At 41.6% G+C, this 116,905-nt stretch overlaps 2 long non-coding RNA genes, 1 other non-coding gene and 1 pseudogene across 3 annotated transcripts; 3 read left to right on the plus strand and 1 right to left on the minus strand.

Moving 5' to 3' along the window:
• The first annotated feature begins 25,836 nt into the window (after positions 1 to 25,836).
• LOC145547406 (uncharacterized) lies at positions 25,837 to 30,540 on the plus strand. Its single transcript, XR_014083813.1, has 2 exons — positions 25,837 to 26,151; positions 28,817 to 30,540. It is a non-coding gene; the product is annotated as an uncharacterized LOC145547406 (long non-coding RNA).
• On the minus strand, positions 29,327 to 114,003 carry LOC145547405 (uncharacterized). Its single transcript, XR_014083812.1, has 9 exons — positions 113,914 to 114,003; positions 88,785 to 88,839; positions 75,203 to 75,287; positions 49,512 to 49,619; positions 36,261 to 36,433; positions 32,614 to 32,719; positions 32,354 to 32,510; positions 30,894 to 30,978; positions 29,327 to 29,577 (listed from the first exon to the last, which is right to left on the minus strand). It is a non-coding gene; the product is annotated as an uncharacterized LOC145547405 (long non-coding RNA).
• On the plus strand, positions 38,808 to 38,926 carry LOC145504141 (5S ribosomal RNA; annotated as a pseudogene).
• On the plus strand, positions 53,050 to 53,121 carry TRNAW-CCA (transfer RNA tryptophan (anticodon CCA)). Its single transcript has one exon. It is a non-coding gene; the product is annotated as a tRNA-Trp (tRNA).
• Positions 114,004 to 116,905: the final 2,902 nt, after the last annotated feature.

Here is a 116,905-nt window from a genome sequence, read left to right on the forward strand (position 1 = left end):
CCTAGGATGCTGAGATTATGACATTTGGACAAAGAGGAAACTGATGGATGCCCAAACTACAGGAAGGATTCCGTGAAAGAAGATGCCCCCAGAAAGGCAGAGAGCACACTGGAAATGGGAGCGAGCCAAAGGGACCCATACAGACTATGGGTATGAGGGTGGTTCTGATAGTGACACAAGTGTCAAGCTCCCTTGAAAACTTGTTTGATGTTTCATAAAAGGAGTAAGAAAATTTAAAGCACAGCACTTGAGATCTATCATTAATTGGATATTAGATCATACCATGCTGGCAAAGATCTGCAGTCCCTTGTAGGTGATGGAGGTGGCAGTGGGGGAATGGGTTCCTTTACAGTTGCAGAGCCGTGGGCTCCTGGAGGTGTAAACAGAGCCCCCTGCTGAATGAAGATGCCCAGAATGACAGGAAAAAATAGGAAAGATCACCAGCCTTTCATTTCCTACCCAAGTCACCAGCCCCACGTGAAAGGCGCCTACCTTCTGCAGTTCATTGCCTCAAAGATCTCTCCTCCCCTGCCTGACCTCTTTGGTCAGCATGCTCTAGGTTTTGCTTCCTACCCAGATTACTAAACTCCTCTGGGTTTATACTATTTCTGAGATGCTGTCTTTGGTTCCTCTCTGCTGTATAGCCCACACCTCCTGCTAAACCAGGAAGGCCACTCATAGAAGACCAGAAGATCAGGGAAAGTTGCCTACCACCAGGTTACCACAGAGGAGTAGAAAACCTAAGGAGTGAGTGAACCACCAGAAACCCGAGGCAGACATAAAGAATCCTGAGGATCAAGTGGTGATGATTGTCAAGAGTCAAAAACCATGTCATCATCAACCAGGACCAAGGCTGCCCCAAGACAGGGAAAGATCTGGGGAAACAATAATAATGTACAAAAGCATAAAGCACTCATTATGTGGGATGATCCTATCTACCCAGTTTGAATTTTAGTTCCCTGAACACACAGTCCCAACCTTTAGGATGGAGTTCTACACTGCATACATAAAAAAAAGTCTGTTCCTATAACAAGTATCTATTGAGTTAAACCAATTCAGTAATTTAAAAAAATTAATGCTTGGACTAAGGTATTCCAAGTAGTCAGAAACAAAAGATTTTATTTTCAATTGTTTATTAGATACCAAACAGGAATGTAGACAAAGATAATGTTGAAAATATTTAGCAGGGCACCTATCATTCACACAGATCAATCAAACTGTGTGCTGACTGGTACGCTGCTCTGGTACACGGTACCAGTTAAATTCTCAGGTGGCGCTAGTGGTAAAGAATCCACCTGCAAGTGTAGGAGACACAAGAGAGAAGGGCTTGAGTCCTGGGCCCGGAAGATCCTCTAGAGGAGGAAATGGCAACCCACTCCAGTACTCCTGCCTGCAAAATTCCAGGGACAGAGAAGACTGGCGGGCTACAGTTCATGTGGTCTCAAAGAGCTGGACACAACTGAGCACACACAGAGACATACATCAGTTAAATACACCTTGGTGTGGGAATCTAAGGAGGAGACTTCCTGAGTGATGAATATGTAGTTATTAGTTATGGCAAATGTTAACAGATGTGTTAGATGGTGACAATTAATAATAATTTCCCTTATAATTAATAAGTATCATAATTGTTGCAAGAAGTAAGAGTTACCAGGTCAGTTGTAACAGATATCGCCTTGGATTAGTGAGTTCAATGGAGAAGGAAATGGCAACCCACTCCAGTATTCTTGCCTAGAGAATCCTGTGGACAAAAGAGCCTGGTGGGCTGCTGTCTATGGGGTCGCAAAGAGTTGGACACAACTGAAGCTACTTAGCATGGCAACCCACTCCAGTATTCTTGCCTGGAGAATCCCAGGGACAGAGGAGCCTGGTGGGCTGACATCTATGGGGTCACACAGAGTCTGACATGACTGAAGCGACCTAGCAGCGGCAGCAGTGAGCTCAAAATGATTTTTCTCAATGGGCCAAAAAAAACTATTTGGAATGTAAAACTTGGGGTGAATATTTGTAAAGTTATATTTTGTAAAGGAAAAAATGCTACCAATTTTAAATATGGAAATTAAATGTAATCAGTTTCAGATTCAGAAGAGCATGAAAATATTCAAGGGAGAGAGGGGGAAGTTTGCTTTTCTGTTTGTTAAACATTCTGCCTGCAGTACAGGAGATGTGAGTTCGATACCTGGGTAGGAACGATTCCTTGGAGAAGGGAATGGCTATCCACCCTAGTATTCTTGCCTAGAAAATTCCATGGGCAGAGGAGCCTGGCAGGCTACAGTCCATACTGTCGCAAAAGAGTCGAACGTGACTTAGTGACTGAAACAACAAACACCGTGTGGGTTTTTCTGGTGTGAAAATGAGTGAAAAGCCAAGGCTGTGCTGCAGTGAATGTTCAAGACAGAGGGAAGGTTATCTACCCTGAGTAGTACAGGAGTAGGGTTTGAGCTTTCTTATGAACAACCAGATAGACAGGGGTGGGGGCTCTGAGTTCAATAATGAACGAGGTGGAGAAGCTTTCTTTGAGAAGAAAACCCAACTCACCAATTCAGCAGCAGGGTGGGGCTCAGGTAAGACATGACTAGGGAGAGACTCTTTTGGATGGTGGCCAGTCAACTGGGGGAAGAGTTTCAAGATGCTTCCGTTCTGTGCTAGAATTCTTCTTGGTGTCCTCAAGATTTCATTCTAAGACTGCAAATATCAGGCTGGTGTTGCTAGAATTAAAGGAGAATTAAAGTCTGGCTCACGTGCAGCACATGGGGGCGGGGGACCTTCCCCACACATTGTTCCCCAAACATGCTCTGTCTCTGGGAGATTAAGTATGGGGACAACAGTGTCTTACTGAGGGAGGGCTCTAGCCCTCAAGGGCCACAACATTGGTGACAAAGACCTGAAAGCTAACATGGAGAAGGGCCTGAAGGTGGGGAAGTAAGCTGAGTATAAATCAGTTCAGGAACAGACACGGAATAAACTCATTTTACCCAGTGCATGCACGCTTAGTCTCTCAGTCGAGTCCGACTCTTGTGACCCTATGGACTATATAGCCTGCCAGGCTCCTCTGTCCATGGGATTTCCCAGGCAAGAATACTGGAGTGGGTTGCCATTTTTTCCTCCAAGAGATTTTCCCGACCCAGGGATCAAACCTGTGTCTCCTGCACTGAAGGCAGATTCTTCACATGCTGAGCCATACAGGGCATTTTCCCACAAATATGCTCAAAGATGGAGAAGGGACTGAATGTAGATACACTCTGCTACTACGTGGGCTAGCTACTCAGCAGCGATGGAACATATGTGATACATGTGCAGGCAAGAGAGAGAAAGACGGAGGGCCTGAGGGTGCCTACCTGGTGTAAAGTAGCCAGACACCAACTTAAAGTGAAATCTGACAAAGGGAGGATTTCAACAACTTATCAAAAAACATTCTTTCACTGAGAGGCTTTTGCAGAATTCAATCATGCCTAAAATGGAAGCAAAGTAAGTATTGAAAAAAAAACTTTCTGCATCCACATGATAAGATATCAGGGCGTTCCAGGAATACCAGAAATCCTAGGTTTGTAGAATAGCAGTGTGGACAGCCGGCCATCAAAATGGCTGACAACTGTAGTGAGCAGCCCTCTGCAGCTGTACACATAGAGGAAAGGTGTGCCGCAGCTTTGGACTAAAGCAGATAGGAAGATGAAATGCCACTGGTGCATGATGTCAAAACTGCAACCAAAGCTCCCTCAACTCTGTCACCAATAGACTGCATCCTGGAGATCTGTTGTATAACCAGTGAGCAAAATTGGGACACGCTGGAACTGTGTGTACAAAAGAGGAAGAGTGTGTGTGGGGGGTGCATGAGAGCAAGAACAAAATGTAGAAGCCATAAATATATTTACAAATCAGACTGCTGTTCCTATTGGTTGCTGTCAGCCGTTTTGATGGCCTGCTGTCCACACTGCTATTCTATGTCAGCTGTTTTCCTTTAGATGCTATACTGAAGGCTTCCCAGGTGGCTCAAGTAATAAAGAATCCACCTGCCAATGCAAGAGATGCAGTAGACATGGGTTCAATCCCTGCACCGGGAAGAGCCCCTGGAGGAGGAAATGGCAACCCACTCCAGTATTCTTGCCTGGAAAATCCCATGGACAGAGGAGTCTGATGGGCTACAGTCTGTGGGGTCGCAAAGAGTCAGACACAACTGAGAGACTTAGCACAAGTACAAGACGCTGTGTCAGACCAGATGTCAATTACTCTACCAGGAAAGATATTAATATATTTCATTCATTTATTCATTCACTAAATTAACATATACTGAACACCCAGTAGGAGCCCAGTACTCTTCTAGGCAGCTTTTTATCATCACAATTAGTTTCCAGAATTCTGCAGGATGTATAAGCTCTTTTTTACCAACAAGGAAACCAAAGCTCAGTGAGTTAAGTGTCTGCCTGCTGTGGCAGCTACTAGGTGGCTGCAGATTGAAAGCCAGGTTTCCTAATCCAGGGAACATCAGATTGCATGCAGAGGGCACTAGACTATAGAGTTTAGGACAGCAGCTCCCAAATTTTCTCACTTGATTCCAAAATCAAGTGAACACCAGAGCTGCCCAAGTTCAAAAATTACGTATTATATGTAAGAGCTCATTTAAGAAACATCTGCTGAATGCCACCTATGTGACATGCATACATTTTAACATCAAGTACTTTATTCTCAAATTGTTCATAGTATTGATGAGAGAGGAAAATGTAAGCAAAAACAAAATTGTGGCAACAAATCATGGTTTCAATAACTGAAATTAGTGCCAGAGACAGCACTGAATAAGTTAACATGATGAGCTCAACTTCAGGGTTAAGAGAAGAAATAATCATAGAAAAGATAACAATTAAGCTTGTATTCAGTCATGTCTGATTCTTTGTGACCCTTTGGATTGTAGCCCACCAGGTTCCTCTGTCCGTGGGACTTTTCAGGCAAGAATACTGGAGTGGGTTGCCTCCAGGGGATCTTCCCAACCCAGGGATTGAACCTGTGTCTCCTGTGTCTCCTGCATCACAGGCAGATTCTTTAATTGCTGAGCCATTTGGAAAGCCCGCAACAATTAATCTTAGTCTTGAAAGAAAAATGAGAATTTCCAAAGAGAACAATAGAAAAAGGATTTTCCAGGAAGAGAGAAAGCCTTTGCAAAGGCACAGAAATGTGAAACCTCTGGGCTGGAGGAACTGCAGAGAGTTTTGTTAGAGATGGAATGTGGCATGAGGGGTGAGATGAAGATGGGCTGGGGAAATAGCCAAGAGTTACACAATGAGGGATCTTGAGAAACGTGGAAGGAGACAGGCTGGATCAGCCAGAGCTCCCAGCCCTATCTGAAGGCTGGAATTAGGTGACTTTTCATCCCTACACAGGGGCTTAGAAACCTCCTAGGAAAAAAAAAAAAAATGAACCCTGTCCATTAGTGGAGGGGCCTCCCTGGTGGTTCAGATGGTAAAGGATCTGCCTGCAATGCAGGAGACAAGGGTTTAATCCCTGCATTGGGAAGATCCCCTAGAGAAGGGAATGGCTACCCACTCCAGTATTCTAGTGGGTTTTGAACATGTTCAAATGTGTCTGCTATGACTTCGAAAGGTAGCAGATGGTCTATAAGGTATATTTGAAAGAAGTTAAGGGATTATAGTCTAAAAGTTCTGATGGCAAGGGAAAAAAATAGTTTGGAATTATAGGAGAAGATGGATGTCAATTAAACTTATTGTGATAATCGTTTTGCAAAAATATGTATAATAAATCATTATGTGGGACACTTTAAATTTACAAGCTGTATGGCAATTATATCTCAATAAAAGTGGAGAGAAAAAGAAAAGATTACAGATGGAATAAAGAAACTAATAAAGTAGTTTCCATCGGGGAGGAGGAGGCTGGCCAGAGCAGAGTCTAAAGATCAGAGCAGAGGGCGACCTGGTCATGGTGTAGCTGCTTGTTCCAGAACCTCCCTTAGCCTAGGCATCCAGTTCAGAGTTGTGTTTATAAATTAAAAGAATTGGGCCACAGATCCGTGAGGATGCATAAACTACTCTGAAATTTTGCTCAAATGAAGGAGACCGAGGAGGTGGTCTGTTTTTCTCTTCCTCGTTCTCTATTCTTTATCCTATAAAAGCATCCTGCCTTCTACTCCATTTTGCAGCTCCCTGGACTCTTGGAAATGGAGGCTGTCTGCTTCATGAAGTGTTAAAGTTTATTATATCATCTCTAATCATTTTTAATGCAGACTTGCACAGGGAAGGAGAGCAGGAATCTACTTTCCCCATGGCAACTCTTGACTGACGAGAGTGGAAATTCCTCAGCCCAGCTTCCTGGCATCCCACGGGATAACGCTGGGGCATCACTTACACTTCAGTGCCCCTTGCAGCACCGGGCTGAACCTTCCCCGGAGGTTCCCTGGGGACAGGTCTGTGCTTGTTTCTCTCCCCCTTACTATCCTACTTCCCTAAATCCTTACTGCAGGAAGCAGTTGCTTTAAAACGTCACGTGGGACTTCCCTGGTGGTGCAGTGTAAAAGAACCTGCCTGCCAATGCAGGGGACACAGGTTCGATCCCTGGTCTGGGAAGACTCCATACGCCTAGGAGCAGCTAAGCCCAGCTGCCACAACTACTGAGCTCACACTCCAGAGCCTGAGCTCTTCAACAAGAGAAGCCACAACAGTGAGAAGCCCGAGAGAGTAGCCCACACTCACCACAACTAGCGAAAGCCCTTGCACAGCAACGAAGATCCAGTGCAACCAAAAATAAATAAATTTTCTTTTAAAGTCACTTATCCATGAGTCCTAATGTTAGAGTCAGCCTCTGAGGCTTTCAAGGTGGTCACTGTCTAGAAATGGGAGGAAGCAAGTGAACAGCAGACAGACGTGGCAGGAGGGGATGAGCTGGAGGAATGAGACTCCTGGAGATAGAAAGGGCTTCCAGGAGCCTAGAAAGTCTACGCTGAGGCTGCAGAGATGAACAGAGATCAGCCTGGCAAAGGGAGGAGACATTCTGACAGAATGTCAGAAGTAGTCCACACACAAAAAGCAGCAGAGCTAGTTGGGAAAATTGCAAATAAACCAGTGTGTCTAGAGAACATATCATGAGAATATGTCATGAGAAGGGACCGGCAGGCAGTGGGCAGGGGCTGAGTTCAAATGGCTTCATAAACCAGGCAAGGGGATTGGGCCATCCTGAGAGCTCAGAAGTAGTACCTTTGCGGATTCGTTTGGCAACAGTGAAGAGAGTAGATTAGAAAGGATAGGAAGAAAGGAGATAGGTGATGGAAGACCACCTAGGAAGCTGTTAAAACCAGCCCAGAGATGAGAGTGGCCTGAAATAGAAGAAGTGAGGCCAAAGAGAGGAAATAGATTACAACTGAGAGGCCACTAGGGATATTATATAAGGTCAAGGCCAATGTACTAGTGAAGGCAGAAGATAGTCTGAGTATGTGGGCAAGCTATGGAATGTAAAAGTAGAGACAGCAAGTATAAGTTACATTTGTTTAAGAAGCTTGACAACAGGAAGAGGGAAGGGAAGTTCTGGGTTAAAGAAGGATTTGGTGGGGTGAGAAGGTATCCATGCTTTAAATGGGAGAGAGCAAGGGTAGCTTTTTAAAGTAACGAGGGAAATGAACCATGGCTATCTTTCTTGCTCATATTTTTCTTCTCTTTTTACCTGCCTAAAGACCTGTTGTGACAGATAGTAAGTATTCTGATCTTGTGAGCAAGAAATGTCAGCAGTGAAGTAGTAGCAGGACATAAAAAAAATAAACACTTCAAAAGTTCAGACTTACTCCTGTCTAAACATTTCTTTGCAGATAATTTGCCTTTTCTGTTCCAGGCCTTGTAAAAAGGCCGTAATGGCACACGCAGTCCTGCTATAGTTGTGAAGGGCAGAAGGTTGGAGGAAAAGTTCAATTAAAACCCTGCCTTCCTCAGCCTGATAATGGGTTTGACATTTGCAGAGGGTTCTTAGGCAACAATATCTACCATCGCGAACCCCACGAATTGGGAAAGGCTTTTTGTTGCAGGCTAAGAAAGCACTGAACGAAAAGTCTCAGGGAGCATGGCTTTTTCATGTTTGAAGGGTCATCAGCTCAGCCCCACCTGCCTCCCCAGGCACATCACCTTCTCCTCTAAATTTCCTCTGAGATGATGCTTTGCATGGTTCCTCCCAGGTGAGCCCAAGAGAAAAAAACAACCATTTCCTGCAAGTTTGAAATAAACCCTCACTTAGATTTTGAAAAACCCAAAGAGGCTTCTGGTTACCTCAGTAAGATGCTGTGGATTCTTTGACTAGTTTTCAAAGGTGAGAGTGATTGACAGTTATCAAGGAAGGTGCTCTTCAAGACAACTCAACTGGACGTTTGCCTGGGAGTTTCACAGTTTAAAAATACTTAAGACACATGATCTTCCTGGATCTTCACAGTAATTATGTATTTCTCCCATTCTAGAGATGAGTAAGAGGAGACTCAAGTATTATTTTTGGACATCTGCTCTCTTTTGGTTTTTGCTCTTTCATTTCACACTGCTCCTGAATAGAATAAATTGAAAAATTGAGGTGGCATATCTCACAAAAGAGTCAGGAAGACCGCTATTAAGTTTGGATGAGCCCAATCAAGGTGAGGGTTGATCTGAGACAAAATTGCAAAGACTCACCTTTGTGGACATTACTCCCTATGCTCTGATGCCCAGGACTCTCATCCTTCCCCTTTGATAAACAGGGACCTCTTCTGTGCTGCCTGCATGAGTGGCAATCTGTATTCCGATGTTACTCACTCCTTCCCTCCCTTCAAACCTTAACTGTCCTTACCTATGTCATACTGTCTCAGCCTCTCTCTATGCTGATCTACTCTAATCTGATCATTAGACTTCCCAGGAAGATACTTCCACTCTGAGAATCATGATTCTCCTCTTGTGTGCTAAGATATTTAATTGAGAGGGAAAGTCACTCTAAAGTTATCCTTCCCTGAGAGCATTCCATTACTGAGGAGGGTTCTGTTGACTCAACAGAAACCGCACAGTGAGAGTCTCAGGCACTGCTGTGGCTAATGGGAATAGGTACCACTGAGTGGGAACTGAGACAGTTTCCAGCCTCCTTCAATCAGAGCATCATTACTGCCTAGCCACCATTCTGACCATGATCATGCCCCAAAATAATCTCAAAATAAAAACAGCCTATGAAACAAAAAAGCTAGCTGAGATAGTTTTGAGTTTGCAAAAGCTCACCATGGCCTTTGTTGCTTCTGTTCAGAGATAGAAAGTTCACCTAAGTAATCCATGGTACCTTTCTAAATATTCATGGTGAGTTGTCATGATCAGGCCGGGCCAGGTGCTGGCCAAGAAATTAACACCTGGCCAGCTCCTGGAAGCTAGAAGTAGTTACCTGAAATAGCCAGAAACAGGTGCAGGTGGGGGAGACTGTAAGCCTGTGCTAAGGAATGCCAAATCAAAATAGAATTGGTCAGATGTCACTCTTCCAAGAACTAAGGGAGAGCGTGCAGTTGAGAATAAGGAATAGAGTTAATAGAGAAAGTTGGTGGGGCGAAGGAGTGTTCCAAGAATGAATGAGAGAGAGAGAAAAGTCAGCAATTCCAAAAGAATTAGTGACAAAGTTGAGAGGCACACACTTGTTTTCCTGCCTGAAGGCTGGGTGGGATGTGGGACCAGGTTAGATGTGTAGGATCAGGGGACATCAACCAAAGACATACCCCCACCCAGGATGGGCTAATAATAAGGCTACTGTCTTACTGGGGGAAATGCCCCCCAGGGGGACTTAGTGACCCTCCTCTCAGGATGTCATATGACAAAGGCTTTGCTGAGAGTCAATACCAAGAACTAGTTAAGGTGGTTAGGAGGACTCAGCCAAGTGGAGATGTTGATCCAGTATAGGCAACCCATCCTGCAGCCTGTGGTGAAGGCAGCCTTGACTATGCATCCAGGTTCAACTGTGATACTGGAGCTAATGGTCCAAAGCCAATTAGAGAATAGTGCCCAAAAGTGGGATCATGAGAAGTGAATGTCCTCCTTAGGCCTCCAAGACCCTGGGAGCTCAGGACCCTTGGGAGATGTATGGAGAAGGCTTTGAGCCCATCCAGGGCACTGCCTCCATCTAGGGCTGACCATAGCCCCCAAAACAAATCCCAGATGATGGAATCTGTATCTGATGCTGAACTTTTCTTCCTCAGAATCTGAGAAATACAAAGACAACTTTTGGAAAGGAACCATGAAGATCAAGAAACACTGGAGGGCTTTCCAGGTGGCTCAGTGGTAAAGAATCCACTGCCAATGAAGGAGACAGGTTCAATCCCTGACATGGGAGGATCCCACATGCGGCGGAACAACTAAACCCGTGCACCACAACTATTAAGCCTATTCCCTTGAGCCCCTGCTCCGCAACAGGAGAAGCCACTGCAATGAGAAGCCCACGCACCACAACTAGAGAAAAACCTGCACAGCAGTGAAGACCCGGCACAGCCAATAAATAAATAAATAATTTTTTAAAAAAAAGAAACACCAGAAAAGACGGTGAGTGGTCTCAGAGTTTGAAGGTGTGTGTTCCAGTCTCAAGACGGCCAGTTGTCAGTGTAGAGTCCTTGGGCAACTCACAGAACCTCTCAGAACCTCTCACTCCTCATCTAAACGATGGAATAAAAAGGCCTTGCCTGTTCACAGGTCTGTCCTGAACTCCAAATAAGAATGGTGCATGCAAAAATGCACAGGAAACTCTACCATCACAACATACTTGCAAACTGTGCTCTTACCTAACTGGTGAGAAAGCTTCCCAGTGGTAAAGAACCCACCTGGCAATGCAGGAGACATAGAGACATGGGTTCAATCCTAGACATAAGAGACGTGGGTTTGATCCTTGGGTCAGGAAGATACCCTGGAGGAGGGCACAGCAACCCACTCCAGTATTCTTGCCTGGAGAATCCCATGGACAGAGGAGCCTGGCAGGCTACCTTCCATAGTGTCAGAAAGAGTCAGACATGACTGAAGCAATTTAGCACGGACACACACAACAGGTGAGAAGCCAATGGCCTGAGGAAATTAAATGACACATGTGCCTATTGTCTTAGTTTTGATCCCCCCAGAAGTAGACCCTGCAACAAAAGTTCAAGTGCAAATAGTTTATTTAAGAAATACAAGAAAAAACAGAGGAGGGAGGAAGTGAGCCAAGAAAGAGAAGTCACCAGTAAAGGATGTGTTATCAGCCCAGCTACCACTGTGGGCAACTGAAAGTGGATTCCAAGAGAAAATTTTGGAAAAGGAGTAGAACTTGTCCCACTCTCACAGTGAGGGAGCTGGAGGGTTTGTACATCTACTTCCCAGAGTGGGTAGTTGAGAGGTCCTAAAACAGGGGGTGAGCAGAGTAGCCTTCCATGGCTCTTTATAGGAAGACTGCAAACCAGAGAAGGAAGATGCTGGCAGTTGGAGCTTGACCAGCATGCACTGAAGTGATAAGGCTGACTGAATATGTGTGTGGCATCACAGTGGCTTGGACCACTGATCAGAACTCGGATTACCTGACATCCTCTTAGGATCTCTCTCACTGTCCCATATTGCACGTGCCTCTGACATTATGGAAGAACACTCCTGACCTCATGAGGTTTCTACCCAGATGGCTTCTTACCAGAGTCATCATTCTCATACATGGCAACACCATTGGGTGGTCAGAGACGGGAGATTGCATCTCTTAGCCAAACTGTTTTCTCCAGGGCTTCTGACATCAGCCCAGAATGCCCACTCATGCAAGGCCAGTACAGAGTACTTGACATCAGAGTTCACAGATTTGGGGTCTGTTTCCAGGCCTAGGGATTCCAGATATCAGGGACACACTTTGACAGAAGGGAGAATGGGTGTTAGTTGCTTAGTTATGTCCGACTCTTTGGGACACCATGGACTGTGGCTCACCTGGCTCCTCTGTCCATGGAGTTCTCCAGGCAAGAATATTGGAATGGTTTGCCATTTTCTTCTCCAGGGGATCTTCCCGACCTAGGGATTGAACCCGGGTCTCTTTCATTGTAGGTAGATTCTTTACTGTCTGAGCCACCAGGGAAGCCCATTGTTGTTGTTGCTGTTCAGTCTCTCAGTCATGAACAACTCTTTGCAATCCCATGGACTGCAGCATGGCAGGCTTCCCTGTCCTTAACCATCTCCCAGAGTTTGCTCAAACTTATGTCCATTTAGTCAGCAATGCCATCCAACCATCTCATTCTCTGTCATCCCCTTCTCCTCCTGCCCTCAATCTTTCCCAGAATCAAAGTCTTTTCCAATGAGTCAGTTCTTCACATCAGGTGGCCAAAGTATTGGAGCTTTAGCTTCGGCATCAGTCCCTCCAATGGATATTCAGGATTGACTTTCTTTAGGATCAACTAGTTTGATCTCCTGACAATCCAAGGGACTCTCAAAAGTCTTCTCCAACACCGCAATTCAAAAGCATCAATTCTTTGACACTCAGCCTTCATTTGGGTCCAACTCTCACATCCATACATAATTACTGGAAATACCCTAGCTTTGACTATATGGACCTTTATCGGCAAAGTGATGTCTCTGCTCTTTAATACACTATCTAGGTTTGTCATAGCTTTTCTTACAAGGAGCAAGTGTCTTTTAATTTCATGGCTGCAGTCACTATCTGCAGTGACTTTGGAGTCCAAGAAAATAAAGTCTGTCACTATTTCCATTGTTTCCCCATCTATTTGTCATGAGGTGATGGGACCAGATGTCATGGGACTGGGAAGCCTGAGGGGCAAGTAGACAGAAAGGCAAGTGCTTAAGTTCAAATGGCAGGACCACTAGGGCAGGAGAGGGTACAGGGAATCCCCTGTACTCAGCATCTGATTCAAGTACTAAATCTGCAAACACTGAACATCCCTAATGGTTCACAGAAGCACATCTGTTTGAACAAGGCTCAAAAGCCCAGAGCTAACCAGATCTGAGCTGGGCACACATGCTCAGACATACTGGAGTGACCCAGGCTTCTGGAAGGAGAAGATGCAGGTTCTGGGTCTCTCTACCCAGGCACCACAAGAGTGATCCATGATTTGCCTACCTGGCCCTGACAGTCCAAAGACTGGGTAAAAGAAAAGAGGTTCTTAAGGAAACATGCTGAAATTCTTCTCTGTTTGTGCTTTGATGGAGGATACAGGTTGAAAGGGAAAAAAGAACAAAAACAAAATCTCAAAAGCATCAAATAAGGAAAATTCTGACTTCTTAGGTCCTGACACTTAAGTACAGTCCAGCTGCCCTGCTGCTGCATGTCATCAATTCTAAGACACATATTATTTCACAGTTTATTATAGCATCTCTGAAGTTGGGTTGCATCTTGCAGTAACAGTGACCTCTGTCTCTTTCAGCCAGAAGGCAATTATGGTGATTTTATTGCCCTCATGCACCATGGAGGTCAGAGCTATTCCCATTGTCTTCACTTACGTGCTGAGTCTAATTAAAATTTAAAATATCTTCAAACCAAAAGAGAAAAACATTGGTAATTCTCAAAGTTAGAATAAATGATTCATAGAAGTTTATTATTCTATTCTTTCTACTTTTTTATATGTTTAAACATTTCCAGAATAAAAAAAGAAAACTATCCTCCAAATATACAATGAGACAGCATTAAAGTAAAATGCTTATCATGTTTTCCAGAAAAGGAAGAAACAGAGCAGCAGGTGTCACTCTGATATTAGTAAAACAGATATTTGACATTGAAGGAGTAACTGCAATTTTATATTTCTTTGAAAATAATAATCTAGTTCTTCCTGGGGTCTAAGAAAGAAAGATAACTACAAGTGGATGGGGTCATGTAATATTTTGTTTCTGATGCTGAAAGTAGGAGAAATTTCCTAGATTTTTGAAATTTGTTAAAAAATTTTGAAAAAATGAGACCAGATCATGGGTCATGCTGTCCTTCTAAGACCATGTGTCATGGTTTAAATGATACATAAACCAATGGTGCATCTTCCCATTAATGATGTCTCAAAGTCAATAAAATACAGTATTTCCAATCTAGAGTATATTCAATGCTGACTATCCAGTGCAAATTTAGAAATATACATATTTATGGAAAGAGATGAAGAGGATTTCATTCACCAAAGTCCCTCCTTGAGAGAATCGTGTGTTTGTGCAGGAGAAATGCTTTCATGGGTGATGATAAAGTATTAGGGCCAAGAGCATGGACTCCGGAATCTGATTGCCTGGGTTCGAATCCCAAGTTAATGGTTTATCTGCTGTGTAACTTGGGTTCAATCCCTTGGTCACGAAGATCCCCTGGAGAAGGGAATGGCTACCCACTCCAGTATTTTTGCCTGGAGAAAAACATGGACAGAGGAGCCTAGTGGGCTACAGTCCATGGAGTCACAAAGAGTCAGACATGACTGAACAAATAACATTTTCATGTTCAACCTTAAACAAGTTACTAGCTGCTCTCTGCCTCATTTTTCTCATCTGCAAAGAGAGAATAATGAAAGTGGATCCTTCATGAGGTTGAATGGAGATTAAATATTAATAAAATAATACATACAAAGAATGAAGACTAGTATCTGGCACAGGGAAAGTTTTCAATAAACTGTTATGCTATGGATGTAATGAGAAGAGGAATTTATTTACTCTTAGAAAAAATGTAGATGAGAGAGAGATGAGAAATTCAGAAAGGGAATCCAAGTGACGGTAAAAGTTTTTCCTGAGGTGTGATGGTACCCCCAGGATTCCCCAAGTAAAATCATGCAAGTGTATTTATTAGGAAAAATGTAAGTGGATACTAGGTGAAACAGGGAAAGCACATGAAGACAGAAATAGAAAGCAGGGCCCTAAGAAAGTAAGTCTCCAGGAGTTCACAGAATCAAATAGAAGGCTGTGAATCATCACAGGCCATGCAATTTGGGGCTAGATTCGGTTATACCCAGCTTCTCTATCTGAATTAAAGGTATATATATTTTTCTTTCTCAGAGATGGAAGATCAGTTCCATCTTAGGTGCCTACCCTGGTCAGTTGACGCATTATGCTGAGAAGGATTTTTCTTCTTGTTCTTAAGCCACTAGGTCATGTCTCTTTGCCACCTCATGAACTGCAGCACACCAGGCTTCCCTGTCCTTCACTATCTCCCAGAGTTTGCTCTAACTCATGTCCATTAAGTTGATGATGCCATCCATCTCATCCTCTGTTGTCCCCTTTTCCACCGGCCCTCAATCTTTCCCAGCATCAGAGTCTTTTCCAATAAGTCAGGTCTTCACATCAGGTGGCCAAAGTATTGGAGCTTCAGCTTCAGCATCAGTCCTTTCAATAAATATTCAAGGCTGATTTCCTTTCTAATTGACTGGTTGATCTCCATGCCATCCAAGGGACTCTCAAGTCGTCTCTAACACCACAGTTCAAAAGCATCAATTCTTCAGTTCTCAGCCTTCTTTATGGTCCAACTCTCACATTCATACATGACTACTAGAAAAACCATAGCTTTGACTAGATGGACCTTTGTCGGCAAAGTAATGTCTCTGCTTTTGAATACGCTGTCTAGGTTCATCATAGCTTTTCTTCCAAGTAGCAAGCATCTTTTAATTTCATAGCTGCAGTCACCATCGGCAGTGATTTTGGAGACCAAGAAAATAAAGTCTCTCACTCTTTCCATTTTTTCCCCATCTGTTTGCCATGAGGTGATGTGACCTGGTGCCACAATCTTAGTTTTTGAATGTTGAGTTTTAAGTCAGCTTTTTCACTCTCCTATTTCACCTTCATCAAGAGGTTCTTTAATTTCTCTTCACTTTCTTCCATTAGAGTGGTGTCATCTGCATATCTGAGGTTATTGATATTTCTCCCAGCAGTCTTGATTCCAGCTTGTGCTTCATTCATCCTAGCATTTCACGTGATGTACTCTGCATAGAAGTTAAATAAGCAGGGTGACAATATATACAGCCTTGACCTACACCATTCCCAGTTTGGAATCAGTTCATTGTTCATGTCCAGTTCTAACTGTTGCTTCTTGACCTGTGTACAGGTTTCTCAGGAGGTAGGTAAGGTGGTCTGGTATTCCCATCTCCTTAAGAATTTTCCACAGTTTGTTATGATCCACACAGTCAAAGACTTTAGCATAGTCAGTGAAGCAGAAGTAGATGTTTTTCTGGAATTCTCTTGATTATTCAATGATCCAACAGATGTTGGCAATTTGATCTCTGGTTCCTCTTCCTTTTCCAAATCCAGCTTATACATCTGGAAGTTCTCGGTTCACATACTGTTGAAACATATCTTGAAGAATTTTGAGCATTACCTTGCTAGCCCATGAAATAAATGCAATTGTGTGGTACATATATCCAGATCTAGGTCTAGAAATCCCAGCCAAGATCCAGCTATTCTATCCATTGGCAGGGAAGTCAGTAACAGCCAAATGAATTGAAAGTTGTAAAATCCACATTGCTGGCTTGAAAAGTGTTCATTGAAATATGTAGAGAGGAAAGAGCTCAGGTCAACCTTAATAGTCACTATTTAAATCTCTCATTATATAGATGAAGAAATTAAAGCCCATAGTTAACAGAGCATCAGAGGCAGCATGAGAATTCTGAACTCCTGGGTGTGCCTTGCCCAGGACCTCTCCTCCCATAATGCTGGAAAGGCAGGACATGCCAAGGGATGTAATCTCAGTGCAACCTCAGCCCCAGCACCATTCTTGCTGCCTGCCCCTGAAACCCCAGGAAAAAACTGAACCAGTTGGGAAATAATTTGCTCAGAGAACATCGACTGCACTAAAATTTTAGCCACCCCTGCCATGGCAGGCACATCCATGTGTGTTTCTTCTGAATCCCAAGCCCAAAGGGATTGTCACAAATTGCATCTATTAGAACCTTATCTCATTTTAGCAACAGAATGCAGAAGAGGTTTTAGATCATGCAGCCTCGAAATGAGCAAGCTGCTATTTCTGCTTGAATTGGTAGCTAGTTCTCAAGTTAATCCCCAAGTGGCCTACTGTTCTGTTTCATGCATTTTCTCCAGAAGACTCCTTTTAAATGTAAATATAGTGGCTCAGACGGTAAAGAATCTGCCTGCAACGCTGGAGATCTGGGTTTGATCCTTGAGTCAGGAAGATTCCCTGGAGAAAGGAATGGCAACACACTCCAGTATTCTTGCCTAGAGAATTCTATGGACAGAGGAATCTGGTGGGCTACAGTTCCAGAGGATCGCAAAGAGTCAGACACAACTGAGGAACTAACACTTTCACTTTCATGCTACTTTCTGAGGGCACCTCCATAAACCATTTGGGACTTCCCTTGTGGCTCAGACAGTAAAGAATCTGCCTGCAATGCAGGAGACCTGGTTTCGACCCCTGGGTCCAGAAGATCCCCTGAAGAAAGGAATCATTAACACTCAAGCATGTTTCAAGCATTTAGTTTCTAAATTGCAGTTGGTGCAATTTAGAGAACAGAACAGATCCACGAACTTGGGTGAGCAATCCCAGAAATTCCAGACTTTCTGGTTGGAGAGTATCGGAGGTTGCTTCCTGCTCCTCCTCAGCATCAGGGGAGTGGGGCAGGGCTTGTGGTATTCTCAGTGGCAGAGTAATGCCATTCATCAATCATCATTATGATTGTAATATTCATACATGTCATTGTGTGTAGCTTTCATCCATTCCTTTTCAATGCTGGATAATATTCCATTGTATGCATGCAGCACAATTTATTTATTCACGTCTCTGTTAACAACCACTGAGCCAATCATGGACTCAAACACAGGCAGCCTGCCTCCCAGTCAGTGCTCAAACTATGATGCTATGGCCCCATAGTAACTGGACAAAGAAGTCTGAGACATTTTTAGGGATAAAAGACCTAAATATGAAAGGCAAAACTCTAAGTCTTTTCTCAGTGAATATAGGACAATATTTTTGTGCTCTTATAGTAGGGAGGGAGACACTTAGGAACTAAGCTGTTAGAAACATTGTGTATTGTTCATACATGTTTCCTGGTACACTTGTGCACACATCTCTCTGGGTATAGCTCCCCAGAAGGTTGCCCTGAGTGATAAGGTAAGATCTTTAACTGTAGTTTTCCAAGATATTCACAACATTTTATGTTCCCTCCAGCATGAGTTTAGAATTTCCTCTGCTCCACATTTCACCAACATGTGGTATTGCAATGCTTTATTTTAGCTATACCGGTGAGTTTGTAATGCTATTCCATAGTGGTTTTATTTTCCATTTCCTTGATGACTAATGAAGCTAAGCACATTCTCACATATTTATTGGCTATTTGTATTTGTTTTTTATGAAAAGTGGGTTGAAATTCTTTGCTGATTTTTCTTTTGAATTGTTTACCTTTTCTTATTGATTTGTCATCGTTTATGTATTCTGGATACTAACCTTTTGTAAATGATCATTCTTAATCTTTCCCACCCCCTAGTTGGTCTTTTCACTTTCTTGTTGATGTGTTTTGTTGAACGGAAGTCTTTAGTTTAATAGTTGATTAGTTGAATGGATCAGTCTTTCCTTGAGAGTTAGAGATTTTGGAGTATAAGAAATCCCTCCCTACTATAAGAGCACAAAAATATTGTCCTATATTCACTGAGAAAAGACTTAGAGTTTTGCCTTTCATATTTAGGTCTTTTATCCCTAAAAATGTCTCAGACCTCTTTGTCCAGTTACTATGGGGCCATAGCATCATAGTTTGAGCACTGACTGGGAGGCAGGCTGCCTGTGTTTGAGTCCATGATTGGCTCAGTTACTCACTAGCTGTGTGACTCTGAGAAGCTGCTTAATTTCTCTGTGCCTCTGTTCAGCCAGCTGTAATAGTACCCACCTTATCTAGTTTTTATGAGACTTAAATGAGCTAATAAATGTAAAAGAGGTTAGAATGAAGAAGGCCTGGCACATACTCAATGCTTTATGGAAGTGGTCCCCAACGTTTTTATGGGCCTCCCTTGTGGCTCAGCTGATAAAGAATCCACCTGCAATACGGGAAACCTGGGTCCAATCCCTGGGTTGGGAAGATCCCCTGGAGAAGGGAAAGGCTACCCACTCCAGCATTCTGGCCTGGAGAATTCCATGGGCTGTATAGTCCATGGGGTCACAAAGAGTTGGACATGACTGAGCGACTTTCACTTTCACTTTCCAACTTTTTTGGCATCAGGGCCAGTTTTGTGGAAAATAATTTTTCCATGAACTGGGGTGGGGAGGGATAGTTTCAGGATGATTCAAGTGTACTACATTTAGGGTTCATGCTCCTATGAGAATCTAATGCCACCGCTGAGCTGACAGGAGGTAGAGCTCAGGCAATAATGTGAGTGATGGGGAGTAGCTGTAAGTACAGATGAAGCATCACCTGCTGGCCCACCACCCACCTCTTGCTATGTGGCCCAGTTCCCAACAGGCCATGGATCAGAACCAAGTCTGTGACTCAGGAGTTGGGGACCCCCTCTTTATAAGACTCAGTGATATCTTTGTTCTGCTTTTAAAGTTCCTCTTCGAGCTCACTCAGACCCCATGATCAGTTCTTGCTACTCCCCAGCAACAGCTAAGAAACAAGACCCTGTGAGGTTTCACACTGTTGTGATAAATTTGCTGCCAGAAGAGCTTCTTCTCACCGCATGATTTTCCTGCATGTCTCGATATTTATGTGCTTCACTTGCCATCTGCAGGTGCCTCAGCCTCCTACCAAGAGGACGGCCTAGTTCTGTAGACTTCAAGATCAGAGAGACGTGGAATTCATTTCTCCCCAGACATTTCTTATGCTCCCTGTGAAGCAAAATAGCTCTGAAAAGAGAAAGATGTCTCAACTTTTATCAATCTGAAGTGCACATTTGAATTTGGGGGGAGTTCACTCTGCATGATCTGTCAGTGTTTTTTTCCCATCCCTGGGTGGCACCTTTAAGACACCAAAAGTGGCTTCAGGCCGGAAAAGGAGAAGAGCTAATATTTGTTGGAAGAATTCTAAGTGCTTTATATGTGCTATTCATTTAATCCTCCCAATAAGTATGAAAAGAAGATAAGGGATGTGCAGAAATGCTAGAAGAACTAGTATTTAGAACAAGGTCTTTCTGGCATCAGTGTGAGAAGGTTTTATATTGTATAGCCTCCCACAGAGCCAGTGTCAGATAGAATTATTCAGAAGAATCAATCTTGCCGTATTGAATGTTCTACTTTTTTTTTTTTTTTTTTAATTCTGTCACCTCATCTGCCTCCCTGGTCACTTATCCTGGAGCCAGCTTTTGGTTGTACTTAATGCACAAGCTGGTCTCCCAGCAAAGTCAGTACCTAAATGTGAGAGCTTACCACACAACTCAGACTGGATTTAGTATCTAAGGTCTCCCTTTCCAAATTGTGTGCTAGTGGATGCCCCTGCATTCTCTCTCCTAGGACTGGCAACATACAAAATTCCTTTTCTTGCACAGATATATTGATGAATATAGGTCAGTTCAAATGGGTTTGTGTGCACATACATGTGTAAGTAAGGACATAAGTATAACAGCAATGACTTGATTAATATGAATGTTTGATCATTTGATCATTATATACCGTTGTCTATGTGTTTGCGTATGTGTGTGTATATGTGACACATACAATTAAAAGTGAACAATCAAGATGTGCACTTAATAACATTTCACATAACCTAACTAACTGGTACTAACTAATGAGAATATTTCTGCTGAACTCCACTTTTTTTCTTTTTTTTAATTGAAGTACAGTTTATTTACAATATTGTGCTAGTTTCAAGTGTATAGCAAAGTGATTCAGCAATATATTATACATACATACATATATACATATATATTCTTTTTCAGGTTCTTTCCCTTTATGCTGCTGCTGCTGCTAAGTCGCTTCAGTCGTGTCCGACTCTGTGCGACCCCATAGACGGCAGCCCACCAGGCTCCACCGTCCCTGGGATTCTCCAGGCAAGAATACTGGAGTGGGTTGCCATTTCCTTCTCCAGTGCATGAAAGGGAAAAGTGAAAGTGAAGCCGCTCAGTCGTGTCCGACTCTCAGCGACCCCATGGACTGTAGCCTACCAGGCTCCTCTGTCCATGGGATTTTCCAGGCAAGAGTACTGGAGTGGGGTGCCATTGCCTTCTCCGCTTTCCCTTTATAGGTTAGTACAAAATATCAAATACAATTTCCAGTGTTATATAGTAGGTCCTCACTGGTTATTTTATTTATAGTAGTGTATATATGTTAATCTCAATCTCCCAATTTATCCCTCCCCTACTGAATTCCACTTTTAAAAGAATGCAAGTAACCAAAACACTTCCTGCCGTTTTCAAGAATTCACTCCAATGAGTACGTTCCAAGTTGTGTCTTTAAACAACTCTCCAGGCTCAATATTCTCTGGCACTGTGGCCTTGGCTCTGGGGTAGGCAGATCCCAGACTACATCACACAAGTCTGGCACACGTAAGAAAATCTTCAACAAATGTTTGTTGTATAAACACTTGAAAGAATGAATTGGATTCATTGACATGCAGCCCAACCATCTTTCCATGGCTAGCTCCAGCCCATGCCATTGATTCCTAGAAATAAGAATTAATGCCCCAAGTTTAGAGAAGCCAAGTCATCAGGTTCAGTCTTACAATCTAATTCAGACTCAATTAGGCAGAAAAGTCAACTCAGTCACTTCAGAAATTATTTAAGTAGCAGGAGTTAAGATTGAAATTTTTCTGTACAACTCTTAACATGGGGCTTCACATGTAGCTGACATTTGATAATTATTAACTGATGACCCTTCAGAAATCTAGATAATTCTACTAACTAAATCCCTCCTTTGCTGAGTCTATTGATTAGCCAAGGTAAACATTCACAGACACACATGTGCACTCTCCATTCTGCCTCCACTTCTGTCCTTGGCTTTCCCATCTCCAGTTGGGAGCTGGTTGCTAAGGGATCAGGTCTAATTCTTAGAAACTGAGCAAATCCCTTCTCTCCAAACCATGTGAGTTTGTTTTTCTTCTTGAGAGCTTGGCAAAACTTACATTCCCACTGTGCCCCTTACACAAGAAGCTGTTTCTTGCTGCAGGAACACCATAGCTTCAGCAGAGAGGGCACCAGATTGTGATGGCCTCGTGCCTCAGACCACCCCTTCTGGCCTCTTGCAGTATGCCTTCAGAAGACACTCAAGCAACCTCAGAAGGTAATCAGGAAAGACATGGTACTTGGATGAGGAGAAAACATATGTGCCTATACTCACTGAATTGTTCTACAGGTTTTACATACCTGGAAGGGCACTGCTAAGAAAGGTATCTGGGCATGTAATGGCAGGTCAATCCAAGCATGATACAATCACTTCTGCAACTGCCACAAGGCAAGAAGTGGACAGTAAAATAAGATATGGCTTAGGCTTTAGGGCCATGTTATAAACTGAACTGAGACCCTCACAAAATTCATATGTTGAAATTCTAACTCTTAGTACTTCCGAGTATGACCATATTTGAAGACAAAGTCTGGAAAGAGGTAATTAAGGTAAATTAACGGCAAAAGGAGAAGTGGATGAGATAGTTAGACAGCATCACTGACTCAATGGACATGAATCTGAGCAAAGTCCGGGAGATAGTGAAAGACAGGGTAGCCTGGCATGCTGCAGTGCATGGGGTCACAAGGATTCTGAACAACAACAATGAGGTCATGTGGGTGGGACCTAATCCAATCTGAAATGTGTCCTTTTAAGAAGAGAACAGGACACTTACATACACAGAGAAAGGACCATGTGATGACACATGGAGAAGTAGGCCATCTACAACAAAGAGAGGTCTCAGAAGAAAGCAACCCTGCTGACACCTTGATCTTGGACTTCAAACCTCCAGAATCGTGAGAAAATAAAATTCTGCTGTTTAAGCCACTTGGTCTGTGGTACTTTGCTATGGCAGTCTGGGTCAACTGATGCAGGCAACAAAGAGTCTAGGATTAACTGTGGCCACCAGCACCATAAATGGACCCCAGAGGCAAAGATTCATAATTAGTAAAGAATAGAAAGTGATTAGAGGAACAGGTACCATGTTCTTTGTTAATTGAGAAGTTTCCCAATATCTCTAGATCAGCTTTAGACTGCTGGATCACAAAACATCTAAAGCTTAGACAGCTTAGCAGCTCAAGCACCTACCACGGATACACTCATAAAGCTGGGGGTCAACCATATGGGCTGAGGTCACCTGGGCAGCACTTCTCCTGGTCTCTCCTAAGGTCACTGTCAAGGCTGCAATCATCTGCAGCTGGACCGGGAAAGGATGCTAGAAGATGGCCTTGTTCACATGTCTGGCAACTGGAGTTGGTTATTGGCTGCAGGATGTGGGTTGTCACAATCCAGTAGGCAGAGAAGAGCTGCTTTCCATGGTGGTCTGGCAAAAGCAATCCAGAAGGGCAAAATCAGAAACATTAAGGTTCTTTGAGGCCTAGATTTAGAAGTCTCACAATGTCGGTTGAAACACATTCACTTGGTCAAAGTAAATCACAGGTTCTGATTCAATGGGAGGAGAATTAAACCCACTTCTGGATGAGAGATGCAGTAAAGTTCCAGTGCAAAGGTGTATGTGCACAGGACAGAAGGTATAGCTGTAGCCATCTTTACAGACCTGTTCTTCCACTCCCTTTGGGCTGACTATCAGGATCATTTCTCTGATTATAAGGCAGGTGAAAGCTCTATGCCAGGCATTTAAAAGAACAGGTGCCAGACCCATGTGTGTGAGTGTGTCTCAAGGACCAGGAGACTGGTCATCCATCCGTCCATTCTGCAAATACAAATGAAAATTAACTCTATGCCCAAGTCCCAGGAATGCAAAGATGAAAATGACATAACATCCAGCAAGGATATCAAACTAGTCAACCCTAAAGGAAATCAACTCCAAATATTCATTGGAAGGACAGATGCTGAAGCTGAAGCTTCAATACTATGGCCACCTGATGCAAAGAGCTGACTCATTGGAAAAGATCCTGATGCTGGGAAAGATTGAGGGATGAGGAAAAGGGGGCGACAGAGGATGAGATGGTTGGATGGCATCACTGGCTCAATGGACATGAATTTGAGCAAACTCCTGGTGATAGTGAAGGACACGGAAGCCTAGCATGCTGTAGTCTATGGGGTTGCAAAGAGTGAGACACAACTTAATGACTAAACAACAACAGCCAGTTCATAGAGATACAAATAAGTGGATCAAAGCAGATTTGCATACAAAGTAGTCAATACTGTGTGCTGTCTCCTCCTAGGAAAGAGAAGACCAAGAAAGAGTGCATAAAGGATGTGACTCTTGCCTTAAGTTCAGACAGATAAGGGGCCTGCTAGGTAAATTAGGTAAGAGGATAAAGGTTTGGAAGAGAGAAAATTCTTGAATAGGAGGTCATATTCATGTAATGGTAAGGTAGGGAGGAGACTTCTCTGCCATGACAAAGAGCCTGATTTTTCTCTGTAGGCTACAGGGAAACATTACAGATACTCAGATTTTGGTTTGTTATACTCATACTTGCAATTTGGAAAAAATGTGCAGGGTTTCTAGGGCAAGGGGACCAGTGAAGGGGGACTTTTCATTTAAGTCATTGTGATTACAAACAACAGAATGCAACTCTGACCAACAGAAGCAGAAAGAGAATTTATAAAAGGATTTGGAGAATCTCACAGGGTTGAGGGGACTAGAGAACCAGGCTTGTAATCCCAAAAAAAGGGACAGCTGCAGGAAGTGTGAAGATAAGACCTTCTCAACTCTCTGCCTCCTACTGCACATGGCTGCTGTCTACACAAGGATTCTAGCCATTCCTCCCATTTTGTCAATTTCCAGGCTTTGGAAGAGAAATTCCAGTTGACTGAGTTAATGTTGTATGCTACTGCCTGACTGTGCCAAGGCTTGAAAGAGAACCCCCAGGATTACTCAGAGAGGTCTGGAGTGGGAGGCTTGGTATCCACACTTTTGCTCCACAAGACAGAGGGATAATTCCCCAGAAGGAATCCAAGGTGCTCTTAGGAAGAGGAATGAACGTTCGGCAGCCTCAAATCAACTATATCCATTATAGGGTCATTCTAAGAGCCTGGGTGAGTGACATCAAGTCCCACCTGCTTCACTGGGACAGAGGATGTCCAGAGCAAGAGAATAAGCACCAAAGCTGCAGGTGACCAGGACTTTAATTCAGTCCAACCTAGACGCTGTGGTCCCAACTCTAGCACTTTCCCGATGTAACACAGAAGTCAATCAGTTTGTTCAGATTTATTTTTCTTCATCAAAATACAAAATGAAATACCTAACTCAATTGTTCCTTTGTAAGTATTTCTTTTCACAAAGTTTGAAGAGGTCACCTCTTTGTCACCAAGTTTCCCAAGGACTGGAGACTAACTTTGAACATGATCTTGTAAGTACACACACATTCACAACCCAGGAGCTCTTCCAGGAAGAGGTTGGTACACAATATCTAGTTTTTTTGAAATTCTTCTGACCTCCCCCCGCAAAATAAAGCATTTATTTCTCTTAAACTATTTCCTAATAGCATTCAGAAAGACAAGAGCTCAAGACCTTCCCATGAAAGTAATGAAGATAGCAGTTAATAGCCTAAGGCTATACAATGAACTATGGTGCTAGAGAAGACTCTTGAAAGTCCCTTGGACAAAAAAAGAGACCAAACCAGTCAATCCTAAAGGAAATCAACCCTGACTATTTATTGGAAGGACTGATACTGAAGTTGAAGCTCCAATACTTTGGCCACCTGATGTGAAGAGATGACTCATTGGAAAAGATTCTGATGCTGGGAAAGATTGAGGGCAGGAGGAGAAGGGGATGACAGGATGATATGGTTGCATGGCTTCACCAGCTGAATGGATATGAGCTTGAATAAGCTCTGGGAGATAGTGAAGGACAGGGAAGCCTGGTGTGCTGCAGTCCATGGTGTCATAAAGAGTTGTTATGTGGGCAGAGTCAGACATGGTGATTGAACAATACCATAGGTCATCAGCTCCTAATTCATCATTAATTCTCAGCCAATATCACTAATATAATGCTTTGCAATGTCACTAGCTTCCCTGGTTGTGCAGACAGTAAAGAATCTGCCTGCAATGGGGGAGATCTGGGTTCGATCCCTGGGTTAGGAAGACCCCTGGAGGAGGACATGGCAACCCACACCAGTATTCTTGCCTGGAGAATCCTCATGGACAGAGAAGCCTGGCAGGCTGCAGTCTATGGTGTCACAAAGAGCTGGACATGACTCAGCAACTAAGCACAGCACAGGGCACAGGGTGAGATTCTACAAATCGTTATCTGAAGAAATGGTTTATTCCCCACTTGGCTAAAGCTGCTTCCAAGGATGTAGACAATTTCCCTCACTCCTACACTCTCCAAAGGTAATCAACTTGCTGAGCAAGTGAGGGCAGAGCCAGTTTCTGAAGTAGATGTTATGGAACTTTGAGTACCTGACCAGCTTGTTATCAGTTACACAGTCTATGAAAGAATAGTAATGATTTATTTATAAATCTTGCTCTAATTTTAAACTTTAACACAGAGTCCCAGAAATGACTTTAGAGGTTTTTTATTTTATTTCCAACGACCTCCATTTAACAGACGTGGAATCTTGTGATAAGTATTTTGATTTTCATGCCCTCCTATTTACTAGTTTACAAAGTTAACAATATCCATTCTGTCTACCCTAAGAAATTTCTCAAAAGGGTAAAATGAAAACAGAGTATACAGACTTTATAAACTGTACCTCCCATGTGAGTGAATGGGAGGAAGCAATTGTGACTATGCTGACATTTTCACAGCTCTATTGAGACATTTTTTAAAAAGCATCATATTGCTCTCACTGAGCAGAAACTCCACATTACAGTTTCTCAATCTTAGCTTGCTAAGAAACAAATTCTCTGGCCCTAAAAATCTTGAAAGACAAAGTGGTTTCAAGTGGATTAAGCCATTTATTTGTACTTGGAAGAGCCTCCAATGAGAGCTGGCAGTAAGAACCACCCTCCTCATGAGTCTGAATTGTATCCTCTCTTCCTTCTGTCTTTCTGCTCTTACCTCCATTTTTCCCTCATTCTTTTCTGGCTTTCTCCTTTCACTCACCAATTTATGCAATCATTCACCATCTCTTGCACTGTCTATTGAGTCTCTACCATGCTCCTGGTGCTACACCTGGGCAGGGTTTCACAGAATCTTCACCAGCTGAGGGACCATGGGTGAGCTGTTACTGGGGAAGTGCTCCAGAAATATACACTTCATTACTCCACCCCTGTAGACAATATTTTTCATTTCATTTTAAACTACAAGCAGCGCTATTGCATTCACTATATTAATGATCATTTCTAAAGGCTTTTTACTCTTATAATCAATCCAAACGTATACAGACTAACCCCACATACAAAGCAACTAATAGGGAAACAAGTGATCAAGTCTTATATACTCAAATCATCTGTTAGTTCTCCAGCTTTTACAGTAAGTGGTCTTGTAAACTGTTTTCAATGATTTAACTTTAACATCTAACTAGGTGGTAGGTACTCTGTTAGGAACTAAAAATATAAAGATGAGTGAATCAGACTCACTTCTCCCAACAAGCTCAAGTGACAGACAAGAGAATTGGTAACGTAATGAAACACAAGTGAGGGAACTGCTCACTTGCCAGGGAGGAATCAGGCAAAGCTATAGGGAGGTGGTATTGTTTTAAAAAAAAATTTTTTTTTAAGAAGCAAATGAAAGAATGAGCTCCCATTTCTGTGGTCCAGAGATGAGTTTCCCAGGTCCCTTCTATGTATCTGCTCTACCCTCTTTGTGAGTAGTCTTGGAGCTGTATGCCCAGATTCCATGCACTCCCCCTTCCTTGCTCTGCCTCTTCACCCAAAGTCGAGAGCCCAGGGAGCCCACGAACTCCAAGCTGAAGGGAATGGGCACCATAAGACTGGAATTAGGTCCTATGCATTTAAGAATCTTAGGCAGGGGAGGGCCAGAGTGTAACAGCACTTAACATTTTCTGATCTCTTACTTCCTAAACATGTTGGGATCTTAAAAACCAAAACTCAGTCCATCCTTGTGGCAATGAATAATTAAAGAAGTATTCTTGAATTAAACTAATGTTTATTGACTATCCCCTGTGTACCAGTACCAGGTACAGTGATAAATAAGATGGGTGACGTTCCTGCTCTGATAGACTCTATCCTCTCATGGATTTTATCCACAGAGGGCTAAAGCAATTCATCCAAAGGTACAGAGCTAGAAAGCAGCAGGGCTAGGACTGAAACCTTGCTCTTTCTGACTCCAAGTCCTACACTCTCAACACTCCTGAAATAAAGTCAAAACCAAACAAATCCTGTGTGTGCTCACAGGAGAAAGGTGAACAACCAATGGAACCAGAGTCGAACTCACCCCTTGACCCCAGGCATTGGCAGTTTCTGGGGTATGATTGGATATCTATGTCTGGGGGTTTGTAAGCTGCCCAGATTATTTTGAGAACCAGTGTCCCAGGGCTCGCAGGGAGCCGCTCTGGGGTTCCTCAAAGGAAGGAAAGGAGGGGGCCAGTTTTAAACAGGCCCCTTGACTCTCGCTTGAACCTGAACATCCCCACTTTTACCTTGTTCATATCTTGGTCCTCTGCCTCAGGTTGCCACTAAAGAAAGAATTCTGATGCTAACAAAATTAACAAATTTGAACCACTCTCTTAAGGTTCTTAGATGTAAAACATCCATGGAGTTTTTGCACCAAGAAAACTTTCTCTCGGCATCATTTTGGATGTTGCATACTGGTACTTTGGTTATGGACATTCTTATATCCTATTGTAGAAAAGGAAAAAGTTGCTTGAATTATTAGAAAAATGTCATAACTTAGCGAAAGTGTCAATGAATGCCATAAACCTAGAGTTTATACTAACCTTTACATATTCACTCGGTGCATATTTACGGGGCATCTACTATGTTCTAGATAATGAGGACCAGTCAATCCTAAAGGAGACCAACGCTGACTATTCATTGGAAGGACTGATGCAGAAGTTGAAGCTCCAGTACTTTGGCCACCAGATAGGAAGAGCTGACTCATTGGAAAAGACCCTGATGCCCTGATTGAGGGCAGGGACAGAAGCGGGTGGCAGAGGATGAGATGGTTCATAGCATAACTGACTGGACATGAGTTTGAGCAAACGCTGGGAGATAGTGGGGGACAGGGAAGTCTGGTGTGCTGCACTCCGTGGGGTTGAAAAGAGTCAGACACGACTTAGCGACTGAACAACAGTAAGATGATGAGGATACCACTATGAAGTTGAAAGACAAGGTGACTTTCAGGTAGCATATATTCTGATCAGTTCAGTTCAGTTCATTCGCTCAGCCGTGTCCAACTCTTTGCAATACCATGGACTGCAGCACACCAGATTCTCTGTCCTTCACCAACTCCCGAGCTTATATATTCTGATGGGGGAGACAAATAGACAAATATATAAAGGAGATAGTGTTTAAGCATGCACATCTTTCAGTCCTGGGTCCTTGCCTACCTGGAGTCCTATAGAAGAGAGCTCAGGGTTCCTCCTCGGTCCTCTCAAGCACTGAGGAGCTGTTTTCCCTCCTAATGGAGACTGGGGCTCAGAGGCTCAGTTCATGTGGGTCAGCTGGCACGTGTGGTAGCTGCTACTGCTGTGGCCTCTATCTTCAAAGGCTTACCAAAGATCTGATGGAGTCTGATAACCAGCCTGCCTATGAGGAGGGACAAGCCTTGATTTCTGGACATGAGAGGGAGTCTTCTTTGATAACAAGGAATATAAGTTATCTACACTTCGCTAAGGCTGCTTGGCCTTTAAAACAATTTTGAAATGTCCAGAAGCTTCCCAAGTGGTGCAGTGGTAAAGAATCCCCCTGACAATGCAGGAGATGCAAGAGATGCAGGTTCAATCCCTGGGAGATCCCCTGGAGTAGGAAATGGCAACCCACTCCAGTATTCTTGCCTGGAAAATTCCAATGGACAGAGGATCCTGGTGGGCTACCACTCAAAGGATCACAAAGAATTGGACACAAGTAAGCACAGGGAAGTCAGACACAACAGAAGCCCATATTCTGAGAGGTGGTCATTTCCATACATCCTGTTGCTTCAATCCTGCAAGAACAGACATCTAATCCATCAGATGTCTGGAATTCAGTCTGGAGAGAGGATCTGCATCTTTATCTGCATGAACATTCACAAACAGTTTGAGCTTAATTGATATACTCATAAGTGACACAATCTGATTTCAAGGCTAGAGATAGGTGTTAAGGCAGAGGGCAACCACCTATCATCTAACAAGTGGATATATAAGAAAACTGTATAATAAGCATATCAACAGCTGGCATGTAAATGAGAATGTAAAGGTAGTTCAAGCTCCATGGAGACAATCTTTTCTCCTAAACACTGTCTCATTCTTTAACATTCTTTTGTAGCCTCAGCAAGAAGGGTACCTATCTTCTATGGATATGATCACAAGTATTAAATGAATAAAGTGGAAATTAATGAGATTTTTTTTCTTTAAATGGCTACATGCAAACTTCAAACAGTTCTTTCATAGTCAAATCAACCCCATCAGGAATTTTCAGACTCATAACTTTCATTCCACTGGGTTCATCTCCCAGATTAAAAGACTTGTTTATAAGACAGCATTTATTATTTTCTTCTCTTACTAAATAAAAGTTATACACACTTCAAATTAAAAAAAAAAGTTAAAGGCACCAAGAAACAAGTTAAAATTACCCAGAAATGTTTAGGTAGAAATACAAATAAGAACAATTTGGAGCCTTTTCCTTCAGTCTTACATATTATATAATATTTTTAGATGAATAACGATTCTGTTAAGAACCTGAACTACCCACACATCAGGCAGAGTTCCATAATTAGTGGCAGGGGTGAAGATGGAAGATGCTCTCTGACTACTGAATTGGCAAGATCAGAAATGAATGGCACCATAAAGATCCCAAGTCTTTCATTAATGCTTAAAGCTGAGGCTTTATTTATAAGGAGATTCTAAATTCTAGTCTGGTCTCACCTGGATGCCTTTGATAGAGGTAGCTTGCTTGTCATGCTCATGAAGAAAAAAGTCCCAAGCTCCATAAAGACTTTTTTCCCCATACCTAAAGAGGAGAGAAAGATATTGGCAAGTCAGGGGAAGAATTGGGGCAAACCCTAAAAAACTTCTTTCCCTTTGGGGTCAGCTGACCTAAAGTCAGGATTGACTATTCCAGCTGGGGTCAAAGCAGTGACTGCACATGGAGAGGTGATGTCCAGAGGCAAAGTTGCTGCCCAGATTTTAAGCAGCCTGGACCATTGTCTATACCTTACATGCATGCATGCTAAGTCGCTTCAGTCATGTCCAACTCTTTTAAACTCTGTGGACTGTAGCCTGCCAGGCTTCTCTGTCCGTGGGATCCTCCAGGCAAGAATACTGAAATGGGTTGCCATACCCTCCTCCAGGGGATCTTCCCAACCCAGGGATTGAAACTGCGTTTTATAGTCTCCTGTATTGGCAAGTGAGTTCTTTACCACTAGCACCTCCTGGAAAGCCCTTGTCTATGCCACTCTTTCCAAACTTGAGCCAGCATCAAAGTGTATATGAAATACGTGTGTGTGTGTTTAGTTGCAAAGTCGTGTTTGACTCTTTTCCGACCCCATGGACTGTAGCCCACCAGACTCTTCTGTCCATGAAATTTCCCTAGCAAGAGTACTGGAGTAGGTTGCCATTTCCTTCTCTGTGATCTTCCTGGACCAGGGATAGAACCCACATCTCCTGCATTGGCAGGTGGGTTCTTTACCACTGAGCCACCGGGGAAGTATACATGATAATATATTTCTGTTTGTTTTTCTTTTGTTAAAAAAAAAAGAAAGAAAAAAGACTTCCTCTGAGAGCTTTTAAACCACAGATTGCTCAGCTCCCACCCCAGAGTCTCTGATTCAGTAGACCTTGGGTGGGGCCTGAGAATTTGCATTCCTATCAAGTCACCCCCACACCAGAGTTCCAGGACCACACTTTGAGAACCACAGGTCTACACTGACACTTGTTCTGTGGAACACAGGTTCAGAACTCAGGCTTACAAGGCAGACAGACCTGATTTTCATTCCTGGCTCCATCACCTATAACTATGTGAGCCTGGGTGAGTAATTTAACTAATCTGAGCCTCTGTTTCCTCATACATCAAAAAGGGATAATAAGATTATTCCAAGAAATGGAACATATAGTTTATGTTGTGTTAAGCAAATTACACAGCTCACAGTAAATACTCAATACATGATTTTGTATTCTTTTAAGTTTCACCTCAACACCCTCCTGGAATCTTTCTGCATCTGTTAGTACTGATCCCCCAACCCTCTAAAATCCTGGCTCAAATCCCCTTCCTTTCCAACCCGCCTGGTGTTAAGGAAAGCACCTGCTCCCACCAGGCCTCCCAACTCAGCTAGCAAGTGCCTCTGTCCAGGCTAGTCCTCTGCTGCCACCTTGTGGCCTAAACTCACCTAACAACTTGCAGGTTAATCTGTTCAGCAGGTCCCTGGGGCTGCAATCCCAAAACAGAGGTTTTTCTTTGCAAAGGAGCCAGAGATGGTGTCCACTCAGGCTGCAGGTGGTTAGGCTGAGGAAGTCTTCTCGGCCAGATCAATCAAAAGGGCCATGCTTCCGGAAGATTGCAAAACAATACAGGTGCTCAGATCAGGACCAGGCGACTTGGAGAGTTACCTGCTGATCCCCAGGCAGGAATCTGGAGGCTTCCACTGACCTCACACCTGTCCTGGCCAGCAGCCTTCAAAGCAGTACCTCCACCTGTGGTCATTTCTGAGGATTCCTGGGACCTCAGAATTTATCTCTTCAGATTCCTCTTGCTGCTGCCAAAGACATGTCAGGAACAAGGCTGTCATGGGGACCCATGCTGGAACCCATTTCTGGTGGACTGCTCATCATACCAATTTTCTGGGATAAGCCCAGTGCTTAAGTAGCAAAGACACAAGACAGGCATGTCGGCAGTGAAATGAGTCCCCAAGATGCTCTTGCCGTCTTGTTTTTCATTCCCATTGCAAGCAGTAAACCTTAGTAAACCTAAGTAAACCTTAGTAAACCTAAGGTGTCACAGCTCAACAAGAATTGCGGTTGTTCAGTCACTAAGTCATCTCCGACTCTTTGCAACCCCATGGACTGCAGCACGCCAGGCTTCCATGTCTTCCGCAATCTCCTGGAATTTGCTCAAACTTATGTCCATTGAATCGGTGATCCCATCCAACCATCTCATCCCCTGCCAGCCCCTTCTCCTCCTGACCTCAATCTTTCCCAGCACCAGGGTCTTTTCCACTGAGTCAGCTCTTTGCATCAAGTGACCGAAGTATTAGAGCTTTAGCTTCCCTAATAGCTCAGTTGGTAAAGAATCCACCTGCAATGCAGGAGACCCTGGTTCGATTCCTGGGATGGGAAGATCCGCTGGAGAAGGGATAAGCCACCCACTCCAGTATTCTTGGGCTTCCCTTGTGGCTCAGCTGGTAAAGAATCTGCCTGAAATGTGGGAGACCTGGGTTCAATCCCTGAGTTGAGAAGATCCCCTGGAGAAGGGAAAGGCTACCCACTCCACTATTCTGGCCTGGAGAACTCCATGGTCTGTATAGTCCATAGGGTCGCAAAGAGTCGGACACGACTGAGCGACTTTCACTAATGTTTAAGATTCAGTATCAGTCCTTTCAATGAATATTCAGGGTTGATTTCTTTTAGGATTGACTGGTTTGATCTCCTTGCAGTCCAAGGGACTCTCAAGAGTCTTCTCCAACACCACAGTTCCAAAGTTTCTTCAGCACTCAGCTTTCTTCATGGTCCAACTCACATCCACACATGACTACTGGAAAAACCATAGCTTTGACTAAATGGACCTTTGTCGACAAAGCACCGTCTCTGCTTTTTAATACACTGTCTGGGTTTGCCATAGCTTTCCTTACAAAGAGCAAGTGTCTTTTAATTTCATGGCAATGATTTTGAAGCCCAAGAAAATAAAATTTGTCACTGTTTACACATTTTCCTCATCTATTTGCCATGAAGTGATGGGACTGGATGCCATGATCTTAGTTTTTTGAATTCTCAACGGGGGAGAAAATGCAAATTGCTTTATTTCTTAACTACTTTATCCTTTCCTGCTGGAAAGCAGAGCTCTTAATGAGAGTTTGAACATAACTCATAACTTTGAGGACACTTGTGGTTATTAAAACTTACCTGGGCCAGTTTTTAACTCTTCTCATATTCTCCTATCCCATCTTTTCACTAAGTGCAGGGCCCCTGATTCCTGGAGCAGAGGAAGCAGAAGACCTGGTCTAGCTTGGGGTGCCTCCTTGCCCCTCACTCTGCAGGGCACGGGAGGAGGTAAAGGTCAGAGTGCAATGTCCGTTTACTCAACGGCCATTCTCAGAGCCCTCTCTCCATTAGCAGATTTCTTAGAAAACACAAACTGACCCCTTGGCAGGAAGTCAAGTGCTGGCTCTCCCTTAAGGACCCACAGGGCTCTTTGGAGAGTGCTGTCAAGACACCCTGGGCATAGTGCCCTGTGGGAGGGTGGGCTCCAACAGCTCCCCACCATCTACCTCCACCCCCACCCCCAGGGGCCAACACCAGAAGTGGACCCAAGGATAGTTTCTGCCAGGATCTCTGGCAGCCTTGGCTGGGGGTCTTGTGGATTACTTCTGTTCAGTTTCCTTTACCCACAGGAAACTCACATCTTTGCCCAAAGAGAAACATGAATGCAGGCTGTTTCCATAACCACTCCCAACCCCCCGAAACATGGCCCTGACAGATCAGTAAGGAGCATCCTTCTAGCAAATGAAAAGCTGTCTGTCTCTTCTTGAAGGTCCCTCAAAATCTTCACAGATGATGTATTTGGAGACTTGCCTTCACCCAACTCCCCACTTCACCTCCACTGGAAAGAGGAGAGATACACTTTCTCCTTTCTGCAACAGGGAGGGCAAGGAAGCACCTCTCCTAAGGTCCCTGGTGCCCTGAGGCTCCCAACACGATAGCTCTCCCTCCTTGTGTTCTCTCCTCCCAGAGCAATAAACTTCCGGCCGAGCTGGGAGTGAAGAGTGTCATCCAGACAGCTGCCACCTCTCAGGAAGGCGAGGCTAGGAGGGAGGTGCACTTTGGGCTTCTCTCTTTAGAATATGGGTGATTGGGTACCCCTTCATCCCCATTTTTGGGCCTCTAGTTACCAACTCTGGGCAATTGACAGGTCCCACTCAGCATCTGCTCCCTAGACAGTTGGGTCCAGCACTCATGCAGGCCCTGAAAGGAGTAAAAGGCAAAGCATTGACTCTTCTCCAGTGGCTGCCACTAGTTGAACTTTTGATGGGCTTCTTTAAGACTTGGTGATGGTGGTTTAGTCACTAAGTCATGTCCAACTCTTGCAACCACCACCCCATGGACACCAAGCTTCTTTGTCCATGGGATTCTCCAGGCAAGAATACTGGAGTGGGTTGCCATTTCCTCCTCCAGCAGATCTTCCTGACCCAGGGATTGAAGCCACGTCTCCTGCACTGGCAAGCAGGTTCTTTACCCCTTGCACCACCCTTCCCAGCCTTGTGACCAAGGCTTCAAAGGAGTAGGGGTGAGGATAGGTGGACATGGCACATATAATTTTGGGTGAAAGGAGGAAAGTTCCAGAATAAGAGCCCATGGTCAAGAAGAGTGCACTCATTTCGGCAGCAGTAGACAGTCAGAAGCATGAGTCCTGGGTGCCAGGGCAGAGGGTGAGAGGAAGTTTGTAGATTAACAATTAACCAACAGAAATCACACTCATTGACTTCATATTTTTTCCTCCTTATACAGATACAAATATGCCCAGATGCAGTATGGGAAAAACCCTCCTCAATGCCAAAACTTTCTGGGGGAAAAAAAGGAAAACCTCTTGAACTACTTTTAACCATCTTTGTATTGTTCTAATTTGTCTTAGCAGCAAAGAAACTTTCTTTTGTGAACTCAGGGCTTCAAAGTCAGCTTTGTTTTCATGCATGGTATTGATCTGGATTCTCCGGAGGGTGTCTTGACATCTCTCCACACCTTCCCTGATTAATCCAGCAAGCCCAACAGGCCCTCCTCCGCTGACAGGGAGAGGGAGGAACAGAGAAACTCAGAGCCTCCTCAGAGGTAACAAAACCTGTCCACAGAGGAGTGTGAGCTGAATACTAAGTCAACACCCAGGGCTGTGTGGGCGCTTCTAAACATCTCAGTATCCCAGCTCTGAGAAAGCACTGAGGTCTCTCTGGTGAAACGAACCATGAGATTTTCATGTTTTTTGCTTCCTACCTGATGTCACCTCTTGGAAGGCAGCCCCTTGTTTCTCTTCCCTGAGAGAGAACTGGACAAGCCATCCAGGATCCTAGCTCCCAGCCTGGCCTCACTTACCCCATGGATGGTACTCTGCTAGGTCCCCCGTCGCGGCGTCCGTTTCCGCATCTGCCAAGCAAAAGGCTGGAAGATTTCTCAAGTTCAGCTCAGCTACTTCTTCTCTCTGATGCAGTGTCTGATTGAATCCTTCCTTTGACAAGCCCCTGGAGTCTCACCTCAATCATCCCAGGCTTCTAGAACAAAACAGAAGAGGCAGTGGCTTAAACAACAGGCATTTAGTCCAGCACAGGTCTTTAGACAGACATTAAACCCTGGCATGTCTGAAGGAATAGAGAGGAGAGAGAGGCTTACCAGATTGGTTTCAACAAAAATATCTTACATACCTGATAAATATTTATCAGCCCAAAAGGGATAAACTTATTCCACTTATATGTCTGATATTTTGGCAGTTTGGTTCCTGAACATTCAAATCTGAGTTCTCAGGCTTGGATTCAGACACCTGGAAGCCAGAGCTCAGCAGAACTGTGTGATTTCCAGGTGCTCTGTTTGGCCTGGGGGTAGAGATTATGGGGTGTGAGATGATAAATCAGAGGAAAGTTTACTTTGTATCCTAAATATATTTATAAAAGTCTCAGAGATATCAAGTCACAGAAGAAAGAAGAAAAGTACTAGAATTCTGTTATCAGCTGTCTCCACTCACTTCACTTAAAAAAGCAGCTGAGTCCTGAGTGAGGGGGACACTTGGCAGGTTTGACTAAGCCCACTTATCCTAAATTTGACCCCCCGCTTATCCAAATTTGACTAAGCCTGCTTATCCAAAATTGGGGGGGGGGGTCATACTGTGAGGAAAATGAGCTTAGAGCCTGTCTTAGTTGCTTCCCTGGATCCCTGTCCTTTTGGAACTGGGTTATACTTAGCTTGGGGCCTCAACAGAGTGGAAATGGAGAGAACAAGCAGAGAAAGTCAGAGAGGCTCCATGGCCTTGGAGAGGATAAAACCATGAACCCCTGGCTAGTGACTTGGGTTTCAGGCCATCTGGAGCCAGGCATTGAACCTCAGGCTTCTCATTCATAAAACAGGGACAAAAATATCCATCTCACAAGGTTAGAGTGTTTTCTTTCCTTTTCTCTTTATGCCTCCATGCCTGCATAGAGAAATAATTTGAGAGATGTTTACTGAATAAACTTCACATTTGCCCAGAGACAGCACCAAGGCTTCAGATAAAATTTCAACTTACTATCATCTAAACATTGTACAGCTATGCGTGCATGCTCAGTAGCGACCGACTCTTTGTGACCCCATGGACTGTAGCCCACCAAGCTCCTCTTTCTAGGGATTTCCCAGGCAAGAATACTGGAGTGGGTTGCCATTTCCTCCTCAAGGGGATCATCCCGACTTAGGGATCAAACCTGCATCTCCTGCATCTCTTGCATTGGCCAGCAGATTCTTTACCACTGTGCCACCTGGGAATCCCTCTCACCTAAAGGTTCTCTCTCCAAAGTTGAAAGATACATCCAGAGTACTTCAATTAAAATGTTACCTAGTTGTCTAGCTCCTGGCTTATCCTTTCATCTTTTGTAGTTCTAGGACCTCCCATCTGAACACTATGTTTTCCCAAAACAGGCGATAGACCCACAGGCAACAGACAGGGCAACCACTGCTTCATTGAGAGACTGGCTTCCTTCCCATCTGGGATCCCACAGTCCTCATTGCTAGGATTTGGAATAGAAGATTTCCAGGTAATTTAAATGTACATGGAACTACCCAGGCAAGAATACTGGAGTGGGTTGCCATTTCCTTCTCCAGGGAATATAAATGTTCCACACCTCAAAACTCTCACCCATACCATAAACTGGGATCTCAAGGACCAGCTTCTATCTAAGGGGAAAAAAAGATGGACAGAAATCCTAGCTTCTTCCACTTCCTCCCCAGAGTCTCAGGAAACAGCAACTTTGGCCTGTGTCCCTTTGATTATAATTGATTTTAGTTCACTGTTTAGCAGAGACAACAGAACACCACACACAGATCTTGGACTATCCTTAGCCCTTCATCTGGAGCTGGAAATGAATTTTATTTCACTCTCTCACACCGCAGCCTGCAAGTAGAAGCAAGGGCTCTATTACAAGAAAGAGTAGGAAAGTAAGGGTAATTCTCCAGGAAGCCCTGTGGTAAAACAGCCAAGTGAGCAGGACCCAGGGCTCCATAATATAACACACAACTATAGGAGGAGATAACTCTTGTCCTCTGACTGATCATATCACGAAGCTTCTAGTCTTCTGCTGTGATATGATTGCTGGTAACAAGAAAACAGTGGTTCTGTTAATTTCCTTTAATTTCAATTCGCCTGTTTTCCTAAGTCACTAACACCACAGCCTTTTTTCCTCTTTACCTGCAAAACGCCTACTGCCCTTCCCTACACTTTCCTGAACCCTGACTTCTGTAGTTGCCCTAAGCTCAGAACCTGGAATGGAGCACTGCACAACAGAAATACAATACTAGACACACATGTAATTTTACATTTTTTAATCACTGCATTAAAAAAAAAAAGGAATCAAGTGAACCTAATTTTAATAGTACATTTTATTCAACCTGATATATATACGTAACTACGGCCATACCACCCTGAACATGCCAGATGGCATCTGATCTCAGAAGCTAAGAAGGGTCGAGCTTGGTTAACACTTGGATGGGAGACCACCTGGGAATACCTGGTGCTGTAGGCTTGGAGAAGGAAATGGCAACCCACTCCAGTATTCTTGCCTGGGAAATCCCATGGACAGAGGAGCCTGGCGGGCTACAGTCCATGGTGTCACAAAGAGTCAGACACGACTTAGTAACTAAACACATAAATCTAAATGTGTGTGTGTGTGTGTGTGTGTGTGTGCGCACGCACCTGCGCGCAGGCGCACCCAAACTCGGTCGTGTCCGACTCTTTACGACTCCGTGAATTGTAGCCCACCAGGCTCCTCTGTCCATGGGATTTTCCAGGCAAGAATACTGGAGTGGGTTGTCATTTCCTTCTCCAGTGGATTGTTCCTGACCCAGGGATCAAACCCACATCTCTTGCATATCCTGCATTAGCAGGCGAGTTCTTTACCAGCTGAGCCACCTCTCTTAACCCATATATCTAAATATATGTATCTAGGGAAAGTCGCTCAGTCATGTCTGACTGTTTGTGACCCCATGGAATGACTGTAGCCCACCAGGCTCCCCTGTTCATGGAATTCTCCAGGCAAGAATACTGGAGTGGGTAGCCATTCCCTTCTCCAGGGGATCTTCCCAACCCAGGAATTGAATCCAGGTCTCCAGCACAGCAGGTGGATTCTTTACCATCTTAGCCACCAGGGAATAGTATCAATTCAACGTGGAATAAACATTTTTAAAATATTAATGAGATATTTTCAATGTAGTTTTTCATTGTGTAACACAGAGTATCTTCTACTCTTAGGACACAAACCAATCCAGACGGGCCACATTTCAAGCGCTCAGTAGCCACCTGTGGCTGATGAACACTGAACTGACAGTACAGCCTGATGTAACAGCTCACACACTGCAGTCTAACTCTGTGTTGACACATTCATCTGCCCTCTGAGCATGCTGGACCTTAAAAACAGGACCATTAACAGTGACTGACTCATAGCAGCTGTATAATAACTCCTTGTGGATGATTGACTGGATTAATAAATCACTGTCACCATTGACCACTGGCAAAAACAGCTCTGCTGAAGAAGGGAAGGAGAAGGGGATGTGTTTGGAGTTAGCTATTTTGAGTTAAAAGCTACTACGAGATTCTTGGATTATGACACTCATAAATATCTCAAAGAGAAATGGGAGCTCAGAGAAAGAAAAGGATGAAAAATAAAAGTGATGAAGGCATGGTTTGGGAAGGTTTTCTTTACCGCAGAGAGGAGAAACACACCCATCCATTTCACATGAAAATGCTGTGGACAATTTCTGAGAAAAGTCACAATGGCATTGAAAAAAAAATAATCCTAGTGTGCAAATGTGCTATTTCCCTCCTATGTTAGTTATCTGAAGTAAGTCCTAGACAAGACTGAAATGGAGACGGGATCCATGTGCAAAGTCCTCCTATGCAGGAGGATTCCCTACCTCTGCTGAGTCCATTCTCTTCATTCTCTTCCTCTTATCCACTTCTCCAAATGATCAATACTTTCCCTGATGGCTCAGATAGTAAAGAATCTACCTGCAATTCAGGAGACCTGGGTTCAATCCCTGTGTCAGGTAGATCCCCTGGAGAAGTAAATGGCAACCCACTCCAGTATTCTTGCCTGGGAAATCCCACGGACAGAGGAACCTGGAGGGCTACAGTCCAAGGGGTCTTAAGGCGTCAGACACAACTGAGTGATTAACACTTTCTTTCACTTTCAAACAGTAAAGAAGTCTGTTGGCAAACTCCCTCATATTAGAGCTGCTGCTGCTGCTGCTAAGTCACTTTAGTCGTGTCCGACTCTGTGCGACCCCATAGAGGGCAGCCCACCAGGCTCCCCAGTCCGTGGGATTCTCCAGGCAAGAACACTGGAGTGGGTTGCCATTTCCTTCTCCAATGCATGAAAGTGAAAAGTGAAACAGCCGTGTCGGACCCTTAGCGACCCCATGGACTGCAGCCTACCAGGCTCCTCCGTCCATGGGATTTTCCAGGCAAGAGTACTGGAGTGGGTTGCCATTGCCTTCTCCACATATTAGAGCAATGCTTCTCAAAATCTTTTTTTAGAGCAGTGCACATACATCGGCTAAGGATCTTGTTATAAAATGTGGGTTCTGACTCAGTAAGACTGGAATGGAGCCTGAGATTCTACTCTGCTGATGTGTTCCAGGGGATACTAATGCTGTTAGCCCATGGACCACACCTCGAGTAGCCGGGCATTAGAGGTTAGAGATTTTACCCAGATTTGAATTTTGATTTCCATAAAAGAATCCCAGAAAGCACTTTAGCCTATAGGAATACAAGAAATTTCAGGGATTGGATAGCGCCAATAAAACCTCCCCCGAATCCTGCAAACAACCCCACAAAAGCAGCTCTGCTGAATATCCCTGCTAGTCCAGTGGTTAAGAATTCATCTACCAATGCAGGGGGTATGGGTTTAATCCCCAGTGTGGGAGGATTTCACATGCAGGAAGGGCAACTAAATCCGTGTGTCACAACTACTGAAGCCCGCCACAACTACTGAGCCCACACACCCTAGAGCCCGGGCTCTGCAACAAGAGAAACCACCACAATGAGAAGCCCACACAACACAGCTAGAAAGTAGCCCCCGCTCGCCACACTGGAGAAAACCCACACGTAGCAACGAAGAACCATTGCAGTCAAAAATAAGATAAATTAACAAATTTTAAAAAGAATAAGTGCTCTGCTTATAGGTAAAGCTATCTAATTAACAGGTGGTAGTTGTGATATGTAGACTTTAAATGGGTATGTTTTGTTACATGTAAATTATACCTCCATAAAACTGATCTAAGGGCTTCCCTGGTGGCTCAGTGGTAAAGAATCTACCTGCCAGTGCAGGAGACATGGGTTCAATCTCTGGGTCAGGAACATCTCCTGGAGAAGGAAATGGCAACCCACTCCAGTATTCTTGCCTGGGAAATCCCTTGGGCAGGAGAGTCTAGCGAGCTACAGTCCATGGTGTCACAAAGAGTCAGACACAACATAGTGACTGATCAACAACATTTGTGATATGGTACAATTCTTGCACGAATTAAGAGTGGATTTTAATCCCATCTGTTACACTTACTGGCCGTGTGATTTTGTGAATTTTTCTTTGCTTCTATGAATCTAAGTTTCCTTATCTCTGAGATAGATATAATATCACATAACTCTCAGGAGTTCTTTGAATTCAAATAAAATAGCATATATGACATTGCCTGACATATGATAGAGGTTCAGCAAACGCTCATTAAATCTCAACCAAAATATTTTCCAGTTACCATGAGAGGGTAGCACTGGAATAAACCTGAAAGGATGAGAAAAAAATTCTTCAAGAGACATATGCCTGCTTTTAGATTGATTAAAGCTCAGTGGTTAGAATATTTATCTTCAATTAAATGCATACCCCTGCATACAAGCAATGCAAATACATTCCAAGTAAATGTCTTCAGGGAAAGGGCATAATTTCATCTTTACATATTTTCATATTTCTTTACAGTTGCCATGAGAGTATTTTAATAACCTCCATGGAGTTGAAAGTGATGCAGGTAATTGCCATAAGTAATTTAAGGGCTATTAAAGCTAACAAACCTCTCCTGTGAAATACCTTGTTAAGCAGTGATCATCAGAAAACATGTAAAAATTGTGTGCAGTGTAAATTCAGGCTCTTTTTCCAGTTAAGCTGAAGTGAAAATGTAATTCCATTACACATAAGAGGGGTACAGATATTAAAGCTTTTCCTGCTCCAGCCTTGGGCTGACTCAGGCTGAAGATGCCCTGGTATTCTAATGAGATCTACTTCCTTCAGAAGAGGGTGCCTCATCTCTGATGTCATTTCCCATTACCTGAACTGGCAGCTAATTTTCCATGAGCTCTTCTTAAGATTATAAATCTGAATGTTTCTTGGCACAGAGTCTGCAGGGATCTGGTTCCAGCCTTGGCTTCAGGCAATCACTAACTGTGTGACCTTGAGCAATTCTTTTTACCTCCCCAGGCATGAACTACTGTAACTATGAAATGAAAAGATTCTATGGTATGCCTTCAAAGGTATCTTCCAGCTTTAAAATGCTTTGATCCTGAACAATATTTATACTCAGAGGCCCTTTTTCTGTCTATTTTAACTATTAAAAATATAACGATGAATCCAAAGTAGGGAGAAAGGAGGAAAGGAAGAAGGAAGGGAAGAAGGGAAAAGAACAGAAAAGAAAGGACCCATAAGTTGACGTTACAAAGTTTACACTTTGTATACCTTCCAGAACCTTGTAGGCCATGCTCAGAATCAACTTATTCTTCCTTCATATACTAGCCTACTACTCGATTGCCCTATTTGCCAAGCTCACAACACATTAGAAGGGAAAAGTTACAAGAAACAGGCAAGAATACTGACAAAAATTGTAAGCAGCATTTGGCAGTAAAGAGCTCTCTACAGGAGGTCTCTTGTCTTGTTGCTAACTTTAGACAAGGCACCCTGATGCTCTACTCATTTCCAGCCCCAGCACAACTTTAAAATCTTTTGATCACACAATATCTTGCCTAATCTGTTAGTTCTTTCCCATAGATCAAAGAAGTAGAAATGAAGACTAAGTAATTAGCAGATGACCAGATCTCTTCCCCAGCTTCCCATCTTGCAAACAAACTATGTGACCAAGAGAGCACCTAAAGAAAAATCACAAGAAGCCGACAAGGCTGCACACCATGGCGAATGCTGAGGACTCTGACCTCCTGTCTCCATGAATAACTGAGATTACTTCCCTTTTTCCCTTTAAAATCTTTTATGGCTGAGCACAAGCTTCGGAGACGGTCTTGGGAGGACTCTGAGTCCACCGTCTCCCCAGGTTGCTGACGTTCTGATTAAAAGGAACTTTCCTTTCTACAAACATTTGTGAGTGTAGATTTTTGAGCAGTGAGCATCTGGACCTGATTTGGTAACGTAATACGTGAAAGCCCAAAGAAGAAAACAGAAAACTTCAAGAGAGCAGGACGTTATCTGGCTCATTCCTTATACCTAGCGTCAAGCACATAGAATATGCACAATAATGTTGATTTAATTAATTTATGAAAGCAATACTTACAAAAGACAAATACAATTTTTTTTTTTAAGAATAGTGGTCAAGGAACACTTAGTACAGGTACAAATGACCATACACATTTTCTCCAAAGGCTGTCTCACACACTGCAATTTATACCCTTCTGTGTAGCAAAGACAGCAAGGAAAATTAAAGTGTACTCTATAAGCTCTCAAGTGCCTCAGCTGGTAAAGACTCTGGGAGAAGAGAGGTCGGTCTCTGAGGGAGACCTGGGTTCAGTCCCTGGGTTGGGAAGATCTCCTGGAGAAGGGAATGGCTACCCGCTCCAGTATTCTGTCCTGGAGAATTCCATGGACTATGTCCATGGGGTCACAAAGAGTCAGACCTGATTGAGATACTTTCATTTTTTCTTTCTGTTAGCTCTCATTAAGATGGTTAAATGTGGTAGATTGAGCACATGTGTTTATCTCTGCTCCTTCCTAATATCCTACTTAAAATGTGTGTAATGTGATCTCCAAAAGGAAAGAGGGGAAAGGATCCACAGTGAAAAAGAAATGTCAGCCAATATTTGCAGGCGAGAAAGCATCAAATGAAATGATCAGAGCTGATAAAGTGGAACAGCAAGGGCCTCCAGAAGGGAAATAAGAAGCCAGCCAGGTCAGCCCTCGGATCCCTGGAAAGACTCAGAAATCAAAGGCATTAAAACAAGGGGCCAAAGGAACCGAGCTGAAAACAGGAGGATTCATTTAAAGTCTGTTAAGAAAGTGGTTAAATTCTCAAGTTCCTTCTCCCACCTTGGCAGGAAACTAGAGGCTTATTTCACAAAGAAAAAAAAATCTAGAGACAGCCCTGCTCCAGGATCAAAGTGGGTGGTAGGGAAAGGCACACATCAAAAAACATGGGCATGAATGAAAGTCCACATAAAGAAGAATGAGGTCTAGGTGCTCTCATCTCTCTGACCTCTAAGAACACTGGCAACTCAGGGAGACACCCCTCCCAACATCCACCCAAGCAGGAAACTGGAGAGTTCCTATCTGGGGAAACAGAATACATTCAAAGAAAAGAGCTCTAAATACTGACATTCAGTATTTACAGATACTAAGTGATATTGACACTTAGAAACTACACTTGCTTTCAGGATTTTCCTGCATCATATTTGACAAGCACTGTCTCTCCCTGAAAAAAAGCAACCAATTTGCTTCAGGTGGTGCTAGCGGTAAAGGACCTGTCTGCCAATGCAGGAGACATAACAGCCGTGGGTTTGATCCCTTGGTTGAGAAGATCCCCTGGAGTAGGAAATGTCAACCCACTCCAGTATGCTTGCCTGGAGAATCCCATGGACAAAGGAGCCTGGCAGGCTATGGTCCGTAGGATCACAAAGGGTTGGACATGACTGAAGCAACTTAGCACGCATGCATGCAATATTATCAAGTATAAGCAGACAAAAAATAAAAAACCCTAGAAGTAAGACTCCAATAAGAAAAGCCAACACCAAATCAACTAACAAAAGAACAGAGGAAATCAAAAGAGTGAAAGGAGAAGAAAACATTGAATGTATGTAACTGGTATCCTTAGAAGTAAGAAAAGATATTCCTCCACAGAAAAAGAACAGGATGCCATATTTTTAACAAAGAGAAAACAAATTGGGACTGTTGAAATTTGAAAATATAAAATTTGAAATCAAAGACTCAACAGAAAAAAAAATATGTGATGGAAAGTTTAGAATGTAAAGTCAAGATGTTTGAGATAAAGACAACAGAATAAGAAGATGCTGAGCTCACCTCCTCCCATGGATGCCCCAAAACTATAACTACATATAGAACAGTCTCTGAGAACAAACTGAAGCAGAATAGATTTTCTGCTACTACGGATATAAAGAAAAGGCCACATCAAGACACATGAATAGACCCCACACCCACACTTCAGACCCCACACCTCCAGTGCAGTGACCCCAAAAGCAGGAGGAACATCGTAACTGCAGAAGTCCCAACTGAGGAGTGAGGGGTACAAGCCCCACATTCAGCTCCCCAGCCTGGACACTTGCATGAGGAAGATGAGCTGCCGTAACATCTGGTTTGAAAACCAGCACAACTTATATCTGGAAGAGCTGGAGGGCAGTGGGAAACTGAGAATGTTCTTCAGGAGTTCACACACAAATTCACCTTACCCAAGTCCCAGAGCAGAAGAAGCTGCTTAAAAAGTACCTGGGTCGTATGAGAAGATGTACTGACTAATTTTAGAGTGTGTGTCAGAAGGACAGCAATCTGGTAGAATTTCTGTGGGGATAGAAGCACTGGAGGGTGCAAAGTTAATAGAAGGAAGCAAAAATAAAGATCAGAATGGAAATAAATGAGATAGAGACAAACAAAACGAAAGATCAATGAAGCTAAGAGCTGGTTCTTTGAAGGAATAGACAAAATAATAAAAATTAGAAATGAAACAAGAGAAATTACAAATGATACCAATGAAATAAAAAGGATTATAAGACATTCTAGAACAATTACATGCCAACAAATTCGACAACCAAGAAGAAATGGATAAATTCCTAGAAAAGTACCATCTTGCAAGACTGAATCAGGAAGAAATAAAAAATCTGAACAGATTGCTCTCTAACAATGAAATTGAACCAATAGTTTAAAAACTTCCAACAAACAAAAGCCCAGGATGAGATAGCTTCATAGGTGAATTCTCCCAAATATTTAATTAAGAATTAATACCAGTCCTTCTCAAGCTATTACCAAAAAGAGGATTGAAAGGTGCAAAACTCATTCTATGAAGCCAGCATTTTCCTGGTACCAAAACCAGATAAAGACACTAACAAAAAGCTAAAGGCACTACAGAAGAGGTTAATGTCTCTGATGAACATAGATTCAAAAGTCCTCAACAAATATTGACAGACTGAATTCTACAATACACTGAAAAGATCATATACCATAATTAAGTGGGATTGATCCCAGGAATGCAAGAATAATTCAATAGCTGCAAATCTATCACTGTTACATATCACATTAGCAAACTGAAAAATAGAAATGATATGATCTTCTCAAAAGATTCAGAAAAAAAGCTTTTGACAAAATTCCACATTCATGATAAAAAAAAAAGCTCAACAAAGTGGATATAGAGGGAACATATGCTCAGTCACTCAATCATGTCCAACTGTAACCCCATGGGCTACAGTCCATCAGGCATCTCTCTCCATGGGATTATCCCAGTAAGAATACTGGAGCAGGTAGCCATACCCTTCTCCAGGGAATCTTCACTACCTGGGGATCAAACCTGGATTTCCTGCATTGCAGGCAGATTCTTTCCCATCTGAGCCACCAGGGAAGCCCAAAATGACTTGAGCCATCACCAAAGTCCAAGGGATCATGTCCAAAGGGGTAAGGCAAGGAGCACTGAAAATACTCTAGGGTCTGTGCTTGACATCAGGTGAGCATGAATGTTTTTAATTAAGGTGCTCAAAAATATAAAGAGTGCTCAAAAATATAAAGTTCTGTCTTAGGAAAAATGGCCATGGGGAGGATGGGTTAAGCCTCCAATTCTGCTACATAACAATCAGCAGTCCCAATTCAGTCTTTGGTGGTCAACTGAGCACACACTCATGAAAAAGTTCAATAACATCTGCTTTCCAGCCATGCGTTGGTGTAAGACTAGGTAGTGACAGTTTAGTGATCATGAAGATACTCGGGGGCTTAATTTTTTTAAATTTTTATCTTAATTTGGCAGAGTCATGCAGTTTAGTTCCCTGCTGCTGCTGCTGCTGCTGCTAAGTCTCTCTAGTCGTGTCCGACTCTGTGCGACCCCATAGACGGCAGCCCACCAGGCTCCACCGTCCCTGGGATTCTCCAGGCAAGAACACTGGAGTGGGTTGCCATTTCCTTCTCCAGTGCATGAAAGGGAAAAGTGAAAGTGAAGTCGCTCAGTCATGTCCAACTCTGCGCGACCGCATGGACTGCAGCCTACCGGGCTCCTCCATCCATGGGATTTTCCAGGCAAGAGTACTGGAGTGGGTTGCCATTGCCTTCTCCCCTTAGGGGCATAAATCTATCCATATTTCAATAAGCAAGTGGAGCCCCAAACACAGGTTCCAATTTCCTCAGAGGTAGGAACAACCCACTTATACCTTTCCCCACGTTCCTTGGCCCCAAGCCTGGGTAGGGTCATTTCTACATATGACAGACAATAATGGGGACATAGAAAATAGGGCTGGCACAGAAGTGACAGACAGAACAAAACTATCTAACCCAAGTCAGAAAGATTCCCTTCAAAATGGTTAAGTTTTATGCTAAGCTTTAGTGCTTAAAGCTTCCATTACATGATATATTCACTTACGTAGAAGAGCTCATTCCCCAGTAATATGAGATTAATGAGGCATCACTGTACATAAAAACTACTGAACTGGCTCAGATCAATGGTCTGTCCTGTCCAGTTCTCTGCCTTTTAGAGGGCATAAAAGAATAGGAAATTCAGAGACAAAAGAACCTGAATTTAGGGCCTGCTATCACCTCTTTGCATTGCATGACTCTGGGCAGTTGTTTACCTGCTCCCAGCCTCAGTTTACTCATCTATAAAGTAGTTCTAATAATCCCTTCTTGGTGATATGAAAATTCAATGAGATGATATGTTAAAAAGTATCTTTCAGACTGTAACACAGTCTAAATATGCTCATTAATTTAGCTGAATGACATCTAAATCATAGCTGTTGTCCAGCATGGGTTTCTTTTATGTCCTAAAGGGTGTTAGTTTCTTTTTTTAAAAAAACTTTCCATTTTATATCGGAGTACAGTTGATTAACAATGTTGTGTTAGTGTCAGTTGTACCACAAAGGGATTCCGTTTTACATATATATGTATCTATTCTTTTTCAAATTCTTTTCCCAACAAGGTTGTTACATAATATTAAGCAGAGTTCCCTGTGCTATAGAGTAGGTTCTTGTTGGTTATCCATTTTAAATATAGCAGTGTGTACATGTCAATCCCAAATTCCCAATCTATCCCTTCTCCCTGCCCTTCCTTCCCCACTGGTAACCATAAATTTATTCTCTAAGTCTGTGAGTCTGTAACTGTTTTGTAAATAAATTCATTTGTATCATTTTTTTAGATTCCACATATGGGAACTATCATACAGTATTTCTCTTTGTCTAAGTCACTTCACAAAATCTAATTACTGACTTTTCTATGAATCTACTTTTAAAATTCCTAATCTGATCAGAATTTGGGGTCTCTGATATTCTGATGAAATATTAGTATGTGAGTGTGTGTGTGTGTGTGTGTGTGTGTGTGTGTGTGCTCAGTCGCTTCAGTCATGTCTGACTCTTTGTGACCCCATGGACTGTAGCCCACCAGGTTCTTATTGTCCATGAGATTTTCCAGGCAAGAATACTGGAGTGGGTTGCCATGCCCTCCTCCAGGGGATCTTCCTGACCCAAGGACAGAACATGTGTTTCTTGCATTGCAGGTGGATTCTTTACCCATTGAGCCCACTGGGAAGCCAAATATTAGTATATTCAACTGCAAATGTATATATATATATATATATATGTATTGGGGTGTTTACAGATTCTTTTTTTTAAACCTAGGAAATCACATATCTTAATATTTTCCTACCCCTTCTCACCTGGTACCTGAATCCCTCCAGACCATCCCCTGCTCAGTGGTACTCTTACTGAAGATCTCCCAGAATAGGATGTTGTGGGTAAATCTGAACAGGTGCTGGAAGATAAAACTGGGCCAAGTTAAATGATTAAGTTTCAATAGACACTCAGTGAAACTCTTTCTGGAAGACTGAATGAAGCCCAGGACTTCTCACATGACTTCAGAAGGTGATCTGCCCCAAAGGACTAAGCCAGTGGGTTTGACAGCTGGCTGAACTGGCTCTTCCAGTTGGGACTCACCACAGGAGGGGGTGTCTGGATGATCCAGACACCTGGTGAAGGACAGGGAAGCCTGTCATGCTGTAGGCCATCGGGTCACAGAGTCAGACACAACTGAACAACCGAACTGACAGGAGAGGGTGTCTGGATGTGTGGCATAAAAAAGGAGGGAACTCTCAGTGCAATTTTGATTAACAGTCTTTTTATTTACACCTCTGTTAAGAGACCATAGTAGAGAGGGACAGAAGGTAGGAGGGGTGTCAGATAATCAGCCAGTTCTAAATCTGCCTTTGCTAACAGCCAAGAGACTTTGAACAAGCTGCTTTTCCTTCACGGGTCTCAGCTCATACAAATAAGGGATATGAAGTATATCATGAGTTTTCAAATATTCTTTGTGGATTCTGGCTCTCCAGTTACACACTGGGTCACTTCTAGAGAGGCAGAGAGAATGGTAAGGGTGTGGAGGCAAAGGCATGTCTGTGTCTCTCCCCCAGATCCCGCGTAACAAGAACAGCTTAACCACCATCCTTCATCCATCTTACGTAAAGATTTTTGAAGACAGTGCTCCCTGGCTAAGAAAACATCTGAGGACCACTGGATTGTATGTCCCTAAGTTCCCTTCCAATCCCATAATTCCCCCATAAACGAACACCTTGTGGCACTGGATACATGAAACAGATGAATTCTGGTCTTGAAGATATAAATGTGTGAGTTGTATCCAAATCAGCACACCCAGGGTAGCAATGTTGGCTGAAACCATCCCCTATATCTTCAAGAAAATTAACCTGTACTCAGAGTTTTTTGTTATGTAAACATCACAATGTGTTCATAAAAGTAGGAAAAAACAATCTGCCTCTGTAGGACTTAACACTGTTGAGGAGAGAGACTGAAACACATAGGACAGTGACGACTCAACCTGTCACCTCCAACTACTCCCCCTCCCAAAGTGCATAGTTAAATGAGACATTCTAAGGTATAACCTCTGAACATGTATGCATGTAGCAGTAGGGGAAAGGAATGGAGGAGATGGGTCCAAGCAGTGAGAAAAGGCATCACGAATGAGAAGAGTTTTGAGTTAAGATTTCAAGACAACAATTAAAGTCCAAGAACTAAATGCTAAAATACCTTGCAAGGTTTCAAATTTCATAAGCTTAAGTTTAGAAATAAGGTCAATGTTAACTAATCATGCTGACCTGAAAAATACTTTTTTTAATAGCTGAAAGAGTTTCCTTCCCAATCCTCCACCCTCACCCCTGGCTTAACACCTTGCTTTCTTTAAACTTTATTCTAGGAATATTTGAGAAAAGATCTGTGGCAAAGAGACATAAACTGTGTTAGCCCAACAATTCAAAATCCATGGAAAGTTATGCTATAAAAGATGTAAATATTAGCTAAGGGAAAGGTGCATCTTGTATATTTTCATACCACAGAATCTGAAAGAGCTGATTTGGGAGCAAAATGGTACTCTGATTTCAGACAGAACCTCACCTACCCCCCAAAACAATATACAAGCCTTAACCCCACTCAAAAAAAAAGGAAAAAAAAAAAAAATATATATATATATATATGAGTAGGGAACTACAAGCAGGGAACAGATGGAATAGGTGGAGAGGCAAGATTTAAAGAGTTATCGATGGCTTCTGCTTAAAGAAACTTTCCTGGTGGCTCAGACGGTAAAGCGTCTACCTGCGATGCAGGAGACCCAGGCTCAATCCCTGGGTCAGGAAGATCCCCTGGAGAAGGAAATGGCAACCCACTCCAGTACTCTTGCCTGGAAAATCCCATGGATGGAGGAACCTGGTATGCTACAGTCCATGGGGTCGCAAAGAGTCGGACACAACTTCACTTTCTTTCTTTCTTTCTGCTTAAAGAAACCTCTCTCAAAACTCTACTAAAATGACCATGAATGGGTTACTAAAGGCACAATCTACAACAAAGAGGAAGAGCAACTGTAATACTTACATATGTACATACATATATAAAAAGCTAAGAAGCAGATTACTGTTGTTGTTTAGTCACTAAGTCCTATCTGACTCTGCGACCCCATGGACTGTAGCCTGCCAGGTTCTCTGACCTCGGGATTCTCCAGGCAAGAATATCAGAGTGGGTTGCATTTCCTTCTCTAGGGGATCTTCCTGACCCAGGGATCAGAACCCACATCTCCTGCATTGCAGGTGGATTCTTTACCACTGAGCCACCAGGGAAGCTCTGAGAAGCAGACAGTTAGTAGAAACTGACTTAGCCAACCCAAGAATGCTGAAACTTGGGGAAAAGTAAGAGGCAAATTCATTTAAACTGTAGAACTCCAAAAGGCTCAGGAGTTTGTTGCAACAGGTAGCTCTGAAAAATGAGGTAAATGTGATGCTGAAAATAGTAAAAAAAAAAAAAAAAAAAAAAAAAAGTCAGTGTTAGTGATTCAGTTATGTTCGATTCTTTGGAACCCCACGGACTGAAGCCTGCCAGGCTCCTCTGTCCATGGAATTCTCCAGGCAAAAATACTGGAGTAGGTAACCATTCCCTTCCCCAGGGGATCTTCCCAACTTAGGGACTGAACCTGGGTCTCCTGCATTGAGGCAGATTCTTTATCCTCTGAGCCACCAGGGAAGCCTGCTGAGAACAGGAAGGTTGACAAGTTGAATATGAAGTCAGTAACCCAGATGTAAGGAAAGCTGGAGGTCAGAGAGAGTAGTTAGTGAATCAGAGGCCCAACCTAGGTAGAACCACTATTATGCCTTTTATACACTGGGCATTGTGTAAAATATTGTCTGAGGAAAGGTACTGTCATTGGGGAAAATGTTGTCCCTAAACCATCAACTCACACTATTGCAGACTGAGGGTACTGGCTTTAACATTTGGATAAACTATATTACAGAGTAATCAGGCAAATACATGAGAGCTCTGGCCTTAATTAAAAACATCAGAAAGGACTTAAAAGAAGAGCACAAGTCTGGGAAATGCCAACCAAGAGTCTAAAGATGAAAACTCCCCATTTCATTTTTGAGTCAAAAACAAGAGTTACGTTTGGAGACAAATCTAACAGGAGTTATTTTCATAGGACCCTTTCCTCTGGCTCATTCTGTCACCTAATGATCTTGTTTTGGGGTGTTTTTGATACAAAAGAGGAATCTTTAAAATGCCTAGAAAAAAAGGAGTGGATTTCAAGTTTAATTGTAAGCTTAACCTAACCTGAGTTTGTTGTATATGAAAAATGGAATATTTCCTGCCATGTCAGTAAACAAGGATGTCACGGTCACAGGCAATTAAAGCCCTCCAACAGGAGCTTCCCTGGTAGCTCAGAGGTTAAAGCATCTGCCTCCAATGCAGGAGACCCGGGTTCGATCCCTGGGTCGGGAAGATCCCCTGGAGAAGGAAATGGCAACCCACTCCAGTATTCTTGCCTGGAGAATCCCATGGACGGAGGAGCCTGGTAGGCTACAGTCCATGGGGTCGCAAAGAGTCGGACACGACTGAGCGACTTCACTCACTCACTCACTCACTCAACAGGAGCTAGTGAGCCCTGAGGGCACTCAGGAAGAAAAGAATACCTTTCATCTAGCAGCCATCAGACTGCAGCCACTCCCTACATTAAGCCTAGAGGAAACTCAGGATGTAAACACAAGATACTGGCCCCAGGATAACTGAGGAGCATATCAAAGAAATGATTTCAGTGAACCCAAACTCTTGCATCTTCCCATATGTAGAAAAGCACTAAATTCCTTAACTTGAGTTATGTGGTTTTCTTTAATTTACAAAAGCTTTTGATGTTCAGACTACCTTCTTTTTGTCATAAAACTTCTATATAACCTGGCTCCTCCCCTCGCCAACTCAGAGCAGTTCTCTCAGAATTATTTGAGATGCTGTCTCGCAGGCTTAAAGTCCTAAAAATTCCCACCAAATAAAGCAACTCTCAACTTTCAGGTTGAGAATATTTAACTTCACATATATTAAACTTCACACATTAAACTCAGAGATTAAACTGCATGGAGTCAGACAGTCAGAGTTGAGCTTCAGTGCTACCATTTATTAGCCAGGTAACACTGACAATTTAATTATTCCCAGGGCCTTGGTTTTCTTGACTATAAAAAAATGAGAATATATATCAATACATACATCAAAATGTTGAAGTTAGGATTTAATAAGATATTGAGTAATAAAAGGGTTTAATACGGTGTCTGGGATGTAGTAAAAAATTAGTTACCTTTATATTGCTCAAAGAGCCACAAACTTTAGAAGAAACACAAGCTATTAGGGTTAAGGAACGTCAGTGGTTAGTGTTCCTAATTGAATAGCAAGGAAAGATTGAACATTCAAAATATAGTTGGATTTTTATCTGTGTTTTAAATGAAAATTTCCTCCTATATCTTCTGTTTTGTCTTAAGAAAATCTAAAAACCTGAATCTTACAGCTAAATCAATGTTGTTCAGTCCACATCAGATTTTTGTCTGGACCTATTTCTGCAAGAGGTTCTCCTTTCATATAGTGGGGGAGTATATAATTTCCTTGGTCCTGTCTCAGCGCAGGAAAAATTTGAAGCGACGAGTGGACCAGTGTTATAGCTCAGTTTTATTGACAAGCAAAGGAAAATACATCCTCAAGGTGTGAAGGCAGGCTGACCCAAAGACACAAAGAGAAGAGAAGCTCTCGCCCTCACCCTGCTGAATTTTGGCTCCTCTTTTTATATGTTTTTCTCCTCCCCCTAGACTATCCTATGTAAATTGGGCTAGCCAGGAAGGCTGTTTTTCCTGAGGTCCTCATTTCGGTCTTCGGACCTTTCTTTGTTCTATTTTCATGGGCTTTCCCCTTCTTTGTCTTTTAGCCACTGCCGTTTTGGATTCCTTTTTCCTATTCTAACTACCCAACACATACGAGCAGACAGCAGCAGGTAGGTGGTTGATGTCCCGGAGAAGGTTGAATCCCGTATCTTTTCTGCTGGACTTGAAGGAGGAAACAGACAGAGCTGGACTCCATCTTAAGCCAGGCTGCGAACATTAGGCTACACGCATGGTCACCCTCCCAATGGACTCTGAAATTTGTGCCCGGTGTCTATAGAAATGGCATGCCAATGGAAAACCAGACCCACCAGATAAAACAGCCTTAGGACTTGTACTTGGACTCTCCGTTGCCTAAAAGAATATGCTAATTATCTCTGTAACAGAACAAAGTCATAAATTCCATTATATTTATCAGGATATGACCACAGGCCTATTGATAAATGTCCACTGTTTATCTAGTCTTATAACACATGAATGATGGGATTATTGTGATTGTATTTACCCTTCCTTTGTTTATGTAAGTCTCAAGGAATTTGGGGTGGTGGGTTCGGAAACGTACACTTGAGGTATAAAAGATTTTCACAAATGCTGGTCGGGGTCCTTGGCTAAGAGAAGACTCTGCCTTGGGCCCGTCGGTGTAATAAACTGCACACCACTACCTGCATTGTCCTTCTGAGTGAGTTTGTTTCCCAGAACTCGTGGCTACAACAGACTCAGCTTTTGCCAGGGTCAGTGTGGCCCCCTCACTAATCAATGGGCTTCCCGGGTGGCACACTAGTAAAGAATCTGCCTGCCAATGCAGGAGACCCAAGAGACACAAATTCAATCCCTAGATCGGGAAGATCCCCTGGAGTAGGAAATGGCAACCCACTCCAGTATTTTTGCCTGGAAAATTCCATGGACAGAGGAGTTTGGCGGGCTATATAGTCCATGGGGTCACAAAGAGTCAGACATGACTGAGTGACTGAGCAGACATGCACTAATCAATAAAAGCAATGCTAAATTGCACCAGGACTCAAAGTCCAGCTTGAGAGTTCTGTTTGCGTTGCCTCTGGTGTTGTCACAAAGCTCCAGGGAATCCAAATGTTACCACTCCTACCCCTACGGTTTTTCTTCCCACATGGTCCCCAATATTCCTTTCCTTCATAGTATTAAAATAACATTTTCCTGTAAGACTGAAACCAGACCTAACATTAACTAAAGAGAATATAAAGACTGGCATTAAAAAGATGAGGATGGACCATTACAAGTAAAACATGGGTTCTCAAAAAATGGTCCTTAGGATCTCGTTAGAAATGTGGATTACAGCATCAGGACCACCTGGGAATCTGTCAGAAATGCAAATTCTTGGGTCTCACCCTAAACCTCAGTTCAGTTCAGTCGCTCAGTCATGTATGACTCTTTGCGACCCCACAAACTGCAGCACACCAGGCCTCCCTGTCCATCACCAACTCCCGGAGTCCACCCAAACCCATGTCCATTGAGTCGATGATGCCATCCAACCATCTCATCCTCTGTCGTCCCCTTCTCCTCCTGCCCTCAATCTTTCCCAGCATCAAGGTCTTTTCAAATAAGTCAGCTCTTTGCATCAGGTGGCCAAAGTATTGCAATTTCAGCTTCAGCATCAGTCCTTCCAATGAATATTCTGGACTGATTTCCTTTAGGATGGACTGGTTGGAGCTCCTTGCAGTCCAAGGGACTCTCAAGAGTCTTCTCCAACACCAAAGTTCAAAAGCATCACTTCTTCAGCACTCAGCTTTCTTTATAGTCCAAGTCTCACATCCATACATGACTACTGGAAAAACCATAGCCTTGACTAGATGGATCTTTTTTTGGCAAAGTCATGTCTCTACTTTTCAATATGCTGTCTAGGTTGGTCATAACTTTCCTTCCAAGGAGTAAGCGACTTTTAATTTCATGGCTGCAATCACCATCTGCAGTGATCTGGAGCCCAAAAAAATAAAGTTAGCCACTGTTTCCACTGTTTCCTCATCTATTTCCCATGAAGTGATGGGACTGGATGCCATGATCTTAGTTTTCTGAATATTGAGCTTTAAGCCAACTTTTTCGCTCTCCTCTTTCACTTTCACCAAGAGGCTCTTCAGTTCTTCTTCACTTTCTGCCATAAGGGTGGTGTCATCCGCATATCTGAGGTTATTGATATTTCTCCCGGTAATCTCCAGCTAGTGTTTCATCCAGCCCAGCGTTTCTCATGATGTACTCTGCATATAAATTAAATAAGCAGGGGGACAATATACAGCCTTGATGTACTCCTTTCCCAATTTGGAACTAGTCTGTTGTTCCAAGTCCAGTTCTAACTGTTGCTTCTTGACCTGCATACAGATTTCTCAAGAGGTAGGTCAGATGGTCTGGTATTCCCATCTCTTTAAGAATTTTCCACAGTTTGTTGTGATCCACACAGTCAAAGGCTTTGACATAGTCAATAAAGCAGAAGTAGATATTTTTCTGGAATTCTCTTGCTTTTTTGATGATCCAATGGATGTTGGCAATTTGATCTCTGGTTCCTCTGCCTTTTCTAAATCCAGCTTGAACATCTGGAAGTTCACGGTTCACGTAATGCTGAAGCCTGGCTTGGAGAATTTTGAGCATTACTTTGCTAGTGTGTGAGATGTGTGCAATTGTGCAGTAGTTTGAGTATTCTTTGGCATTGCCTTTCTTTGGGATTGGAATCATCAAAACTGACCTTTTCCAGTCCTGTGGTCACTGCTGAGTTTTCCAAATTTGCGGGCATATTGAATGCAGCTCTTTCAGAGCATCATCTTTCAGGATTTGAAATAGCTCAACTCGAATTTCATCATCTCCACTAGCTTTGTTTGTAGTGATGCTTCCTAAGGCCCACTGGGCTTTGCATTCCAGGATGTCTGGCTCTAGGTGAGTGATCACACCATCGTGATTATCTTGATCATGAAGATCTTTTTTGTACAGTTCTTCTTTGTATTCTTGCCACCTCTTCTTAATATCTTCTGCTTCTTTTAAGTCCATACAATTTCTGTCCTTTATTGTGCCCATCTTAGCATGAAATGTTCCCTTGGTATCTCTAATTTTCTTGAAGAGAGCTCTAGTCTTTCCCATTCTATTGTTTTCCTCTATTTCTTTGTGCTGATCGCTGACGAAGGGTTTCTTATCTCTCCTTGCTATTCTTTGAATGTCTGGCTTTCATGTGGTTTTTCTCTAAAGGCAGAAAAACAAATGGAAAGCTGTCCCCAGGTTATCTGCAAATTGAGGATGAGAGGAAAGCTGATAAGAAAGTAATCATGAAAGAAAGAAGAAAACCCAAGAGAAAAAGCCTTCAGGAAGAGCACAAGGTCAAGACTACTTGTTCCAACAGGAAGTTGGAAGGTGATAATAAATGTTTTTAATTCATTAAATTTGGAAGGAAGAAATCTAAAGTGTCCACAGAAGAGTAGATTTAATAAAGTAGTGGAAAGGGAGTCTTCAAATTTCTAGCACCAGAAAGAGAAAAGAAACTGTGGATGTGAGCCACAAAATTGAAGTATTTAGAAATAGAAATGATACTAGAACAAATATATGGGTGAGTTGAGAGGCAAGCCTGGGGTTTCATATTTTACCAAGGGAAATGGACAAATGTAGGAAAGATGGAGCATTGAAGTGAATGAGACAGAAGCACACAGAGAGACTACAAGGATGCAGTAGAAGTGGAATTGATTTGATCCACACGGCAGCCTGCAAGGATGACTTCAACAGACAGCAGGTCTTTTCTTCCTCTGAAATAGGGGACGTGTGAGAGGATAAAGGGATCGAAATTGCTGATAGTAGATAAAGTCAAGTGGCTCTGAGAGTGCACAATTGATGAGTAAATCTAGCCACAGGCCAACCTAAAATCACAAAAGATTTCATCTTCCTGCATTCAAATGCTCTATCTGCCCAGTCCACACCAGGGACTTTTTTCACTCAGTGTAACCATTTTTCTTTTCTTTCTCCCAATCACAAGATTATACTGGTTTAGAAAATTGATCACTCCTGTGGCCAATACAGCTATTTGTCATCCAATATCCATTTTTCTTATCTTCCTTATTAAATGGCCCAAGTTTTCTCGGAGAAGCAATAACTCACTTAAATTCTTGCTTTCCCAGCCTCCCTTACATTTCTAGCCAAAGAGACATTAAGTGGTAGCAGTCTTGTCCCTCAGTTGGCAAGTAGGGATGTCTGCTGGGAACACGTGTTGGGATTGGGAATTTCAGGGCACTGCAGTGTATGACTTCTGTATGTTAAAAAGCCATAATTGGGCAGGGGAAATCCTAACTGACTCAGTAGACCCAGACCTGTGTTCTTCCATGGAAGACTCGGGGCAGCATCTTTCTGGTCGCTCTCCTCTGTTCTTCCCACTTGATTCTGGGGGTATCATTTTGTGACCAATAGGGAACAACCAAGAGAAACAAATGTCATCTTCTCTAACCTATTTATGGCCAAGACCATAGAATCACAAGGTTCTCAGGAGATGCAGGTGATGGGCTGCTCTCAGAGAAGAACATTTGTTCTGGAAACATCTGAAAAGACAATGAAAGAATTCTCTTCAAACCTTGCATTTCAGTTCTCTCCTTAACTCTGCTGTGTTAGTAGACTCTGATGTCTTAGAAAACCCTGGACATAAAGAGGAGGATTCACTACTATTACTAACGTCTCATTTGTTAATTGTATAACTTCAGTTAAAAACTAACATTCTTTTCAAGCAGTAAGCAGTCACTAGTCTAAATTTTCACATGTAACTTTTGCAACTAATATCTGGATTTGGATCTAACAAATTCGATTTTCCCAAACTTATTAACTGGTTACAAACTAATATAATAAGATGTTAGAAATAATTTAATTAAAATTGTGATTTTAGTATTTCATATTTTCTGAAAAGTCTAACAAAATGAAAAAATAAACAAATTTAAATAATTTTTATGATTCTTTAAACTAGTTACAAAGGTGCTGGAGTCAAAATAAATTCTAATTTTATCATATATTCTTATGTTTCTTCCTTCCTAGAATTTTTATTTTTTATGTCTTACAAAGTTTTCTCAGTGCTGACATAGTTTACCAGTCACAAAAGAAAAAGATTACCATCTTATTGCAGTTGAGATGCAAGGTTCTGAAATTTTGTAACTAACAGATTTTGGTTAGCAATGAGTCCTAACTGGGTAGACCACAGTGATTTAAAACCAAGCCTTGGGACATTAGTCTGAGTCTCTTTTTATAATAATAGAGGACAGACAAGACTGGTTTTGCAACTCTATGAAGTTGCAAACAGTCTTACACAACTTAGCGACAGTTACACTATGAGACTTTTAAGTCTCTACCTGAGGCAGGTGATAGATGAGCTCCAGACTAGATGTTTACAACCAGCATCTTATTTATACTTCAAATAGAAGTAACAACAGGAAAGGGGTAAATAGCTGGACTTTTTCTCTTGTGTACATGTTAAGATAACAGTAATAGTAGGGATGCGGAGGGACTAAACCCTGCTTGGGTAAAAGATCAAGAGGTGACATATTCTCATTCTTGGGGTCAGGGAGACCTTGGCTACATACATCAGAAAGGCTCCTCAGGTATTGAAAGGGAGAGAACACCAGGCGATAATAAGTTTTGCTAACTTCCCAGGGACCTTGCACTGAAATCCATCTTGGCTAAAGGATGCAGGCATACAAAGGGGAGGGCCCTGAGTCAAAGAACAAAGCAAGATGATTGGCCAAAGGAAAACAAAGACCTGGAAGAACTGTCATCATATAAGTGACTTAACCCATCCCGAAGGTGGATTAAAATGCATTGCTCTCTCTCTCTTACTAAGCCTGCACATGTGTCTATCCACACATATTCACCGCTTAATAAACACTCTACCTACTTTATTATTTTCTGTCTCTGTTGATATTCCTTTCCAAAGGGACAAGAATCAGGGCAGCTCTGTAGTTCCAGGTTCAACCCCTGGGTGGGGAGCTGAGATCTTGCTTCAAGCCTCTATAGCCATGGTCACCCCACAGCACCCCTGATGGTGGTGGTTTAGTTGCTAAGTTGTGTCTTAATCTTGCAACCCTATGGACTGTAGCCCGCTAGATTCCGCTGTCCATGGGATCCTCCAGGCAAGAATTCTGGAGTGGGTTGCTATGTCCATCTCCAACAGCATCTCTGAAAGCATATCTTCCAGACAGGTTTTAAAGTTTTAAAACATGTTGCTTTTCCAGAAATAATGTTACTTAATTCTCAGATCATGAACTGCTTACCGCCAAATTCAGACCTAAATTGAAGAAAGTAGGGAAAACCACTAGTCCATTCAGGTATGACCTAGATCAAATCCCTTATGAGTATACAGTAGAAGTGACAAATAGCTTTAAAGGATTAGATCTGATAGACAGAGTGCCTGATGAACTATGGACAGAGGTTAGTGACATTGTACAGGAGACAGGGATCAAGAAAATCCCCATGGAAAAGAAATGCAAAAAAGCAAAATGGCTGTCTGAGGAGGCCTTACAGATAGCTGAGAAGAGAAGAGAAGTGAAAAGCAAAGGAGAAAAGGAAAGATATTCCCATCTCAATGCAGAGTTCCAAAGAATAGCAAGGAGAGATAAGAAAGCCTTCCTCAGCAATCAGTGCAAAGAAATAGAGGAAAACAACAGATAGGGAAAGACTAGAGATCTCTTCAAGAAAATGAGAGATACCAAAGGAACATTTCATGCAAAGATAGGCTCGATAAAGGACAGAAATGATATGGACCTAACAGAAGCAGAAGATATTAAGAAGAGGTAGCAAGAATACACAGAAGAACTGTACAAAAAGGATCTTCATGACCCAGATAATCACAATGGTGTGATCACTCACCTAGAGCCAGACATCCTGGAATGTGAAGTCAAGTGGGCCTTAGAAAGCATCACTACGAACAAAGCTAGTGGAGGTGATGGAATTCCAGTTGAGCTATTTCAAATCCTCAAAAGTGATGCTGTGAAAGTGTTGCACTCGATATGCCAGCAAATGTGGAAAACTCAGCAGTGGCCACAGGACTGGAAAAGGTCAGTTTTCATTCCAATCCCAAAGAAAGGCAATGCCAAAGAATGCTCAAACTGCCGCACAATTGCACACATCTTACACACTAGCAAAGTAATGCTCAAAATTCTCCAAGCCAGGCTTCAGCATTACGTGAACCGTGAACTTCCAGATGTTCAAGCTGGTTTTAGAAAAGGCAGAGGAACCAGAGATCAGATTGCCAATATCCGCTGGATCATTGAAAAAGCAAGAGAGTTCCAGAAAAACATCTATTTCTGCTTTATTGACTATGCCAAAGCCTTTGACTGTGTGGATCACAATAAACTGTGGAAAATTCTGAAAGAGATGGGAATACCAGACCATCTGATCTGTCTCTTGAGAAACCTGTATGCAGGTCAGGAAGCAACATTTAGAACTGGACATGGAACAACAGACTGGTTCGAAATAGGAAAAGGAGTACATCAAGGCTGTATATTGTCCCCCTGCTTATTTAACTTATATGCAGAGAACATCATGAGAAACGCTGGGCTGGAAGAAACACAAGCTGGAATCAAGATTGCTGGGAGAAATATCAATAACCTCAGATATGCGGATGACACCACCCTTATGGCAGAAAGTGAAGAAGAACTAAAGAGCCTCTTGATGAAAGTGAAAGAGGAGAGTGAAAAAGTTGGCTTAAAGCTCAACGTTCAGAAAACTAAGATCATGGCATCTGGTCCCATCACTTCATGGGAAATAGATGGGGAAACAGTGGAAACAGTGTCAGACTTTATTTTTGGGGGCTCCAAAATCACTGCTGATGGTGATTGCAGCCATGAAATTGGAAGATGCTAACTCCTTGGAAGGAAGGTTATGGCCAACCTAGATAGCATATTTAAAAGCAGAGACATTATTTTGCCAACAAAAGTCTGTCTAGTCAAGGCTATGGTTTTTCCAGTGGTCATGTATGGATGTGAGAGTTGGACGGTGAAGAAAGCTGAGTGCCCAAGAATTGATGCTTTTGAACTGTGGTGTTGTAAAAGACTCTTGAGAGTCCCTTGGGCTGCAAGGAGGTTGAACCAGTCCATCCTAAAGGAGATCAGTCCTGGGTGTTCATTGGAAAGACTGATGTTGAAGCTGAAACTCCAATACTTTGGCCACCTCATGCGAAGGGTTGACTCATTGGAAAAGACCCTAATGCTGGGTAGGATTGGGGGCGGGAGGAGAAGTGGACGACAGAGGATGAGATGGTTGGATGGCATCACCGACTCGATGGACATGGATTTGAGTGGACTCCGGGAGTTGGTGATGAACAGGGAGGCCTGGCGTGCTGCAATTCATGGGGTCTCAAAGAGTTGGACACGACTGAGAGACTGAACTGAACTGAACTGAACTGAATTCTTGGATGGATAACTTTTCTTAACATGAAGGTATTAAATGTCTGTTTGTGGGTATTCACTGAAAACTTATATAACCAATACGAATTAAACATGCATGCTCACTAAGTAGCTTCAGTCATGTCTGACTCTTTGAGACCCCATGGACTATAGCCCACCAGGCTCCTCTGTCCATGGGATTCTCCAGGCCAGAATACTGGAGTGGGTTGCGATGCCCTCCTCCAGGGATCCCAACCTTCCCAACTCAGGAATCAAACCTGCATCTCTTGTGTCTTCTGCATTGGCAGGTGGGTTCTTTACCACTAGGACCACCTGGGAAGCCCAAGAATTAAATATATTCTATCATATTTATCTTCTTATTATAGCTACCTTTGTGTACCTTATATTAATTTTCATTTTGAGTATTTTAATGACCTCATAGCCTTAATGATAATAATTATCAGTGTCTTTTTCATGCTCAAGTTGTCTGAGCTTAACCAGTAGGAGTGCCTTAAAGCTATTTCCTTTATTCTTTAAGTGCTACCTGGAATATTTTTAGCAAACACCCTTTTCCAACAACACAAGAGAAGACTCTATACATGGAAATCACCAGAGGGTCATTGTAATATAATATAATCTCATTATAATATAATATCACACCACCATTATAATATTATAATATAATGTTATAATATAATATATTATATGTAATGTTATAATATAATATAATCAGATTGATTGTATTTTTTGCAGCCAAAGATGGAAAAGCTCTATATAGTCAGCAAAAACAAGACTGGGATCTGACTGTGGCTCAGATCATAACCTCCTTATTGCCAAATTCAGACTTAAATTGAAGAAAGTAGAGAAAACCATTAGACCATTCAGGTATGACCTAAATCAAATCCCTTATGATTATACAGTGGAAGTGACAAATAGATTCAAGAGATTAGAACTGATAGACAGATTTCCTAGAGAACTATGGACAGAGATTTGTGACCTTGTACAGGAGGCAGTGATCAAGACCATCCCCAAGAAAAAGAAATACAAAAAGGCAAAATGATTGTCTGAGGAGGCCTTACAAATAACTGTGAAAAGAAGAGAAGTGAAAGGCAAAGGAGAAAAGGAAAGATATACCCATTAGAATGCAGAGTTTCACAGAATAGCAAGGAGAGATAAGAAACCCTTCCTCAGTGATAAACACAAAGAAATAGAGGAAAACAACAGAATGGGAAAGACTAGAGATCTCTTCAAGAAAATTAGAGATACCAAGGGAACATTTCATGCAAAGACAGGCACAACAAAGGACAGAAATGGTATGGACCTAACAGAAGTAGAAGATATTAAGAAGTAGCAAGAATACACAAAATAACAATACAAAAAAGATCTTCATAATCAAGATAATCACGATGGTGTGATCACTCACCTATAGGCAGACATTCTGAATGCAAAGTCTACTGGGCCTTAGGAAGCGTCACTACAAACAAAGCTAGTTGAGGTGATGGAATTCCATTTGAGCTATTTCAAATCCTAAAAGATGATGCTGTGAAAGTACTGCATTCAATATGCCAGCAAATTTGGAAAACTCAGCAGCGGCCACAGGACTGGAAAAGGTCAGTTTTGATTCCAATCCCAAAGCAAGACAATGCCAAAGAATGCTCAAACAACCACACATTTGCACTCATCTGACACACTAGCAAAGTAATGCTCAAAATTCTCCAAGCCAGGCTTAAGCATTATGTGATCTGTGAACTTCCAGATGTTCAAGTTGGGTTTAGAAAAGGCAGAGGAACCAGAGATCAAATTGCCAACACCTGCTGGATCATCAAAAAAGCAAGAGAGTTTCACAAAAATATCTACTTCTGCTTTATTGACTACTCCAAAGCCTTTACTGTATGGATCACAACAAACTGTGGAAAATTCTTAGGGGGGAATACCAGACCACCTGACCTGCCTCTTGAGAAATCTGTATGCAGGTCAAGAAGCAACAGTTAGAACTGAACATGGAACAACAGACTGGTTCCAAATAGGAAAAGGAGTGTGTCAAGGCTGTATATTGTCCCCCTGCTTATTTAACTTATATGCAGAGTACATCATGAGAAACACCAGGCTGGAGGAAGCACAAGCTGGAATCAAGATTGCCAGGAGAAATATCGATAACCTCAGATATGCAGATGACACCACCCTTATGGCAGAAAGCAAAGAAGAACTGAAGAGTCTCTTGATGAAGGTGAAAGCGGAGAGTGAAAAAGTTGGCTTAAAACTCAACATTCCGAAAACTAAGAACATGGTGTCTGGTCCCATGACTTCATGGCAAATAGATGGGGAAACAGTGGAAACAGTGAGAGACTTTATTTTGGGGGGCTCCAAAATCACTGCAGATGGTGGCTGCATCCATGAAATTAAAAGATCCTTATTTCTTGGAAGAAAAGTTATGACCAACCTAGATAGCATATTAAGAAGCAGAGACATGACTTTGCCAAGAAAGGTCCATCTAGTCAAAGCTAAATTTTTTCCAGTAGTCATGTATGGATGTGAAAGTTGGACTATAAAGAAAGCTGAGCGCTGAAGAATTAATGCTTCTGCAGTGCGATGTCAGAGAAGACTCTTGAGAGCCCCTTGGACAGCAAGGAGATCCAACCAGTCCATCCTAAAGGAGATCAGTCCTGAGCATCCATTGGAAGGACTGATGCTGAAGCTGAAACGCCAATACTTTGGCCACCTGATGCGAACAGCTGACTCATTGGAAAAGACCCTGATGCTGGAAAAGATTGAAGGTGGAAGGAGAAGGGGACGACAGAGGATGAGATGGTTGGATGGCATCACCGACTCAATGGACATGAGTTTGAGTTAGCTCCGGGAGTTGGTGATGGACAGGGAAGACTGGCGTGCTGCAGTCCATGGGGTTGCAAAGATTCTGACATGACTGGGCAACTGAACTTAACTGAACTGAATATTCTTGTAAAAGTGAAAATCAGTCCTGCTGGCTGTCAAGCTATGACAGGCAATTTCTAAAAACATGGTCAAGTGGATAGAGCAGAAAAGCTCTCTGAAATTTTTGCTTTCTTACCAATGACATCCCGAGTCTAGCTTCAATCCTCCTGCCTTCTGAAAAAGGATTACTGGGATACTCAGTTGCTGAACTTCTGGCTACTTGACATTATTCAATTCAGAGTTGGTACTTGCTTCCTCAACCTCTCCATAAAACCATTCAGCATAAGCACAAATCATATAATAGCCTCTCTCATCTCTTTTTTACCTACACACCCAAGATTCTCCTTGTGTGTTCTTCCCTGCTCAGCTAACTAAATACATCTAAATATGCTCCTGATGTTGTTTGACTAGGGGAATGACACTTTGATCACATTCTTGCTTTCTAGAAAGGAGATATTCTAGACCTACCCTGAATTTTCCTGCCAAAGCATGTGAATTAGCTACTTTTTAAAGAACATGTAGATTTTTTAGTGGATAAAAGCAAAACAGATGAAACTCTGGCACTAGAGGCTCACTTGAGATTTAGTGATAAACAAACTTGCTGCTGTTGAAATTATTTCTGCCTTGGGCCCCTTTTTTTCAACTAGAATATCTATTTCATTATACAGTTAAGAGGTCACATCAAGTTTTCCAATCTGGCAAGTTTCCTTGCTGTACCTAACATTTTTAGGCTACAATTTTATTCATTGATAAGATTTTCTTCAACATGGACTTTTTGGAGATTTGTTGTTGTCATCTGCTGTCCTCCACCTTCAGTTCTCACCAACTGAGAAAAACAGGAGGACAAAATACAGTCTTTCTTAACAAACAAACAAAAAAAAGCTACCTTACAGAACATATTCTGTGGACAAGAGAGTTTTCATCTCCCCTACCATCCCTTGAACTGAATCCAATCATATATGTTGAATGAATGGAAGACTGCCTGCTAAACAGGAAGTTCCTATCATAGAGGAAGAGAAGGAGAGAAGGAGCCAAATGAGGAGTGAGATGGAAGAAAGAGGAGAGAAAACAGAGAAAAAGAGGAACAAGAAAAAGAGAGAGCTATTTCCTTGTATGTAAAAGTGGGTCTATGATATCCTCTCAACAGAGGATGAGATGGTTGGATGGCATCACTGACACGATGGACATGAGTTTGAGTAGGCTCCAGGAGTTGGTGATGGACAGGGAAGCCTGGCACACTACAGTCCACGGGGTCGCAAAGAGTCGGACACTACTGAGCAACTGAACTGACTGATGATATCTAAATAATTGTGCTGTCATTTGGGTTAAATTAGATGCCATTTATAAGTGCCATGTATACATAAAAGCTCAAAAATGGCAGCTGACATGGATATTTATCATAGAACAGGTTTGACTATACATTCAAAGTAACACTGAACTCTTTGGGGGTCAATTTCTAGAACCAGAGGTTCTAACCACAAGAGCATATCAGTTCAGTTCAGTTGCTCAGTCGTGTCCGACTCTTTGCAACCCCATGAATTGCAGCACGCCAGGCCTCTCTGTCCATCACCAACTCCCGGAGTCTACCCAAACCCATGTCCATCAAGTTGGTGATGCCATCCAACCATCTCATCCTCTGTCGTCCTCTTCTCCCGCCCCCAATCCTACCCAGCATTAGAGTCTTTTCCAATGAGTCAACTCTTCCCATGAGGTGGCAAAAGTATTGGATTTTCAGCTTCAACATCAGTCCTTCCAATGAACACCCAGGATTGATCTCTTTTAGGATGGATCGATTGGATCTCCTTAGCATAAAATTTTCATATGTAGTTTCAAACGTCCCTTTGGAAAAATCATTAATATATTAAAGCTTTTCCAATCTGATAGAAGAAAAAAACTCATTCTTTTTATTATCACTTCTTTTCAGAATTTAATCTAATTTTGTCAGTTACTAATAGACATAATTTAGAAAGTTGAATAGTTCTACAAGTTTGTTTTGTTTTACAAAAACAGCCTTTTGTCCTGCCTCACCAACCTCCCCCTGTAGCCCCCTACCTACCATTCCCTGCTCCTTATTGGCAATTACTCTTAGTGTAAAATATTCAGATGAGTATTTTGGTATTTTCTTGCATTTTACTAAGTAATGATTATGTTAGGAATTTTTGAGGTTTCCTTTTTCATCATTGTTTATTAATTTCCTATATTAGTTTTCTTTTACATTACTGCCTCTTTTCCTAACTAAGCGCATGCCCATTTCCCCACTGACCTGATACATATCTCATAATTTACATTATATAAATATTCAGTGTTAACATAAATATGACAGTAAACAAGTTTTGTTCCCGGTGAATTTGAGGTTCTTGCTTCATCACGAAAGAATTAGGAGAATGAAGTAGATAAGAATTGAATTTATTTAGAGAGAAACACACTCCACAGACAGAGTGTGGGCCATCTCAGAAAGTGAGAGAGCCTTGAAATATGGTGTGGTTAGTTTTTACGGGCTGGGTAATTTCATAGGCTAATGAGTGGGAGGATTATTCTAATTACTTTGGGGGAAGTATGGAGATCTCCAGGAATAGGGCCACCACCCACTTTTTGGCCTTTTATGGTTAGTCTCATAACTGTCATGGCACTGGTGTTTGTGTCATTTGATATGATAATATGTTACAATGAGCATACAGTGAGGCTCAAGAATCATATAATGATTCTACTGGAAGTTGAATCTTTCCCCATCTTGGACCTAGTTGGTTCTAACCATGTCCTATTGCCATATGATTAATTTAAAAGTTTTGGCTGCCGTCTTCCCTCCTGTTTCACTAGTAGACTAATATAGACCCAACACCTGAATGTTTTACTTGTTTGGAGAAGCAAACCCTCTTCACTCTGTAATGGCTATTTTTTCAAATCCCCTTCACCTTCTTTAATAGATCATACTAGACCAAGCAAGAAAATGATGCCAAAACTAACCACCACCAGAGCAATTTCTTACTGATATGCACAGGGGACTTCAACAGTGGCCATTAGAGGAGGCCATTCTTTCTTAACAGGGAGGTGCCAACATGATCAGTCTGGATTATGTCCCTGGAGTAGCATTTTCATACCATGAGATTATGGATTCCATAAGAAGAACATGGCCCTTTATGGTAGTACAGGTAGCAATGACATCTCTGAAGATGAGGAGTCTGGGAGAGCAGGAAGTACCCAAGAGAATTATTACAAAAGTGGGGAGAAAAACAAAGGCATGTCCTGGGAAGGGCAAATGGTTGCTGGTTTTGATGCAACATCAGCCAAAGCATTAGCCAGAGGCTATGTGTAACCTCATCAAAGGCTCCTGGGTGGACAATAGACTTCATGTCAGTTTCAGTAGAAATATAAAAGACAAAGTACCATTCAAGATTGCTGTTTTCCAAAGGGAAAATCCATATTGATTCCACAACTGTGCATAATCAGTAATGCCAAAACAAAGACTTATAAAAATAAAACCTACCTCCCTAGGTTGGGGGTTTAGGAGAATTTGGTCCCCTGGGCAGAGCATAAGAAGGCAAAGAGAAACTTCTTCCTGCCTCATTTGGGGACCATCTTTCCCTGGTAGTCTTGGACAAGACCCATCTACACAAAAGATGAGGTCTTTTGTGTAGATGGGGTGTCTTTGAGCCCTCATGAGATTTAATCATATATGGCTTCCCTGGTGGCTCAAATGGTAAAGAAAGTGAAAGTGAAAGTGAAGTCGCTCAGTCGTGTCCGACTCTTTGTGACTCCATGGACTGCAGCCTACCAGGCTCCTCCGTCCATGGGATTCTCCAGGCAAGAATACTGGAGTGGGTTGCCATTTCCTTCTCCAGGGGATCTTCCTGACCCAGGGATCAAACCCGGGTCTCCCGCGTTGGAGGCAGACGCTTTAACCTCTGAGCCACCAGGGAAGTCCTCAAACAGTAAAGAATCTGCCTGCAATGCTGGAGACCTGGATTCGATCCCTGGGTCAGGAATATCCTGTGGAGAAGGGAAGAGCAACCCACTCCAATATTCTTGCCTGGGAAATCCCATGGACAGAGGAGCCCGGCGAGCTACAGTCTGTGGGGTCACAAAGCATCAGACACAACTGAGCGACTAACACTTTCAGTTAACTTGAAAATAATCATAAGGCTCTGGTTCTTTTGAACCATAAAAACGAATAAACTAGGTTTAATGTGAGACAATGAGTGAGAGGACTATGACCAGGAGAGAGAAAGCAAACATTCCAAAATGAATTACATTTTGATCAAAGTGAAAGGGAGTGTTGCTTGAAAACGTTATGAATCATCTGTTTTAGTTGGATGTGATAGAAACATGGTCACTGAAGCACATTATTGCATCCACTCCCCACCAGACCCTGTACATAAAAAGTTGTATGGAGTGTCCACCATAAGGTTACACAAGCGAGGACAGCTTCCAAACGGGAGGAGGAGAAATGATTTTATCCTGCTGAGTTACCATCTCCTAAATTACAACTCAGCACAACCTTGACCTAACTACAGTTGTTCATCAGAGGTTTGTATAGCCTTGTGCGCTAGAGAAGCAAGCAATATGAAGGTATCTTATTTGCAGGCTTATAGGAGTATGTGTTCAGTTGCTGTCATAGCTGACTTTTTGGGACCCCCAGACTGTGTAGCCCTCCAGGCTCCTCTGTCCATGAGATTTCCCAGGCAAGAATACTGGAGTGGGTTGCCACTTCCTCCTCTAGGGGATCTTCCTGACCCAGGAATCGAACCCAAGTCTCCTGTATCTCCTGCACTGGCAGGTGGGTTCCATTGAGCTACCTGGGAAGCCCAGGCTTCTCAGGGATAGGTTACACTAGGTCACAAACTTATTGGACAAAAACAGAGTTTCCAGGAAACCTAATATAATCTAGATCACTTTTGACATTGGAGAAGGAAATGGAAAGCTACTCCAGTATTCTTGCCCGGAGAATCCCATGGACAGAGAAGCCTGGTGGGCTACAATCCATGGGGTTGCAAGAGTCAGACATGACTGAGCAACTAAACCACCACCTCTTTTAAGATTATGGATTTTAGCCTTGGGGAATTCTGGTAAAATGGGAGTCATAATGGGAAGAAAGCAAATAGAAATTGCCTGTCAAGATGCATTATTATAAAAAACTAAGTAGGACCAAGATGCATCACCAGAGCATCTGGGCTATGGGTTGGATTATGGCAGGAAAAGAAGGCAAGCCTGCATATACACCATTTGGAGATCCTATAGGAATGTGTGTCTTCAACAGATTTTAGGTTTTTAGCTGGAAGAACAGGGTAGGAAAAATGATTGACTCTAGCTGCAAGCAATTTGAGGCAATGTGGGAGGGGTTTGGTAGGATTTTTGTTGATTTTCACTGCTGGGTAGAATGAATGAGTCTGGTCTTATTTATGTTTTGACCCAAAAGGGTGAGTAGGAAGATGCAGATGCAAATATTTCTTAATGAGCAGAGGTTATTAGAAAGAAGGTTCTGGATAGGAAAATTAAGTAAGCATGTACAAAGAATTCCTTCACAAATGAGGGGCTTCCCATTTTACAGATCTAATGAGTAACATGGGAGAAAACGGTCTTAAGAGAAAAATATACTGGTCAGAAAAAGACTGGAGAGAAATGTCCACAGTATGAGATGATGTGATGAGAAATTTACCACTGCATTAAATATTTCAGAAGCTAACGGATTATAAGAGAAATCTTGAGCTCTTAGGTCTAAAGAGATCTAAGACTGGTCCCTAAGTCAACGGGGCACTAAATTTCAGTGTCACTGAAATAAAAGAAAATAAAAGATAATGTTACTCGTTCCTGAGATGGTCTGTTGTGAAAGAGGAAACCCAAGGAGTGAAGGTTTGTGGGACAAAGATCACGTGATTCATCTTTTAACCACTGTTCAAATAACCTTCCCCTTGTTTGCCAGGTATTTGGGAGCCCCTCTACTTCTACCCCATCACCATTTCCATCCTTCTTTTAGTTTTCCTACTCCTCTCCTAGAGTTTGAAAGCTTTTGGTTGGTAACATTAATTATCAACAGTAGTTTCTCATAATTTGGAAAACCAAGCAATAGTCAGCCATGTAGCAAGTTCACTTAGTGGTTTTTGACTGTTAAAGGATACCAATGGATTTATGTTGGGAGTTAAGCTAATCACAGCTTAGCTGTGGGAGCGGCATTGAACACAGCATGAAAGTCTGTGTGTGTTCCATGTTTCATAGTCAGCTGCCTTTCATCTTCCCTTTGCTCGTGGTGGGAAAGTTGTAAGTTGTCAAAAGTGGGGGCAGGACAAAGACACTGGCCTTCAGGCTCAGTAATTTCTAATGCATCATTGCACACACATGTTGGTCATATCAGAGCACATTTAAGTCTTGAATTCTTCTTGAAACTTTTGATACTTTTTTCTGGTTGTAGATGAATACTAAATTTCTAAGTAAATTTCCTGCAGTCCAAGTGGCATAGAACCTGTTGTGACTCTAGACAGAAGTGTCATTTAGATGTCAATATATCTAAAGTAAAAGGAAGTAGCGTGGCATAAGTTTTAGGTGCTGCCTGAGACATGGAGTTTTCAAACAAATGGTTGTCTGGCCCTAAAAACAGCGTGACGAAGTTCTGCAGAGAAGTGTAAGACATCCATTTGGGGGATGATGGGGGTGGGGTGGGGAGTGTTAGTGCTTGAAGCAGAAGATGATAACTCATCACCCCCAGAGATCATTTGGCCAAGTTGGGAGCTATAGGAAGGCCATTTTAACCATATCCACATTCTTCCTTGGAATCTTAATATTACTCTTACTTTTGGATGGAGCCTGGAATTTATATACTACTTTTAGTGTTAGTGAAAGTGTTAGACGCTCAGCCCTGTTCTACTCTTTGTGACCCCATGAATTGCAGCCCACCAGGCCTTTGTCCATGGAATTCTCCAGGCAAGAATATTGGAGTGGGTTGCCATTCCCTTCTCCAGGGGATCTTCCTGACCCAGGGATTGAACCCAGGTCTCCTGCAGTGCAGGTAGATTCTTCACTGTCTGAGCTACCAGGGAAGTCCACTTTGGTTTGCTTATTTTTTCATTATCAATCCAAGTAAGAGTTCCAGTAAGTTTATCATTCAAAAGATTCTCATGGAGGTACCACTTATCATTTGTTAAGGAACTGACATGATGTGGCCATGGTGAATACCTAAAATATTGTGGTTCCTTTTGGAGAAGCAAGCACTTCCGTCAGTCCTTTCCCCACATACCCCAATATAGAAAAAGAATTCAAATGTCCACAGAAATGGAGAACAAACTCCTTGAGCACAGAAATGGAGAACAAACTCCCTACAATCTTAGTACTTGGTCCACTTCAGAGGTTATAAGACTCTGAGCACTCAATAAGTCTAGTTTTAAAACACTCTTGGCTGGCTATAGAGTATGTGATGTAGTGAGTTCATTCCAGGGACAAGAGATTACCCTGAACACGGGAACTGGCCAAGGCTTATCTCCTGAATCCATAATGATCCTCCCAAAATTAAGCATCCATAATGATCCACATCTGCCCCGGGGTGGGGCCACCTAATATGATTTATGTAGAATTCCAATTAGATCTGTTAGGGAGGGAGTGATGTCTGCCAAGTACCCAAGACAAGACAGTGGTCAGCATCTTCCTGTCTTTAGACTAGTTAATGAAGCTGTCATTTGAAGGAGTTCATAAAAAGGAAAGTACATTCAAACTGGGCAGCTATAAGGGTCCCAACACTCACAGACAACCTCCTTTACGTTTGTGAGCTCTGGAGCAGTTATTCTCAAGACTGGCTCTACAATGAAACAATGCAATCAACTGAGAACTTTTTAAAACATTTGAAGACACCTATTACAAAATAAAGTGTAACACGAGGACTTCCTTGGTGGCCAGAAGTTAAGTATCCTCTTGCCAATGCAGGGGACACAGGTTCCATCCTTGGCCCAGGAAGATCCCATATGCTGAGGAGCAACTAAGCCAGTATGATACAACTACTGAAGCCCACACGCTCCAGAGCCTGTGCTCTACAAGAGCAGCCCCTGCTCGCTGCAACTAGAGAAAGCCCAGCAATGAAGACCAGCACAGCCAAAAATAAATAAATAATATATTTCTTTAAAAAAGCATACCTGTGATAAAGGGTCCTAATGGAGAAAAATAAAGATCACACCCAACATCAATTAAATGAGGATTCCTAAAGGTAAAGTAATAATAATATGCAATCAAGGTTCACAATTCATCTCTCTGGGCTACTTTTCAACTCTGGCATTACATGAGAACTATCCAGGCATTGATAAAAATGTAGATATGGACCCTACATATCCAAGGATTTAAGGTTGAGACACAGGCATTTTTTTTTAATTCCTCAGATGATTATTATAAGCAGCCAGGATTGACAGTCATTGACTATGGAAAATTCCAAGAAGGCTAAGTGGCCAGGGTTGGTGATGGGTGTACTCAAGGAAGCCTTCAGGACACTGCAAAAATCTACAGACAGTCTTGGACTCTAAAATCTCAGCTCAGAAAGAAGACAAGAAAATCAAGTTCCCTTCACTGCACAAACCAACCCACACCTGGGCTTTACCTGCTAGAACCTAATCCTCCTTAGGCAGAGTGGTTAGGAGGCTGAGGCAAACTCAGCCATTCTGCCTTGGCCTAGATGTAAGTAGAAGTTCAGTCTTGGCCTGAATGTTTATTTCAATTAAAATAATAATGGGCCTATATACTGATATTACATTTAATTTTGTTGTCATCATTCAGTCACTAAGTCATATCCAACTCTTTGTGACCCCATGGACTGCAGCACGCCAGGCTTCCCTGTCCTTCACTCTCTCTTGGAGTTTTCTCAGACTCTGTCCATTGAGTCGGTGATGCTATCTAACCATCTCATCCTCTGCATTTAACTACCTTTCTTTTTTTCTAATTTTTATTTATTTATTTATTGTTGTGCTGGATCTATGATGTTGTGCACAGGCTTTCTCTAGTTGTGGTGTGAGGGCTTCTCATTGTAGTGGCTTCTCTTATTGCAGAGCATGAGTTCCAGGTGTTCAGGCTTCCATAGTTGTAGCACTCAGTCTCAGCAGCTGCAGCACTTGGGCTCTAGAGCACAGGCTCTGTAGTCGTCTTGCATGGGCTTAGTTCCCTACGGTATGTGGGATCTTCCTGGGCCAGGGATCAAACCTATGTCCCCTACATTAGCAGGTGAATTCTTAACCACTGGGTCATCAGAGAATTCTTTAACTACCTTTCCTTTCAAAAGTGTGAGTCTAGCCTTTAGACCCCAGCACTGAGTCTGGCCATGATTTTTTGCATGATAGAATCACAGACAAAAAAATTGACAGATACACATGGCTTCTCATCAAAAGCCCCCAGCAGAGGTTTCTGAATGTCTCTTACCTTATTATTTGGTTCCAGGTATTCAGTGATGAATGATTTGTCCTTCTGCTGCTGGCTGGTGCACCCATACCAGCCTCAACCACACCTGTAAAAGAAAATGGAGCTTGGCATTGCATTTGGCTTGGCTTTGCCAGAGACACATTATTGTATTAAGTACAAGCATCTGCAATGAGAGATCTCTCCTGACATGAAAATCCACTGAATTCAGAGAATTTCACTTGACAAACAAAACATAGACTTACAGGTAACCAAGGTGGAAAGTACCATTCATTTGAGTTCATGGGTCCTACAGGCACCCATGAATATAATCTGGAGGGGATTACAAAGGGAAGAGCACCAAGACCATTGTCAAATGTACATGAGATGCCCTTAAGAGAGGGATTTCTTTTAGGAATATGAGATCCTTTATTATGTAGGTGAGGAGAGAGTGAAATTTGACCATTGGTATAATCTAATTTTATCCTCAAAAGTGAATGAAGTCTGGGGAAGCTTGGGTTTCACATATTGAGGTAGTAATAGAACGGAGTGCCTAATGAGGGCTCCAGAATCCAAGTGTGATAGTCTAATTCCTGAACTATGAGCCAACATCACCTGTAGATGTTGTAGCTTAGCCTTCATCCTCGGAAAGGAATTAATGATTCAGCCTCTGGGTTCTAAAGAACCACTTATGCATTCTAACTAAATAAGATGGCCCAGGTTATAGCAGCTGGAAGCCCAGAGAAATAGAAATTATTCTCTAATACACTAGAAAATCCCCCCAGAATAAATTTCTTATTCATCATCAGAAATTCATCCTGAGGAGAAATAAAAACACATGAACATAAGCATATGGAAGCACATGTATCTTCTTCTTGTTGTTGTTCAGCTGTTAAGTTGTGTCTGACTCTGCAATCCCATGGACTGCAGCATGCCAGGCTTCCCTGTCCTTCACTATCTCATGGAATTTGTTCAAACTCAGGTCCATTGAGTCAGTGATGCTATCTAACCATCTCATTCTCTGCCAGCCCCTACTTCTTTTATCTTCAATTTTTCCCAACATCAGGGTCTTTTCCAATGAGTCAGCTCTTTGCATCAGGTGGCCAAAGTATTGGAGCTTCAGCTTCAGCAGCAATCCTTCCAATGAATATTCAGGGTTAATTTCCTATCAAGTAGGAACAGTAAGTGTGTGTGTATCTATAGGTGTATGGTGTAAGGTGCGTGTATCTATCTATGCATTAGGGATCATTTGTTAATGCTACTACAGTAAAGATTTTTTAAGTTAATATTTTACTTTAATAATCTCATTTGACATTCCAATTACATTTTTAGAAAAAAATAAATTTTAAGAGTATGATTTTTTATTAACTTGGATTTCCACTCTTATTATGATGTACTTGTCTTAGTTTTTCTGTGGGGAGTATGATAAGATGGTGTAATGAATCAGATGACAATGTCAATGACTATAATGATATCTGACCACCCTGGGATGTTCTACAATACATGAATGCATGCTGTATACCTTGCTTAAGCGTAATCCTAGTGACTCAGTACGTAACTGAATGCTCAACTTGTTTGGAAATCTGATTCTGTGTAGTTTTCAAATCTATCACATGTGTTATTCTTCTGTTTCACTAAAAGGATTTTTAAAACCCAATCAAAAATGTTCCATTTGGTTTGAGTGCTGTCATTTGATTCTGAGCTTGAGAGTTGTGAATATTTGATTTAATACTGGTTTCTTGAATGACTTTCTTGCCACTCTCAAATTCTGTTAACAGGAACTAAAATGAACTTCATTTGATTTCTTGAAAATTGCACTGACTGTCCAGTTGCATTTTAAAGTTTAGTAGGTAAAAAAGAGAGAAGGAAGATATACATGATTGAAATATTGTGAATTGCAGACTGGTATTTTGCAGAAATAAATTGTCATGTATTGTATGCTTTAAATCAATTCATTGCACACTATTTTCTATAAAAAGACATTTTATTTTTTCACTGTTCTATTTTTTAAATATTTTCTTAGCTTTTAGACAGTTAATTTTTAAAGCAATATTTTTATTTGTGAACATTTGTAAATAACTGAAATTTTCTTAGTTTCTCCTGCTAGTTTTTCACTTAAAGTAAAAACAAATACAAGTCTTTGTATTAAACATATTGTATATATAACATTTGATTTTAAAAGTTACTGCATAATTAAAATTTTCTTTCTTATTCCTGAAGCAGGAGAGTAAAGTTTTGTGTTTTGGTGACAAGATGATTCACCAATTTGTACAGTTTACATTTTCTATCACTTGTATATATGTTTTTTGTTCAATGTAAATATTTTATTGAGGTATAGTTGATGTTACAATATTATATAAATTTTTACATCTTTATATAAGATGTACAGAAGAGTGATTCACAATTTTTAAAGGTTATACTCCACTTATAGATATTATAAAATAGTGGCTATATCCTCCTGGTTGTACAATATACCTTTTTAGCTAATTTTATACCAAATAGTTTGTACCTCTTAATCCCTTATCCCTATATTGCCCATCCCCACTTCCGTCTCCCCACTGGTAACCACTAGCTTATTCTCTATATCAGTGAGTCTGCTTCTTTTTTGTTATATTCACTAGTTTGTTGTAATTTTTAGATTCCACATATAAGTAATATCATACAGTATTTATCTTTCTCTGTCTGACATTTCACTTAGCATAATACCCTTCAAGTCCATCCATGTTGTTGCAAATGGAAAAATTTAATTATTTGATGACTGAATAGTTCCATTGTGAATATATATCACACCTTATTCATCTGTTGATGGACTCAGGCTGCTTCCACGTCTTGACAATTGTAAATAATGCTGCTATGAACATTGGGGTGCAGGTATATGTTTGAATTAGTGTTTTTGTTTTGTTCAGCTATATACCCAGGAGTAGAATTGCTTGGTCATATGGAAGTTCTACTTTTAGTTTTTTGAGAAACCGCAATATTGTTTTCTACAGTGGTTGCACCAAATTTCATTCCCACCAAGAGTGTATGAGGGTTACTTTTTCTCCACATCCTCACTAACATTTGTTATTTGTGTTCTTTTTGATGACTACCAGTAATTCATGCAATTTATTGTATAGTATTTTCTACAGAAATACGTTTTAAAGCATAGGTCTATCGGCAAGAGAAATATAAATGAACATGAGAAGTTATTTCCCAATATTTAAAACACATAAAACAAATAAATTACAAAAACTTATAAGCAGTTCAAATTATAAAGAGATTTGCTTTATATCTTTATATTTGAGCTCAAAATAATCATGTAATCTCCACAAAGACTTGACCTTGATGGTTCTCATCACCTGTGTGTACTCAGTATTTAACACAGAGTCCGACATATAGTAGATGCCTAATAAATGTTTGTCGACTTCAAAGATTAACCATTTTTGAAAGGTGAATTTATTTTTAAAGCTGTAAATTCTATTTTTTCAAGTTTTGAAAAGTAAAGACCAAAATAACTCTTACATACATTCATGAATTTAAACTAAGCTAAAATGCAGTTAAAGACCAAAATTTGAACTATCAGAATGTTACCAGTCACTGCAGAGTGACATCAAGACAGGTACTTGCTGTATTATCTGAAAGTTGAGGTTGTGTTATCTGAATATTCCAAAATTATAACCTAATATTTTCCATGACTTTTAAAGAATTTAATTTTGTATTTGACTCTTCTTTCCAGTAACTAATTTTTCTTGATGTCTTTTCTCTACTACAAATTGTATCTAGTCAGAAATAACTTTACTTTGCTCCCAAAGGACCAGAATAGCTTTACATCGTAAAACAAATTCAAAATGATATCATCAATACTGATCAGACCTTTGTATTATTTTATTAGAATCAGTGATGAAAATGTACTTCTATTAAATCTTTTCTAGTAAATCATATTGATTTATTATTTTTCCACCCATGGAAAGTGACATTGTTAATGAAGTCTATTTTTTTAGTTTGGCAGGCAACATGAAACCATTTGCCATCTTTAATTAGGAAATTAGTACAGGAAAAATCCTGTGTGATGGATGCAGGAAGTCTTGCCAGACAACCTTTGCCACCACTTATTTTACTTGGTTTATAGAACTTTTTATACATTCAAAAGTTAACATCAAGAAAGAGGTTTGAAATCTAGGGACTGTGATAACCTTTCTGGCCAGAATTTCTTGAAAGTCTTTTCTACATCCCCTAGAATACACAAAAGGCATTTCAAACACCACATCTAAAACCAAGTTTTGATTTACCACCAAATCTGCTTCTGTCTTTCTGTTAGTAAACGACATCTGCATTTGACAAATTGCTCAGGTCCCAAAACAGAAGGTAACCTCTTAACCACTACATCCAACACAACCACAAATTTTATTTGCTCTACCTTCTAAATAGAACCAGAATTGGCCATTTCTTATCTCCTCCATAGCCAACCCACTCCAGTACTCTTGCCTAGAGAATTCCGTGGACAGAGGAGCCTGGTGGGCTGCTGTCCATGGGGTGGCACAGGGTGGGACACAACTGAAGCGACTTAGCATGCATGCATGCATTGGAGAAGGAAATGGCAACCCACTCCAGTATTCTTGCCTGGAGAATCCCAGGGACAGAGGAGCCTGTTGGGCTGCTGTCCATGAGGTCGCACAGAGTCAGACATGACTGAAGTGACTTGGCAGCACCAGCTATAGCCAAAGTCTAATCCTCTCTCATTTCTCACCTGCCATCACTCACCTGCCCTGTTGCAATAGCCTCTTGACTCCAATCCACACTGATTCTTTTACTCAATTGAAAACCTTTTCTTCTTCCAGCTTTGGTCTGGCTCAGGCTCAGTTAAAAAAGAATTCTCGATATTGGCGTCTTCATTCATTTCCACTTTATTGGTCTATTTCTCCCCCCACACTCTCTGTGTTCTCTCTGTCACCCCCAGAATCACTAGTAGTGATAGTGTTACTGAGTCCAAGCTCATACTGCTCACTACACAGGCCCATAAATCACAAGACTAGTTGTTGGAGCAAGAGATAGCAACTCTATTTGGAAAGCCAGCAGACTGAGAGAATGGTGGCCTAGTGGCCCAAGGGACCATCTTACCTAAATTAGAACTCAGACTTCTTTTATACTAAAAGGGGAGGGAGTGTGGCTGGTTGTGGCAAAATTCTTGGTGCAGGAATCCTTTGTTCTTACAGCTGTCCATATAAGTCTGGTCACAATGCTTTTATAAACCTCAAACAACATAAATATTATTTTCCATTTTACAACTTTTTAATCTCTCTATGAAGGGAAAGCATTATACCTTTAAAGATCAGAGCCTTGAGAATGAGCTATCATGCATACTTCAGGCTACAGGCAACATTATTTTACAAAAGGTGCAGGGTCAGCATGACTGAGCACAGGCAACAGAACACATGGGTTAGGCCTAAAGGAATAGATCCAGCTACAGGTGGTCCACTGGCTAAGACTCTGCACTTCCAATGCAGGGGACATGGGTTCTATCCCTACTCCGATAACTAGATCCCACATACTGCAACAAGAGTCCGTGTGCAACAGCTAAAAGATCTCACATGAAACAACGAAGATGGAAGATCCCTCATGCCATAACTAAGACCCATTGGAGCCAAATAAATACATTTTTTAAAAAGAATAGATGACATATGGAGTCAGGTTTCTTCTGTGTTACAATAGGAAAAACATGCAAAGAGGCTCTCACATTACTCTTCAAAGATCAAAAAGATTTGATCCTTACTGTAAAGCAATTATCCTTCAATTAAAAATAAATAAATAAAAAGGGTTGATCCAAATACTACTCACTTTCCAGATATAAACACAGAAGCAGCTGGATTATTTTGCCTTCTAACCTCCCAGTGTGCCTCTTATAGAAATAATGTCCAAAGAGATAGACAAGCTGAAGAAAGAAAACAATCAATGTCAGACAGAAAATAGAAATAAATATAAAATATGGTTTTGAGTAGTGGTCATTTCTCAAAATAAAATAAAACATAATGAGATAAAGAGTTACTTAAGTTATTCAGGAAGAGGAGGTGATTGTATCAAACAAAGAAGGTACAGATTAGAAAGAAAGCCCAGGACCATGTGATTTGAGTCAGGACAACAGGTGCCATCAGAAGTCTGATACAGGTGGATAAGGGTAAGAAATGAAGATAAAACAGGTTGCTATTCTTGCAAGGGAAGGAAATTTGGGGAGATTGCCAAGGAGATTTGCTTCCATACTGAGCTTGGACAGCAAAGATTAGAAGCCAGATTGCAGGAGTTAAGAAAAAGCATTAATTAAGTCTAGTTACAGACTAGATGTATATAGGATTTCAGTATGATTTGATAGAAAAAGGAATGAGCACAAACAGGAGGCAGATTAAAAATAGCAGAATCAAGCACTTCCCTATTTTTAATGGTCTCATAAATTTCTGAATAGGTAAGAAACTAACCATATAAATATGGGGACTTGGGGATAGTATGGAGTGAGTGAGGATTCAGGATAGTGAGGGTTTTATTAGGTACAGAGGGAAGGGATTCAGAGCCCCAGAGAAAAGAAGAACATAAATAAAGAGAGAAATTCCTTTCTCTGATAACAGAGGGAAGTGGAGAAAATAGACTTGGGGTGAGTGTTCTGGGAGAGAATGACAGCTGGCTTGGGTCTTGTGCAAAAGGAGAGATTTTTAAGAGGATTAGCCCCATCCCCCCATGTCTGAGTTTCCTCCTTTCTACAATGAAGCCTAAATGGCACCCACTTCATACTGTAGTTGTGATGATTAAATCCCTTCATGTGTAATGAGGACAAAAACTGTAACTGATACAAAATAACCTCGCAATGCATGTTAGCTATTGTTATTCAGTTCTGTAGCTTTCCACATCTGCAAAATAATTCTTTCTGTCCTAACAGTTAATGGCTAGATAGAAGAGTCTTATCATTATTTTAGTGAAAACTATCCCAATTGTTTTTCTGCACAATTCAATTTAGATGCCAAGCAACATCATTTTCATACTGTACAGATGAGTAAACTAAGCTTTCAAGCCAACTTGTCGCGTTTCACGCAGCTGATATATAGCACAGTCACAGCCCAAACCCAAGTGTTCTGAACCTCAAGTTCTATTGTCTGGGCACTAAACTCCCTTTCTGAACATAGGAGAACTTCTGAACAGATCTTCACACTCCCCACAAAACTTTTGTCAGAGGCAGAAGGGTGATTTCCTCAGTTCTAGCCCTGCTTGAGGGAAAGTATTCAGTCAAGAGGTGTAGAGCAGTTTTAAGTAGCAAGAGTTTTATTAACAAAAGAAGAAGAGTTTTATTAACAAAAAGGATGAGAGTGGGCTGCCTGGAAACTAGAAGTGGCCCTGCAGTGCGATAGGGTTGTGTTTTTTAGAGTGGTGGTCCCTCCTTCTGTCATGCATTACTTGACAGACAAGTTGATTGACAGCTTTAGGTTATATAACTCTTCTCCTAATGCTCAAGCACTTACCCATAAGCACTGAAGCAAAATTCATAGGTTAGGGGGTGGGGAGAGGAGGGAATCACAATGCTAATTTATTACAAATACAGCATAATGAACCTTGGGTTACCTTGAGTCACCTTTTAGGTCTTAGTGCACCTGCACCAACCTGGGCTGGTGGATTTATCTTGCTTGGTCCTGATAAGGCTGGAAACTTAGTGGTGGTTCTTGACCACAAAAGGGAGGATCTCGGGGTGTGTTCTGATCATCCAGTGTGGGAGGGAAAGACTAACCATCCAGGATGGAGCAGGACTCATTCATGTCTGACTAGCTACCTAACACTTTAACTAATTGTGGTCACCATCAGACCAAAGATTTTTAAACAACTCAGCTTCAATAAATTGGTCCTTCATGTCCCTTGCCTGTTTCTAAAAGATGAATGTAAAAAGAGAGCCCTTCATATGTTCAAATTGTGGCAGTCCAAACTCTGAAGTATCATGCCCACCTTCAAGGCAAGAATAAGGGAGGAAATGACAGAAGCGCCATCTGCTGTTTTAAACAGTAAAACAAAAGCTTCCCTGAAGCTCTCATAGCATCTTTATTTACATCAGAACGAGGTCACACGACCTAGTCTACACGACTTAGGGCTGGGCACATGGTCATCCCAAGCAGTCAGATCATCCCACACTGGTGGTAAGAAGAGGGAATGAATATTGGCCAAACAATTAACAGTGCCAGCAGCAAGGTTACAGGATTCCCCAAACTGGCAGAAGGAGAGCCGGGTTCAACAGAAGCAGCCTATAAGAGAACAAGAAATGAGGGCAAGAATACACTGAGAACCAGGTCTTGTCAAGAAATGAAGTTATTCTAAGAACTTAGAGAGATGGCAGGGTTGTCCCATTAATATTTAATTTCTTTCTAACACAAGTTTGAAGCTACACTTAATTTTATTTGTGAAATAGAATAGCATGAGCTTTTCATAAGGATACCAGATAACTGAGAGAACTGAACATCACCAAAGAACATGACGCTTGGGCTGCATACCCAACTGTCTTTATATGGACATCAGTGTGATCCTGGGAAATAACCTTGTGACTGGTATCCTTATGAAAAGAGGAAATTTGGACTCAGAGACACACATGGGGAGATCACCATGTGAAGACAAAGGCAGAGATTTCGGTGGCGCATTTAAAAGCCAAAGATTGCCAGCAAACCCCCAGAAGTGGGACTTCCCTGGTTGTCCAATGGCTAAGACTCCAAGCTCCCAAGGCAGGGGACCCGGGTTCAATCCCTGGTCAGGGAACTAGATCCCACATGCTGCAGCTAAGACTTCACATGCTGCAACAAAGATCAAAGATCTCGTGTGCCACAACTGAGATCCAGCACAGCCAAATACATAAATAAAAATGCTTTAAGTAATCATTAAAAACAAATGAACTAACAAAAACAAAAGCTGAGGAGAGATTCTCCCTGGAATAGAGTCTCCTCTCAACCCTCAGCGGCTTCCCTGGTGGCTCAGTGGTAAAGAATCCACGTGTCAATGCAGGAGACATGGGATCAATCCCTGGGTCAGGAAGATCTCTTGGACAAGGAAATGGCAATCCACTCCAGTATTCTAGCCTGGGAAATCCCATGGAGAGAGAAGCCCAGCAGGCTGCAGCCCCTGAGGTCACAAAGAGTCGGACACGGCTGAGCACACACATTCAACCCTCAGCAGCAGCCAACCCTGCTGACCCCTCATGCTTGCACTTCTCGCCTCCAAAACTGTTTTTTAAGCCAGACAATCTGTGATGCTTTGACACAGCAGCCCCAAGAAACAATCCACCTACATTTGAAGCTTTGGGACCAACAAAAAAGCAGTAATTTCACTCAGTTCAACCTACATACTGGAGACAGAAATGGCAACCCACTCCAGTATTCTTGCCTAGAGAATCCTGTGGACGGAGGAGCCTGGTGGGCCGCTGTCCATAGGGTCGCACAGAGTCGGACATGACTGAAGCAACTTAGCAGCAGCAGCAGCAACCGACATACAAGAGAAGAAACTGTTGGATTCTCCCTCTCCTCAGCCCCAGCAGAGCCAGGTTTTAGTCTCTGGAGAAAGACAGGAGGTACCTTCAAACTCTTGCATGTTTGAGTTACAAACATACAATCTGAACTTAAGCTGATTAAAAATAAACAACTGCTATTTTAGCTGGTGGAGATTCATTTCATGACTTCATGAATCTCAGCAGCGGCTACGTGGCAGGGAGAGGCTGGAGGAGGTGTAGTCTTCTGAGAGGAAGACCAATTTGAGTCAACATTGACAAGCCCAGGACGTTTGGTGAATATAAATAACTGTAGGGGAGAGGGGATGATGCCTGAGGATGCTACAGAGTCTCCAAACTGTAATTCTGAACAGCATTCCTCACAGTTTCACATGCCTCGACTGCACTGGCAAAGTTTAAATGGTAAACTTAAGAATCAGAGTCTGTGAAAAGATAAGCCACAAACTGTGAGAAAATTTTTTCAAGTCACATGTCAAATAAATGACTCGTATCTAAAAATACATAAAGAATTTTCAACACACTACAATAAGAAAACAAACAATTCAGCTTTTTAAAACATGGGAAAAAATTTGAACAGGCATCTCACCAAAGATATATGAATTTCAAATAAACGAAAAGATGCTCTGCATCATTAGTCGTTAGGGAAATGCAAAGCAAAACCGTAATAATATATCACTTCACAACCACTAGAGGGACTAAATTGGCTTTTTGTCTTTTCTTTGTAATTGAAGTATAGTTGATTTACAATGCTGTGTTAGTTTCAGGTGTAAAGGAAAGTGATTCAGTTACACATATACATGTATATATAAATCCATTCTTTTTCATATTCTTTTCCACTATCAGTTATTACAAAATACTGAGTGTAGTTGCCTGTGCAATACAGTAGGCCCTTGTTATTTATCTATTTTATATATAGTAGTGTGCATATGTTAATCTCAAACTCCTAATTCATCTTTCCCTCCTTTCCCTTTGGTAACCATAAATTTATTTTCTATGTTTGTGGATCTATTTCTGTTTTGTAAATAAGTTCATTTGTATCTTCTTTTAAGATTCTACGTATAAGCAATATCATATGATATTTGTCTTTGTCTGACTTGCTTCACTTAGTATGATAATCTCTAGGTTCATCCATGTTACAACAAATGACATTACTTCATTCTTTTTATGGTTGAGTGATATTCAATTGTATATATATACCACATTTTCTTTATCCATTCATCTGTCAATGGACATTTAGGTTGTTTCCATGTCTTGGCTATTGTAAATAGTGCTGCTATGAACACTGGGGTACATGTATCTTTTCAAATTATAGTTTTTTCCAGATATATGCCCAGGAGTGACACGGCTAAAATTTAAAAGACCAATCATACCAAATGTTGGTTAAGATATAAAGCAATTAGAACTTTCATACACTGCTGGTAGGAATGTTCAAATAGTGCAACTCTTTTGCAAAATAAATTCAGCAATTTCTTAAAAAGCTAAATATGCACTGGCCTAAGAATGCAGCATTCCACTCCTAGGTATATCCTCGAGATGAATGAAAGCATATGTCCACACAAAGACTTGCTCATGAATGTTCATTGAAGCTCTATTCATAACAGCGAAAACCTGAAAGCAACCCAAATGTCCATCAACAGCTGAACACATAAACAATTTGTTATATAGCTAATCAACGGATACAACTTACAAATAAACCATTAATACATAATTAATACATTAAGCAATAAACCATTAATACATGCAACTAGATGGATAAATTTCAAAATGATTATGCTGAGTGAAAGAAGTCCAACAAAAAAGGGAGCATACTGTATTAATCAACTTGAATAAGACTCTTAAAAATGCAAACTCATCTGTAGTAACAGAAAGCAGATCCGTAGTTACCTAAGGATGAGAAGGGACTGGGGAGGGTAAGAGGAAGTGATTATAAAAGGACATGAAGAAATTTTTGCCAGTGATAACTACGTTCATTATCTAAACCATGGTGATGGTTTCAGGGGTATTTATTATACCAAAACTTATCAAATGTTGCCTTTTAACTATGTACAGCTTATTGTATAATATGGCTTCCCAGGTTGTGCCAGTGGTAAAAAAATCCACCTGCCAATGCAGGAGACTCAAGAGACGTAAGTTCAATCCTTGGATCAGGAAGATCCCCTGGAGGAGAAAATGGCAACCCGCTCCAGTATTCTTGCCTGGAAAATGCCATGAATAGAGGAGACTGGTGGGCTACAGGCCATGGGTCACAGAGTCAGACATGACAGCAGGTATGCCTAATGCCCACTGCATGTTATTCCACAATAAAGCTGTTTTGAAAAAAAAAAAAAGCTAAGAAAAAAAGAATTATATTAAATTGAGATTTTTATGTTTTCCCTTTACTTCTTTAAAAAAAATATTTTGGAGTGCTTTAAAGCAAAAGACACATAGAAAAATGATTAGATCACAGCTAAGCCATTATAGGAAGGACTCACATTACTGGTAATGTTGTTAACCACCCGAGGTTATATTTATTGCAAATAAGCATTATTGTATTTGGTTTTGAGGAGGACAGGAGGACAGGCAATGTAATGGGCTGCACAGTACTCATTAGCTCACAAATGGAAGCATGCCAATTATTCAAGAGAGATTCACTCTTGTATTCTGAAAGAAATTTATCCCATGGAGCTTTAAGATGGTCATTGAACAATTTAATGAGCAATTCCTCTAACAGCAATTCCATACTAACAGCCAAAACCATCTTATGTAGCTATTTCCTCAGTTCAGACAAAGAACATATCATTAGGACTAAACCAATATGGAGCTAAACCAATATGGTCAGAAAGCATTCTTATCTTCTAGGGCTTCACTGGCAGCTCAGATGATGAAGAATCAGCCTGCAATTCAGGAGACCTGGGTTTAAGCCCTGGGTCAGGAAGATCCCCTGGAGGAGGGCATGGCAACCCGCTCCAGTATTCTTGCCTGGAGAATTCCATGGACAGAGGAGCCTGGCAGGTTGCAGTACATGGGGTCGCAAAGAGTCATACACGACTGAGCAAGTAAATTTTTCTATGTATAAGAGCACAGTTACAGCTTCACATAGTTAGTTACACAGATAAACTATGCCCTGAGTCTCCAGCCCTCACCTGCTGCTAGATATAGAGTCCAAGAAAACTTTATCTTGTTACCTGCCAATGTACATGATCTCAGCACTTTGACAAATCTGCTGTCCTCCCAGTCTGTCTACCAGAGGCAGGCCCTCATCCTGCAAAACCCATGGTGTAGACTTCAGCTAGAACCACTATTGTGGCACAAGGCTCTGCAGGATGCTCATTAGGGCACTTACACTGCTGCCCTCCAGCCTACAAGAGGCCTCAGTATGTGATGAAGAGGGGCCTACCTCCCATTATGTCATATGTCACACTGTATTGCCAGTTCTGCTGGGACCCAATGCTTCACAGAGCTTTCACTGGAAAAACACTTCATTTCTGCTCACAGTCCTCTCTCTCCCAGGGTTTGAGACTTGCAACCATGCCACTAAGGAAGGAACAGTGTGAAGTGAGTATCTGGGTGTACCTGACTCCTTCCACTCTCAGAATGGCATCTTTCCTAAGAGGCTACTCGCCACACCTCCAAGTGGGCCTAGGTTAGGTTTATGTGACTCAGTCTCTGTGAATGGCTGTGCTGTGTGCTCAGTCATGTCCGACTCTTTGTGACCCCATGGACTGTAGTCCACCCAGCCTCCTCTGTCCATGGAATTCTCCAGGCAAGAATACTGGAGCAGGTTGCCATTCCCTTCTCCAGGGGATCTTCCTGACCCGGAAGTCAAACCTGAGTCTCCTGCATTGCAGGCAGATTCTTTATTGTCTGAACTACCAGGGAAGCTGTGAATGGTTGGCCTTCTTTAAATCCATGTAGTTGACACAATGAGCATCAGTTCTCAAACTTTCCCATATGTTACAATCACTGAGAATGTTTGAAAAATCACAATGTCCAAAATACATAACAATCGCCAAGTGATTACAGTGCACAGCCAAGTTTAAGGACTTGTGTGGTCCAGAAAGAAACTGAACTTCAGGCTACAAACCCATCAAAAATTCTATCTCCCAAGATGAATGGAATTGAGAGTTAACTTACTTTGGATGGCTGTCTCCTCATCCTTGGTGTTCTGCCTTTGCTACAAATTCATCATCTGGAAGTACAGAAGCAGAGGAATATTTAATAGACAGAGAAATACAAATTTGAAAGTTAAAATCAGGAACTGTGAAAAGTCCCAGTACAATCAGAAGAACAAATCTTACGCTCAGGTAAAATACATAGCAGAAGTCACCTATTCCCTCCTTTGCTCTCTGCTGTTTGTTTGTTTTGTACTAAAATGATAAGTTCTATAAAGAAAGCATATTTTAGACTGAGCCTTTCCAGGCAGCCTTCTACATTTTCTGTTTAAATGACAGCACTTAGGATGATGTATGAATTTCAAAGAGGCAAAGTCCAAGCTCATCTCAGGTTTACTTAGGCATTATTATTCAAGAAGCCCTTTCTGAGCTCTATTCAAGGGTATCTGTAAGCTGTTTTCAAAGACCAGGGACCCCTACTGTAATAAACAAGTCATTTACACGGGGGAAATGAAAAATCTGCCATGTCTGCCAAATGAAGGCAGACATACCTGAGCAAAGAAGGATTGATGAAGCGAGATTACAGAAAGCTGAAAGCTGGGTTAAAATGCATCAGATTTGCCAAATGATGGAGAATATATCAACAACCACTGGGGATGGATATTAGGCCCTAGATCATGTGGAACTGATTTTTTTTTTTTAAAGAAAGCAGAGCATATGAAAACTCTAAGATTTGGGCAAATTATGACCTGGGGATCTCAAACACCTGCTACATCCTGGTGAAGATGATGCATGGCATTTCTTGTGCCTCCTTTCCAGGAATCTGAACAGCACAGGTGTCAATTCTGCTTAAATATATACAGGTGTCCTGCACTCTGCAGGCATTGGCAGCCCAGTTCTTTCCTCTTCATCTGGAAGAACAGCCCTGTCTGTCCTGATACACAGACAGTGGTCACCAGCAGGCACTAGCAAAGCCTCTTGTCAAGGGTTGTGACAACCCAGCTGTTCTGTGACCCTCTCATAGGGGCCTATCCCCGATCATGGAACTTCCAGCTTCAAGTTCATTTATTTTATTTAACAATCACTTGCAAAGCACTTATTCTGTGTCAGAAACTATTTCAAGCCCCTATCAATATGAATTCATGCAGTGCTTCCAACAACTTACCCTCTAAGATCATAATATTCCCATGACCACAATGCCACAGATACCACAGAGAAGCTGAGTAATGTGTTCATGACTCAAGGAGAAATGTTGAGGGCAGGATGTGAAAACAAGCCAACTTCTGGTTTCAGACTCTTTCCCAAAGAGTGTTCAATGCTGTCTTTTTGACTACTCTGTGACCTGACAATGTCTTGTTCTATCACTGTTGTCTGACTGCTTATCAACAGGTCTGTGCTGCTTAAAGGTCTTTAAAATAAACACAAACCTAGATAGCCTATTAAACAGAAGAGACATCACTTTGCCAACAAAGGTCCATGTAGTCAAATATGGATTTTCCAGTAATCATGTACAGATGTGAGAGTTGGACCATAAAGAGGGATGAGAGCCAAAAAACTGATGCTTTTGGACTGTGGTGCTGGAGAAGACTCTTGAGAGTCCCTTGGACTGCAAGGAGATCCAACTAGTCAATCCTAAAGGAAACCAACCCTGAATATTCATTAGACGGACTGGTGCTGAAGCTGAAGCTCCAATACTTTGGCCACCTGACACAAAGAGCTGACTAGTTGGAAAAGAACTTGATGCTGCGAAAGACTAAGGGCAAGAGGAGAAGAGGAAGGCAGAGGATAAGAAGGTTAGATAGCATCACCGACTCATTGGACATGAGTTTGAGCAAACTCCAGGAGAGAGTGAAGGGAAGCCTGGTGTGCCTCAGTCCAAGGGGTCACAAAGAGTCAGACATGACTTAGCAACTAAACAAAAGCAACAAAATGAACACAAAGGATAAATGGGGGAGGGTGTATTATTCCTTTTAGACCTTTAGCCAAATGTTGAAAACTGTGGTTCCCAAACTTTGGCATATGTCAGAATCCCCTAGAGAGCTTGTTCAGATACAAGTTGTTTCACCCCTTGAGTTTCTGAGTCAGGTGGTCTGAATAGGGCACAAGAATGTATATCAAGCTCCTGGGAGATGTTGAAGCTGACCCTCCGAGGACCACATTTTGAGAACCACTGGTCTAGAGACTATACCTGTAGAGAAACATTAGGCTCATAGACTTTGGCTATTAAAGAAATTCATCCTAAGTCATTTTCATGTCATTGGGAAGAAGGGCCCTCTCTGCTAAAGAGAATAAGAAGAACCAAAGAGTACACTTGTGATTGTGTGAAGACTGAGAAGGAAGGTCTTAGTTTTTCTGTCTCTAAGAAGAAAAAGGAAAGACTAAAATTAGTAAGTACTAATTGGGAGAGTAGGATTGACATATATACACACCTTGTGTAAAATAGGTAGCTAGTGGGAATCTGCTGTATAGCACAGGGAGCTCAGTTCACTGCTCCGTGATGGCATAGAGGGATGGGATAGTGGCAGGGGGGATGGGGGAAGGAGGTCCCCGAGGGAGGGGATATATGTATACATACAACTGGTTCACTTCTTTGTCCAGCAGAAACTAACACAACATTGTAAGGCAATTATACTCCAAATAATAATAATGAGTAAACCTGAAAGCAGTTTCAAGATCTCCTGAGGTTGGCAGGCTGGGCATCTCTAGGAGCCTGGGGGTTTCTGGAAAAAGGTGAGAACTGACCACAGCACCTGGTGGCCTCATGACGTTGACTCCACTGAAGGGAGAGTGAAGTTCTCCTGAGGCATTTGAATCTTTTTACACGCGTCCCCATATGCCACCCTGTTCAAGTAACTAGTACATTATAATGATCATTTGTCACATCCTTATTTTAATAAAAAGATATATTGTATAGATAAATTGCATATTTTTATATATAAAATATAAATGACAAGAATGTATGCTACATTTAGTTTCTCATCAATTAAACAGTATTTTCTGTGATTGTGCTATATGCTTATCACTGTGCTAAGGACCGAAGTGGCACCAGCCAAGTATAAAACACAGCCTCTGCCCCGTGTAAAATTCCCAGTTCAGCTAGGAAGGTGAGTCACCGAGACAGAAAAAAGGCAAATGAATATCAGATGTGAGAGTGCATTATTTATGATTTATAAAATAATACCGTTGACTTCCCTAATAGCTCAGTGGGTGAAGAATTCACCTGCAATGCAGGAGACACAAGAAACACGGGTTAGATCCCTGAGTCGGGAATATTCCCTGGAACAGGAAATGGCAACCTACTCCGGTATTCTTCCCCAGGAAATCCCATGAACGCTGGAGTCTGGAGGGCTGCAGCCCATGGGGTCAAAAGAGTCAAACACAACTGAGCAACTAAGTACAGCACATGCACGTTTTCTTTAGAGTAACATCTATTATTATTTTATCCATTTATTCAACACATATGAGTTGGGACAAGTACTCTGTTGAACCATGGAATAGTAAAACATGCTTCTTGCCATTAAGAAGCTCAAAGTCTACAGAAGAAAGACACTTAAACATGCATTTACCAAACAAATATGATCAAATCATAACCAGGAACAGAAACATGTGCAGAATGTTATTAAAACAGAAAGGAAGATGTAGGTCAGTTTCCTAGGCTCAGAGAGTCTTTAAAGTTTCATAGAGAAGGTAATCCTGAACTGAAGCATGAAAGATGAGTGGGAAATTGTCAAGTATACAAGTTGTACACGAGAAAGAATTCCACATCTCACAGGCACATGGAGGTCCCATGAGCAAGGCAGATTTCACAACTGCTACAGAGGTTGTGTGGCCAGGGCACGTGCCATATGAGGGAGTTGCAGGAGAGGCAGTCATCTGTCAGCATGATGGCGCTGGCATGCCATAGGAAGATTTAGACTTTTACCCAAAATAATATGTAAGCCACTGAAGAGCTCTAAGCAAATGTCATATTTTAGAGTACTCTCAAAGAGAATGGGCTTCCCTGGTGGCTCAGATGGTAAAGAATCTGCCTGCAATGTAGGAGACCCAGGTTCGATCCCTGGGGTGGGAAGAGTCCCTGGAGAAGGGAATGGTTACCCACTCCAGTATTCTTGCCTGGAGAATTCCATGAACAGAGGAACCCAGTAGGCTACAGTGCATGGGTTCACAAAGAGTCAGGCACAACTGAGTGACTAACACACACACAAAGAGAATAGGGGCAGCAGAGGATGAGATGTTTGGATAGCATCACCAACTCAATGGACATGAGTTTGAATAAACTCAAGGAGATAGGGAAGGACAGGTAAGCTTGGCATGCTGCAGTCCATGGGCTTGCAAAGTGTCGCACATGACTTAGCGACTCAACAACAACAACAAAGAGAATAGAAAGTGGCGATAAAGAGAGAGAATACTGCAATAATTGATGTGTAAAATGATGAAGGCCTGAATTCAGAGAGGAGGACGGGGAAAGAGACAAATTATAGAGCTAATTAAGAATATAGACTTGGCACTCAAAGCCCCTCTGAACATAACTCAAGAAGGGGAAGTAAAAAATAACAATATTGAGAGAAAACCTTTGATACATGTAAAGGAAAAAATAATTGAATAAGGAAAATGTAATCCAAAAGAAAACAAAAAGAAGAAAAAATGTGACAAATAAAAAGCAAAAGTTAAAATTTGCAAAATGAATCCAAATATATTAATAATTATGATAAATATGCTGCTAAGTCGCTTCAGTCGTGTCCAACTCTGTGCGACCCCATAGACGGCAGCCTACCAGGCTCCGCCGTCCCTGGGATTCTCCAGGCAAGAACACTGGAGTGGGTTGCCATTGCCTTCTCCAGTGCATGAAAGGGAAAAGTGAAAGTGAAGACGCTCAGTCGTGTCCGACTCTTAGCGATCCCATGGACTGCAGCCTACCAGGCTCCTCTGTCCATGGGATTTTCCAGGCAAGGGTACTGGAGTGGGTTGCCATTGCCTCAACTGAACTAAATTCTGAAGTTGAAAGACAAATATTTTCAGATTGGATTTTAAAAATCCAACTAAACGTCATTTACAAAGAAATGCTTAAAAGCATCGGTACTCAGGGAGAACAAGATGGCGGAGGAGTAGGTGGATGTGAAGTACATCTCTCTCCACGGATACATCAGGAATACACCTTCAGACACAGAAGTGCATGCAGAACACCAGCTGAGAGCAGGCAGGAGTACCTGACCAGAGGAAAAGAATATATAGAACCACACAAAACTCGGTAGGATGAAGGAACTAGGGGGAAAAACAGGAGTGTTGGTAGGACTGGACCTGCCCTCAGCGGGTGGGGGAACTGTAAGCAGGGGTCTGATCCCCACATCGGGGCAATTCTCTGAGTCAGAGGAGAAACATTTAAGGCTGAGAGTGAAACAGCTGACCTGTTGCAGCCTAAGTAGAATAAAAATCAGACAGTCCTTGCCACAGCCATACATACCCCAGACAGGGACAAAAGTCCCCTGGAAGGTGCAGCGGCTGGGAGCTGGAATTTGGGGAGTGTGGCGTGATCCCAGGGCGAGGGCTGCTGTTGACTGTGGAGGAACGGATGACGAGGATGTGAGGGAGGAGACTGTGATGGGAAATGTCTGTGGAGGAAAGCCAGTCAGCGACGGAAGCAAAGCGATACTGCTGAGTCACGTAAGGGGTGGCGCCATCACCACAGCCTCTCTCTCCCCACAGGGCAGCTGAGCAATAGAGAGGCTGGCTGAACAATAGAGAAGCTGGCCCATCAAATGCCTGAGGCACTGAAATACAGAGCAGGACCCCACCCAGGATACCCCTTTAAGTGACTGATGCACTGATCTCCAGAGTAGGACCCCAGGCAAGGGAGCCCTCTAAGTTCCTGAATGGGCAGAGCTATGGAGAAAGACCAGCCAAAAAGGCCTTCTGATTGCCAGCTACAAAAGGCTCTGATAGGGCCATACCTCCTGTGGTGGAAGCAGTCCATGTCCTTGTACATTTGTCATAGCCACAGTCCCCGCAAGCCAAGCAGTTGTGCCACCTTCACACTCAGCTCTCACTGGGGCAGAGCTGCCACAGGCAAAAAAGTCTTGCGTCTATGCACACAGCATTTCTTTGGTAGTGTCCGGCTCTTTGTGACCCTGTAGACTGTGGCCTGCCAGTCTTCTCTGTCAGGGAGGGGGGTTCTCCAGGCAAGAATACTGGAGTGTATTGGCTAATACTGGTTGCAATACCCTTCTAGAGCACTATATTTCCTGCCGCCCTAACCGCCAACTCCCCTGAGTACCTGGTGCTGCCAGAACCCCTGCGACTGAAGCAGCTGCACCACCTCCACATCTGGCCCTCACAGGGGCAAACCCAAGTCCTCCAGGGCAGCCTCAGGAGCAAACCCCAGTGGACAACCCACATGCAGAGGTGGACATAAAACCACAATTGAAACCCAGAGGCAGTGTGGCTAAGGAAGAAGACCCAAAACCTTCCCACCAGCTGTACAATCTGCAGATTACATCTACAGGGTCAACTAGGCAGATTCTGTGTCTACGGAATATATAAAAGATCACTGAGAGCTCCCACAAAAGAAAACACACTAGTTCTAATACCTGTGGATATTGGAGGCAAGAACACAGAGAAGTAGGACCAGATTAGAATCTGAGCTGCCCCACAGCAGGTCCAGAGACCAGCACAGTGTCGGAGGGCCTCCTAGGGAGGTGAGGTGAACTGTGACCTCCAGGGAGGGAAAAGACTCTGACAGCAATGACCCAAGAAAAACATTTATTATTTTTATGTTTTGACTTGCTCTGTAGATTCTTTAAGAATTTTTTCTTTTTTTTTTTCGCCCTCTGTTGTAGTTGATTTTATTGGCACTATGAAATTTAATTAAGCTTTCGAGCTTTTTTTTTCTTAGTCACATTTTTTATTGCTGTTATAAACCTCTGCCTCTACATTGGGCTTTTGCAGTTTTGTGGAGTTTCCTTTCTTATTTTTCTTTTTTAATTTTAATTTTTTAAACCTATTATGATTTTTTCTACATTTATCCCTTTGTTTGCTTTTCCTACTGTTCTTTTCCCCTTGCAGTTAATCTAGCACCTTTCTCTAGTTTTGTTTTCCAGCTTGTGTGTTAGTTAATTTTGTTCTGGTAGATATAATTTTTGGTTTCCTTTGTTCGCCAAGTCAATCTGTTGTACTTTATTTTTGTTGGACTGTTTTGATTTTGCTTACGGGTGTATATGTATATGTGTATATTCAGTCACAGGGAAGGAAATGGCAACCCACTCCAGTATCCTTGCCTGGAGAATCCCAGGGACGGAGGAGCCTGATGGGCTACCGTCTATGGGGTCGCACAGAGTCAGACACGACTGAAGTGACTTAGCAGCAGCAGCAGCATATTCAGTCACAATTTTATTGTAGCTATAAATCTCTGCCTCTATGTTGGGCTTTTGCAGTTCTATGGGGTTTTCCTTTTTCTTTTTTTTCTTTTTTCTTTCTTCTTCCATTTTTTTTTCTTTTCTCATTTTTTAATTTTAATTTTTAATTTTTTTAAAACCTATTATGTTTTTTCTACATTTAATCCTTTGTTTGCCTTTCCTACTTGCAGTTAATCTTTGATGTATATAAATCTTCTTCATCTACCTCTATTTAACTTTGTATACCTATTCTTTCTTTCTTTTCTTTCCTTCATTTCTTCTCAATATATTTGTTAGTTTTGTTTTCATTGCCTTATTTTCCCTTGGCACCTTGCTTTAGTTTTGTTTTCCAGTTTGTGCTTTAGTTAGTTTTGTTCTTAACTGGTAAATGTAATTTTTGGTTTACTTTGTTTGCTGGGTCAGTCTACTGTTCTTTATTTTTGTTGGACTGTTTTCACTTTGCTCGTGGGTGTATATGCATATGTGTATATTCCATTATTTTAATTATTATTTGCCTGATTTTGTAACTGCCATTTCTCTGGGGTTCATCTTTGTTTTCTCATTTGGGGATATTTGTTTTAATCTCACTTAATGCCATTACAAACCACATGTGGGATCTTTGTTCCTGACAAGAGATCAAGCCCTGAGCCTTTGGAGTGGGAGCACTGACTCCAAGACCCTAGACAACCAGAGAACTAACCCTAGGGAGTATCAAATAGTGAGAACTCACACAAAGGAAACCACATGAATACAAGAGCCGCCATCACCCAACCACCAGTAGCACCCTGTGCAGGATGCCTCATCTAAACAACAAACAAAACAAAAATACAAACCAAATCATCAGCAGACAGGATTGCCATCTCATTCAGCCTTGCCCATCAGAGGAAAAACAAACAAGCAAACAAAAACTCAGTACAAATCTCACTCTATACGAAGCTTACACAAACCACTGGACCAATCTTAGGAGGGAAGAAACCAAAAGAAAGAAAGAATTCAACCTTGAAACCTGGGGAAAGGAGACCTCAAACACAGTAAGTTAATAAAATAAAATAAAAAAATGAAAAGGCAGAGAAATACTACACAAATGAAGGAACAAACTAGAAACACAGAAGTCCAAATTAATGAAGAGGAAATAGGCAAACTACCTGAAAAAGAATTCAGAATAATGATAGAAAAGATGATCAAAAACCTTGAAAACAAAATGGAGAAAATGCAAGAATCAATTAGCGAAGACCTAGAAGAATTAAAGAATAAACCAACAGAGACAAACAACCCAATTACTGAAATTAAAAATACTCTAGAAGGAATCAATAGCAGAATATCTGAAGCAGAAGGATGCATCAGTGAGCTGGAAGATAAAATGGTGGAAATAACTTCTGAAGAGCAGAATAAAGTAAAAAGAATGAAAAGAACTGAGGATAGTCTCAGAGACTTCTGGGATAATATCAAATGCACCAACATTCGAATTATAGGGGTCCTAGAAGAAGAAGAGAAAAAGAAAGGGTATGAGAAAATTTTTGAAGAGATTATAGTTGAAAATTCCCTGAGCATGGAATAGGAAATAGTCAGTCAAGTCCAAGAGGCACAAAGAGTCCCATACAGGATAAAGCCACGGAGAAACACGCCAAGACACATATTAATCAAACTAGCAAAGACTAAACACAAAGAAAGAACATTAAAAGCAGCAAGGGAAACCCCATACGCTTAACAGCTGATCTTTCAGTAAAAAGGCTGCAGGCCAGAAGTGAATGGCAGGATATATTTAAAGTATTGAAAGGGAAAAAATCTACAACCAAGATTACAGTACACAGCAAAGACCTCATTCAAAACTGATGGAGAAAGAAAAAGCTTTTCAGACAAGCAAAAGTTAATAGAGTTCAGTACCACCAACCAGCTTTACAACAAATGTTAAAACGGACTTATATAGTCAGGAGATAAAGAGAAGAAAAAAAGATCTACAAAATCAACCCCAAACAATTAAGAAAAGGGCAATAGAAACATATATGTCAGTAATTACTTTAAATGTAAATGGATTAAATGCTTCCACCAAAAGATACAGACCTGCTGAATGGATACAAAAACAAGACCCATATATATGCTGTCAACAAGAAACCCACTTTAGACCTAAAGACACATTTAGACTGAAAGTGAGAGGATGTAAAAATATATTTCATGCAAATGGGAAGCAAAAGAAAGCTGGAGTAGCAATCCTCATATCAGACAAAATAGACCTTAAAACAAAGAAGATTACAAGAGATAAGGAAGGATACTACATAATTATTGAGGGATCAATCCAAGAGGAAGACATAACAATTGTAAATATCTATGCATTCAACATAGGAGCACCTCAGTACATAAGACAAACACTAACAGACATAAAAGGAGAAATGGACAGTAACTCAATAATAGTAAGAAACTTTAACACCCCACTTACACCAATGGACAGATCATCAAAACAGAAAATTAATAAGGAAACACAAGTCTTAAATGATACATTAGATGAGATGGATCTCATTGATATCTTCAAGATATTCCACCCAAATGTAGAAGAATATACCTTCTTCTCAAGTGCACATGGAACATTCTCCAGGATAGACCATATCTTGGGTCACAAATCAAACCTCAGTATTTAAGAAAATTGAAATTGTATCAAGCATCTTCTCCAACCACAATGTTATGAGATTAGATATCTATTACAAGAAAAAAAAACTGTAAGAAACACAAACACATGGAGACTAAACAACATGTTTCTAAATAACCAACAGGTCACTGAAGAAATCAAAAGGGAAATCAAAAAATTTCTAGAAACAAATGACAATGAAAACACAAAAACTCAAAACTTATGAGATGCAACAAAAGCAGTTCTAAGAGGGAAGTTTATAGCAATACAATCCTACCTCAAGAAACAAGAAAAACATCAAATAGACAGCCTAACTTTACACCTAAAGCAACTGGAAAAAGAAGAAAAAAAAATCAAAATTAGTAGAAGGAAAGAAATCATAAAGATCTGAGCAGAAATAAATGAAAAAGAAATGAAAGAAGCAATAGTAAAGATTAATAAAACTAAAAACTGAAAAGATAAACAAAACTGACAAGCCTTTAGCCACACTGATGAAGAAAAAAAGAGAGAAGAATCAAATCAACAAAATCAGAAATGAAAAAGGAGAGGTTACAACAGACAATGCAGAAATGCAAAGGATTATAAGAGACTATTATGAACAACTATATGGCAATAAAATGGATAACCTGGAAGAAATGGACAGATTCTTAGAAAAGTTCAATCTTCCAAGACTGAACCAGGAAGCAATAGAAATTATGAACAACCCAATTACAAGCACTGAAATTGAAGCTGTGATCAAAAATCTCCCAAAAAACAAAAGCCCAGGATGAGATGGCTTCACAGGAGAATTCTGTCAAACATTTAGAGAAAAGCTAATGCCTATCCTTCTGAAACGTTTTCAAAAAATTGCAAAGGAAGGAACACTTCAAAACTCACTCTGCGAGGCCACCATCGTCCTGACACCAAAACCAAATAAAGACAACACAAAAAAAAGGAAACTGCAGGCCAATATCACTGATGAACATAGACGCAAAAATCCTCAACAAAATTTTAGCAAACAGAATTCAGCAACACATCAAAAAGCTCATACACCGTGATCAAGTTGGGTTTATTCCAGGAATGCAAGGATTCTTCAATATACATAAATCAATCAATGTGATACACTATATTAACAAATTGAAAGATAAAAACCATATGAGCATCTCAATAGATGCAGGAAAAGCCTTTGACAAAATTCAGCACCCGTTTATGATTAAAACTCTTCAAAAAATGGGCATAGAAGGAAACTACCTCAACATAGTAACGACCATATATGATAAACCTACAGCAAACATTATTCCCAATGATGAAAAACTGAAAGCATTCCCCCTAAGGTCAGGAGGAAGACAAGGGGGTCCACTTTCACCACTATTATTCAACATAGTTCTAGAAGTCCTAGCTATAGCAATCAAAGAAGAAAAAGAAATAAAAGGAATCCAGATCAGAAAAGAAGAAGTAAAGCTCTCACTGTTTGCAGATGACATACTGTATATAGAAAGCCCTAAAGATAGTATCAGAAAATTACTAGACTTAATCAGTGAATTTAGCAAAGTTGCAGGATACAAAAGCAATACACAGAAATCACTTGCATTTCTATATCTTAACAATGAAAAGTCAGAAAGAGAAATTAAGGAATCAATCCCATTCACCACTGCAACAAAAAGAATTAAAAATCTAGGATTAAACTTACCTAAGGAGACAAAAGAACTGTACACAGAAAATTATAAGACACTAATGAAAGAAATCAAAGATGACATAAATGGAGAGATATTCCATGTTCCTTGGTAGGAAGAATCAATATTGTTGAAATGACTATACTACCAAATGCAATCTGCAGATTCAGTGTGATCCTTATCAAATTACCAATGGCATTTTTCATAGAACAATATCAAAAAATTTCACAATTCATATGGAAACACAAAAGATCCCGAATAGCAAAAGCAGTCCTGAGAAAGAAGAATGGAGCTGGAGGAATCAACCTTCTTGACTTCAGATTATACTACAAAGCTACAGTCATCAAGACAGTATGGTACTGGCACAAAAACAGAAATATAGACCAATGGAACAAGATAGAAAGCCCAGAAATAAACCCATGCACCTACGGGTACCTTATTTTTTACAATGGAGGCAAGAATATACAATGGGGCAAAGATAGCCTCTTCAATAAATGGTGCTGGGAAAACTGGACAGCTACATGTAAAAGAACGAAATTAGAGCACTTCGTAACACCATACACAAAGATAAACTCAAAATGGATTAAAGGCCTAAATGTAAGACCAGAAACTATAAAACTCTTAGAGGAAAACATAGGCAGAACAATCAATGATCTAAACCAAAGCAAGATCCTCTATGACCCACCTCCTAGAGTAATGGAAATAAAAACAAAAGTAAACATGTGGGACCTGATTAAACTTAAAAGCTTTTGCACAGAAAAGGAAACTATAAGCAAGGTGAAAAGACAGCCCTCAGAATGAGAGAAAATAATACCAAATGAAACAACTGACAAAGGATTAACTTCCAAAATATACAAGCAGCTCACACAACTCAGTGCCAGAAAAACAAACAACTCCATCAAAAAGTGGGAAAAAGACCTAAACAGACATTTCTTCAAAGACATACAGATGGCTAACAAACACATGAAAAGATGCTCAACATCACTCATTATTGCTGCTGCTACTGCTGCTGCTAAGTCGCTTCAGTCGTGTCCGACTCTGTGCGATCCCATGGACGGCAGCCCACCAGGCTCCGCCATCCCTAGGATTCTCCAGGCAAGAATACTGGAGTGGGTATTAGAGAAAGGCAAATCAACACCACAATCAGATATCACTTCACACCTGTCAGAATGGTCATCATCAAAAAGTCTACAAACAATACATGTTGGAGATGGTGTGGAGAAAGGGGAATTCTCTTGAACTGTTGGTGGGAATGTAAGTTGATACAGCCACTATGGAAGACAGTATGGAGATTTCTTTAAAAACTAGGAATAAAACCACCGTATGACCTAGCAATCCCACTCCTACACATATACCCTGAGGAAACCAAAATTGAAAAAGACACATGTATCCCATTGTTCATTTTAACACTATTTACAATAGCTAGAACACAGAAGAAACCTAGATGTCCATCGACAGATGAGTGGGTAAAGAAGTTGTGGTACATATACACAATGGAATATTACTCAGCCATAAAAAGGAATGCATCTGAGTCAGTTCTGAAGAGGTAGATGAACCTAGAACCTATTATACAGGGTGAAGTGAGTCAGGAAGGGAAAGATAAATATCTAATTCTAATGCATACATATAGAATCTAGAAAAATGGTAGCGAAGAACTTATTTACATGGCAGCAATGGAGAAACAGACATAGAGAATAGACTTATGGACATGGGGAGAGGGGAGGAGAGAGTAAGATGTATGGAAAGAGTAACATGGAAACTTACATTACCATATGTAAAGTGGATAGCCAATGGGAATTTGCTGTATGGCTCAGGAAACTCAAACAGGGGCTCTGTGTCAAGCTTGAGTGATGGGATGGGAGGGGAGAAGGGAGGGAGGTTTGGGAGGGAGGGGATATTTGCATACCTATGGCTGATTCATGTTGAGGTTTGACAGAAAACAGCAAAATTCTGTAAAGCAATTATCCTTCAATAAAAAAATTTTTTTTTAAAAAAAGGCATCAGTACTCAGAAGAGTTGGATGTAGGGAATTTCCTGGTGGTCTAACGGTTAAGACTTCACCTTCCACTGCAGGGGCTGTGGGTCGATCCCTAGTCAGGGAGTTAAAATATGACATGCCTCTCTTGAGAGTCCCTTGGACTGCAAGGAGATCCAACCAGTCCATCCTAAAGGAGATCAGTCCTGGGTGTTCATTGGAAGGACTGATGTTGAAGCTGAAACTCCAATACTTTGGCCACCTTATGTGAAGAGCTGACTCCTTGGAAAAGACTCTGATGCTGGGAAAGATTGAGGGCAGGAGGAGAAGGGGATGACAGAGGATGAGATGGCTGGATGGAATCATCAACTCAATGGACATGGGTTTGTGTGGACTCCGGAAATTGGTGATGGACAGGGAGGCCTGGTATGCTGTGGTTCATGGGGTCACAAAGAGGCGGACACAACTGAGCGACTACATTGCCAAAGAACCAAAACATAAAACAGAAGCAATATTGTAATAAATACAATAAAGAATTGTTTAAGTTGGAAGTACAGGAATAGAAAAATTATAATAAGGAAATCAAAACCAAAAAAGTGATCGTAAGAATATTATTAATATCAGACAAAACAAACACTAAGGCAAACAGTATTGTGAGAGATTAAAAAAGTCATTGAAGATTTAACTGATAGAAAGATATAACAATCCTAAATTCATACATCTCTGATAACAGCCTCAAAATGTATAAAGCAATATTTAAAAGCAAGGAAAATCTAATAAATAGATATCGAAATACAGAATTTTAAGAAGTCTCTCTCAGTAACTAAAAATTAAAGCTAATAAAGAAAATTAGTAAGTACTTGGAAAGATGAGGCTAGAAATTAAAAATGTAAACTAATGACATTAATAAGACATTACATTTAACAATTGTTGGCAAAGTCAATCCAACATAAAAATGAGCAAGACATACATATGGGGCATTTACAAAAAAAATAAAAAGCATAAATGGCTAATAAACATGAGATGTCCAACCTCATTAAAAATCAGGTGCAAATTAAAACTATAATGAGATGCCATATCAGCAATACCATGATGTCAGTGAGGATGTGACACTGGAAGAGGTCCAGTGGTGGGAGCTTAACTTGCTTCCGCCATTTTGGAGGGTGGTGTGGCATTATTGCCTGAGGTTGAACTTGCAAACATCCCTTCATCAGCAGCTTTACTCCTATGAGAGTGTATTAGTCTGCTCAGGCTGCCATAACAAAACACAGACTGGGTAGCTCAAAGAACAGAAACTGCTGAGAGAATAGCATTGAAACATATACATTACCATATGTAAAATAGATAGCTAGTAGGAATTTGCTGTATGATGCAGAAAGCTCTAACCTGGTGCTCTGTGACAACCTAGAGGGGCAGAATGGGCTGGGAGGTGGAAGGGAGGTTCAAGAGAAGGGTACATATATAAACCTATGGCTGATTCAATGTGATGTATTGCAGAAACCAGCACAATATTGTAAAGTAATTATTCTCCAATTAAAAATAATTTTTTTAAAAAAGGAACAAAAATTTACATTCTCCCAGTTCTGGAAGCTGGAAGTCCAAGTTCGAGGTGTCAGTAGGGTCCTTCCAATCCTTCCCCACTTGGCTTACAGACAGTCATCCTCTTGCTGCCTCTTCACATGGCCTCCCCTCAGGTCACACTTTGTGTCTCTCTGTGTGACCTAATCTCTTATTTAGGAAACCAGTCAGATTGGATTAGTCCCCACCCTAGCAGCTTCACTTTTGGCTTAATTACTCCTTTCATGTCCCTATCTCCAAAAATAGTCACATTTTGAAATACTGGGGGTTAAGACTTCAACTTATGCACTTTGTACAGACATAACACAGTTCAGACAAAGAGCTGCCTTGGAAAAACTCTCCCTTGTGACACAAAGAAATGTGTAAGCAGCCTTATTGCATCTGCTGTAATAACATGTAACAAGATAGAAATACTGGATAGAGTAGAGTCTAAATGCTCTTCATCAGGAGAGTGGTAACAAATGGAGGCACTTTAGAATAACACACTACTGTTAAAATGAACTATAGTTATATGTCAAAGTGGGTAAAATTTAGAAATATATATTTTTGAGTGACAAAAGCAAATTGAAAAAAAATATCATGCAGAACAATACAATTTTAGTATTGATAAAATTGTAAAATATACAGAACAATGTATATTATTGAAGACAACTTTAAATATGTAAATTAAAGCAAAAAGACATGATGGGAATAATAAATTCAGGCCGATACTTACATGAGATGAGAGGATAAGGAATGCATTTTGAGGAAGCATCCATAAGGGCTTCAGCTGTGTTGATTATGTTTTTCTTCTTGAGATGAGTATCCTGGTTTTCATTGTATTACTATGTGTATCTTTTGAATATCAAATACTTATCATAAATTGAAGTTAAAATCAAAATATAAGAATTATGGCTTTCTGTGTTTAATTTTCTTGTTGCTTTTCAGTTGCTAAGTCATGTCTGACTCTGTGTGACCGTCCTTCACTACCTCCTGGAGTTTACTCAAACTCAAACTCAAGTCCACTGAGTTGATGATGAATCATCTCATCCTCTGTCACCCCCTCCTCCTGCTGCTTTCAGTCTTTCCCAGCATCAGGGTCTTTTCCAGTGAGTAGCCTCTTCACATCAGGTGGCTAAAGTACTGGAGCTTCAGCTTCAGCATCAGTTCTCCTAATGAATATTCAGGATTGATTTCCTTTAGGATTGACTGGTTTGATCTTGCTGTACAAGAGTCTTCTACAGCACCACAATTCAAAATCATCAGTTCTTCAGAGCTCAGCCTTCTTAAGCAACGTATTTGCTGCTTTTTGAGCTTTTTTTTTTTTTACTTAATAAAGGGTTTACATGTTTAAGACATTTTTTAAAGGAGGCTCAACTATGTATAAGAACCAAGAGAATAACATAAAAATGCAGAAAAAATAAAATAGACTATTTCCCCAAAGTTAAATGCTACATTACCAAGACAGAGAATGATGAAGGAAGAGTAGAAAAATCGGAAATGAGAAGAGAAAAATGTTTTAAGATGAATAAAATTGTGGAATGCCAATAATCAATATATATAAATCAACTCAAAGTGCAAAACTTAGAAATATATTACAACAGTAAGCACTGCAATCAACTTGAATGTTGTTCTCACCCTATTCATATCTCTAACTTCCCCATGAGGAAATGCAAATGTGCCTTTTATAGTCAAAAGAAAACAATTTTCTTTTCATTTAGTTTTTTCCATGACCATTAACAAGACATTGGCACAGATTTTTGAAAGTCTATTTATACTTTGCTAAAATTGAAATTAGATATAGACAGCTATTAGTAACTCTCTTAAGAGTGTGAATATTAGACTCATTACTTATATCAGAGAAAAGTGAGATTATGTACAATCAAATATGAATAAATAAAATACAATAATACTTTATTAATGTGTTATTAAAGGTTTAATAAAATGCTAATATTTTATTAATGACAATTAGGAGCCACTAGAGTGGTTTATGTTATAATGAGAACATCTGGTAAAAATATAATCCTCTCAGCAGATTTCTTTACTGATGATGAAAGCAGGGTTACTTAGCACTGACTAGCAAAGGGTCCTTCAATTTTCTCCTGAGTACGATGGAAATCTCAAGGTTCTGGTCCATTGCAAACATCCCCAACTATTTCAGAAAGGCCACCAAGGTGTCTTCTCGGATGTGATTAATACCGATCCTTCCAATACCATGTGGTGTCATTTTCACCTCCTCTGTTCTCATTGTCAATCTAGCTCTTTGAGCTCTCAGGCAAAACAATGAATCACAGTGCATTCTCACTTCCAGCTGACACCCACAATGCTGTGCCCATGCGTGCTAAGTCACCTCATTAGTGCCTGACTCTGTGTGACCCCATGGATGGTAGCCTGCCAGGCTCCTCTGTCCATGGGATTTCCCAGGCAAGAATACTGGAGTGGGTTGCCATAGACTCCTCCAGGGGATCATCCATACCCAGGGATCGAACTCGCATCTCATATGTCTCTTGCATTGGCAGGCAGGTTCTTTACCATAGTGCCACCTGGGAAGCACCCAAACCACCCCCTGAGTCAAGGTGCCACAAGGGGGAAAGGCCAATGACCGGTCTGTGCTACATTACAGCATTCGGGGGGTGGTTGACTGTACCACATGCAGGTACCTGAGCCAAACACATCCAATCAGAGTTCTTCTCCTGTATTTTCCAGACTGGAGTTGGAAGAGCTGTGAGCTGAGAGGACTGGAAACTGGGTAGTTGTGTCTGTTGTTGGTGAGTATTCTCACTGAACGAAGGAAGGAATGAATGAGCAGAGGTGTGGTCGTTGGCACCCTTGTCAGCCTCACTCCCTTTTCCCCAGGGATGAGTTTTTCCTACAGGAACCTCATTTTCTCTTTCACAGCTGATGTCCATCTACTAATCATCCAGACTTTCTCACACATAGTCAAATCTGGGTAAGCATGGTTAGGTTTAAATGGGGACCCATTTACCTGATAAATTACACCAAAAATGCAACAAGATGCTGTGTGAGGTAGTGAATTACTCAATACTCAAAATATATGGGCAGAGAGTAGAAAACGTTCTCTCTTTTTTTAAAAAAGAGAGAAATATTTTTTTTTAAAGGATGTCTTCTTGCAGAGCTCCATTAAGCAACTTACCTGCCCAGACTCATTTGGTACTAAATAGTGCCATTCTGAGGGAAAAGTCCACTCCCACAACTGTACATTTCAGTTCAGTTCAGTTGCTCAGTCATGTCCGACTCTTTGCGACCCCGTGGACTGCAGCACACCAGGCTTCTCTGTCCATCACCAACTCCCAGAGCTTGCTCAAACTCACGTCCATCGAGCTAGTGATACCATCCAACCATCTCATCCTCTGTTGTCCCCTTCTCCTTCTGCCTTCAATCTTTCCCAGCATCAGGGTCTGTTCAAATGAGTCAGTTCTTTGCATCAGGTGGCCAAAGTATTGGAGTTTCAGCTTCATCATCAGTCCTTCCAATGAATATTCAGGACAGATTTCCTTTAGAATGGACTGGTTTGATCTCCTTGCAGTCCAAGGGACACTGCCTATTAAATCATTGGAAGATATTGCCAGGTACCCTAACCTCTCAGCTTGGAATTTTACCCTTCTTGTTCACAAAGACACTTCTATTTCCTAAGTAGAAATAGATCCAGATTCAGTCTAAATTTTTGTCTTGAAATTTCCTCTTCTCAAAAGAGAAACTAAAATCTAGGGAAGAACTCCAAATAGTGTGAATCATTAACCAATCCAAAAGTTCCAGACCCTGAAAGTTTCTAAAATGTATAAAGCTGGGGCCACCTAAGCTGAATCTGTTATATTCTGATTGTGAAATGGATGGTGAATTTCAGAGGAAGATGAAATGTTTTAAAAACAAAACCTAACTTTTTCTTTCTTTGGCTGTTTCTGGGCTCCTGTGATGGACATATCCTAAGAAACACGCTTGCTCCCTGGAAGAACAGCTATGACAAACCTAGACAGTATATTAAAAAGCAGAGACATCACTTTGCTGACAAAGCTGTGGTTTTTCCAGTAGTCATGTATGGATGTGACAGTTGGATCAGAAAGAAGGCTGAGCACCAAAAAATTGATGCCAGAAACTCTTGAGAATCCCTTGGACAGCAAGGAGATCAAACCCAGTCAATCCTAAAGAAATCAATCCTGAATATTCATTGGAAGGACAGATGCTGAAGCTGAAGTTCCAATACTTTGGCCACCTGATGTGAACTGACTCATTGGAAAAGGCCCTGATGCTGGGAGAGATTGAGGGCAAGAAGAGAAGGGGATGACAGGGGATGAGATGGTTGGATGGCATCATTGACTCAATGAACATGAGTTTGAGAAAACTCCGGGAGACAGTGAAGAACAGGGAAGTCTGGCATGCTGCAGTCCATGGGGTCGCAAAGAGTTGGACATGACTGAGTGACTGAACAACAACAAGATGATTCTCAATGAATGAACATCCTGGTATAATCCACTCCCTTTGAGTGTGGGCAAAGCCTAGACATGCTTCTAGCCAACAGAACATGACAGAGGTGATGTCATTCTCATGGTGGTATTATATTACATAAGACTCCGTGTCAGCAGACTGGAAAGTGACATTCTCTACTGGCCTTGAAGAAGCAAACAGCCATGTTGTATTTTGAACTGCAGGAGAACCACAAGGCGGGGGACTGCAGGACAGCCTCTCAAACCTGATAGCAATCTCCAGCCAGTAACCAGTAAGTCCCAGAGATCTGCCAATAACCTATGTAAGCTCAAAAGTGGATATTTTTCTGATGGGCCTCCACATGAGAATGCAGCCCAATCAGCATTTTAACTGCAGTCTGGTGAGACCCTGAGCAGAGGACTCAGTCAAGCATTGCCCTTCAGATTCCACCCATGGACACAGTGAGATTAAAAAAAAATATGCACTGTTTTAAGTGACTACATTTGTGATAATTTGTTATGCCACAGTAGGAAGCTAACGGTCTCTTCTCCTGATCCACCACCTCCCCCTTTTCTTTCTGTCCTTATGTCTGCAAACATTCATTTATTCATTTAATTTTTGAGAATCTACTCCATTTAATGCCCTGGACCAGACTCCAAAGATACAGCAAGGATCAAAACAGTCTTTGCTCTCTTGGAGTGTACATTCTGGTGAAGGAAGACAGATGATAAGCATATTAAAAAAAAACTATTTTTTGAAAAGTAGCTTGAGAAAAATAACCAGGGGAATGTTACTTAATCCTCTCTAATTTTACATTTGTTTTTAATTTCTATTCCCCTTTCTGGTTTCTTTTCAATATGGATAAGTATGCTTTGGGCAAAACAATAAAATTCATTCTATCAAGTGGATGACCCAAGAATCATTCACTCATCAACAGAAAGATGGGCTGATGGATGAAAGATAAATTACTGCAAAAATAAAATATTCCAGTGAGGCTAACAAAGTAAACATGAGCTGGTACCAGGACTCAGGAAATACGAGAGTTTTTATTTGCGTATACTTATCCAACCTCTGTTTTTTGCTTTTCTTTTCCACATAAAGGTTTATGTCATCATATTCTGCCACATTCAAATACTTCAACTTACCCTCTAAGACTATCTGAGCCCCATCCTCTGCCCTCCTTTCTTCTCTTTTTCTCTCAGCTAGTTGTAGACAGTGGTAAGGGAACTGGGAACCATCTTACAGAGGGAGACGAATGGGTAGGACTTTTCCTTCTCCAAGAAACGAATAGGAAACCAAACCAATTCACTAAAAGGAAACTAAATCAATGACCTCAAGTAACAAATCGATTCCAGAAAACTACAAAAAAAAAAAAATTTAATAACGGCAATTTGTTCAAAATGTAATGAGATCCCTAAGAAACTTGTCCCTGGAGAGATTCAAGCAGAGCTTATATGTCTTCCTCTTATGGTTGTTATGAACCATTTCTACACTGGCTAGAAAAACTGATAATGAGTTTATTACCCCTCTGTATCCAGGTTCGGTTGCAGAGGACAGAATTCGCTCCAGCTGCTTTAAGCAGAAAGGAATTTGTTAAGTGTTATTAGGTGGCTGGAAGATATACCTGGGAGGCAGGCTCAAGGCTGAGATTTTAGGAGCAACTTTCAGAACCACACAGCAGAACTCACCCTCTGAGGGAGCCTCAGCTGGGCCAGAAAGAAAGCTGAGAACACAGGAAGCTTCCCATTACATCTGTTGGCTCCAGGACCACACTGCCTCTCCCATGATAAGCATGTGGTAAGCTTGACCAGAATGGAAGCATCTGCCTCCCTATGTCCACTCTACCTTCCCAGTCTCATGGAAAGGGGATGTCTGCTTGGTGGAAGCCAAGACATTTGCAGAGCCCAAGATACAAGGAAATGTGTGCTTTGTGTGCATGAGAAGCTCCATAGTATGTAAGCTCTCTCTTGGTTCTCTGAAACATTGAAATCTTCCCAAATGTGGTCATTCCCAGTTTTAAGTTTCTCCTCCTTCCCACAAATGCTCCAACTTTGTAAATGATCTAGTGAGGCTATGAGCTCAACCTGTGTGGTCAGCTCCCATCAGAATCTGGAGCTGATTTTGACTATATCAACTCTGAGGCAACAAGAGATAAGAGATTCTCTTAGGGCAGAAGAAACTCACTTGGTCTCTGAGCCTTGAAATGAAAAATTAGAAATCCAAAAGGGTTTTTTTTTGTTGGTTAAAAATACTACTGGAGGGACTTTGATGGTGGTCCAGAGGCTAAGACTCCAAACTCCCAACGCAGGGGGGCCAGGTTCAATCGCTGGTCAGGGAACTAGATCCTACATATCACAACTAAAGAACCCTCATGTCTCAGTGAAGATCCAGTGCAGCCAAGTAAATAAACAATAAAAATTTAAAAATACTACAGGAAGAAGCAAGCCCATCCCAATGGTCCTTGTAATGCTATCCCAATAACCACAGTTGCAATATGCACTTTATTCCAGATGAACCTGTAATCTATGTAAGTTAAGTAATTTTGTCTCATGCTACCACTTCTGGTTTCAGTGCCTATGTTTCCAAATATACATCCTTTAAAATTAAAGATCAAGAGAAGATTTCCTTTCTACATATAATAATTTTCCATAATACTTAAACTTAAGTTAAAGAGTTTCTGTTCCTTGCAACCATTGATCTTTGATGACATCGTAGCAAATGGCCATTGAATACAAGAGCCAAAAGACAGCTGTTGAGTGAAGTGTACAGTTAGAAAAGAGTGATTTCATGGACTCAGGAGACATGATTTTTAATCCTAGCTCTGATTCTATCTCCTTATGTACTTAAAAAATTCACTTTACCTCTTGATGACTACATTTTCTTACCTCTAGAATGGGAATAATATCATCTGTCCCACTTGATTTCCTAAAGAGTTATATGAGATATATAATATGAGATATTGAATGGGAAAATTTTTTTAATCTACTGAAATAAAATTGCAGGCCAAAGCACATATCAAGCACTCTAGTAGGTCTTGGGATTGAATTTAATAACCAGGGAAGGCTGGTCCGAGAAAGCAACTCTCGAGCTGGTGGATGCAACTGGTAGAGAGGATGAAGCAAGGCAGAGAGAGCAGGATGCTATTATTCTGCACTGTCCTCTGAGAAATACATTCAAATGATGCTTCATTTAGCCTAAAATGATCAGGAATTGAGAAGTCAAAGCCAGAATAATCCTAAGATAATTAGCCAGTGGTTTCCAGATGTGATTCCCAGGTCAGCAGCATCAACATCATCTGGGAGCTTGATAAATATGTAATTTTGGGGCTTCACGCCAGAGCTACTATGTTAGTTACCTATTGCTATGTACAAATTATCCCTAATTTTGGTGGCTTAAAACAGCTAATATTTATTATCTCACCATTTCTGTGGAGTCAGAAACTTGAGTGTGACTTAGCCAGGTGCCTCTGCCTCAGAGTCTCTCATAGGCTGCAGTGAAGATGCTGACCAGGGCTGCAGTCATTCCAGAGCTGGAGTGGGAAGGATGTGTTTCCAAGCTCACTCACACAGCTGGTGGCCAGCCTCTTGTCCTCCCTGGCTATTAGAGATGTCAGTTTCCTGCCACTTGAGTCCTCTCTACTGGGCAGTTCACAACAGGTAGAGCATCATGGAAACCACAGTCTCTGAATCACAGAAATGATATTAGACCACCATTGCCATATTCTATTCATTAGAAGTGAGTCCCTAAGCCCAGTCCACACTCAAGGGGAAGGGATCACACAGAGGCATGAACACCAGGAGGAGGGATCTTTGGGAAGGTATCTCAAAGGATACCCATCAAACCCACTGACTCAGCAAGTCTGGGATGGGACCCAGACATCTGTTATAACAGCCCTGCTGGTGATTCAGACACACACTAAGGTTTAAGATCACTAGTCTAGGCTAGAAACAGGTCTCTGATCAGGGGAATCTTCCTGAAGAGCCTTACTTCTCATTTCATCCCCAGCCTCATCACAGGCAGAGAATTGCAACCCACCCCTTTCAGTTCCGCACACATGATTGCTTGCTTGCTTGTTTCCTAAGTCACTTCAGTCGTATCTGATTTTATGCAACTCTATGGACCTTAGCTCACCAGGTTCCTCTGTCCATGAGATTCTCCAGGCAAGAATACTGGAAGGGGATGCCATGCCCTCTTCCAGGGGGATCTTCCCAACCCAGAGATCGAGACTGTGTCTCTTTTGTCTCCTGCATTGGCAGGCAGGTTTTTTACCTCTAGCACCACCTGGGAAGCCCACACACATGATCAGGACCCACACAGTAGGGGCTGACAGAGAAACACAAGTGAAACAATTCCTGCTATCAAGGACCCCAAGCCTGGCCATGTAGAGTTCAGACACCTTGCATTTGCTTTTCCTTTTATCAACAGGTACCCTTTTGTTGGGTATTTGCTAGGCATCTGTTGCTATGCTAAGTATTTTACGATTATCTGTTTAATCTTCACAACAACCCAGTGAGATATGTACCATCATCCCCATTTAGCAAAGGAGAATTTCAAGGTTCAGGCCATTGAGTGACTTGTCCAGAATCAGACACAGTAAGTAGTCAAGTTGAGAAGCAAACTCAGGTCTCCTGACTGCAAATTGAATAACTACCTAGAATCCTAGCACCTCTGATTTTCCCAGTAACATCTCTCTCTTGAATACTCTGACACCCCAAATAATAAGCCTCAAAGCACCATGGCCCCACTGCCTACAGACCTCATAGATCCTGCCTGCCCCACTGGCAAAAGGAGTGTAGGAAATCAGATGAGAAATTCCAGGTCCCAAAGTCCTATTTCCAGGCCACAGGGAGGGACTCTCTAGGGTCATTCCTTCCATACTTGTGTGAAGAAAAAAATTGATTGGGAGCAAAGCTTGCTTGTCATAGAAAACTTAAATTGGTCATCACTACAGTCACTATCCTGGTAGTTCAGATGGTCAAGAATCTGCTGCAATGCAGGAGACACAGGTTGGATTCTTGGGTCAGGAAGATCCCCTGGAGAAGAGCATGGCAACCCAGTATTTTTATTTGGAGAATTCCACGGACAGAGGAGCCTGGCGGGATATAGTCATGGGGTCACAAAGAGTCAGACATAACTGAGCAACTAAGACTTTCACACACAGTCACTATAGCGGAGACTCCATGAACTCCTCTTCAGAATATGCATTAGCCATGTTTATTCCTCCAGGGCAGTGCTTCTCAAACTTCGCTGCACATTAGAATGACCTGGGAGCTTTTCGTTTTTTCCCCAATTTTATTAAAATATAATTGATCAAAAAAATGTGTAAATTTAAAATGTACAATGTGATGCGTCGATACATGTATATATTATAGAATATCTACCACAATCAAGTTAACTTCCATATCCATCATGTTGCATAATTACCTTTGTGAGTGTGTGGGTTGTATATGTGTGTGGTGAGAACACTTAATATCTACTCTCTTAGAAAACTTCAAGTATACAATACAGAACATTACCTATAGCCAGCAAGCTGTACGTTAGATCCTCAGAACTTACTCATCTTCTAACTGGAAGTTTCTACCCCTTGACCAACATTCTTCTTTCTCACCACTAGCCCCTGGGCAACCAGCATTCTACTCTCTGTTCCTAAGTCAACTTTGGTTTTGGATTCCACATATTAGTGATGTCATACAGTATCCGTCTTTCTCTCTCACCTGGGAGCTTGGTGATAGACCCTACCTTAGAGATTCTGCTGTAACTGCTCTGGTGTGAGATGCAAGCAGCCGTGCTCTTTCAAAGCTTCCCCGGAAATCCTCCTGGTGCCCAATTTGAGCATTGCTACTCCAGGGTTTCAGATGCTCTTTAGAACTGACAACAAAAAGAAAATAATGCCTTGCCTCCTGCTTTTAAAGCCCATCACCTATAAGGACAGGAGCAGAAAGCTGGAGAGCAGGGGTTTTGAGTCTCTCCCTGGCTTACTGTTTCTACTCCAACAGAAATCAAACCAAGCATATGAGCGAGGGTCCAGATACCTCAGCAATCACTGCATATGGACTGTGTAGACTGCACTAGCTTTTTTAATTCTTATGTTTTTAAGTGCTTATCTATGTGCCTGATATATAAAACATATGGTCTGTTCTGTTAGAGCAGGAATGTGCAGTGAAATCATAATGTGAAAATAAACAAATAAAAATTAAGCCAGACAAATGAAAAGATACTCAACATTGCTCAGAGAAATGCAAATCAAAACTACAATGAGGTACCAGCTCACACTCGTCACAATGGTAATTCTTAAAAGGTCTGCAAACAGTAAATGCTGAAGAAGGTCTGGAGAAAAGGAACCCTCCTCCACTATTGGTGGGAATGTAAATTGATATAGTCACTATGGAAAACAGTGTGGATGTTCCTTAAAAAACTAAAAATAAGGAGACTGGGGGGATGCTCAAGAGGGAGGCGACATATGTATCCCTATGGCTGATCCATGTTGATGTATGGCAGAAACCAACACAATATTGTAATTATCCATCAATTAAAATCAATTCATTAAGAAAAATCTAAAACTAAAGCTACCATATGACCCAGCAATCTCACTCCTGGACATATATCCAGAAAAAAAAAAACTATAATGCAAAAAGATACACGTGCCCCTATGTCCACAGCAACATTATTCATGATAGCCCAGACATGGAAACAACCTACATGTCCATTGACAGAAAAATGGTTAAAGAAGATGTGGTATAACATTAATATATAGAATGGAATATTCAGTTCAGTTCAGTTCAGTCTCTCAGTCATGTCTGACTCTTTGTGACCCCATGAATTGCAGCACACCAGGCCTCCCTGTCCATCACCAACTCCCGGAGTCTACCCAAACCCACGCCCATTGAGTCGGTGATGCCATCCAGCCATCTCATCCTCTGTCATCCCCGTCTCCTCCTGCCTTCAATCTTTCCCAGCATCAGGGTCTTTTCAAATGAGTCAGTTCTTTGCATCAGGTGGCCAAAGTATTGGAGTTTCAGCTTCAGCATCAGTCCTTCCAAAGAGTATTCAGGACTGATTTCCTTTAGGATTGACTGGTTGGCTCTCCTTGCAGTCCAAGGGACTCTCAAGAGTCTTCTCCAACACCACAGTTCAAAAGTATCAATTCTGCGGCGCTCAGCTTTCTTCACAGTCCAACTCTCACATCCATACATGACCACTGGAAAAACCATAGCCTTGACTAGATGGACCTTTGTTGGCAAAGTAATGTCTCTGCTTTTAAATACGCTATCTAGGTTGGTCACAACTTTCCTTCCAAGGAGTAAGCGTCTTTTAATTTCATGGCTGCAAGCACCATCTGCAGTGATTTTGGAGCCCAAAAAATTAAAATCTGACACTGTTTCCACTGTTTCCCCACCTATTTCCCATGAAGTGATGGGACCAGATGCCATGATCTTAGTTTTCTGAATGTTGAGCTTTAAGCCAACTTTTTCACTCTTCTCTTTCACTTTCATCAAGAGGCTCTTTAGTTCTTCTTCACTTTCTGCCATAAGAGTGGTGTCATTTGCATATCTGAGGTATTGATATTTCTCCCAGCAATCTTGATTCCAGCTTGTGCTTCTTCCAGCCCAGCGTTTCTCATGATGTACTCTGCATATAAGTTAAATAAGCAGGGTGACAATATACAGCCTTGACGTACTCCTTTTCCTATTTGGAACCAGTCTGTTGTTCTATGTCCAGTTCTAACTGTTGCTTCCTGACCTGCATACAGGTTTCTCAAGAGACAGGTCAGATGGTCTGGTATTCCCATCTCTTTCAGAATTTTCCACAGTTTATTGTGATCCACACAATCAAAGGCTTTGGCATAATCAATATGCTACTTTGGAATATATGAAGTAATGCCATTTGCAGCAACAAATGGGGAGGGAAGGATTGGAAGTTGGGGATTAGCAGGTGCAAACTAGTATGCATAGGATAGATAAACAACAATGTTCTAGCATATAGCACAAAGAACTATATTCAGTTGTGTTCAGTCACTAAGTTGTGTCCAACTGTTTGTCATCCTATGGACTGAAGTGTCCCAGGCTTCTCTGTCCTACACTATCTCCTGGAGTTTGCTCAGATTCATGTCCATTGAGTTGGTGATGCTATTTAACCATCTCATCCTCTGCCATCCCCTTTTCCTTTTGCCTTTAATCTTGCCCAGCATCAGGGTCTTTTCCAATGAGTCAACTCTTCACACCAGGTGGCCAAAGTATTGGAGCTTCAGCATCAGCCCTTCCAATGAATATTCCTTTAGAATTGACTGGTTTGATATCCTTTCAGTCCAAGGGATTTTCCAGAGTCTTCTCCAGTAGCACAATCCAAAAGCATCCGTTCTACGGTGCTCAACCTTCTTTATGGTCCAACTCTCACATCCGTACATAACTACTGGAAAAATCATAGCTTTGGCTATACAGACCTTTGTCAGCAAAGTGATGGCTCTGCTTTTTAATATGCTGTCTGGGTTTATCTAGCCCCCACCTTCCA

This window comes from Giraffa tippelskirchi, chromosome 4, assembly GCF_054371585.1.
Source record: "Giraffa tippelskirchi isolate mGirTip1 chromosome 4, T2T-mGirTip1v1.2.pri, whole genome shotgun sequence".
NCBI lineage: Eukaryota > Metazoa > Chordata > Mammalia > Artiodactyla > Giraffidae > Giraffa > Giraffa tippelskirchi.